The following is a 125,393-nucleotide window of genomic DNA, read 5'->3' as shown; positions in this document are numbered from 1 at the left end:
CGAGTGCGGTTCGGTTCCCCTAGTCGCCGCCCGAGTGCGGTTCGGTTCCCCAAGTCGCCGCCCGAGTGCGGTTCGGTTCCCCAAGTCGCCGCCCGAGTGCGGTTCTGTCCCCCAAGTCGCCGCCCGAGTACGGTTCGGTACCCCAAGTCGCCGCCCGAGTGCGGTTCTGTCTCCCAAGTCGCCGCCCGAGTGCGGTTCTGTCCCCCAAGTCGCCGCCCGAGTGCGGTACTGTCCCCCAAGTCGCCGCCCGAGTGCGGTTCGGTTCCCCAAGTCGCCGCCCGAGTGCGGTTCGGTTCCCCAAGTCGCCGCCCGAGTGCGGTTCAGTTCCCCAAGTCGCCGCCCGAGTGCGGTTCGGTTCCCGAAGTCGCCGCCCGAGTGCGGTTCGGTTCCCCTAGTCGCCGCCCGAGTGCGGTTCGGTTCCCCTAGTCGCCGCCCGAGTGCGGTTCGGTTCCCCAAGTCGCCGCCCGAGTGCGCTTCGGTTCCCCTAGTCGCCGCCCGAGTGCGGTTCGGTTCCCCTAGTCTCCGTCCGAGTGCGGTTCGGTTCCCCAAGTCGCCGCCCGAGTGCGGTTCGGTTCCCCAAGTCGCCGCCCGAGTGCGGTTCTCTCCCCCAAGTCGCCGCCCGAGTGCGGTTCTCTCCCCCAAGTCGCCGCCCGAGTGCGGTTCGGTTCCCCAAGTCGCAGCCCGAGTGCGGTTCGGTTCCCCAAGTCGCCGCCCGAGTGCGGTTCGGTTCCCCAAGTTGCCGCCCGAGTGCGGTTCTGTCCCCCAAGTCGCCGCCCGAGTGCGGTTCGGTTCCCCTAGTCGCCGCCCGAGTGCGGTTCGGTTCCCCTAGTCGCCGCCCGAGTGCGGTTCGGTTCCCCAAGTCACCGCCCGAGTGCGGTTCGGTTCCCCTAGTTTTTTTTTTTTTGGACGTCAGGAGCCGTCCCTTGTGGGGGGGGTTCTGTCACGTCTCGTCCCCAACTGCTCCACTATGTGTCTGTTGTCTTGGTTTCTGTCTGTGTGCTCGCCCCTCCTCTCCTGTGTGCGCATGATCAGTGTGATTATTCCCACTTGCCTCTCGTTACCTGTCATGTATATAAGTCCTGTCTGCCCCTCACTCCCTGTCGGATCATTGTTATGTGTCAACGTCATGATGTCTTTTTGGTTCCAGTTGCTGTCATTGGTAATGTCACCCTGTCATTTTTTTCACGTCTTTTTCGGTCAGTCTTGTTGTTAGGTTTTTTTAATGAGTCATGTCAGTTGCCGAGTCTGTTAGTTTGCCTTTTTTGAGTTCACCAATAAACCCTGGTCCAAGCTGCACTTGGTCGTCCTGCTCCATGCTCCACCCGACCGTGACAACCAATAGGGTTTGATTAAATAAAACATACCGGTAAAAGTCACTGAGACGCGGCGGTAACACAGCAGCAACACAGCAGCACAGCACTAATAGGGCTGGTTAAAGTAAAAGTAAAAAAAAGAGCTTCATCGTCTTCATCTTCCTCCTGTGCACTGAAACCGTCGAAGTCTTCCTCCTCAATTTCCGATTGGAATAGCGTTAGATATCATTCGCCACACACTTTCTCAGTATCTCTTTCATCGTCGTTCTTATCCATTTCTTCTAGCATTTTCCATGATGAGGGTCTGTTCATGCTAATCTTATTCATGCACGAAGCGCTAAATTACATTAAACTAGCGAGCGACACGAGTAGACGGGACCACGAAATAAAGAAAATAGTGCCACAACACAATGTCATCAACATCGACTGCCTTTAGCTTAAAAGCGGCGTCATATGCATTTCTTTTGTCCCCCATAATGACGGTTTGTGTATAAAAGCTTCCTTTCATTAAAGTCCGTCTTGATCGCGTTCTGCGTGATGCGCAAAATGTTGTAAACACAAACTAGCATGTCTTATTCGGCGCATTGTCTCTTCTTCCCCTGTCTCGCTCTTGCTTCCTGCTAGAGCGCCCCCTGGAGGCTGGAGGCCGTAAAAATCCATAAGTACGCCGTGCCGCCATTTAAGCCTCAGGGTTCAAAGTAACCCTCTGAATAAAATGCATTAAACGTTCACATTCATTACAACTTGTTTTTGGTGAGCAAAATGTCAGAAGAATTGAATTTAAATGCTGATTGATTGGGTTTTAATACAATGCAGATGGTCCAAACAGCGCCACTGCTTTGTGTAATCTCTGAGTCACATGGCAGAGTAAGAGAAAGGGTTTAGAGCACAGGTGTCAAACTCAAGGCCCGGGGGCCCGATACCGCCCGCCACATCATTCTATGTGGCCCATGAAGGCAAATTGTGCATCAAATTTGTGTGTCATTACTAGAATTGCAAATTGTCTTCACTTTTGATAATATCTTTTTTAAAAAATATTTGACCAGTTTTTACTCGTCTGATTTGAAAACGAGTTATTTGTCAGTTTGTTTTGTGGCTTTTACTGTATATAATAGTGTTAAGAGTAAAAGTGATCAAGTCACAAAAATCACGAAAAAAAATCTTATATAAGCCGCACCTGACTATAAGCCGCAGGGTTCAAAATTTTGGAAAAAAATCGCGGCTTATACACCGGAAATTACGGTAGTTTCGCTAAAGGGTACCTGATTTGAGACTGGGTGAATACCAGGTTTCGCACTTTTGTTGAAATTTTGCCATGCTCTTCAAAAGGATATACATGCAGTGTAGTTTCCATGGTGTAGCGGTTATCACGTTCGCATCACACGCTGAAAGTCCCTGGTTTGAAACTGGTTGGAGACAAGTCTGATGATCCTTTTGATTTGCTCTTCAAAACTGTGCAACAAAAGAAATTTTCAAACACAAAGAAATAGACTCCGCGTCAGGGAATAGAAGCTCAGTTTGCCAAGCCGAGGCTGTGAATATCATAGCTAAAACGGCCTGTTGCGTTTTGTTTAAGATGTCCATCGTTAAGCAAGGAAAACAAAAATGTGGAGTAACATTTTTTGTAACAGATATTAGGTTGTTTAATGGCGGTCAGTGCACAAGGCACTTCAGCAGAAGAAACAACAAGGTCGAACTCCAGATCAGAAGGCTTTATACTGACCAAAAGCAGGAACAAAGAAGGGAATGGGAGGGAAGGATAAGGTGTGTTCTGTCACTGAACAGAACTTGAAGGCCCTGCAGCGCATAGTGAATACGGCTGGTAAGATCAGTTAGGACCTCTCTTGGTCCGCCAACACCGCGTCACTGGCGAAGAAAGCTCAGCGCCGCCTGTACTTCCTGCGGAAACTCAGGCGAGCAAGTGCTCCTCCGGCCATCATGACTACATTCTACCGTGGCAACATTGAGAGTGTCTTCTCCAGTTGTACCGCTGTCTGGGCTGGTAGCTGCACTGCATACAACATGAAGGCCCTGCAGCGCATAGTGAACACGGCTGGTAAGATTATTGGTGCTTCGCTCCCCTCCCTGAAGGACATTTACACTTCCCATCTCGCCCGCAAGGCAACCTCGATTGCGAGAGATGTGAGTCACCCGGCTCACTCTTTGTTTGACCTTCTGCCCTCTGGGAAGAGGTGGAGGAGCCTCCGCTCCTGCACCACCAGCCTCGCCAACAGCTTCTTTCTCCAGGCTGTTAGGATCCTGAACTCGCTACCCCCTTCTGCGTAGCGTGCGGCACTGTTGAGCTATTTTCTGGAATGTCTGCTGTACGCGCACTTGCTCCTTTTTTGCTCCTCTTATTTATTTATTTATTTATTTATTCATTTATTGTGTTATTTATTCATTATTTATTCAGCACGCTGTTGTTATACTTGTTTACTTGTTTCACTGTTGTGGGCCATGTCTTGTCACCGTGGGATAGGGGGGAACGAAATTTCGGTTTCTTTGTGGGTCTTTGGCATGTGGAGAAATTGACAATAAAGCTGACTTTGACTTTGACTTATCACCTGAATGTCCTGTTGTTTACTGAATGTTTTGTTTTGTGTCATGGAACTTAACTGAGCTCTGTGCACCGTGCCTGTGCTCACTGCCTATGTGTAAGTGAAAGTCACAAAGCTCTGTGTGCTGTGTCTTTGCTCTGATTGAGCAACTATGTTTGGGTAAATTATTTACACATTGATTGATATGATGAAGTATATATGTTTGTATAAACCAGTCCTTTTCAATTATTTTCTGTGATGCCCCCCCTAGGAAGAAGAAATTTCATGCCCCCCCATGTTATTAACATTAAAGAAAACAAAACAAATAAATAAAAAAGAAAGATCGACTTACAATAAAGAATAACTTTATAAATAACATTGTTTTTTTTTAATCTGTCATAAAACAGATTCGAATTTTAGCACTTTTTGTTAAAATAAAAAATAAACTCTAATTCTTCAAACTATAAACATTCTTGACCAACTGCCATTTTATGCTGAAAAAATGCAATAAAAATAATAATAAACATACATAATATTAAATTAAATAACAGCAATAAATGATATTCAATTCAAAGTAATCAGCAACATTAACTCAGGAGCACAATATATAAAACATTTTAACCTACAAAACAAAAATAAATCAAACAATTTGTGCTCAAAATGAGGCAGCATGACGGAGACCATATCCACGGCTGCAGGTATTATCATCTCTTCTGCAATGGTGTTTTTTTTTTTTTTTTTTGCACAGCAATTTGTTACGCTGCTTTATATTATGCTTACAGTGTGTGGTGAATTTTCTTCGATGTTCTGCTGGTCTCCAAGATCAAACAGTGGATAGGTGGCTGGCTAAGGGAAAGAAAACTTCAGTGACATACGGCTGGTTGGGAAAAGATTTCATTCAACCGATGTCAGAATTGAAGTGTCTCTCTCTAGCCAAAAAAAATAAGCCCCCCTGTCTTCTCCCACCTTGGGTCTTATACCCGTGCCCCCCCTTACTCGGGCGCACGCACACGAGGGCTGCTGGATGTCCTCTGACCCCCCAGCCTGCCTTTTTGATTCAAACCAAATGGCTGATTGCTGTATCCTGGTGCCAGGAAGTCTGCCTTCCAGGCCCAGGCCCCATAAAATCCCATGCGTGCGTGACCTAGTCACCTCTAAGCTTAGAAATGAAATATACATTGCATGAGACCTAAATAAAAATACACTGCAGGTGCTAGCTGATTGACTGAAGTAGCATTCATAAAGTGGGATGACTGTTGGCAATATTCAGCCCGTTTTCGCTGAAAAACCTCAAGCATCTTATCAGCGTGATTGGGGTGATATGAGAGAATAATAGAATGCACCTCGCCTTGATGTCTATTCATATGTAAATGAGGTAGGGGTCATAAAATTTTATGACCTTTTTATGATTTGTTATGGTACCATAAATCACCCCCTTTTGGATTGGGGAGGGGTATACGCTCCAGTCTGGCGGGTTTCAAGATGGCGCCATTTTGGTTTGCTTGTGCCATTTTTGGATGTGGACATGTATGGGCATGTATTTTTGTGAATCAAACCAGATGCAGCACCAGTGCGTTTAGGGATGAAGGGGAGAGTTTTGTTGAGAGAAAGAAGGGGAGGGGTGTTTGTGTCAGCATGGGGGGCTGTTTTGTTGAGAAAAACGCATCTGAAAGAGAAAAAAATCAAGGTGTTGTCGCATGTAATTTGACAAACAATAGTAGAGTCAACGTTATTGGTGCCAAAGTTATCTGAAAGAGAAAAAATCAAGGTGTTTGACATACAATAGTTTAGGGGATCAAGGGGTGTGTTTTGTTGAGAAAAAGACATCTAAAGGAGAAAAAAATCAAGGTGTTGTCGCATGTAATTTGACAAACAATAGTAGAGTCAACGTTATTGGTGCCAAAGTTATCTGAAAGACAACAAAATAAAGGTGTTTGACATACAATAGTTTAGGGGATGAAGGGGTGTGTTTTGTTGAGAAAAAGACATCTAAAGGAGAAAAAAATCAAGGTGTTGTCGCATGTAATTTGACAAACAATAGTAGAGACAACGTTATTGGTGCCAAAGTTATCTGAAAGAGAAAAAATCAAGGTGTTTGACATACAATAGTTTAGAGGATCAAGGGGAGTTTTGTTGAGAAAATCAATGAAGTGTCGTCAGCATGGTGCCAAAGTTATCTGATGAGGTAGAGCCTTTGAAGCGTCATCAGTATGCGACCAAAGTTATTGTTGGGTTCACAAAATTTTTCTGAAATCAATCTCAGAGGCGGTAGGTCTTTTTGGCTTAGCCTTTTCTTCTGCGCAGAAGGACGCACCCCAGACACACAGCAAGTGTGGCTGAGATCCGCGCTCTTCTCGAGTTTAGCCGTGCCTTTTATTGAGAAAGAAACAATTGGGCAAGTGTATATGAACGGGTAGTTTCCCAGACAGGAAGGACACTACATAGTTACATCTCATGACCACAGAACAAGGGGGATATTCTCTTATGGACGGGGCAGTATGGACGTCTCATGACCATTAACTTAACAAAGACGTAGTCTTAGTGCCCCTGGGAATACATCGCTGTGCCGTACTCATGACTTCAACTTAAATAAGACCTTTGTCTGCTTCAGCCATCCCATGACAATCTCATGATCTGTACACGTCTAGCTAACTATGGGGCTTATTGTATAGCGCGGCTCATGACTCCAGTCATATGGTTCCTTAGCCCCCAGACTGTCACATACAGCGGAGAATCTTGCACACATAAGTAGATACATAGATTCCAATGATAAAAAGTATATTATTCCCAACAGTTATCTGATTTCTCGCGACACGTGATCCCATAGGCGTGGTCTTATCCCCGCCGAATTTGAAGTTGGTTTAGTGTGAATGACCAACGCTCATTTTGAGAAGACAAGCCATCGCTCTGAGCAACGGAGTCGAAGCGCGTCAAAAGCTGTTTCGAGATGGTTAAAGATAAGTCATGTTACTACTTTGTCGCCGTAATAATAATGATAATAATAATAATAATAAATAATAAATAATAATAATAATACACTGCGGTTATTTATAAAACAAGATGTAATTTTTATGTAATGTTTGTAGACATCATCGTTCATGCCGATGTCCACGCATCTTTTGACGACGACTTTAGCGACGTTTACCTAACACAATCAGACTACGGTGAGTCAATCGTTCATCTAAGGTAGTTCATTTAAATGCTATTAGTTGGTGATTTTATTTTATGTATGTAACAGATCTCGTGGCCGGGGCTACTAGGAAAAACAATCAGCCGACACAAGCTGCCTTCGAACGCCATTTTGAAGCAGAGGAAGCGGCAGAGCCAGCGAGACCAAGCGCATCAGAGTCACGTGCTACCGTTGGAACCAATCCAATTGCATCCCACACCGACCGACAGGAAACATCGACGGACATAGAGTTAGCTGAAGCGCTATCTACATACGAGGGCTTGAACCATCATCAAGAGTCGACAAACAAAGTTGGAGGTATTCCCTCTATTTTTCTCTCTTTGTATGCTATCATCTAACATACTATTTTTTGCTATTTCTGATATTATAACGGATTAACTTTTTATATCTACTTCCAGGTGAGCGTCGTGACACGGAAGTACAGAGAGCAACAACACGCGCCACTCAGCCAGCAGGGGGCCTGTAAAGTGCCGTGGTAATTGTATCTACAAAAGATGGTTACAAGAATATTTTAAGATAATAGGTATTCTGACAGATTTGGCCGAATCAAAATAGGTCTGTGTTGGTTCTTGTTAGAGATTTGCTCACTCCAACTTATTTCGCAAGAACCACACGAGAGACAAGCAAGTTCTTTTAGACACCTGCAGGTGGAGAGCTCACACGTTGACGGAGTGAACTCTGAAGCTCTTACAACTGCAAGGACATATTTATTAAGAGAAAGAGTGGGGGCAAGAGTAGACTGAATAGGAAGCCCTTGTGCTCTAGTCAAAACATATCAGGGGGTGTTTTACGACCTTGTATAGAATGGGATTCATTACCGGTTGCATTCCAACATAATCATACGATAAGGATACTCTGTAAAACCCTAACATTTCCCTCCTGTTTTATCATATGATTATGCCACCCCAAACAACAAAGACAAGTAAAAAAAACATATATATATGTATATAATAAAGAAAGAAGAATAGTAAAAAAAATATATAAAACACCAAACAATGATAGCAACACTTTCCAACAGATGAGGCATTACCTTAATACCCCAGATCAAACTTATTGTGTAAGCGAAAAACCTGCCGGCCAGATGTTATTAGCAGGAAAATTCTTACACGGCCCCGTTGCCACAGGCGACCAGAATGTTAATAATAACAACAACAAAAAAAGAAAAAAGAAAAAGAAAAACACAGAAACAGTACATCATTGTATCCATCACTTGCGAAGCATTTTCGATGGTCAAATCATCAAGTTTCTGTAAAACATGCTCAACAGAACAGCATCTACGCAATCCATGTTCCATTATCATCATCACATCCGTCATCTCTAAGAAGTTGTATAATGACCTGGGCTACAGTAGAAGACACAAACCTCGTCACAGCAGACTTCAAACATGGGATAACGCAGGTTGTAAACAAGCACAACACCACCAGCACAACAAGCACAGGAGACAGCAATTTCAAAAGCAGTTGCCACCAGCTGCCAGAGAACAGCCACGAAAAGAAATCAAACTGATGTGGGACCTTGTCATTAGACATGGCCTGCTGTAAGTTCTTCAGTGAATTCATGGCGTCGTTGATGTGGGTGTCATTTTCTCCTGGTATGTATGTGCAACAGGAAGTCCCAATGATGTGGCACACACCACCTTGTGCTGCCGTCAACAAGTCCAGAACCATCCTGTTTTGCAAGACCATCAGTCTAATAGCCTGAATCTCTCTATTTTGTCCATCATTGAGTTGCAGTGAGAGATTCACAAAGGATTGAAAACGATAGTTCAGTGTCTCGATGAAGAGCGATAGTTTCCCAACCCCAATCTGAGGAAAGAGCGCAGGGACAACTTTGTCTCCGACGGACCATACTTTATGGTCGTCTGGAACGTTTGCACCCCAGACAGGGTCATGAGGTTCAAAGGTTGCAACTGCCCTGCGTCGACGTCCAGAAGAGTTGTGTGCTTCTGTCAGCTGGTGATGTCGTATCCTGTAGGTGTGGTCCGTCACCCACACTGGTGCACACACTCCTGTCCAGTTGGCGGGCAGCATCGGATAAACCTTGTGACCACAAAGCCACCAGCCATTCTGTATGAAGTATGTTCCGTTCGATGGTGTAGCCATGTTGGTTGGAGAGCCCTCACCACCTGAAATGGCTCTCTTATCTTGACACTCATCGGTGATGTCCAAAGCTCCCATCCAGTCTCCTCCTGGAGAGCAGTCATCGTTAACGCAGACGTGGGTCACGTTACCTTGGATGTAACATGTGTAATTCACTCCAGCTGGTCTCTCTGTGTAGACCACTTGCGGTATTGTTCGTCCTTTAACAGTCACATTGAGATTTGCCCAGAATAGCTGATCACAGGCACCGTCCGCAAGTCCAGGGCGGTAAGGGTCGGCATCCTTGACTGTGACAGCACGGTGTTGATATCCAACTCCTGGATGCCGTGTCCCTGTAAAACAATGCTCTAGACTTTCTTGCTACGTTTCACACAATAATAATGATGAGTAAGTCATCAGATACCTCTCGTGCTTACACTCCAACAAACGTTAAGTAGATGTGAGATAACTTGCATGAAGTCTACTTAACCAAACATTGAGTAAATATGGGATAACTTAAAAACTGTCCCGGTCAACAACAATTCATAAATAGAAACTACAAGGTATAATAAAGAACTTCTCTTTAGCTAAACAAGGAACAAAGGTGTCCTGTTCATAACTAGTGAGGGCCTCTCACAGATAAGACAAGGAAGGGAGTATAAGAACTCCCTAAAACCTGGCAGATGTGTTGGCCTTGAGTGAAGGTATGAGACCTCCGGGTGAGGCCGGCCAGCGCTTCTACAAAACTAATTATCCTGACATTTCCCCACTGTTTATCACATATTTGCTCAAAGTCACACATCACCGTAAACCACCCCTTTTCTCGACTCTCAGTCGTCGGATCACATTCATGAGGACAAATATGTTTACACCAAAGGATAAACGTTGCAATGTCATCATTCAGAATCCCACGGATCTGGGAAAAGTCTGGTAACACAGGAATTTTGCCATCAACATCATCATGTTGCCGCTCAGACATTAGGTATGTCTGAGCAATCTCGTCCTCCATGGGCGATATTACTGTAGTGACGAGACGATTAAACAGAGCACGAAGACATGGCATGCAACATCCATACAAGGTGAGCATAGCAGCAAACACTGCAACTGATGGTAAAATTGAGGACACAATGGCGTTATACTTCCCAAAAGCAGTCATCCACTTGTCCACTTCATCCTCGTTTTGAGGGATCGCAGGCCTGCAATCCGTCAGGCTCCCATCAGGGGCGGTGTTGTTGGGGATGAAGGTGCAGCATTGTTCTCCAAACATTGCGCAGACGCCTCCTTTCTCAGACAACAACATATCATGAGCATTGTGGTTCTGGATCGACATTAGGGAAGGCGTGGCTAGCTGTTCATGCACTGCCTCGAGCCCCGCTTGTGTCTGTTTGCCCAATTTCTGCATGTTGTAATGGATGTAATTTATCCTGTCTACGTTCTTGTTTATCGTTCACCAGCAGCAAATGGAGGACTCCCATCCCGCTGCAATTTGGTCATTTAATTCTTATTAATCAGGAACTCCTCTAGGGACTCCAATTTCATCAATTTCGGTCAGATCATCGTCGCCTCTCAAATTTAAAGATATTTTGGTTTTTACCAGCTTTTTTCCCAGATCTTGGCATGTTGATGTATATACATTTTCGTTTGACTACATTCTCTGAAAGCAATGGCTTCTTTTTTTTCTTTTTTCTCTCAATGGATATTATATAGACTGCTCTGTCACACATTTCACAATCCAGTAGACGCGACAGATTTCACACAATCTTTGGTCAATGGCAACAGTACAACATAAATAATCGGTCGCAAATCCATACATATGACATATTCTATTTCTTTTTTTTTTTCTGTCTTTGCAGCTTGTTTTGCCATAAGCAATCAATTGTTTCCTTTTTCAGTTACTCTTATAGTTCGTTACCTGAAACAAATGATCCACATTCATTCTAGATATTCATCCCATTCTTTAACATCTACAGCGGTTGTTGACAAAGTACACATATAAACATCATACTTTCATGGCAGTCCAGATCCGACACAGCAGATCATCCTGCAAAGGTCAAATTGATCTTTTAAATTGAAGGCATTCAGTGTTTTTGTTTTTGTTGAAACAAGCTCTACCAAAAAAAAAAAAAAAGTTTTGTTTTGAAAATGTTTTGAATATGAATCAAATCCATATGTTGTATAAAGCTGACTGATCTGCCCCACTATCCCTCCTCTTGAGCCATGTGACACGCACCATGGCTCAATATTGCTGCCCATTTGCATAGGTTCTTTGGTAGGGTAGGTCATTTATAGATGCCATTCTCTAACCCTGCCCCTTTTTTCGTCCATAATTGAATGTCACTCTATGGACTTTGTCGCTGCACATCTTTAAAAATGTTTCAGTGATTTAATCTGCTTCTTGTGTGTATAAAATTTGAAGTGTCTTTTGCGCTGCAGCTTTGTGGTTCTGTTTGCAAGCTTGTTACCTCTTGACACCTTATCAGTCTCGTGTGTGTGTGTGTACTGCACACGTGCACATAGCTACTTTTTGTGGCAATTGGACTGTTTTCACAACTAGCTTAGCAAGTAAATGGATGGCCTCCCCGAATGGGGAGCGACTCAGCTAGCAAATGACAAGACATTTTCACTTTCTTGTAGTTTCTTTAGTTACTTTTCAATCGTTTTCTCATTGTTTATCACAAGAATCTTAGAAATTTGAATACGAATCAAAATGTATGTTTTATTTTACTCAATTGTATGATTTAGAGAATCCATATGTAGTAAAGTGTTGTATTACTACATATGATTTCATCATCATTTAATTTGACTTTCTTTCCAAAACGCTTCTTAATTTCCCAGTTCACACATCTTCTACATGTGTTACTCGTTCTCCATTTTTTTTCTCTAGTTAATTATCAATCCAAAAGCTACGTTGTCTTTTTAGCATTCAACCTGCTCAAAATCACTCTTTCATCAAAGTCGCTCTACTAATTTTCTATAGTAGTCGCCAACGACTTCAACCATTCAACCTTTCATTCAGGCAATCATTCATCAATGCTCATCATATGCATCTCACACAGTCTCCAAAAAGGAGTCTTCCTATCACATTGGTCCCAATTCATCCAAGCTCACCACACAACATTCATCTATCATTTTCAACTCAGGTTTCCTGGTAGAACAATCCACCAATTCAAAAAAAAAAAAAAAAACTTAACTAAAACAAACAATTGGCAAATTAATCCGAATTTTTTCTTTGTTTTTAAATTTGAAGAAATCAATCTCTCAGATTTAGCTTGCATTTAGAATTTTGTATAATCTTATAACACAACCAATCAATTATTCCTATTAAATGTAGCATTGCAAAATCTTAAATTCACAATTTAGCTTCTTCCAATTCCTGAAAGCATGTTCTGTCGTTTTTTGTTTCTTCGAATTTCTCATGTGGGCTCGACACTTAACATGCACTAGTGTGGATTAGTTTCTGCTTGCAAACAGACTTCTCTCTTTTCCTCTCATTTTTTTTTTCTGTCAAATTGTTTCTGTTCTGCGGTGTAAATTGAATAGACAACAGTCTTGCAAATTTCTTTATACTAAAAGTTTAGCCAATGTTCATCAATTTGGGACTTTAACTTTAAAACATACGCACACACATGCACAGCTCTCGTGTGCGGAAGGTAGGTCCCAGCACCAATGATTCGTCACAGGCTGGCCATTTCCTGTGGTCGATCATGAGCTGGTCCCTCCCATGCACACGAGGACAGCACATTCTAATTTTATTTATTTATCTTCTAGAAGCAAGTTGCATTTCTTTACCACTTGATTTGCATATTTCAACTTTAGTGTAACACAAATTGATCTCTAGTCATTTGTAATTTGCCACCTTATTATTATTATTAATATTATTATTAAACTCCTCTTGCCCCTCGCTTGAGCCGCGGCTTGAGCTGCGGCCTTGCACCCGCTCACAGGGGCCTTATTGTATCCTGGTCTGACAAACACTTATGACCTCATCAGTTTTCATCTTTCTAGCTTTTGTCTCTTGAATTCGTTCTCATCTCTTTGTGAAGATTTCAACCACACTCTAGCACTTCTACCACTTCTTCCACATTTCAAATTTCCTTGTATTCCATACATATTATTTCACTTCAGCATGTATTGCATACAATTAAGAAATCTACTTGCCATGAACTTCTCATCTCCGTCAAGAGGTAGAGATTTACCGTTTTTATTTCCCATCTTAATTCTAGTAGTTTTAGGTTATATAATTTCTTTTTCTCAAAAATATTATTATTATTATTACTTATTTATTTCTTTTATGTCTTTGAGGATCCTCAATGCAGGTTTAAATTGACCTTTCAACAAATTACTAGCCTGTATTATTGCCGTGGATCAATGCTAAACAGGCGATAGCCTACTGCGAAAATGATGTTGACTTGTTAATGCAGGGGTGTGAGAAATTCAGGAGCGAGTTTTTTGAGGCCACAGGAATAGACCCGTTCAACGCTGTCACAATAGCCTCTGCGTGCAGGAACGTTTTTCGCACAAATTTCTAACCCCTCAAACACTAGCCACACCTTCAGACAACTATATGCGTCAGCACAAAGCTTTTTCGCATGACTCTATTCAGTACGTGCAATGGATCATGCACAGTCAAAATATCCAAATTAAACATGCATTGAACGGGGATGAAGTTAGCATAGATAACTACACGGTAGACAGCTATTCTGAAATTGGGGGCGTAAAATAGTGTTTGAGTATTTTGGTTGTTATCACCACGGCTGCGCAGAATGCTACGACCTCTCTAAAATATGCCCAACAACAAAACGCCCTTTTCAGGAGAGGTTTGATAACACCCAAAAGAAAATTCAGGACCTACAGCTTAAACATAATGTGCACCTTGTAATTATGTGGGAGCATGAATGGTTGCAAATGAAAAAGTTGAAAATAGAGATGAAGGCGTTCCTGAGAAAAAACAAATTCCCTACACCGCTCAAACCGAGGCAGGCTCTTTTTGGGGGCAGAACAAACGCATTCGTTTTAAGCTACACGGCAGAGCCTAACGAGCGTGTGTTGTATGTTGATGTGACGACATTATACCCTTTCATCAACTGTACAGGGACCTACCCTATCGGTCATCCAACAATTATCCATGGTGATTTTAAAGACCCCAGGTCGTATTTCGGTTTCATCAGCGCCACAGTCAACCCACCCCGTGGTTTGTATTTTCCTGTTTTACCCTTCAAAACAGCTAAAGGTAAACTCGTCTTCACACTGTGTCGTACATGCGCCGAGTGTAACAACCAGCAGACGGCGTGTACACATAATGATGAGCAAAGATCGTTAACAGGTGTTTGGACAACCCCTGAATTTGTTAAGGCACTTGATCTCGGCTACACGGTTGCAGATATTACCGAAGTATGGCATTACACAAGAACGAGCAACACAATTTTCCGTGATTACATGCGAACATTTCTAAAAGGTAAACAGGAATCTTCAGGTTATCCGGCTCACGTGGTAGACCAGGCTGATAGAGAAAGATACATAGAAGGGTACGTCATTCATCAGGGTATCCAACTAGACCCTTCCAAAATTGCTGTAAACCCGGGCAAAAGGCAAGTGTCAAAACTCTGTCATAACAATCTATGGGGAAAACTCGCCCAGCGTGAGAACATGACAAACACAAAAATTGTGACAAAATCTGAGGATTTTTTTGAACTTCTCTTTTCAGGTCTGTACGATGTGAAATTCTTCCATTTTATTAGTGAAAAGCTTTCGATTGTGCAGTATTGTTTCAACATAAACAATGAGATACCCGCCTCAAAAACATAAAACGTGGCTGCAGCATGTTTCACAACAGCCTATGCACGCCTAAAAATGTACAGCTATTTAGAAATTTTACAGAGGCATGTCCTTTACACCGATACAGACAGCCTCATGTACACGGTGAAACCGGGTGAAAGTGGGATTATCTGGGTGATTTGACAGATGAGCTTTCGAATGACAGCATTTTAGAATTTGTCTCAGCTGGGCCGAAAACATACGCTTACAAAACACGAGGATCATCTCAGACGGTCATGAAAGTGAAGGGGATCACACAGACTCAGGAAAGCGGTCAGAGCATCAATCTCGATAGCATGCTCAATTTGGTTCAAGGGTACACCGACACAACAGGTGCAACCTCAGATGTGCTATACACTCCTCAACATAAATAATACACGCAGTGTTGACCGCAGGTGTCTGTCAGATCGTGTTGCAGCCGGCCGTTTTGGTATTCTACCCGTTTAGAATGCTTCTTCAAAAGTCTGTATATACTTGACGGGTAATATGGACTGTCCGGTGGCAGACCAAAAGGGTCAAAGAATGTGGCTGAACCGTCCAATTCTAAAGTCAAAGCGAGCCAATGCTCCCCGGGGAGATGTCTCGGATGCGTGTTTACGATGAAATATTTTGGGGGCGTGTCTCCGACGTCAGCTAACTCGTCCGATGCGAAAACGCCTCCAAATAACGCTCTCTGCATTTAAGTCATAATCAAGTCCAATTCACGACCGTTCATGGCGTTAATAATAGTCCACCAACACTTTCCTCTTGGCGTTAATCTCAATAAGGGAATCGTATGCCGCGTATACAATAAGAGTTGCTGTGTCTTGTAGCGGCGTACGGAAACGCAAATCTAGTCTTAAAACGCCGTTATTCACGGGTGACAAAGCCCCAGAGTCATCGGCCTGACTTAAATTGAAAACAAAAAGTGAGTAGCCTTGACTAAAATCCAAAGAGGTACATCTTTTAAAAAACACCCTGTTGCTGTGTATAAATTATGAAATTCACGTGTACATATCCCAGCTTTGAAATTGGGCTGAAAAGCTTTGGCAGGTATTTGTCGACCTTCGTGGCTAAGAGCCAAGTACTCTGTTATAATGCAAAAAAATAAACGGGTTTAAATCTCTCCGTCCCATGAGACTGTTGTGATTTACTAGGGCTATTACAATTTGTTTAGGGATATGTCAGAGGAAGAGGTTATCCTGATGGCAGATTCTTGAGTTTTCAGGAATGGAGAAAGTCTTCATATTGATTCTGGTTAATGGATACAACGCGTTACCTTTCTGTAAAGCTGCGGCATGGCCTATTGCTACGGCCGGTGAGACTGTTACTTTTTTCAAAAACAGGGATGCTCCCAGTATTTTGAGACACGAGTCGTTGTCTGGAGCGCTCATGAGACAGAAATCATCAGAAGCTCTAGTTAACTTCAGGCGTAGATCCACATTATTCAATGGATGACGTTCAGAAAAGAAAATATCTCCATGAAGCGGTCCCGTTAGGTGAAATTCACGTGAACCTGCAATCTGCTGCGCGCGACGTACAAAACCGGCGTTAGACACGCCCTCTTCGAAAGCGATGGAGTCCATGCGCCCCCTAGTGTCTTTTGCGAACATTCCTGCTGTGAATTGCGACTCCAAAGAATCGTTTGAAAAGTTTAACAACAACTCCATAATGGACCGATAGGCGTGTGTGGCGCTAGATTGTGAGATTAGCCGCCCGCCCAGCGAAACATATAATTGACTAAAAATTGTGTTTATAGGGAAATTCACGATGCCAACTTGTTCTTGCAGCGGAATATTTGTCCCATCCCTACGCGTCACCTTTAAACGAAGATGTAGTAAAGTGTCGGATGAATCTAAATATTTTGAGCCGTCCCCGGGTATAAAAAAATTCTATGGGGCCCTGGTCCACAATTGCGGACAAAGGTAGAAATTCAAAATAAGAACTATCTTCTATGGAGAGTTGCGTCAGGGGTGCCGTAAAGATGTCCAAACTTGATAACGTTGCCTCGAGTGATTTAAAATGTAGAAGGGCCATTTTTTGAGAGAAAATATCTGTCTTGCGTCTCCTCCACCTTTTCTTGACAACTGGTCTGAGATCGGTCGAGCGCCTTTTCCTTTTAACGCTCCTTTTTCTCCGCCCACCAGGATGGAGTCCCGCACGTGACAATACCGCTAGCCCGGAACCTTGTTGATCGGTGTCTTGTTTCCGGTGGATCCTCTCTATGACGCGCCCTGCTACATCCGTTGCTATGTTTTTAGCAGCGGCTTGAAGGTGTGGCTTCGCCAAGTTAAACCCGTTTTTGAACATCGGCACTACGAAGCGGAATAGTTTTGCAAAAATAGACCCCAGACCTCGCCCATATTGAACCCCATTGGAACCCCTGAAATGAACCCCCTACTTGTATTTCATAATAATCGACAAAACGATACAGGTCGGGATGCGTTGTTGACGTCATCATTATTTTTTATTATTTCGATGTAAAATGCAGAATGAGAATGACTTTGCCGTATTCAAAATCTATCGGATTGTTCAGGTCTGTTCGCAGGTAAACCGAAATGGTTTCAATATGGCTTCTGCACACATCTAAATAGTAAATAGGATTAAAAGTTTTGTTTATAACGTCGCCGTAATTACCCTCAATAGGAAGAGTCCTGTTTTTTCATTATTTGTAATGAGAGAACATGATTCGGAATTTGAACGATTCACTTCTCGAACAGCCTTCTGAAACGGATTGTGCTCGAAAACCAAGGCTCCACTGTATCTGTAATCTGGTTTGTATTTGACTCAATAAAGTAATATTTATACTCTTTGGCGGCTCGGTGGTGAACTGGCCAGCATGTCCGCTTCACAGTTTAGAAAGTGCGGGTTCGATTCCACCAACGGCTGTTGCGTGTTGATGATGTCCGTTGTTGGGTCAGGAAAACTAAGATGTGGGGTAACGGTTGGTTCTTTATTGGCAAAATCTTGGGTTGTTTAATGGCGGTCAGTACACATGGATCTTCAGCAGATGTAACAACACCGCCATCTCCAGGTCAGAAGGTTTTATACTGTCCGTAAAAGGCGGGAAAGCGTCACCTGATCATTTGGTATCGATGTCTATTGGAGAGTCACTGCTGTGTGTGTGTGTGTGTATTTGTGTATTTGTGTGTGTGCATGCGTGTGTGTGCGTGTTTGTGTGTGTGTGTGTGCGTGTGCGTGTGTTTGTTGTTGTAAGGCGGACGTAGTTGAGAGCGGCATGAGAACGTTAAAGGGGCAAGTGTGGGCGTGGATTGTATATATAAAACACGGGCCCTATGATGCGGTGCGCCCTATGTGTGTTAAACACAGTCATGGCACACATAACTGAGACTGCGCCATTTATTACGGTGCACGTTTTAATCGTGAAAATGTGATAACTCGTCAGCGTTGGTGTTAGAGATTTGTTCACTCAAACAATATCTTGCAAGAACCACACGGGAGACAAGTAAGTCCTTTTTGACACCTGCAGGTGGAGAGTTCACTCACTCCAGAATGAAGTCTGAACCCTTGTTCCTGCGAGGGGATATTTATTAAGAGAAACAGAGTGGGGGTTGAGAGTGGGGGTCAGAGTAGACAAATGGCCGAAGCCCCTGGCTGATCAAAGCACAGCAGGGGGTCCTTCACGATGTTGTGTGAACAAAACAACTTTGATTGCTTCCTCTGCAGCTAGTCAATCAGTTCAAAAGATCTTAGCACTTTGTTCTACTACTTTTGTTAAGACAGGACAAGCGAGTTTAATTATTACAGGTTACATTCCAACATAATCATAGGATCAAACTAACCTGAAAACCCCAACAGTTGGTTTACTGCAATTTGACGACAAACCGCAAAACTATTGGGCATGGAAAGTATCATTTATTGGCGCGACTAAAGACTTAAATTTATCAGAAACAGATGAGTTCGACCTACTCACAAGGTGGCTAGGTCCAAGATCTGCAGAACAGGTGAAAAGGGTTTATGCAGTACCCGCTGGAGGCGTAAAGATGATTTGGGAACGGGTTGAAGAGTGTCACCGTTCCTCAGAAGCAATTGAGGACACACTGCTAAACAAGATAGAGTTTCCAAGGCTAACAAACAAAGATACGAGCCAGCTGAGAGACCCGGGAGACATCTTGTAGGAGCATTGTGGGAGCTAAGTCAGATGATTGATTGATTGATTGAGTGATTGAGTGATTGACTAACTGATTGATCGATTGATTGATTGATTGATTGATTCATTCATTCATTCATTCATTCATTGATTGATTGAAACTTTATAATTCCCGGGGGTGGGGAAATTCAGGCCCCAGCAATATTCATACCACAGAGCAGGTATATAAAAGACACAAAGATGACATGAGCACAACTCAATAGGGTCACGACTCGTCCCTGGTTGTTTCATATGTAGGTTGTCATGGTTTCTGTCCGCGTCCGTGTACTCGCCCCTCCCATCCTGTGTTACCTCACAATCATTGTAATCTCAGTCACCTGCCTCTTGTTACCCGTCTTGTATTTAAGTCCTGTCTGTGTGTCACTCCCTGTCGGATCATTGTTAATGTCACGATGTCTTTTTGGTTCCCATTGCTGTCATTGGTAATGCCACCCTGTCATTTTGTTTCTCGTCTTTTTCGGTCAGTCTTGTTGTTAGGTTTTGTTGTTAAGTCATGTCAGTTGCCGAGTCTGTTAGTTTGCGTTCTTCAATAAACCCTGGTCCAAGCTGCACTTGGACGCCCTGCTCCATTTCCCATCCGATCCGTAACAGAATGATCCGACCACTACAACGACCAGCGCTTGGACCCCCCTCCTCCATCAAATCCTGCTGCGATGCCCAATCCACGACCGCCAATCCATGCATGTTCCAGCGCCATGGGCTTCGCGGCAGTGATCAGACTCTGCTGCCGCAACGCCGGACCCGTGGCCACCATCGGACTTTGTTCCGGCGACGCCGGACCCGCGGCCGCCATCGGAGTGCTTCTGGCGCCAGCGGCTTTGCGGCCACGATCGGACTCTGCTGCCGTGATGCCGGACCCGCGGCCGCCATCGGCGTGTCTCCCGGCATCATAAGACTCACGGCCGCCATCGGGCTCCACCCCGGCTTCGCAGGACCCGCGGACGTCAGCAGACATCAAGCCAGCCGCCGATCGCAGTACAGACTTCCAGAGTTGCCGCCGATTGCGATACAGACTTCCAGGGTTGCCGCCGATTGCGGTACAGACTTCCAGAGTTGCCGCCGATTGCAGTACGGACTTCCAGAGTCGCCGCCCGAGTGCGGTTCGGTTCCCCAAGTTGCTGCCCGAGTGCGGTTCGGTTCCCCAAGTCGCCGCCCGAGTGCGATTCGGTTCCCCAAGTCGCCGCCCGAGTGCGGTTCGGTTCCCCCAGTTGCCGCCCGAGTGCGGTTCGGTTCCCCAAGTCGCCGCCCAAGTGCGGTTCGGTTCCCCAAGTCACCGCCCGAGTGCGGTTCGGTTCCCCAATTCGCCGCCCGAGTGCGGTTCGGTTCCCCAAGTTGCCGCCCGAGTGCGGTTCAGTTCCCCAAGTCACCGCCCGAGTGCGGTTCGGTCCCCAGTGTGTGCCGCTCGAGTGCGGTTTAGGTCCCCAGTGTGTGCCGCCCGATTGCGGTTTAGGTCCCCAGTGTGTGCCGCCGAGTGCGGTTTAGGTCCCCAGTGTGTGCCGCCGAGTGCGGTTTAGGTCCCCAATGTGTGCCGCCGAGTGCAGTTTTGTCCCCGAAGTTGCTGCCGATTGCGGTTCAGGTCCCCTGTGTGTGCTGCGATTGTGGTCCTGGGCCCCTGAATGCTGACGATTGTAGTTCATGTCCCCAAGTGGCCGCCGAGCGCGGTTCAAACCTTCTCACAGACCAGTGGGGTCGCCTGGACTGGTGCGCTTCCCCCCCCCCCCGTTTTGGGGACGTCGGGAGCCGTCCCTTGTGGGGGGGTTTCTGTCACGACTCGTCCCTGGTTGTTTCATATGTAGGTTGTCATGGTTTCTGTCCGCGTCTATGTACTCGCCCCTCCCATCCTGTGTTACCTCAGTCACCTGCCTCTTGTTACCCGTTTGTATTTAAGTCCTGTCTGTGTGTCACTCCCTGTCGGATCATTGTTAATGTCACGATGTCCTTTTGGTTCCCGTTGCTGTCATTGGTAATGCCAACCTGTCATTTTGTTTCTCGTCTTTTTCGGTCAGTCTTGTTGTTAAGTCATGTCAGTTGCCGAGTCTGTTAGTTTGCGTTCTTCAATAAACCCTGGTCCAAGCTGCTCTTGGTCGCCCTGCTCCAGCTCCCATCCGATCCGTGACACAATAGGCTCCTATAAGGCTGCCACACATCGGCGCCACAAAGAAAGCCAGTAAGTGCGAAAGTTAAAAGCCATCAAAGCAAAGCAACAAGACAAAGGAAAAAAGTAACAGCGGCCAACCAGCCCCCTTCAATTCCAAAGAACACCCCAAAACACGCAAAATAGCCTCCACGGGGTCCATAAACAGGTGTAAGGGCAGTCAAGTTCAACGGCGCCCAAAGGACCATGGTTGTAAATCGGTAAAACATCACTAAACAGGCAAACGTGTGAGCAGTGTCCTGGGCACCCAGTCGGGGCACGTGCACTGGTACAGCGAAGGTCATTGGTTTCAACGAGCACAAGGGAGCGGACCTCCCACACGGGTTGCGGCTGCGAGGCCAAGGCGAGGGATCCGGTCAGCACCGGCCGGATGAGCAGGATGGCCGTCATAGAGTCACGCCGGTCCCGACCAATGTGTGCAGCCATCCCAGCTTCCAGGGAAAAAAAATATCCGATCCGAAACAATCTGCACACGCCGAGGTGCGATAGAAGGCACCAGCATTGCCGAATGGACAAATAGAAAGAAAGAAAAAGGAGAAAAGAAGGAAATAAAGTGGAAAAGAGAGAACACTGCTGGGAGGCTGCCACTCACAGTGGCACCAAACCAAAAAAAAAAAAGGCCTTGCATATTAGGTAACCGCTCGTGGTGTCCGACAAATAGTGAATTTTGAAGCTTCTCTTCAGAGAGAATCTTTGGCCACAAAGTGAGTAGGAGACAGATTTTTCACCTGTGTGTTTTTGCATGTGATTTTAAGTTTACTTTCTTAGAAAATATTTGGCTACAAACTAAACAGGAAAAAGGGTTCTCACCTGTGTGTGTTCTTGTATGTGTTTTGAACTGTCCCTTCTCTGAGAATCTTTGACCACAAACTGAGCAGGCAAAAGGTTTTTCTCACCAGTGTGGGTTCTTGTGTGTCTTTTAAAGTTTCCCTTCTCTGAGAATCTTTGGCCACAAACTGAGCAGGAAAAAGGGTTCTCACCAGTGTGGGTTCTTGTGTGTCTTTTCAAGCTTCCTTTCTCTGAGAATCTTTGGCCACAAGCTGAGCAGGAAAAATGTTTTTCACATGTGTGTTCTTCCATGTGTTTTTTAGTGTCCCGTCTGAGAGAATCCTTTGCCACAAACTGAGCAGGAAAAAGGTTTCTTATGGGTGGGGGTATTTGTGTGTGTTTTTAAGTCACCCTTCTGAGAGAATATTTGGCCAGGAACTGGGCAGGAAAAAGGTTTCTCAACTGTGTGTGTTCTTGTGATTATTTTTAGGTGACTGTTCTGAGAGAATCTCTGGCCACAAACAGAGCAGGAAAAATATTTTTCACCTGAGTGTGTTCTTGCATGTATTTTTAAGTTTACCTCCTGAGACAGTCTTTGGCCGCAAAGTGATCTGGAAAAAGATATCTCACTGGTGTGGGTTCTTGTGTGTCTTTGCAAGTCACCCTTCTGAAAGAATTTTTGGCCACAAACTGAGCAGGAAAAACATTTCTCCCCAGTGTGGGTTCTCATGTGACTTGTTAAGTGCCTCTTCTGAGAGAATCTTTGGGAAAATGTTTCCATCCTGTGTGTATTCTTAGGTGTAGTTTCAAACTCCTCTTATGGGCAAACATTTTCCAACACTGAGAACATATTCAGTGTTTGGTATAAAATATCAACTTCTGACCCATCATCTGCAGCGTCAGAAGCATGTGACAACATGTCGTCACAATCTGACGTTGGAGCTAAGAGGTTGTCTGCTTGCGATCTTCTGTTGTCATGTGTTGACGAGAGCTGCTTCTTGCAGGCTCCGCCCCTTTGCTCACCTCACGTTGACCCTCATCTATACTTTTCAATGAGAGAAAAGTTGAGGGCATACTGTAGATATCCTCTTCTTCCTTCTCTTTCCCCTCCTCTTTTATCAAAGTTGCTCTGGCTCTGCCTCCTCTTTTTTGATGAAAGGACACACCTTGTGCTGTTTCTCATTAATCATGGCTGTTCCTGGCTTTTGTCACATTCAAACTTGTGCATTGTCAAACGCGCACTTTTTATCAAAGTGGCACCGGCTTCCCGGTAACGGGTTTGTCTTAGCAGGGATTAGGGGGTTCGTCCGTAATCTAACCACCCGAGTTAAATTGACTCTACCAGAATCAATCTAATTTCTTCACGACGCCAATCCCTCTCAAGTCACCCGAAGCTCGAGCCGAGTAACTCAATTCGAGGCAAGACTTCGAAGTGACCGCATCGTATTGATGGCTCCCCTTGTTTCTGTTTGAAGCTGTTATGTTACGGATATTTTTAGATGTCTTTGTTAAGACCTCAAGGATTCGTTAATTTACTAGAGCGCCCTCGCCCTAGCTGAGCTCAAGATAACTACTTCGAACCAGATATGACAATTCCTGATGTTAAGGATTAAAGCTGTCTTCACTTTAAAAAGAATTGAACGGCTTTAAAGAATGACTACGATAGGGGAATAAAAACATTTTAAAGTTGTAATTACTGCATATAAAACCATGCTCAACATAGTTACTATGAAATAATCGATAACCAAATTAAGGCTCAAGAAGAGATTCAATGAAAAAGCAAGCAAAAGAATTACAAGTCGAAAAAACAAAGAAATCAAGACTCACCCACTCAAAACAGAAGAGGAGACTAAAGGTCTAAAAACCTATTTGGTTGAACAAGTCGAGTGATCAGCTCTCCTTTGTTCCAAAATCCAAATTATGTTTAAAAAATAGGAAAGGTTCCCGGTGTGAGGAGCGTAGCCTAAAAAGTAAAATTGGCGACTTCCCCTTTCTGCCCGGAGCGGCTGTCTCCTCTGCCTTTCCTCGAAGCTTAAAATTTGACCAAGTCCAATTTGAAGACTCTGGAAATTCATCTTAGTATATTTTAGTTAAAAAAGAATAAAAAATCCATCTTCGTTCTTTTACTCCGGGCAGCGTCACGGCTAACGCCCTGACGAGGAAGATGCGCCCGCTCTGCATTCGGGCGTCATATTTATAGGCTTCTGGTATTACCTCATTGGAATATGTAGATGAAAAGTCAGAATCCCTGCACCTCTGGTTGTCTTGGCAACCCTGCTTCAAGCAGCAACCACTGCGCCCGACAGCCACCGGATGCAGGTGTTTCCTGTTTTGCTCGTTCTTTCCCTACTAGCCCTTAATGTCTCCTCTCAACTTAATATATTCAGGTATGGATGGAACACCAATGTTAAATACAGGTTGGACAAAACATCGCAACATTAATCACATATATCTTGTCTAATAAAGATCAATCTCAACCCATAATAGTACTTAACATAATAATGGGTTCCTCCAACTTAAACAGAAATATTGATATTGCTCAAGCTGTTACATATTAAAATGATGGCATAGAAAACTCATATTCCAAAATTGTGCGTTGCCACGTGTTTGAACAGGTCGTGTCCTCCCAATTGCTAACAATTTAATTTATTAGATTTGTTAATTTCCATCAGGTCACCCCATGTCAAGCTTTAACACCGTCTCCTGGTGAAATTTTGGAACTACTACATGTTTTGGGATAACCAATGTGCCTGGGCAGAATTCAATACCTAATTTTACACCATCTTGTACCACCATGCCACTTGACAACATAAAGACCAGCGCTTCAACCACCAGCTTCAACCACCAGTTCAACGAGAGGTTGGCCAAGTTATCTCGCCTTGCTTGCTCGCAGAATAGTAGCATGGGAGGTAAACGTGGTGACATCCTGATTTCCACTTTGCAATATAATATTGCAGTTGAATAGTTTATAGTTTATTATTAGCCGTAATAGAACAGGCCTTGTAGCTCAGGGGTTAGAGCACTGGTCTTGTAAACCGGGGCTTTCACTGAGGCCCGATTATATACTAAGCACTTGCTGCGCAAGCTGGATTTATAAGAGTTGAGGGTGTAATTCCACATATCTTGTCCATGGTACGAGTGACAAGCAGTTGTGTGATGAGTTGTTATTGTCTTTGAGGATCTTAAGGGAAATTTTATAATTTTTCACGGCACACAAATGTGTCCACACTGGATGAGAAAGAGTCCTGTTTAGAATACATTTTCAAGCGTTTCTTTTGGTCAATCTTCTAAAAGGTTGACACAGTTTTGCCAAGCGAGGCCGCGTAACTCAGTATTAAGAGCACTAGATTTGTAACTCAGAGGATGTGAGTTCAATTCCCACTAGGGTCTGACAGACAGCTACATACATCTGCTAACCCTGCTTGATAGATATTTTTTTATTAGCGGTAGATGCTAAAGCCACATTGCTAGCAAGAGAACTGGTCTTGCAAAAAAGGACTCACTCGCTGTGTCCAAATTCGCAGGCTGCATCCTCAGAAAGTCTTTTTTTTTTTTTGCCAATTATTGGGCTGCATGCCGTGACTTCCGTTGCGACGCGAACGCACGTCACGTGACATGAATTCAGCCTTGAAACTGGCATTCGTTAAATGGCGACGGATGCTGAGCGGAGACTACATATATTTTGAAGTCATTTCCCATATTACTCTTTCAAATATCTATTCAGAAACTCTGAACATATAAGGACATATTTATTGAGAGAAAACGGGGGGGGGGGGGCTGAGAGTGGACCGGTTTGGTGAACCCCCGACATCTGTTCAAATCAGAGCAGGGGGTGTTTTGTGATGTTGGGGGAAACAGGGGGAAACTTGATTGCTTCCTCGGCAGCTGGTCAACCAGTGCAAAGGTCTTAGCACTTTGTTTACGATGTTGTGAGAACAAACAGAAGAAGTTTGTTTCCCTCAGCAACTGGTCAATCAATATAGTCTACATTCCAACATAATCATACGATCAAGAACAGTGAAGCCTCGGTTTTTGACTACAATCCGTTCCAGAAGGCTGTTCGAGAAGTGAATCGTTCGAATTCTGAATCATGTTTTCCCTTTACAAATAATGGGGAAAAATGTAATCCATTCCAAGCAAAAAAAAAAAAAAGCCTTTTTTAAACATTTTTTTTCATTTGTGCATTTTTCTCCGATCGCGCAACTGCAGTGCAGCGCTGAACACGCAACCGTAGCGCGTCGCCCACCGCGCAACTGCACCGCGCTGGTCGCATTATTGTGACAGAGCCTTCGCTGAAATTTAGAAAATATTTATAAAGTCCTGATGTATTTAAGTGGACCTCAGTGCGCAGGGAGCTTAATTTTGTCCGATCGCGCAACTGCAGCGCACCGCCAAACGCGCAACCGTAGCGCGCCGCCGACCGCGCAACTGCACCGCGCTGGTCGCATTATTGTGACAGAGCGGTCGCTAACATTTAGAAAATATTTTTAAAGTCCTAATGGACTTTTCAAAATTTAAGTGGACCTCAGTGCGCAGGGAGCTTAATTTGGTCCGATCGCGCAACCGCAGCGCGCCGGGCGCTCACTGTCGCATTGTTTTAGGAGCGTCTTTGTGTTTTAGGATGACTTTACTGCTCCCACTTGCTTCCTTTGGAGGCATGATTAGAGATGATGCAATCCTCAGAGTAACGAGAATGTAATGACGAACGGAGTCAGTTGGCATGTGGGTCCTCCCGGCTCATCTTGCGAGGTTCGACAACCGAATTTCGTCCGACATCCGAAGCAAAAAAATCTCGAATTTTTTGTACCAATTTGTTCGAGAACCAGGACGTTCGAAAACCAGGGTTCCACTTGTCAGGATTGAGTTGAGCCAGGGCGACCAAATTCAGCTTGAACCAGGATTTATTGAAGGGAAGGGGGAAGGTGAACAAAGAACCGGCGGAAGGAGGCTCACGGGCAGCGAGCGGGAAACGGGATTCCCCACGTACCAAGCGCAGGTCAGGAAGAGGTTCTGACCGTGACCCTACACAAAAAAAAACGGCGAAGACACAACAGGCGCTGACACAAACGGGAAGGAACAGGTACATGAGGGAGCATGTGACAGTTATTGCGGTAATGAAGGGGTGTGCTGAGGGAAGTTGCCGGCTGAGCGTCCTCTGACACGGGCGTGACACCACTGTAATTTGTCAACCCTAACAATCTTGGGCCAGGAACTGAGAAGGAAAAGGTTTTCTCACCTGTATGTGTTCTTGTGTTTATTTTTAAGTAACTGTTCTTATTGTAGCTTTCTGCTCTGATGAACTATTGTAGTGTTGTCACTTGTAGTGGGTTGCTCATTGATTGCTCAAACAATAACACACGGAGGCAAAGATGCAGTACGAGCCGATCTTTACTGGGTGCTCCGTCACAACCCCACAAAGACCTAACCACACGATCACTGAACCTCCAGTACTGACAGTACCTCTGCTACAAACAGAGTCGAGCATTGAGTGCTTGATCCAATCAACTGTTGGATTTTGTCCACAATTTAGGGAGCGCGTTATCTGCGCCTCACGGCAAAAGCCATTGCCAATCACTTGTTATCCAATTTACTCACTGCGTGTTCGTTTGATTTCTTCAGATTTAAGATACTGAAGCACAAATTAGACTTACACAGGTTGGTTGAGTTCAATCACAATTCTTGTTCAGACAGCTCTGTTTTCAGGAAAGTACAATACAGCGCTGGGCCCTTCAAGAGCGGAAAGTCTCCATTCAGAAAAGGCAACGTTCAAGGTTCTTTGGTTAGCTTATATCAGCTGCACATGCCAGTGTGGGCCGAGTTTGATGGGTGATGAGTCTTTGGGGTGGGGCAGGTTCGCCATGGGAGTGGGTGCTGGTTATTGGCGATTCAGTTTGTGTGGGGGCTGTTGTCTCCCATCCCGTCTTTCGGCCTTGGCGATCATCTTTGGCCGAGTCCTTGGCTAGCTCCGTCTGGCACCTGCTGGTTTTATCTCCATGTGACCTTCCTGTGAACATTCTTCCCCAATCTTGGACATACACTGTCGTACCTCATTCTTTCAATTTTGTCATTTTGTACGAAATTATGTTAGCTTTTGGCTGTGATATCATTAATCTATTGCTGACATGATACTTCATGTCTTTGCTTATTCTTAGTTTAATCATGCTTCCAACCGTATCTTTTCTTTGTTAGGCAAAATATTTCCCTCTGTGCAGAGCGTTCAGTAGTAATCAAAAACTGGCGTCTAGCATTAGTCAAAACATAAGATAGAATCAAGTACTGAACGGTCAAGACGACTCTGGCCGTGTCCACGATTAAGAGAAAAAACATCAGGCATGCATTACACAGTTCCTTAAGGGTCATTAAGCTATTTAGGCAATATATCAAAAGTCATTTGTTATTTCAAAGTGCTCAGAAATATATATCAGATCATAAAGTTATAAAAACCTTTCTCATTACCATTTATCAAAAATGTCTAGTTATGTCTTCTTTATTGATTTGGTGTGTAGGTATAATTTTAAGCTTAAAGTGTTTCTTTTATTGATTTAATATGTGAATATACTTTTCTGCTTATGTACTTTGAGGTTTGAGCATGTTTTTGTAGCTAGGTAGGACTTTTTGTATTTCGACCCCATTCCTTCACTACCACATCCCTCTTTTCCAACTGAGAAGTAGTTTATCCATCAGTTACCTTAACTCTTTAGTATCAACACTGATCAAAATTGCAACATGCATATTTCAATTATAAACAAAGCATGTTTCGATAAACCAAATGGCTTTCAACAATCTATTCTGTTAAGCTTATCGTTTGGCGAATCATGTTGACCTTTCTTTTTTTACTTTATCTTCGAACTTATAACATTTTATAACATTTCAAGATAAGCACAAATCATCCACCCCTTATTTTCTCCATCCTCTTTTTTTTTTTTAACACTAAGTGAGTAACAACATCACTTCAAGTCAATTGGTGTACCTGGCAGGGCGCCGGACTGCTCTGCCACTCCTGGTATAGCATGTGGGTGTGCTGTTCACAGACACAGGATAAGGGGCGTGTGGTATCGGGTCCAGTGGTGGTGAGTCCACTGTTGCAGTAGTCTGAGAATGTTGTAACTCAGAGTCCAAATGTTCATCAGGATGAGAGTCTCTGAACAGGCTTGGGTGTACCTTTCTCAGATGTCGCCTGTTCCTCCTTTGTGTCCTCCCTGCCGGTGTCTGTACAGTGTAGGAGCGTGGTTCATCTTGCTGCCTGATGACAACCGCAGGCTCCCAGCCACGTTGTGTCTGCATGTGTACCGTGTCTCTGGGGTCAACACTGGCAGTAGCTTTGCACGGCGGTCATAGTGTTGGTTTTGTCGAGACTGCAAGTCCTGCAACTTTTTGAGAACATGCTGTGGGGCTGACTGTTTCAGCACAGCACTGGAACATGGAAGTGTGCTGCGCAGGACTCTACCCATCAACATTTGTGCAGCTGTCAGGTTTAGTCCGGTCACCGGTGTGTTTCTCAGCGACAGCATCACTAGATGTGGGTCAGTGCCGGTCTGCACTGCTTTCTTCAGTGCATGTTTTACTTCTTCATGGCCCACTCTGCCATTCCATTTGAAGAGGGAAAACCTGGGCTGGAGTGTGTGAGCTTGAACTCCCATGAAGCTGCAAATGACTGCATCTCATAGCTGGCGAATGGGACATGATCACTCACTACCTCCTTAGGAATCCCATGTCTGGCAAAGACAGACTTCATCTTCTAAATCACTGTGCGAGCTGTTTTATCAGTCAGGTTGAGCACTTCTGGATATTTTGTCAGGTAATCTACCAACAACAGGTACGACTGACCATGCAGCTCGAAGATGTGAGCTCCAACTTTCATCCATGGTAGTTCAGGAACCTGGTGTGGGGTGAGTGGCTCAGCCTGATGCTTGGGCTGTAGCTGCTGGCACTGCACACATTTTTCCACCATTGTCTATGTCTTGTACCATGCCAGGCCAGTAAAGGACATTTCTTGCTTTAGCTTTAGTACGCTGCACGCCTTGGTGTGCAAGGTGCAGCTTCTCCAAAATTACTCTCCTGAAGCTCTCGGGTATTATGATTTTGTCACTATGCTGATAGTGTCCCTCATTGGCCAGTAACTGTGTAGTTTACCGTCCAGACTTTTCTTTTTCATGGGCCAGCCTTTCAAGTGTTTCTCACATACAGCTTGTAACACGCCATCTGCTGCCGTTGCTGTTTTCAGTTGGCTAAGTGTTTCCTCACTCAGTGCATCTGTGGCTTCCAAGGTGTACACAACTCTCTCGTCACAAGGGTTCTCATTGAGATTGTCACTGTTATTGCTCGCAGTGGCGTGTGAGAGCATGTCCGCGATGTACATGTGTTTGCCTGGTGTATATGTCACATTTAAATCATACCTCTGCAGTTGTAGAAGCATTCCTTGCAGTCGAGCTGGCGCTTTGCTCAGTGGTTTGCGCATGATGACCTCCAAAGGTTTGTGATCAGACTGTATTGTTACTGTTCTGCCGTAGACATACTGGTGAAATCTTTTAGCAGCAAACACTATGGCAAGTGTCACGGATCGGATGGAACATGGAGCAGGACGACCAAGTGCAGCTTGGACCAGGGTTTATTGAGGGAAAAGGGAAGTGGAACAAGGCATCGAGGGAAACAGACGAGAACTGGCAAACTAACAACATGACAGACTGACAGGGATGGCAAACAGAAACAGACTCTAAACAGACAGGAATTACAAGGACAGCAAACGTGACGACATTTCTGGCTACTTTTCTCAGAGCCTCCCCTACACACCTTTGAAAAGTGGTTATTTTTTCCACATTTATGACACACACATTGACGAGGCTCATGCTTGTTTCCCCATTTACAGCACACAGGTATTACCTGCTTCTTGTAGCTTGGTTTGTTCTTGTCCCAGCTGCGTGTTTGCCCTCCTGCTCTATATAACGCATCCACTGAGGCATCATGGACAACAGGTGATGCTTGCATCGCTTGTATTTGTGACTTGGCGAGTTCTACTGATCTACATGTTTCCATTGCTCTGCGTAAAGTAAGTGCATTATCACGTAACAGTCTCTCTTTCAGATGTGTATCACTTATGCTGAACACCAATTTATCCCTTATCATGTCATCTTAATGTCTTCCAAACTCACAGTTTTTGCTCTTTTGACGTAGTTCTGTGATGAATCTGTCCACCGATATTCCTGATGACATTGTGTGCGACCAGAACTGATGGCGTTCAAAAACAACATTCTTTTGTGGACTGCAGTAGTCTCTGAATGCCTTCGGAACTTCCTCCATCGTTGCTTCCTCTCCTTCTGGGGTAATTGTAAGTGTATTTTACACTTCCAGCGCTTCCTCGCCGACAGTGTGAAGCAGGATGGCAATTTTAACCTCCTCATTTTTATCCGCTGCACCAGAAGCAACCATATAGAGCTGAAAACGCTGCTCCCACCTGCACCAGTTTTCAGCGAGGTTCCCCGTGAGTACCAGCGGAGACGGTGGCTTGAACTGCTCCATGTCGGCTGTGTTAGCTCCCGTTAGCTTGCCGCTAATCTTCGGTTAACACGTGTTGAATACAGTCCTTGACTTACTCCGTAACTCCGTCTTCTGACACCATGTTGTAGCTTTATGCTCTGATGAACTGTTGTAGTGTTGTCACTTATAGTGGGTTGCTTATTGATTGCTCAAACAATAACACACGGAGGCAAGGATGCAGTAAGAGCCGATCTTTACTGGGTGCTCCGTCACGACCCCACACAGACCTGACCACACGATCACTGAACCGCCAGTACTGACAGACAAACACAGTCGAGCACTGAGTGCTCGATCCAATCTACCACAGTTCTGAGAGAATCTATGGCCACAAACTGAGCAGGAAAAAGGTTTCTCACCTGTGTGTGTTCTTACCTGTGTTTTTAAATGTCCCTTCTGAGAGAATCTTTGGCCACATCTTTTTTGATGAAAGGACACACCTTGTCCTTTTGCTCATTAGGCATGGCTATTGTCACATTCAAACTTGTCCATATAGAAGAATCAAAATCAGGACTCGATCCTGCTTACCAAGACCAGCGCTTCAACCAGCTATAAGGTTCGAGCACACTAAATGGTTCTCAAACTTGGCCCAGCTATCTAGCTATGCTTGCTCGCAGAATAGTAGCATGGGAGTTAAACGTGCCTTTTGATTTGTGACACATCCTGATTAAATTTCGCAATATTGTACATGAATAGTTTATAGTTTATTAGTAACAGCCATAGAACAGGCCTTGTAGCTCAGTAGTTAGGGTACTGGTCTACTAAACAAGGGGTTCTGACTTCAATCCTCACTGAACCCTGATAATGTACTTAACATTTGCTGTGCAAGCTGAATTTATAATAGTTGAGGGTGAAATTCCACGTATCTTGTCCATGGTACTGTAAACTTGGTATTTATGTTAGTTATTTGGTATATAGTAGTTTATTGATTGATTGAAACCTTATTGATCCAGAGGGTGGGGAAATTCAGGCCCCAGCAGTATTCAAACCATATAAAAGATATGCTCGCTTCGACGCTCAGACGCTTGCCTGCTGAAGACCACTCCCCCTCCACACGAGCAGCCCCTGTGCCTCTCTGCTGACAGCGTGAGTCGGGCACTTGCCACTATCAACACCCGTAAGGCGGCGGGCCCTGACAACATATCAGGTCGAGCGCTGAAGGACTGCGCTGGGGAGCTGACGGGTGTCTTCACGGACATCTTTAATATTTCCTTGCAGCAGGCCATCGTCCCTTCGTGTTTCAAGGCTGCCACCATCTTACCTGTGCCGACGAAACCTGCTCCGTCCTGCTTCAATGACTACCGCCCCATGGCACTGACGCCCATCATCATGAAGTGCTTTGAGTGGCTTGTCATGGAGCACATCAGATCCATTCTCCCCCTCACCATAGACCCCTTCCAGTTTGCGTACCGAGCCGAACTGTCCTCTGAGGATGCCATCTGCTCTGCCCTCTCCCACCTGGAGAGAAGGGACTCGTATGTGAGATTGCTGTTTGTGGACTTCAGGTCTGCCTTCAACACCATTGTGCCACAACGACTCATCTGCAAACTCGACAAGCTGGGCCTCAGTACCTACCTCTGCAACTGGCTACTGGACTTCCTCTGTCAGAGGCCTCAGGTGATACGTGTTGGCGACAAAATCTCCGCCAGCATCACGCTGAAAACGGGGGCCCCCCAAGGCTGTGTGCTCAGTCTGCTGCTCTTCACCCTGCTGACGCATGACTGCACTGCGTCCTACAGCGACAAAAGCATAGTGAAGTTTGCTGACGACACGACTCTGGTGGGTCTCATCACCAAGGGCGACGAGACTCAGGACTGGAGGTTGGAGGTTGACCTTCTGACCGCGTGGTGCAGGGACAACAACCTCCTGCTGAACATCAACAAGACCAAGGAAATTGTTGTTGACGGAAGGGTCACACCCAACACCTGCCGCTGACCATCGACGGTGCTGTGGTGGAGAGGGTGAGCAGCACCAGATTCCTGGGGGTGCACATCAGTTAGGACCTCTCTTGGTCCGCCAACACCGCGTCACTGGCGAAGAAAGCTCAGCGCCGCCTGTACTTCCTGCGGAAACTCAGGCGAGCAAGTGCTCCTCCGGCCATCATGACTACATTCTACCGTGGCAACATTGAGAGTGTCTTCTCCAGTTGTACCGCTGTCCGGGCTGGTAGCTGCACTGCATACAACATGAAGGCCCTGCAGCGCATAGTGAACACGGCTGGTAAGATTATTGGTGCTTCACTCCCCTCCCTGAAGGGCATTTACACTTCCCATCTCGCCCGCAAGGCGACCACGATTGTGAGTGATGTGAGTCACCCCGCTCACGCTTTGTTTGATCTTCTGCCCTCTGGGAAGCGGTACAGGAGTCTGCGTTCCAGCACCGCCAGACTCACCAACAGCTTCATTCTCCAGGCTGTTAGGATCCTGAACTCTCTTCCCCCTTCTGCGTAGCGTCCTGTACTTATTTATTGTGTTATTTGTTTATTTATTATTTATTCATCACTCGTATTTATTCATTGTTTGTGCCTTCTTGTTTTATTTTCGTGTGTTGTTTACTTGTATGTACATTGTGAACTATGTCTTGTCACCGTGGGATAGTGGGAACGTAATTTTGATCTCTATGTGTGTCTTGGCATGTGAAGAAATTGACAATAAAGCAGACTTTGACTTTAACTTTGACTTTGACTCCAGCTGCGTTGCTGTCCCATCTGACAGTCAAGCCTGCTTTCCATGCAATGTCAACATAAGCACACTTCAACAATTATGTAGCGACCTGGTTAACCCAGTTACCCTTCGCCCTAGACAACAATATAAGTCTCTAAGGTCCCACGATTGAGGTCGCCAGGCATCCGTCCTGCTATATCAGTGATGCCTTCACCTTTTTTTTTTTTTTCTTTCACGAGTCCCTGACTCGTATGGTTGGCCTGGCCGATCTAATCGACCCTGACCTTAGGCAACAGTACAAAGTCCCTAAGCGTCTACTATTGAAGCCACTCCGGTGCCCATGTGCTAGCCATTGGCATCCCACAAGTTCCAGCGGTGTGAGCACTCTTCACTGATCAGACAAAGTCCTCACCACCTTTCTCTTTTCAAAAAGAAATCATCCATATAATCATAAATATATAGAGCTAAAATGATTCATTTTTAATTTTGCTCTGCTTTCACTTCACAATATTGCTGAACTGGGAGGTTTTATTGAAAAAAAAAATTTGTTGAGCAAGAGCGGAGAAGGAAGAATTCTTCCTGGAGCATGCACTTTCCCTTCTGAAGAAATCATGTCAGATGGTCACCATTTGTTGGATTTTGGTCCACAATTTGGGTAGCGCGCTATCCGCGCCTCACGGCAAAAGCCATAGCCAATCACCTGTTATTCAATTTACTCACCGTGTGCTCGTTTTATTTTTTCAGTTTTAGGAAAAGGCTAAGACACCGAAACGGAATTTAGACTTACACAGGTTGGTTGAGTTCAATCACAATTCTTGTTAAGAAAGCTCTGTTTTCAGGAAAGTACAATACAGCACTGGGCCTTTCGTGCGACCATGCTCAAGAGCAGAAAGTCTCCATTCAGAAAAGGCAACGTTCAAGGTTCTTTGGTCAGCTTATATTCAGTTGCACATGCTAGTGTGGGCCGAGTTTGATGGGGGATGAATCAGGGGGTGTGGCAAGTTCGCAGGAGAGTTTGATTCCATGGGAGTGGGTGCTGGTTCGGTGAGAGCTGGTTCCGTGGGGTTGGGTGCTGATTAGGGGCGATTCGGTGTGTGTGGCGGCTGTTGTCTTCCATCCCGTCTTTCGGCCTTGGCGATCACCTTTGGCGGGGTTCTTGGTTGTTTTCCTTCTGCCGCTCTTCCTCTGGCACCTTTACCGGTTTTATCTCCAAGGGTCCTTCCTGTAAACCATTCTTGCACATACATCCACTTTGCCCACTGTCGCACACCGCCCATTCATCATTCTTTCATTTTTGTTATTTTGTACGTAATTATGTGAGCTTTTAGCTGTGACATCATCAATTTATTAATGTTCCCTGACTATGCAAAGTTTGTACCCACCATGTTTTTGTTAGTTTGTTCTTTTGATACTCCATGTACTTGCTTACGTCATCATATTCTTAGTTTAATCATGCTTCCAACCATATCTTTTCTTTGTTAGGCAAAATATTTCCCTCTGTCCAGAACGTTCAGTATTAATCGAAAACTGGCATCTAGCATTAGTCAAAACATAAGATATAATCAAATACTGTACATTTTTAGACGACTTTGGCAGTGTCTGTGATTTAGAAAATCATCAGCCATGCATTGAACAGTTCCTTAAGGGTCATTAAGCTATTCAGGCAATATATCAAAAAACATTTGTTTTTTCAAATTGCTCAGAAATACATATCACATCATAAAGTTATAAGAACCTTTGTCATTACCACCTATCAAAAATGTCTAGTTATGTCTTCTTTACTGATTTGGTGTGTAGGCATAATTATATGCTTAAAATGTTTCTTTTTTTATTTAATATGTGAATATACTTGTCTGCTTATGTACTTTATTCAATGACGTTTGAGCATATCTGTTTTTGTAGGTAGGCAGGACTTTTTGTATTTCGACCCCATTCCTTCACTATCATTGTTCCAAGAATTTTCATTACAATTGTTATTCAGTTTTTTAAGAAAATATTATTTTCAAAACTTGTTCAGAAAAAAAATAATTATTCAGTGGTAATGTTGGAGGTTTTCAATAAATACAAATTCATACAGTTTTAGGGTTCTCAGGTTAAAAGAGGTGATGCATGATAGGCATGTTTTTGCAGATACTTTATTTTTTATGGTTTGTAAAGGTTGCTGCCATCACCACTAGTTGGCTACTAAGAAAAAGGAGGTGAGCAAAGGCGTGGGGGTAGGGGCAATGAATGGTAGAAAAAGACGCAAAGCATGATAGTAGTGTTTCTTAATCTATTTTTTACTTAATTTATAATGCTTTGGTTTGGTAATGACCAAAGGTACTATTTAAACAGTTCTACGAATCCTGTTTCATCCACTGAGTGTGTATGTGTGCCACACGGTTTTAGCAATTAAGCCCGTGACTGAGGATGGCGCGTGCGGTAAAGACGTTGGCTCAGCAACTTGTTCAGTTCATACTTACCTGGCAGGGGAGACGCCATGATCAAGAAGGTGGTTCACCCAGGGTGAGGCTCAGCCGTTGTTCGTGCTGACCTCTGCGAATTCCCCAAATGTGGGAATCTCGACTGCATTATTTCTGGTAGTGGGGGACTGCGTTCGCACTCTCCACTGGTCTTTCCGATTAAAAAAAAATTACGCGCAGTAGCACGCACATGGAGTTTAGGTCTGCGATGCCGTGACACACTGAACACTTTTGAGCATGTTATTAACTGTACTCTGGAACTGTGCATTTGCTTGCTAAAGTGTATTAACCAAATTAGTAAATGCTAAATAATATTTAATTACCACGTTCCCGACTCGCTATATGATATGAACGTATTCTAACCTTTTTTTCGGCTGGAGGTCTGTCTTTTTAAGAATGCGCCCGATTGTTGTTCCTCATACATCACAAGTATGGATTTCAAGAAAACAACTTTCTAAAGTAAAATGACAGATTTATATTCAAATGTCAAATATCCAACGCCACCATCGCAGTGGAGGTGAATTACACTCCAAACCATGCCACCAACGTCAAAAGCCTCAATTATTTGCGGTACAAGAGAGATATAGAGCATTTCTGAGAAATCATTTGAGAAATTACGATCGTATTTTGTTTTCTGATTTGTGTTGAATAAAGTTATGAAATTACAAATTTTCAAATAAAACACAGAGATGGGATCATTTCCCGTTCTCTCATACCAAAAGTACACGTACCAAGACATACAACTGCTTTTACCTTCAATACTCAAAATAGACCCTCAATCGATAGGTGACGCTGTTTGAAAGAACGAGCGCCGTCAGTGTTCGATCAGGTACCTACAATCCTGTGCGCCAACAATGTGTGAAGTAAAAAAGACATTAATGAACACAAAATACTTGTTTAAACCTTCTATTTAGGTTGAGTCCTTGTAAGTATAGTAAATCTATCAACGTCTATTGTTTGTATTAGAAGGAATGGTTGCTGCAATTTGAGCGTGAGACCGCCTGTGAATTTGGTGGGACCAGCAGTGGGGTGGCCCATTTTGACCCAGATTATCAGATCACTCGTTTCTCTTCAGATCGAATGAAACTTTCGCCTTTTACAAAAGATTTCCGTGGAGAGGAACAATAAGAGTACGTCTCAATTTGTTGATGCTCTGCGAAAGCGGAGCGTTCTTTCTCTGTTAAAATCTCGCAACGGATAGCTGCCTATATCATACTCTGTGCAACAGTCATACGGTCACATAATTCATACCGACACATATGTGAACATGTTCACATAAACAGAAAAATTATGCCAAGTGCGGACAATCCCGTTTAAACCCTCGTTCATCATCCATCCATTTATCCATCCTATTCCGCTTATCCGGGTCGGGTCGCGGGGGCAGCAGCTTTAGGAGGGACTCCCAGACTTCCCTCTCCCCAGCCACTTCATCCAGCTCATCCCGGGGGATCCCAAGGCGTTCCTAGGCCAACCGAGAGACATAGTCTCTCCAGCACGTCCTGGTTCAGCCGCGAAGTCTCCTACCGGTGGGACATGCGCGGAACACTTCCACAGGGAAGCGTCCTGGAGGCATCCTGATGAGATGCCCGAGCCACCTCATCTGGTCTCCTCTCAACGTGGAGAAGCAGCGGCTCTACTCCGAGTCCCTCCCGGATGACCGAGCTTCTCACCTTATCTCTAAGGGAGAGCCCAGACACCCTGCGGAGGAAACTCATTTCTGCCGCTTGTATCCGGGATCTCGTTCTATCGGTCACGACCCAAAGCTCGTGCCCATAGGTGAGGGTAGGAGCGTAGATCGACCGGTAAAATGAGAGCTTTGCCTTTTGGCTCAGCTCTCTCTTCACCACGACGGACCGGTCTGCATTACTCCCGACGCTGCACTGATCCGCCTGTCGATCTCACATTCTATCCTGCCCTCACTTGTGAACAAGTCCACAAGATACTTGAACTCCTCCACTTGGGGCAGGATCTCATCCCCGATCCAGAGAGGGCATCCCACCTTTTTCCGACCGAGGACCAAGGCCTTGGATTTAGAGGTGCTGACCCTCATCCCGACCACTTCACACTCGGCTGCGAACCGCCCCAGTGTGAGCTGGAGATCACGGCTTGAAGAAGCCAACAGCACCACGTCGTCTGCAAAAAGCAGAGACGCAATGGTGAGGTCCCCAAACCGGACGCCCTCAACGCCTCCGCTGCACCTAGAAATTCTGTCCATAAAAGTTATGAACAGAATCAGTGACAAAGGGCAGCCTTGGCGGAGTCCAACCCTCACTGGGAACGAATCCGACTTACTGCCTGAAATGCGGACCAAACTCTGGCATCGGTGATACAGGGACCAAACTACCCTTATCAGTTGGCTCAGCACCCCGTACTCCCAAAGCACCCTCCACAGAACTTCCCGAGGGACACGGTCAAACACCTTCTCCAAGTCCACAAAACACATGTGGACTGGTTGGGCAACTCCCATGCCCCCTCGAGGATCCTGCCAAGGGTGTAGAGCTGGTCCACTGTTCCACGGCCATTATAGACATAAACAACAGTCAGGACCCATCCCCCACCCGAAGGCGGAGGGTTAGGGTTAGGGTTGTCACTCGTTCACCGGGGTGAACTCCAATGCCGCCCAGCCGGAGTGCAATAAGTATACCCACACCTGCTTGACCCCTCTCACCGTGGGCAACTCCAGAGTGGAAGACAGTCCAGCCCCTCTCGAGAGGCCTTGTACTGGAACCCAAACTGTGTGTGGAGGCAAGTCAGACTATGTCTAGTCGGAACTTTTCTGCCTCACACACTAGCTCGGGTTCCTTTTCAGCCAGAGAGGTGACCTACCATGTCGCAAGACCCAGCTTCTTCAGCCAGGGATCGGTCCGCCAAGGTTCCTGCCTTTGGCCGCCGCCCAGCTTACACTGCACCTGACCCCTTTGGCCCCTCCCACAGGTGGTGAGCCCATTGGAAGGGGGACCCATGTTTCCTTTTCGGGCTGTGTTTGGCCGGGCCCCATGGGCGAAGGTCCGGCCACCAGACGCTCGCCTTCGAGCCCCACCTCCAGGCCTGGCTCCAGAGGGGGGCCTTGGTGACCCGCTTCCGGGCAAGGGAAAACGGAATCCATTTATGTTTTTCTTCATAAGGGGCTTGTGAGAGCCGTGCTTTGTCTAGGATCACCTAGGATCCGTTTGTGTCACGTCTCGTCCCCAACTGCTCCACTATGTGTCTGTTGTCTTGGTTTCGGATCATTGGTTGTGGTTGTTCGGTGTTGGATTTATGTTGTGTGTTCCTGTCACGAGGTCTTTTTTGCTTCCTGTTGTCGTCCGGTCTTGCTGTTGTCATGTCCTGATGTTGTCTGGTTTCACGTCAGTCATTCATGTTGTTGTGGTTACGTCGTGTAAGTTTGCCTTTTTTGAGTTCACCAATAAACCCTGGTCCAAGCTGCACTTCGTCGTCCTTCTCCATGCTCCACCCGACCGTGACAGTTTGCCATGGATGACCCTACCAGGGGCATGAAGCCCCAGACAACATGGCTCCAAGAATCATTGGGGCGCGCAAACCCCTCCACCACGGTAAGGTGACGACTAACGAAGGGGCCTCATTTATCAATGCAGTTTAATTTCTGGTCGTACCCATTTGAATGGGGACATGTCAGCCTATTGTAATTTGGCAAAGAATATTGTTTTTGAATAAAAATCAATAACCAACCCTCTCAATTGCACAAGCACTCCTCTTTACTGTTTACAAGCACAATCACATGTACAAGTCATCTTCATCCATAAGCACATCAGTCTTTCCTTGTTAAAACACAGCAGCCCTACAAAAAAATGTGTTCCATCAACTTTTAGCTTCTTAATCGACAACGATGGTATTTATTTACATATTGAAACACACGTCCACCTCCTTCAGTGTTACACGTGGATGCCCATACAGAGAGAAGTTATATTCATTTTGATCAAGCTACATGAAGCAAAATATAAAGGTAAATGTAATTTTGACCAGCAGGGGGGTTTGTGTGCACATCAAGCCTCGAGAAATGAACCTATTTGCAAACCGATTGGTGGGAAAGCCTCAAATCCCAACATCTTACATTTAGATCAGACCCCATCAAGTCAAAATTGACTGCTTAACCCTGTAAGAATGCAGCGAACGGATTGAAATGGTTTTCTAACATATGAACTATTGATTTGGCCCGTAGAGGGGGTGCACCGTTCCTGGAGGTACTGCGATACCAGGTCGATGCATGGAGTGGACGGGGCAAGTCCCTATTCCATCACCCAATTCCAAAAATTATTTTAATATGTGATCCCCGGATAGGGGACATATCAGATATTAAACTGATAAGAACAAGAACGGGGGGGGGGGGTCTGTCTGTGCCTCCTTACCAGCAAGTTTCTGGAAGGCCACATGGCGTCTTTGATGGCGGCAAAGGTGAGCCACTGCTTTGTAAAGTCTTCTTGCTTGCGTTTCAACGAGCTCACTCCATAGAGTACAAGGTCTGCATACAGCGCTTCCCTTGCCGGGAATTGCAGGTCGCCTACAAGTCTACAGCAGCCCTGCACTACCAGAGCAGTTGCCACACCGACTCCTGGGCGCCACAGCCAGGTTGGGGGCACGTTGAGAGCGCTGACATGGCCCGGGAGTGAATAACAGACCTGACTTAGAGGACATCATGGGCCACCACCCATAACAGGTCCCGAAGTTTGTTTCGAGAGGGCAGGGTGGTTGACGTTGTGCCAAACTGTTGTGGGCTCGCTGAATGCAAGGCCGCGCACTGGACACACCACTTCCCGCTCCTGTACGACAGAGATCATAGACCTGTGATTTGTTAAAATGTCTCAATTTTCTTGCTCTAATTTAAAGTTCTTCAAAAACTTCTTGACTAAGGAATAAGAAGGTGACACGTTAAAAGACACAGGAATTCTTTGGTCGGTGGGTATTAGCTTTAGTTTCCGAAGGTATGAGCCCATCCGGAATCGTGTCATTGCTTGGCTTTTCGGTGCATTTGGTGTAACAAGCGCACTTTGCAGGTGCTGCTTCCGAGGAAGAGGTTTAAGTCCGGCACTCCTTCTCCTCCGTTTTTTTTTCCTTTTCTTCCTGGTGTCCCTCTTCCGTCCCTCCGACTTGGATTTCCAGATGAAGTAAAAAATGGCTCGGTCCAACTCTTAAAGCACCTTCCTTGTTGGGATGAAAACAGAACTGATTCGTAAAAGCAAGGGTAAAATCACCACTTTTATGGTTAAAATTCTCTCTTCTATGGTCAGCTCTCTTAATCCCCCAAACCCAAGAACTGATACTACACTTGATCTTAGCCAAAAGGCCAAGAAGCGATGGAGTATACGAGTGACGGACTCGCTTACAGGCTTCCCCGTCTACCCATTCTCACCAACGGTTTGTTAGAATAGGCGTCTTTGGCACATGTGATTAGCTAGGTAGCTTGAGCTATGCCATTATATTGCTGTAACCCTTCTCTTGCTTTATTAGCTTACTCTACTCTATGACACCCTTTGCACATATGTAGAAGTCGCTCTCGGTTAAGACGACAAGGTCACACATTATCACACAGGCTAGGCAGAGTCGCCTCCTTGCAGGAATGCGGCCAGAGTACTATAAGAGCAGGAACCTTGGCGCTGGGAGAGGGACCTTCTTCTGCATCTCGCAGAAAGGGCTCCACAGCTGTGCATCGATCATTTTGGCATACATTAAATAGTTAAACTGTGAAGGCTGCCTCTTGGTAATTACTGTTAGCATATCGAGCATTAAGGCTAAAGAACTGGGAACAAACCTAACAGGTTACAGTACGGAGTGCTGCTCTTCTGGGCACTAATAAATCGGCAAACTTGTCTGCCGACTTATTTGTTCACTCTTCTTCACTCGCAGGAATGCATGAAGTTCAGGAGGCATATATGTGTCCCCTTTCAGCAGTCTCTATCCAACTACACGTGTAGGTACCTATTAAAAGGGTAGTCCCGATGAACATGAAAGGCAAAGATTGATAATTCGCCAAGAACTTTCCAGGGTCATCATATGTACAACGGCTGCACCGAAAAGAGTTGGGCCAGAAGAATAATACGGAACTGACACAGGATTTGAATCCACGCCTTAGGAGAGACTGGAGCCTAAATCCAGCACCTTAGACCGCTCAGCCACACTACCTACCAGCTGCAGTTCCAACATTGAATTTTGTTGACAAGTCTATTAAAACATGAACATGGATAAAAAGTTGGTTTCTCCACCAGCATCCAGGTTAGTGCTGCCTGTTAGAGATTTGCTCACTCAAACAATATTTTGCATGAACCACACGGGAGACAAGCAAGTTCTTTTAGACACCTGCAGGTGGAGAGTTCACTCACTCCAGAATGAAGTCTGAACCCTCGTTCCTGCGATGGGATATTTATTAAGAGAAACAGAGTGGGGGTTTGGGTACACTGGCTAAAGCCCTTGTCCTCTAGTCTAAACATGTCAGGGGATGTTTTACGACCTTGTGATAAGGAGGACAAGGTAAGGTATTTATTACCTGTTGCATTCCAACATAATCCTATGATAAAGATAACCTGGAAAACCCTAACATCTCCCTCCTGATTTATCATATGAGTATGTTACCCCAAACAACAAAGACAAGTAAAAAAACATATATACGTATAATGAAGAAAGTAGAATGGTAAAAATAAAAACAACAAACAATGATAGCAACACTTTCTAGTGAAGATGAGGCATTACCTCAATACCCCAAATCAAACTTATTGTGTAAGCGAAAAACCTGCTGGCCAGATGTTATTAGCAGGAAAATTCTTACACGGCCCCGTTGCCACAGGCGACCAGAATGCTATCAATAATAAAAAAAATAAAAAGAAAAACACAGAAACAGTACATCATTGTATCCATCACTTGCGAAGCATTTTCGATGGTCAAATCATCAAGTTTCTGTAAAACATGCTCAACAGAACAGCATCTACGCAATCCACGTTTCATTATCGTCATCACATCCGTTATCTCTAAGAAGTTGTATATGAACCTGGGCTACAGTAGAGGACACAAACTTCGACACAGCAGACTTCAAACATGGGATAACGCAGGTCGTAAACAAGCACAACACCACCAGCACAACAAGTACAGGAGACAGCAATTTCAACAGCAGTTGCCACCAGTTGCCAGAGAATAGCCATGAAAAGAAATCAAACTGATGTGGGACCTTGTCCTTAGACATGGCCTGCTGTAAGTTCTTCAGCGAATTCATGGCGTCGTTTATGTGGGTGTCATTTTCTCCTGGTATGTATGTGCAACAGGAAGTCCCAATGATGTGGCACACACCACCTTGTGCTGCCGTCAACAAGTCCAGAACCATCCTGTTTTGCAAGACCATCAGTCTAATAGCCTGAATCTCTCTATTTTGTCCATCGTTGACTTGCAGTGAGAGATTCACAAAGGATTGAAAACGATAGTTCAGTGTCTCGATGAAGAGTGATAGTTTCCCAACCCCAATCTGAGGAAAGACCGCAAGGACAACTTTGTCTCCGACGGACCATACTTTATGGTCATCTGGAACGTTCGCACCCCAGACAGGGTCATGAGGGTCAAAGGTTGCAACTGCCCTGCGTCGACGTCCAGTAGAGTTATGTGCTCCTGTCAACAAATGGTGTCGTATCCTGTAGGTGTGGTCTGTCACCCACACTGGTGCACACACTCCTGTCCAGTTGGCAGGCAGCATCGGATAAACCTTGTGACCACAAAGCCACCACCCATTCTGTATGAAGTATGTTCCATTCGATGGTGTAGCCATGTTGGTGGGAGAGCCCTCACCACCTGAAATGGCTCTCTTATCTTGACACTCATCGATGATGTCCAGAGCTCCCATCCAGTTTCCTCCTGGAGAGCAGTCGTCGCTAATGCAGACGTGGGTCTTGTTACCTTGGATGTAACATGTGTAATTCACTCCAGCTGGTCTCTCTGTGTAGGCCACTTGTGGTATTGTTCGTCCTTTAACAGTCACATTGAGATTTGTCCAGAATAGCTGATCACAGGCACCGTCAGCAAGCCCAGGGCGGTAAGGGTCGGCATCCTTGACTGCGACGGCACGGTGCTGATATCCAACTCCTCCCATGGATGCCATACATTTTGCTTCAGTGACATTCATTGCTCTGGCCTCCAAGCGAACTTGCGTGGAGGAAGGGGGGAGTTTCGAACACACATAGCATCCCTCCTGTGTGTGAGCTCTCACAGTCAACCTGACATACCGGGACCAAGTGTTGGTTTCGTATGGGTTTCTGGGGTCCCATGACCAGTCCTCAAAGTTCTCATCATGTGACCATCGTTTACCACGGGCAACATTGTCATTTGGTCTGTTCAGATGAGTCAATAGACCATAGCACGCTCCAACCACAACGCAGCAGAGGATCCATCTGGCATATGGAGCCCCGTTGCTACTAGGATGGCAGAGACACTGGGACATCCCCTCGCCTAGCGGAGTGGGGATCGATGGATTCTTCACCAACATTGAGACGCCTCACCCTAAACGATGAAACTCCTTTGTAGTTAGCCTTCCCCACCACTCCGAATTAGGGGTCCAGCACTCTCTGCAACTTGCAGTGGCTGAGGTGAATCCAACTGGGCCGTTGAGAAATTTTAATCGCCGTGGGAGTAGCAAGCAAAACTTGAAACGGTCCCTCCCACCGTGGGCTGGCCCAGTTCTTTCTTTTGATGACCTTGATGTAGACCCAGTCTCCTGGATTGATGGGCTTGTCCACCTGTGAGGGAGAGAGATCAGGCGGCAGTAAATTTGCATTTGACACATCTTTCAGTTTGAGCGTCCTGATAAGATAATCTGCCAAGGTCTGTTCTTCATCTGCTTTTTGCAAATCTGCAGGGAACACTGGTAGTCTATATGGTCTCCCATGTATGATTTCAAAAGGTGTTAGTCCTTCTGAAGTGGGAGTAATTCTCATATAGAGCTTCACTAAGTCGAGGCACTCTGGCCAAGGTCTGCCTGTTGTTTCCATGCATTTTTTCAACCTGCTTTTGATGGTAAAATTTGCCCGTTCAACCAGGCCTGCGCTCGAAGGATGCCAAGCACAGTGGTTTTTTAACGTTATTCCAAGGTGTACAGCCATGTTCTGCACAACTTGGTTCACAAAGTGTGGACCATTGTCACTGTAAATGGTCTGGGGGATGCCATGAGTTGGTATGATGGTTTTGCAGATGGCTTTTGCCACTGTTAAGGCATCTGCGCGTTTAGATGGAACTATTTCCACCCATTTGGAAAATGCATCAATCATCACTAGGCAGTATTTGTGAGGTCCACTTTGTGTGAGTTCAATAAAATCCATATGCATGATTTGAAATGGATAAGAGGGTTTTGGAAATGAGCCTCTCTTAGGTCTCATGTTTCCTTGTGGATTATGTTTCACACAAACAGGACATGCTTTACAAAAATTTTTTAAGTAAGCATCTAAACCAAAGGTAGTGAATTGTTGATCTATGATGGTCTTCATCCCTCCTGTCGACACATGGCAAAGCCCATGTGTCGCAAGCGCTGCTGCCTTAAAAAGTGATTTTGGTAAAACAGGTTTGTCATTGATGCGGTGGATATTATCTGTATCCGCTATTGCACCTTTTGTCGTCCACATTCGTTTCTCCACCATTGGAGCATTGCCCTGCATATCTGCCAGTATAGTCTTATCTATGAGTTGTGTGTCCTCTGAACCCATTAAAAAAAATTCATGGCCATGTCTCCCTGCAGCTGCTTCTTTTGCAATTTTGTCTGCTAATCTGTTTCCATTTGAGACTTCATCTCTGCCTGTGGTGTGAGCAGCACATTTACACACAGCTAGTTTAGCAGGTAAAAGAATGGCCTGCAACAAGTCTTTTAACAAGGAGGCATGGGTAACCGGCTTACCGGTTGATGTTGTCATCCCTCTGCGCTCCCATTGTTTCGCAAAATAGAACAGAGTAGAAAACGCATACTGACTGTCTGTGTATACAGTGACTTCCTTATCTTCCGCTAATTGACAAGCTCTTGTTAGAGCAATCAGCTCAGCAGCCTGTGCTGACCTGGTGTATGGAAGCTTCTCTGCTTCAACAATCTGGTTTGGCAATTTCACAATTGCATAACCACTTTGATTGTTTCCTTTAGGATCCTTTGAACATGATCCATCCACAAACCACTTTTCCCCTTTATCAAGCGGCGTGTCACTTAAATCTTCTCTGGGCAGCTGTAGATGTTCTGTAGCATCCAAACAGTTATGTGGTGTCCCATCCCCTGGCAACGGAATCAACGTTGCTGGGTTTAGGACTGTGCACCTCTTTATCACGATGTGTGGTTGTGACAGAAGTACAGCAGTGTAGGACAGATGTCTGGCTGGTGACAAAAAGTTCATTTTGCTTTGCAGCAGCAACACATCTACAGCATGTGGAACTAGCAGCTCCATTTTGTGAAAGAGCACCACATCTGCAGATTGTCTCACTGCAAGCGCTGCCGCGCATACTGCTTGAACACAGTCTGGCAGAGACAGAGCCACTGGATCCAGTTTTTTTGAATAGAATGCAATCGGTCTTAGTTTGTTGCCATGACCCTGCAGCAACACTGAGGTCATAAAACCATTCCTGCAGTCTGCTGTTTGCACAAAGGTTTTATTGTAGTCTGGCAAGATAAGAGTTGTGGTTTCTACCAGAGCCTGTTTCAGCACTACAAAAGCATCATCCGCTGCTGGTGTCCACATGATTTTTTCTGTCATTGTCATGGGAACTCCATGCACATTATCCAGCAATGGTTGTGTTTTCTCCGCATAATGTGGGATCCATGCTCTGCAGTAATTGCAGAGCCCCAAAAATGACATCATTTGTTTTTTTGTTTCAGGTTTCGGTGCATCTGAAATAATCTGCTTTCTGGTACTTTGTATCTGTCTTCCAGAAGCCGACAAAGTGTGACCTAAATAGTTCACTTCCTGTCGGACCCATTGTAACTTATTTTTGTTCACTTTATTCCCTGTTTTGCAGAGATAGTGTAACAATGCTAAGGAGTCTGCCTTGCAAGCAGCTTCAGTTTCAGAGGCTACCAGGAGATCATCTACATAAACTAGAAGTTGGCTTTTGTTTGACATCTGAAAATCAGCCAAACAGGCCATGATAGCTTGAGTGAAAATAGTTGGACTATCAGCAAATCCTTGTGGCAATCTGGTGTATGTATAGCTTTGTCCTTTAAAGGTAAAAGCGAACCAAAACTGTGAGTCTGGGTGAATTGGCACTGAGAAAAATGCATTGCTGAGATCAATTACTGTGAAAAACTTCTGATTAGGTTTCAAAGTGTTCAGAAGTGTGTGTGGGTCAGGCACATTGGGTGCTCTTGTTTGCACTGCATCATTCACTGCTCGTAGATCTTGTATCATTCGCCAATTAATTTTGTCGGCCTTTTGGACTGGAAAAATGGGAGTGTTGCAAGGAGAATCCGAGCATTCCCTAATGATTCCTCCTGCCAAAAGATCATTTATAACAGGGGCAATCCCATTTATTGCCTCCTGTTTTAAAGGATATTGCTTAACTCTCGGACGCCACTCTGATCTTGGTTTGATCTGTACTGGGGAAATGGATTTTAAAAGTCCTACATCAGATGGGCCCTTGGTCCACAGTTTTTCAGGAAGCCCAGCCAATTCCCCCTCCTCCTTTTCATTCAAACAAATGTCAACTAGTCAGGGAAGCGCACAAGCGCCTGCTCTGCCCACAGCCACTTCACACACTGTTTGCTTCCACACGTCACAACTGGTACTGTAGCTCCACCCATCACCTTTGTCCTCATAATCAGTCACAGATCCAGCAAGTTTAATTCGGGAACCCACATCTGCCCACGTTATACTGTGAGGTTTAAACAATGAGATGTGGGGTACAGCTGACAATTTGTATCTGTCTTTCTGAGGAGCGGGCAAGAGCACAGCAGCAGCCGCAAATGACCTGCGATCAGTGTACAGAGCAGTGATTGTTAAAGTTACTTCTGTGTCACTGAGAAAACTTCCAATATAGTCATCTTGTGGATCAGTGAGAATATTCATGGTGACATGTAATTCAGTACAAGTCATTTCTGATTCAGGTTGGGACAATTGTTTTCGAGCTTCACTCAGCAATCTGCTTGGGAGTTTAGGATTTCGTTCAGGAGGGATGGCATAGGAGCAGCAAATCTGTTCACCTGCTTGTGCAGCATATGAGTCCACATCTCTCACTCTACATGCTCGCATGCCATCCTTTACTGGGATTATTGCAATTCCCAACCGAGTCATCAGATCTCGTCCCAGCAGATTTATGGGACATTTTGGAGATAGGACAATCGAAACTGAAACCATGCTTCCAGTTTCCTTATCTCTCACTTCAACTGGATTAGAGATACTCTCCTTGTGTACCTGCCCATCAGCAGATTTCACCCAAATAGTATTTTGGGAGGCCTTTAGATTTGGGACTTTAGTTTTTATCACGGTTTTACAAGCCCCGGTATCACACAAAAACTCGACATCACTGCCTCCAATGTTTAGAGTAACATATGGTTTTTCTTTTAATGCACTCAGAATGTCCCATGCTGTATGGACATCTATTATTTCTTCCTCTATAGGAGCACCAGAGGTCAAAGGGGGGGGGTCTAGTCATGCTGAGAATTTGGCCTTTCCTCTGCCCCTCCCTGCACCCTTTGATTGATATTGCTTTGCAGAACGACACACTCTTGCAAAGTGTCCTCGTTTCCCACAGTTCCAACAGTTGTCAGTATCTCGTGGGGGTTTTGAATTATATGGCGGCCTGTGACCTTGTTGGCCTCTACCTCTTCCTCTGCCTTGCTGGGACCCTTGGAAGAAGACTGTTGTATCTTCATCTAGTTCATCATCATCATTATCTAGATGAAATACATCAGAACTTTTGCCTTTTTTGATCACTTTTTCAGCATGTCTGGCCCATTGCATAGTTGTTGTCACACTTGCAACGTCCACTTCCACCAAATGTTTCCTCACCCAGTTGCCTATTTCAGGGCGGAAATTAGTGAGGAGCGCATTTTTAAGCTGTTGTTGATAAGCACTCTCAGCTGCATCATTAAATGGGATGCCACTATGCACCCTGAATTCTTTTTCAAATCTCAAACGAAAATCATCAGTATCTTCGCCAGGCTTCTGTTTTATTCCTGCCAAATGACCATAATTCGCTCGTCTTTGAAATATAGTTCGCACTCTTTGCACAAGACCATTCCATTGTGCTGCATACTCCCCTCCCAATTGATTTTCCTCAATGGGATAGGGAAAAGGCCCTTGAATATTTCTACCTGTATAATTTCCTCTAACCTTCGCCCAGTCTTTTCCCAAGGAGGACATTGCAGCTTCTCCTGCCTCATGTCCATTCAGTCTATAGGAATGTATAATTCCAGCCATGTCCTCTGCCCATTTATCTGGGTCTTCAGCAACAGGGGTAACCCCTTCAACTGCTTTTCTTGCCTCTTCCAAAGTCCATGGCCGGAAAACATATGTATGTGGGAGTTGGCCTTCCCCTACATTAGGGTTTGGCACCTGTATCATTGGGCATACATCAACCTTGTCTAAATTTTGAGAAAATCTAGCAGCAGTGGTCAAACTTCTTGTTTGTACAGGACTCCTACTAATGTGACCCTGACTTCTTTTGCTGTTATATGGGGGGGGCTGCAGGTTTGTTAAGCTTGGATACAAGTTTTGTGTACGAGCGGAAGGCCCCTCTTGCTCCTCTGCTTGAGCTTCGGCTGGAGCCGTGGCCGCGGCAGTGCGCCTGCGCACTGTGGCCTCATTGTCTTCCGGCCTGACAAACATAGTCTCAGCCTCATCACCTTTCATCTTTCTATCTTTTGTCTTTTGGATTTGTTCTTTTCTCTCTTGTGAAGCTTTTAACCACATTTTAGCACAATCCAATTCTCTCTCTTTTCTTTTCTTTTTCAGTCCATTTTTCTTTTTATCCACACTCTCTTCCAAAACATCAACTACTATCTTCCACACTTCAACTCTCAACTTCCCTTCTACTCCATACTTTTTCTTCCACTTTGGCATATATTGCATACAATTAAGAAATCTACTCGCCATGTACTTCTCATCTCCGTCAAGAGGTAGAGATTTACCGTTTTTATTTCCCATATTAATTCTAGTAGTTTTAGGTTATACAATTTAATTTTTTTTTCAAAAATATTATTATTATTATTATTTATTTATTTATTTGAGGATCCTCAATGCAGGTTTAAATTGACCTTTCAACAAATTACTAGCCTGTATTATTGCTGTGGATCAATGCTAGAACTGCTATTTAGTCAATTTATCCTACCAGTCACACACTCAATCACACAAGTTCCAGCGCTTTTTTTAGGCCTCATAGCTCGGACAAACCAAAGCCGTATCTCATAGCTCGGACAAACCAAAGCCGTATCTCATAGCTCGGATAAACCAAAGCCGTATCTCTTGTGCACCTCTACGTGTTACGCGTTTAACAACACAACACAACTTCAGGCTTTTAACTTACTTGTCTCCTGGTTCGTTGCACTGCCGGGTCCCGTCAATCCACCTCTGTCAGACGAAGGCAGACCTAAGATGCTGGCCCAGCGAAGAATTTCCTTCCCAGGTCTTTCTTTACCAGGTCCGGCTAGTGGACGCTGGCCCGTCGACGGTGTGCAGCGCGTCGTCCTCCGTCAGCCAGATGATGGGTATGAGAGATCCCGGGTTTCGGCACCAAAATGTTAGAGATTTGCTCACTCAAACAATATTTTGCATGAACCACACGGGAGACAAGCAAGTTCTTTTAGACACCTGCAGGTGGAGAGTTCACTCACTCCAGAATGAAGTCTGAACCTTCGTTCCTGCGATGGGATATTTATTAAGAGAAACAGAGTGGGGGTTTGGGTACACTGGCTAAAGCCCTTGTCCTCTAGTCTAAACATGTCAGGGGATGTTTTACGACCTTGTGATAAGGAGGACAAGGTAAGGTATTTATTACCTGTTGCATTCCAACATAATCCTATGATAAAGATAACCTGGAAAACCCTAACACTGCCCGACTGAGCTTTGTTCATGATGTAATGAACAATATGAGTGACAATCAGAATCCAGTTGCGAGTTGGAACCGAATGCTTGTTTGGCGATTAGAGGACTTGAAGAACTTCTAGCGCTGAGCAGCAGAGTGGTACAGCGGGAGCGGGCTCGGCCCATAACCTAGTGGTCGATGGATCGAAACCATCCTCTGCTGTTTGGAGTTTGTCTGCTTTGGACCTTCTTTCAAGTCAAGCTTTTGAGAAGAAATGTCGTGCGCATAATATTTTCTACACGTTGGTTGTGCTGCATGGAAGTCGACCCATCCTCAATGCATACAGTTTATGAGGCATATGTGTATGTATTTTTTTTTTCACGAACGAGGGGTTGCGCATATGAAACTGGTGGGATTTGGTACCTCCAACAAGGTTAGGAACCACTGCTTCAAACACTCCCTATAGCTTCCAATGAGAGTGTGGATTCTGGTTGAAGGTATATTGGACCATTCTTCTTGACAAATCTGTAACTCCTATGAACTTCATTTCACTTCTCACATATCACTGTGTCTGTCTGCTATATGATATATTTAACTTAAATTGCTGATCCGAACAGCCAAGGATTTATGAAGAAAATCTTGAAATTGATTAGGGGTGCCCAAACCTTTGCATATGACTGTATATGACCAAAGACTTGAGGTCCAACCGAGACTAGAACTGAGATCACTGGATTCAGACTCGAGAGCGCTCATGGAACCCTCAGGTGTACACCATAGAACTCTAGCAGTGACAGAAGGAGGAGCATAATTTTTCTGAGCAAAATGCACTAACTAAGGCGCTCATTTTATGAAACTGACAAAAGTAGTGGAGGGAGGGCTTACACACTCATAGGGCTGTACACAAAGTACTGAATTGGAATTTTCACATTTTTGTTCCATGTATGTAAATGACTACAAATTGGAAGTTCCACCAAGACTTGAACTTGTATTGCTAGATTCAGAGTGCTCACAATCACAGCATGCAAACATTGATTGATTGAACATTTATTTATTGATCCGGGGGTGGGGAAATTCAGGCCCCAGCAGAGCTCATACCACAGAGCGGGTACACAAAAGACACACAGATGGCATGAGCGCAACTCAATAGGCTCTCATAAGGCACCGCACAACGGCGCCACAAAGACATCAAAGCAAACCAAAGCAAAAAGACAAAGGAAAAAATGTAACAGTTGCCAACCACCACCCCTCAATATCAGAGAACATCCCAAAACACACAAAAAAACCTCCACGGGGTCCATAAACAGGTGTAAGGGCAGTCCAGTTCAACGGCGCCCAAAGGACAGTGGTCGTGAATTGGTGAAAACATCACAAAACAGGCAAACGTGTGAGCAGCTCCCTGGGCACCCAGTCGGGGCACGTGCAGCTGGTCACCACGGGGCTAGCACGGCGAAGGTCGTTGGTTCCGACGAGCACAAGGCTGCGAGGCCAAGGCGAGGGACCCATCAGCACCAGCCGGATAAGCAGGAAGCTGTCGTAGAGTTACGTCGGTCTCAACCGATTATGCCGTAATCCAGAAGAGCATTAGCTTTAAAACCATCCAATATCTAAAGTAAGTTCCACCAGTTGACATTGTAACTCGGAGAACATGTAATTACTTTATCAAATACTATATGACCAAATATTTGAGGTCCCACTGAAACTTAAAACTCGGATCACTGGATTCAGAGTCCAGAGTGCTAACCATTACACCATGGAAAAGACACACACGCACGCGCACACACGCGCGCACGCGCACACGCACGCGCACGCGCACACGCACGCACACGCGCGCACACGCGCACACACAATACCCAATGCAGCTGTATAATGGGGACACTATTTGCCAAATCTAAATTGAAATTATAATGAAGACATAAAAAATGAACCAACTATGGGGAAAGGATAGCCAAGAATGTGTCAGGCAGGGAACAAGGCGGAGGACTCGGATGCAGAGTCTTTCTTTTCTCTGATTTATTCCAACACACGATGATCAAAAAATACAACTCAAGGCGCCTCTTGCGAGGGAAACACTCGGCAAAAAGTCCAAACAAAAAGCGTCGCACTCAGGCGAGACAAAAAGGGCTATGGGGAACAAGGTACTAACAAAAGGCGTCGCTCTGTGGCGAGACAAAAAGGAGGAATCTTACTGGGAGTTCGGACGTCAAGGAATCGCTGGTGGTCGGGACGAGGCAAGACACACTGGCACAAGACAAGGGGAAGACACGGACTAAATACACACAAAAGGGCTGGGACGCAGGTGCTGACAATTAGCGCCAACCACGCAGGTGCACACAATCGGGATCAGGGAATACAAGACAACCGAAAACAGAGGAAGGAACCACGAACTGAAACGGAAAGGATGACAAAATAAAACAGGAAGTGAAGTTACGACACAGACAAGACAGAAATCCGGAAAAATAAACGTGACCGCATGACAGAATGAGAATATCATCGAATGACAAGATGAACAATAAAAGCAACTCGAAATAAGCGATATGGGCATGAAAAGGTTTTAACCTTCATAAGGGGTGACCATGAAACAACAGATTAGGCTCCAGTAGGTTGTACCCTGATAAGTTTCACTCACTGAATGTCTTCTTGGATGGATAAACCGGAGGCAGTTCTGGAGTGGGTCTTCAGTCAGCTGGCCAAGCCAAGAAAGAAAGAGATAGCTTGACAGTTGAAGGTAAAAAAAAAATGGAAACACAGATTAGAGGCTGGTTTCGCCCTACACGTGGTCAGGGGAGCATTTTAGCGGAGTGTTGCACACCTGGCTGTTGCTGACTCAGAGAGCTTCTGGCTCACATTTGCAGAGGTGTCCCTGGCACACTTTGCAAAGCAGACAACACTGACAAATACATTTAGAAAGTGTTGTTTACACCCAGTCTCAAACAGGGGTTGTTTCACATCTTAGAAGAACATGATGACCACTACGCAATGGAAATTGCTGTGACGTCCAATGCATTTTGAGAAGCCCGGCAAAAGTTCAACAAAAGTGAGTGAGGAAGAAAGCAGGCACTTATGAACTTTTTCATTTGCTTTTCAAAACGGTGCCACCAAAAGCATTTTTTTCTTACAAAGAAATAAACTACGCGCCGGGGAATTGAAGCCCGATTTGCCGAGCCCAGGCTAAGTTGTTTCGCTAAAGGGTACCTGATTTGAGACTGGGTGAAAACCAGGTTTCGCACTTTTGTCTAACTTTTGCCAGGCTCTTCAAAAGGCTATGTGTATCAGCGCAGTTTCCATGGTGAAGTGGTTATCACATTCACCTCACATGCTGAAGGTACCTGGTTGGAAACAAGTCTTATGATCCTTTTGATTTTAAACTTCGTGTCGGGGAATTGAAGCTCACTTTGCCAAGCCGAGGCTGTGAATATCATAGCTAAAACGGCCTGTTGCATTTTGTTCAAGATGTCCATCGTTAAGCAAGGAAAACAAAACTGTGGAGTAACAGTTTTTGTAACAGATATTAGGTTGTTTAATGGCGGTCAGTGCACAAGGCACTTCAGCAGAAGAAAAAACAAGGTCACACTCCAGATCAGAAGGCTTTATACCAGGGGTGGGCTATTAATTTTTACAAGGGGCCACATGAAAAACCTGAGTTATGTCAGAGGGCCACACCAACGATAATTTAAACCTGCTCAACTTTATTCCATTGTAATATGCACTAAATTATTTATTTTAAATAGCTGGTACTGGTAATTAGAAGACTACAATTATTCTGTTTATATTTATATTAGGCTATGTGAAATTGTGGTGTATAGGTCATATAAAAAAATCATTAATCGGTACAATTTATTCTTAACTTCTTTAACTTTTCCTCAAACTGTGAATTACAACACATTTATAGAAACATATCAATGCGCTCTTTTTGTCCGGGCATATCAGTGCAACAGAGTCCAATAAGCACTCCTTAATAAACTCTCCGTCAGTAAACGGCTTACTTTTTCTGGCAATTTTGCGGGAAATGACAAAACTTCTCCTGACCGCTGCATCTCTGTGGGTGTGAAGTTTGATAAAAAGTCCTTGTTGGGCTTGCAGTTTTGCTAGCAATGCATCAGCCTCTGTTGCGTGCTCTTTATTACAGATTTCTGTATTTTTCCTCATGCTTGGTCGTGTAGTGGCGACTCAAATTATATTCTTTAAACACAGCGACCTGTGTGCCACAAACCAGGCACACGACTTTACATTTCAGTTCTGTAAAGAAATACTTGGCAGTCCATGTCTTGTTAAAAACACGGCACTCGTCAACTTTTCTTTTCTTCACGTCAGCACACATTTTGAGGGCAGCATTACTTCGCGCTGTTCACCTACGCACAGCTCACACGCCACACGGAAGTGCGACGCCTTTCAAAATAAAAGCAACACAGTTGTATTGCATGCACGACACTGTTCTTTTTTTTATTAAGTTGTAATCAAATGTAACTTACGATTGCGGGCCGGACAGAGACGCACAAAGGGCCGGATATGGCCCGCGGGCCGTATTTTGCCCGGGTTTGATCTAGATGAAATACATCAGAACTTTCACCTTTTTTTTATCACTTTGTCAGTGTCTCTGGCCCACTGCATGGTCGTTGTAACACGAGCAGTGTCCGCTTCCACCAAGTGTTTCCTCACCCAGTTGCCTAATTCAGGGGGGACACCAGTGAGGTGCACATTTTTAAGATGTTGCTGATAGTCACTCTCAGCTGCATCATTGAATGGAATGCCACTGTGCAACCTGAATTCTTTTTCAAATCTTAATTGAATGGCGGCCTCATCACTTTTTATCTTTCTATTTTTTGTCTTTTAAATTTGTTCTCTTCTCTCTTGTGAAGCTTTCAACCACACTCTAGCACAATGCACTTCTCTATCTTTTCTTTCCTTTCTCAATCCCTTTGGGTTCCTAGCCACACTCTCCTCCAAAAATTCTACCACAACGTTCCACAGTTGAACTTTCCTTGTACTCCATACTTTTTTCTTCCACTTCGGCATGTATTGCTTACAATTAAGAAATCTACTCGCCATCTCCTTCAAGAGCTAGAGATTTACCGCTCTTATTTCCCATCTTAATTTTAGTAGTTTTAGGTTTTCCAATTTTTTTCAAAATTTTTTTTCTTTGAGGATCCTCAATGCAGGTTTGACCATTCAACAAATTTCCAACCTATGTTATTACCGTGGGTTAATGCTAGAACTGTTTTTAGTCAATTTATGTTTTTTATCCCTGCCTACGCGAAGTCCTCTTTAAAAAAAAGAGCTGCTCTACAACACTCCCTCCTTCCCTGGGAACTAAAGACAACAGTCCTGTTACCCAGCCCTGCGAACGCGAAGTAGTACTCTTTAGAACAGTGGTTGTCAAATGAGGGTACACGGAGGTACTCTAGGGGGTACGTGAGATTTTACAAAAATATGTAAAACAGTTTGAGAACCACTGCTCCATAAAAGCCACTTCATCCGGAGGGGGACTCTACGACACTCCCTCCTTCCACAAAACTTAAGATCTTCTGTCCTGCCTATTTACTTGTACTATTACCTGTGCACTTTTAATTGTACGCGTTTCACAACAGTACAATCACACTACTTTAGGGCTTTAACTTACTTGTCCCCTGGTTCGTTGCACTGCCGGACCCCGTCAATCCATCTCTGTCAGATGAATGCAGACCTAAGATGCTGGCCCAGCGAAGAATTTTCTTCCGAGGTCTTTCTTTTCCAGGTCCTCCTAATGGACGCTGGCTTGTCGACAATGCAGCACGTCGTCCTCCGTCGGCCAGATGACAGGTATGAGAGCATCCGGGTCACGGCACCAAAATGTTAGAGTGGTGCTCACTCTAACTTATTTTTGCAAGAACCACACGGGAGACAGCATGCCCTTTTTAAGCACTTGCCAGTGGAGAGTCATTCGTTGCTGTGCGTACAGCGATGATCGAATGAGGTCTGACTTTGGATTCTCGCAAAAGAGTATTTATTGAGAGAAAGCAGGGTGGGGGTGACATTGGACATGTTTGGTGGTCACCTCAGCAACTGGTTAATCAGTGCGGAGGGTCCCAGCTCATTGTTTTACAAGGTCGTGGAAACAGAAACTGGTGGAGCATTTTAGATGACTAACTAAGCAAGAATGTTTCCACACCATTTGGAAAGTTTCAAACACTCAATGGTTAAACTTTTCAAGGAAAGGTAGAAGGTTTAAACAAAGTTAATAATTCTAGTCTACATTCCAACATAATCATACGATCAAAATAATCTGTAAACCCTAAAAAGGCTTTCCCACCAAACGGTTTGCAAATAGGTTCATTTCTCAAGGCTTCATGTACACACAAACCCCCCTGCTGGTCAAAAGGAGTCATTTATTCCATTAATGATAATTACATTCACCTTTATATGTTGCTTCATGTAGCCTGATCAAAATGAATAAAACTTATCTCTGTATGTGCATTCACATATAAAATTGAAGGATGTGGACGTGTGCTTCAATCTGTAAATAAATACCATCATTGTCTCTTAAGAAACTAAAAGTTGATGGAACACATTTAGTTTTAGTTGTGAACAGTAAAGATTCAAGAATTTTTATTCGCCATGTTTGAGCGTGCCAAACAAAGAATTTGACTTCGGTACATCACAACCTCTGTTCAACATTTAGGTGACTAACAACACTCAGGACGTGTGAAAAATGACAAATATTCTCCCAGGAGGGCAAGGAAAAACTCAAAACTCCAACTAGGGGAAATGAGAAACCTTGAGAAGAGACCACAGATGGGAGGGTCCCTCTTCCAGGATGACCAGGCTGCAATGGATGCAGGAAGGACATATAGTACAAATAGTGTAGACCGTTCAAAAAAAGGTGTAGAGAGCAGGATGTTCTTGCACAGCAATGACTCTGAGACTCTAAGAGTGGTGTGATTTCATCAGAGCAACAGCCTTGGGGAAGAAGCTGTCTCTGTGTCTGCTGGTTTGGGCGTACAGAGGGGAGTAGTTCTTACAGACTGCAACCTGGGTGAGAAGGGTCTGTAGAGATGTTACTTGCACGTTTCCTTGTCCTGTACAGGTACAAGTCTTGGATAGATAGGAGGTTGATTCCAATTATCTTTTCCGCAGTCCTGATTGTCCGTTGCAGTCTGTGCTTGTCTTGTTTGGAAGCGGATCCAAACCAGACAGTGATGGAGGTGCAGAGGACAGACTGGATGATGGCAGTGTAGAAGGTCTTCAGCAGCTCCCGCAGCAGGTTGAACTTCTTGAGCTGTCTCAGGAAGTACAGCCGCTGCTGGGCCTTCTTTAGGACAGAGTCTATGTGGCCGGTCCGGGAATCTAATACAAAAGGTGTCATTGGTGTCAGGATTCGAACCCGCAAGGGGGAATTCACCATGGATTTCTCGTCCATCACCTTAGCCACTCGGCCACAACGTCATACACACTGTTCAAATGCATGTGGTGAGTATCTCCTAATACACCACGAAATTCTAATTAAAAGGTTGGATTGCTGTCTGCAGGCCCCAACGGATTTCAACTCCATCGCCTTAACCACTTGGCCACAACAACACACATTGTCGAGGTCCTCACATTGTCAAAATGCATATTGCAAGGATCTAGTAAGATTCTATTTCAAAATCTGAATTGTCGTCAGCAGGATTCGAAACTTTGAATCATCGTCAGCAGGACCCGAACTTGCGAGGGGAGGCCCCAATGGATTTCAAGTCCATCGCCTTAATCACTCGGCCACAACAACACACACTGGGGTGGGCCTCACATTGTCAAAATGTGTATTGCGAGGATCTAGCAAGATTCTAATTCAAGATTAATCGTTGTCAGCAGGATTCGAACGTGCGAGGGGAGACCCCAATGGATTTCTAGTCCATTGCCTTAACCACTCGGCCACAACAACACACTGTGTAATGCACACCGTACAAATGTGGTGAGTATCTCATATTACACCACGAGATGAATAAATTTGGATCGTCGGCAGGACCCGGACCTGCGAGGTGAGACCCCAATGGATTTCTAGTCCATCTCCTTAACCACTCGGCCACGAGCACACTGTGTAATACACACCGTCCAAATACATGGTGGATAAGGCGATGGACTTGAGATCCATCGGAACTTCTAATACTATCTTCACCGCTGATTGTACTTCAGTAAATTTCTGGTAAGGTCCACCATCAAATCGCATTCACATTCAATTAATCCAATGATCTGTTCCCATTCAAAGAAACAGAGTTAACACGATACCAATTCCAGTGGCGGTCTGAACCTGGTATTTGTCCATAGCTATATGAAGGGTGGTGTTGAAGAAGTCCAGCTTGGCAATGAGTCTCTGGTGCATGGACACCATCTCGTTCTTCTACTTGGACAGGGCAAAATTTTGTCTCAGCAAGCTCATGCTGGGAGGAAAATATTGTCATTTTTGGATACAGTTCACACATTCATGTGTGTGCGTGCGTGTGTGCGTTTCCTACTTGGCTGATTTATGTCCCTGCTGCAGTCTCTGCCATTCCTCCTTCAGGGAATGGATGGCGTGCCACACCTGGCCACAAGTCGTCCTCAGAGGGCTGTAAGGCAAAGCGCGTTTTGGATCCTTTTCTGGTAAAGAATAAGACTACAATAATTTTACCATTAATAACTATCATAAAATCTAGCTTTATACCTGATAGGTTCTACACAAAAAATAATATGATAATCAGGGGGTTAAAATAAATCAAAGTGTGGGAAAAAAGAGTAATTGTATAAATTTAATTTAAAGTTGATTGTTAAATGGTGACAAATTCAATATTTGTGTTTCGTACACAGTAATTTTAAAATATAATTGATATGAATGTTTTTTATTTTCTCATTAGCCCTTTTTTAATGTTCAAACTGAATAATGTTACATTGGCTCACGCGATGAAGCATACTTTTCAGTAATACAATTTCTGACTTATTTTTTATGTTAGTAATTCTAAAGCTAAGAATGTTTAAAGAGTTCCACTATTCTATGGCACACACTAAGAATAAAATACATTTTAACAAAAGGAGGAGGAAGACTCATGGATAAAACTGATTTTTTTAGGGAGGACGCGACGAGTCAACGGTGGTTCGTAACTACAAGCTGAGCGATCAAACAGGAAAACGAGAGGGAAGTCTGTACGCCGCCCATCTATTTCCTGCACATAGTATGAGATTTGAGACATGGTGTGCCATTGACATTTTTTTTCATGCGAGAAGTTCTATCAATCAATCAGTCACTATGCCAGTGCCTCTTGAATTTCTTACAAGTCACGAAACATTCAGTATTATTCTAAGCCACATTGAACTTTGACACTAGGATGATAATGACAACTGAGAAAAATGTCTTGAAAATGAACTGTTGAACCAATATGAGGCACATTCAAATTAAGCATATGTATCAGCATACAGTTACTTTCACTAGTTATTTATATCAAGCACATTCAATTGATTACTTAATATTAACAAAACAAATCTCATATATTTAACAAATCACCAGCAATATATTTTGATAACATTCCTATCACTAACATGTGTTCTACACGATTCCTTGGCATTACGATTGATAGATCATTGTCCTGGAAATCTCATATCATGACTATTTCCACAAAAATGGCCAAGAGCATTAGAATTGTACGTAAAACCCGTCATCTAATCAGCCCCGAGGTAGCCACTATGCTATACTATTCAATGATCTATCCGTATATTTACTGTTGTAATATCGCTTGGGCTAGTACTCACCAGACCAAACTTGAGCCTATATATCGTCTGCAGAAACGAGCTCTAAGACTAATATGTTGTGTACATCCGAAAAATTCATCTCAGGCTCTTTTTACTCGGTTAGGTATCCTCACTGTTTTTCAAGTCAATAATCTTCAAATTGGTCTCTTTGTTCATGGCTCATTGGGGAGAACCCTTCCCCTATTTTTTCGAGAGTGGTTGGACTCTCTTCCACTCTAGAGTTGCCCACGGTGAGAGGCGTCGAGCAGGTGTGCGCATACTTATTGCCCCCCGGCTGGGCGCCTGCACATTGGGGTTCACCCCGGTGAACGAGAGGGTAGCCTCCCTCCGCCTTCCTGACTGTTGTTTGTGTCTATGCACCAAACGGCAGCTCAGAGTACCCACCCTTCTTGGGGTCCCTGGAGGAAGTGCTGGAGAGCGCTCCTTCCGGGGGCTCCATCGTTCTACTGGGTGACTTCAATGCTCACGTGGGCAATGACAGTGAGACCTGGAAGGGAGTGAGTGGCTGGAACGGCCCCCCGGATCTGAACCCGAGCGGTGTTCTATTGTTGGACTTCTGTGCTCGACACGGATTTTCTATAAGGAACACCATGTTCAAACATAAGGGTGTCCATGTGTGGACTTGGTCCAGGACACCCTAAGCCGCAGTTCGATGATCGACTTTGTAGTCGTGTCATCGGATTTGCGGCCGCATGTTTTGGATACTCGTGTGAAGAGAGGGGCGGAGCTGTCAACTGATCACTACCTGGTGGTGGGTTGGCTCCAATGGTGGGGGAAGATGTCTTTTTGAGCATTTTGGGTTAGCCCACCCCTGGCTTAACACGCGAAAGGTCCCCAGTTCAAGACACAGCTTCTTCTACTATTTCTTGTCATTGTTGGTTCCTTTGCAAAGTCCATGACACATTTAAATGATTTTGCGCTGCAATTATGTTGTGGTACCTGATTTGAGACTGGGTGAAAACTGGCAAGATCACTCATTTTAGATGGAACCATGCTGACTCTGTTAGATTCCATTTGGTAGTTCTTAGCTGTGTCTAAATTCGCATCACGTGTCACACAAATGCACCCTGTAAATGATGCGCATGTGACATTGGCCTGTCGAAAATGGCAGAGCACAGGAGACAGCTGCAGTAGGCCTCATTCAATAGTTGAAACCGAGACCTCTCGCGCTCTAAGCGAGAATTATGCCCCTCGACCAACGAGCCCCGTATCAAATTAGCTGACTCCGTTACATTCCGATTGGTAGCAAATATGACATGGACCTGAGCACTGCATTTCGGTGATTAATGAATTTTGTGCAAGTGTCACTTTTGTGGCTTACCTCTTCTTCATTTCACATCTAAAGTATCGTATCATGTTACCTTGCGGCTTATACCACACTACACACCATATCATGTTGCCCATACAACTCATGCATGAGATGCGGTGGCTGAGATATTCAGGCGATGAGTTGCTACCCCATTGTGCTCTCCACTCATCATTTCATATCACATCCTCGCCGGATTTTCATTATCTTCACATCCAAAGTATCTTGGCAAAACGTACATAATGTGATGTGTCAACACAAGTTGTCCAAGACGAGGCGGCCGAGAGTTTAAGGTGATGGATTGATAATTCGCTGTGCTCTGCACGCATGGATTCCCATCCTCGTCGAAGGGGAGTTTTAAATCTGGAATCTGGCTTGTATTTGACTCTACATAGTACTATTTACACTCTTTGGCGTCTCGGTGGTGCATTGGTAAGCACGTCCGCTTCACAGTTAGGAAAGTGTGGGTTCGATTCCACCAACAGCTGTTGGATGTTGTTGATGATGTCTGTTGTTGGGTCAGGAAAACTAAGATGTGGAGTAACGGTTTGTTCTTTATTGGCAAGATCTTGGAATTGTTTAATGGCGGTCAATGCACACGGCACTTCAGCAGATGTAACAACACCCCCCATCTCCAGGTCAGAAGGTTTTATACTGTCCGGAAAAGGCGGGAAAGCGTCACCTGACTATTTGGTATCTATGTGTATTGGAGAGTCACTGCCCTGTGTGTGTGTGTGTGTGTGTGTGTGTGTGTGTGTGTGTGTGTGTGTGTGTGTGTGTGTGTGTGTGTGTGTGTGTGTGTGTGTGCATATGTGCGTGTGTGCGTGTGTGCGCGTGTGCGCGGGCGTGCGTGTGTGTGCGTGCGTGTGCACGTGTGCGTGCGTGCGTGTGTGTAAGTGCGAGTACGTGTGTGTGTGTGTGTGTCTATTCCATGGTGTAATGGTTTGCACTCTGGACTCTGAATCCAGTGATCCGAGTTTTAAGTTTCAGTGGGACCTCAAATATTTTGTCAAATCGTATTTGATAAAGTAATCACATGTTCTCCGAGTTACAATGTCAACTGGTGGAACTTAGTTTAGATATTGGATGGTTCAAAAGCAAATGCTCTTCCAGATTACCGTGTAATGTTGGCATGGTGTGATTGTGAGCACTCTGAATCTAGCAATACAAGCTCCGGTCTTGGTGGAACTTAAAATTTGTAGTCATTTATCTGGAACAAAAATCTGGAAATTCCAATCCAGTATATTTTGTACAGCACTATGAGTGTGTAATCACTGCTTCCACTAATTTTGTCAATTTAGTAAAATGAGCGCCTTAGATAGTGCATTGTGCCCAGAAAAATTATGCCCCTCCTTCTGTCACTGCCAGGGTTCCATGATGTAATGGTGAGTACTCTGGACACTGAATGCAGCAATCTGAGTTCAAGTCTTGGTGGTACCTCAAATATATTGTCATATAGCTGGGTAGAAATCGTGAAATGGTTGTTTGTGTGCTGCCCCATGAAAGCCTATGCTTCTATACACCTGAGGGTTCCTTGAACACTCTGGACTCTGAAACCAGTGATCCCAGCTCAAGTCTCGGTTGGACCTCAAACCTTTGGTCATATACAGTCATAAGCAAAAGTTTAATTTGTATGCAAAATCAATTTCAAGATTTTCCTTTAGAAATCATTGGCTGTTCAGATCAGCAATATCAGTTAAATATATCATATAGCGGACAGAGACAATGACATCAGGAACTGCTTCAGATGGGCATGGCTCGAGAGCAGCGTCATTTTAAAACTCGGAACACAAAGACGCTCTTAAAGCAATGCGACAGTGAGCGCCCGGCGCGCTGCGGTTGGCGATCGGACTATATTAGGCTCCCTGCGCATTTAGGTCCACTTGAATATTGGAAAGTACATCAGGAGTTTAAAAATATTTTCTAAATTTCAGTGACGGCTCTGTCACAATAATGCAACCAGCGCGGTGCAGTTGCGCAGTCAGCGACGCGCTACGGTTGCGCGTTCGGTGGTGCGCTGCAGTTGCGCGATCGGACAAAAATGCGCAAATGAAAAAATGCTTTAAAAAAGTCTCGGAACCGATTAAAAATGTTCCATTATTTGTAATGGGAAAATTTGATTCAGAATTCGACCGATTTGCTTCACGAACCGCCTTATGTAACAGATTGTGGTCGAAAACCGAGGCTTGACTGTATTATATTCACCTTGGTAGCTCACCAAGCAGGAATATTTTTTTAACATAAGTGTTGAAATCGAGTGATGAAATTAATGGTTTCGGGGTTGCTATACTGCCAAAATGCAGGAGTTTCCAGGGAGCATTTCTCCCTGAGCCCCCTCTGGGGCGTTGCCCCTGCCCCCCTGCGGCCCCCAATGGGGGCCTGTGGGCCCTGTGGTCCCCAATAGGGGCCTGTGGCCCCTGCAGCCCCCAATTGGGGCAAGTTGCCCCCGGCCTGCGGCCCTGGCCCCCAGCAGCAAGTGGGGCATGCGGCCCATATACCCCGGCTACTTTTCAGTGTTTTTTTTCATTTGCCGTTCTCATCCCTCATGTTTAGCTCTGCTTCAAAATGAGGCTTGTCATCTTTCTGTGGTAACTGTGATTTCTTCTGTGGCTCATCACCTGACACCTACCCACAGTTTGCGGTGTATTTGTCTCCCTAGACTCAATATATATATTTGTGTGTGTATATATAAACAGTGATCTCCAAGAACCACCATCATGTTTTTTTTTTTTTTTTTAACGATTACTTCTAGAACATTCCTTGAAAATAATATGTCCTCATCAGTGAGTTGTTTTAGAACAGGCCTGTCAGCTACTCATGTGGTAGTTGGGGGCTGCCTTTTGCCGATGGGCACAACTGTAGTGTCCCTGCGAATGCAAACTTCCTGTGCTGCAGAGAAGAACCAGCGGACACACATAGTCATTGCTTTTCTTTTCGTACCTTTAATCAGGAATCTGCTATTGGCTGTAATGAAGATTTGGCACACAAAACGTACCTATATTCCTGAATTGTTAAAGCAGTGCTTTCAGGATCCTCAGTTTAACATTGTTTTAGTGATCAACACACCAAAACATCTGCAACAGAGAAAACTTGGCATTTTTTCTTTTGGTTTTTGTTGAACTGTAAACTGACATTGGAGAAGTCTGCAGTAAATCTCAGGCCATGGTAAAGGGGCTAATCGGAAACCAGTTTATGGGGACAAGGACCGGGTGCATGAACTCAATCTGTTCTTCAACAGATTTGATTCCGCCTCCCCCCCACCCCTTCACCTCGCTCCGCATCTCATTCTGCCACCTTCGACACTCCAGCCCCCCCGCCAGCTCACCAACCCCCTCCCCTGGAGTCACTCTTCTGTCTCCTGTCTCCACTCCATCACCCCGGTCTTCCGACATCCCCATCTCCTTTACAGATCTTCAGGTAAGGAGTCACCTCAGAAAGATCAAATCAGGGAAGACCCCAGGCCCAGACGGCATCTGGCCGAGACTGCTCAGGGATAGTGCGGACCAGCTGAGTGGTGTGGTCAGGTACCTGTTCAACCTGAGCCTGAACAAGGTCTCAGTACTGTGGAAGACCTCCTGCGTGGTCCCTGTACCAAAGGTGCCGTGCCCCAAGGAGCCTAACCACTTCAGGCCTATTGCCTTGCTTTCCCGCCTGATGAAGACTATGAAGAGGATCAGCCTGGGTCACCTGCGTTCACTAGTGGGAGCGCAGCTGGACCCCCTGCAGTTTGCTTACTGGCCTGGTGTTGGAGTGGACAATGCAGTGATTTATTTACTGCACAGAACACTGCTTCACCTGGAGGACAACAGGAGCACTGGGAAGATCATGTTCTTCGATTTCTCCAGCGCTTTTAACAACATCCAGCCGTCAAAGCTTAGGGTGAAGATGGAGAAGGCGGGTGTGGACCAGCGCCTGACTGCATGGACAACGGACTTCCTCACCGACCGGCCGCAGTTTGTGAGGTTACATCGCTGTGAGTCCGACATGGTGCGCTGCAGCACTGGTGTCCCCCAGGGTACGGTGCTCTCTCCTTTCCTTTTCACCCTGTTCACTTCAGACTTTACCCACGACACCGCTCACAGCCACATCCAGAAGTTCTCTGACGACATGGCCATTGTTTGAAATGCCGTGGAGGGGAACGTTCTGGAGTATAGGTGTGTCATCAAGGACTTTGTCAGCTGGTGTGAGCTCAACCAGGTTCAGCTGAACACCAGCAAGACGAAGGAGTTGATTGTGAGCTTCGGGAGGACAGCACCCATCTTCATTCCAATGAACATCCAGGGATCGGCCATTGAGCTAGTGGAGAACCTTCTATGACTCTGTGGTGGGCTCGGCCATCATCTACGCTATGGTTTGCTGGGGTGGGGGCAGTACTGACCGGGACAGGGGGAGACTGAATAAGATGGTCAGAAGAGCGAGCTCTGTTCTGGGCTGTCCCCTGGACTCCATTGAGGTTGTGGGTGAGAGGAAGACGTTGATTAATCTTAAATCCATCATGGACAACACCTCACACCCCCTCCATGAGATTGTGCGGTTCCTGAGCAGTTCCTTTAGCGGCAGACTTTTGCACTCTCGGTGTAGGAAGGAACGGTTCCGCAGGTCCTTCATTCCCTCTGCTGTCAGACTTTACAACATGCATGCCACCTGATAAAATGAATGTGTTTCGTCTCTACTAGCAGCAGTTGTGTTAATCCTTGTCTGTTATTTACCCTTTTTTGTAATTCTGGCACTTGTTTTATTCTTTCACTCGTATTATTATTGCACTCATATGCGCTGCTGTGACAAGTGAATTTCCCTGCTGTGGGATGAATAAAGTTCAATCAATCAAGAGTTGGTTCAGACTGAAGTAAAGTTTTTGATTTCAAAGCATGACACATTAAATTGACTACAAAAGGACTCCAACGCTCAATCATCTGATCCGAAGTTAGACGCCTTATCAATTGGGCCACATCGCCATGTGAAAGACTCCATGTTTTAAGTGTGGCCTTGATAAGAGTGTTCAATAGTTCCCAACAAGCAAGAACGCCCAATGTGGGAATTGAACCCACGACCCTGAGATTAAGAGTCTCAGGCTCTACCCACTGAGCTAACCAGGCTTTTCGACTTTGGAATTGTTTCATTTTTTCAGTTTTTTTTTTAATGGGTTAGGGCAAATAGAGCAATGTTTTAAGTGTGGCCTCTGAAACACATCTATTGATAAGACTAAAGAATCAAAGGTTCCCGACAAGTGTGGGCTGCCCAATATGGGGATCGAACCCATGACCCTGAGATTAAGACTCTCATGCTCTACCACCTGAGCTGACCAAGCTTCTCCTATTGTTTCATTCTTTCCCTTTTTTTTAATGGGTTTGGTTCACGAAAACCAGAAGCCACGTTTTAAATCTGGCCTCTGAAACACATTCGTTGATAAGACTAAACATTTAAAGGTTCCCAACAAGTGGCAGGTGTCCAATGTTGTCTAGTTGGAAACACTGGCCCTAGTGTGCAATAAAGAGAGCATTTTTTCTTTTGGTTTTTGTCACTTTGTTGCACTGAAAACGGAGATTTTTGACAACAAAAAAAGAAATCAGAAACCAAAACCTTTCTGACAGTATAGAAGAGAATAATAAATAATAAATAGAATAAGGTTTTCTGTCTGTGAAGTTGCGTTTAATTGAAATGGCCGGTGGTTGAATCAATTTTACAGTAAAATAGCTTTGTAAAACGAACTATTCATGGCCTCGTTAGCGCAGGCGGTAGCGCGTCAGGCTAGTAAATTGAAAGTCGTGAGTTCAACCCTCACACGGGGCTCTGTTTTATTTAGTCCTAACCCTAACTCGAGCCCTTGTTGGAAACCCTAGCCCCAGTTGGAAACCTTAGTTGGAAACCCAATTTTGAGAATGCTCAGACAAAAGTAACTTTTTCTTTTGATGAAGTTCAGTTTGATGGAAATGGCCGGTGGTTGAATCAATTTTACTGTAAAATAGAATTTTAAGACAGGTGCCACAAAGTCTCGTTGGCGCAGGCGGTAGCCCGTCAGTGTCGTAATCTGAAGGTCGAGAGTTTGATACTCACACGGCGCATGATTTATATATAGTCCAACCCTAACTCTAGCCCTACCTGGAAACCCTAGTCCTAGTTGGAAATCCTAGCCCTAGCCTAGTTAAGTTTGATCAAAATGGGCGGTGGTTGAATCATTTTTACAGTAAAAAACAATTGCACAAATTGCAAATGCATAGCCTCGTTGGCGTGTCAGTCTCATAATCTGAAGGTGGTGAGTTCGACCCTCACACGGGGCACACTTTTATATAGTTCTAACTCTAGCCCTAGTTGGAAACCCTCATACTCGTTGGAAACCCCAGTTGGAAACCCTGGCCACAGTTTGAAACCTTAGTTGGACCCGAGTTGGAAACCCTAGTTTCAGAATGCTCAGACTAAAAGTCACTTTTTCTTTCTGTGAAGTTCAGTTTGATTGAAATGGCTGGTGGTTGGATCAATTTTACAGTAAAAAAGAATTGTAAAAGCGCAAATGCACAGCCTCATTAGTGCAGGTGCTAGCATGTCAGTCTCACAATCTGAAGGTCAAGATTTCGGTCCTCAGGTGGGGCAGACTTTTTATATACCTAGTCCAAACTAGCGCTAACCCTAACTCTAGCCCTAGTTGGAAACCCTCGTCCTAGTTGGAAACCTTAGTTGGAAACCCTATTTTCAGTAGGGAGCAGGTTGCTCAAACTAAAATAACTTTTTCTTCTTTTAAGGGGTAGGGCAGCAAAGTAAGCAGGGATTGTGAATATCAGCAAGCACAGGTTGCTCGACTGGAGTCAAGAGAAACAAATTAAAAATTGTACATCAGATGAAAAATTTGCCTCTTTCTTTTGGCTTTTGTCACTGACATTTGGGGTCACCACAACAAAGATCAAAACAGCACACAAACAGTTTACCTATATTTTCCTCTTTCAATTTGATGATACATTAGACATGAAGACCTGTTTAGATTTGAAATCTTATCCATTAGGCCAGATAGCCATACAGAAAATTCTGACAAGTGATAGCAGTGCAATGATTTTTGAGCATATACAGTAAATCTACAGCCTCGATTCAAGTGAAGTTAACTGACTTTGGATCAGAAGATTAAGGGGTTCAAGTCCCTTCGTTGTCAATTTAATGAATGTCAAGAGGAAAGTAGCCTAGTGGATAATGTGTCTAACATTAAATAATAGTTTTTGTTTTGTTTCTGCATGACCCAATACATCTCCTTCACATTGTGACACATTCTCCCATTATCTTTCTGTGTTAGGTAGAGACATTTTTTTTAAAGGAAAGGTCCGTATTGTTGTGTTGTGTTGTATTGTGTGTTGTCATTACCATATTTTTCGGACTAAAAGTTGCGTTTTTTTTCATAGTTTGGGTGGGGGGGGGGGGGGCGACTTATACCGAGGAGCGACTTGTATGTGATTTTTTGTCACAAATTTTCAAAATTTAAAAAAAAAAACGAAAAACGGATAAACGAACTGTGATGTAGGTGTTACTGTAGTTTGAACTGCAAGTGACGTCAGCGGCGCGGCGGTTGTTTACTTAAAGGACAAAGGATTTGATCACGGGATGATGAAGATGACGAAAGGCCCCATGTACTACCGGCATCTTTAGTGGCTTTGCTTGTAAGTGACACGGAGGACGAAGAGTTTTTTTTTTTTTCCCAATGATCATCACACACACATCTGGGTGTGGTGAAATTTGTCCTCTGCATTCAACCCATCCCCGTGTGATTTTGATCCATCTCCTGGGGGAGAGGGGAGCAGTGAGCAGCAGCGGTGCCGCGCTCGGGAATCATTTGGTGATCTAACCCCCAATTCCACCCCTTAATGCTGAGTGCCAAGCAGGGAGGCAATGGGTCCCATTTTTATAGTCTTTGGCATGACACGGCCGGTTTGAACCCACAATCTTCCAGTCTCAGGGCGGACACTCTACCACTAGTTTGAAGGATTTAATGATTTGGAGTGACACAGAAGGTTTGAAAAACTATTATGGGTTTTACGCACACCCGGTCCTATTCTATAGAGCTCTCTTCCACTTCCGTGGCTGGAAGTACCACCTCCGGGGATGGAAGTCCACGCCGCCACACGCCTGGAAGTCGATGCCGGTGCTTGGGGCCGTGTGGCTGTGAACTATTTATGTTATAGTTATTTGATATATTTGTCATTTTCAAAACTTGTTCAGAAAAAAAAAATTCAATGGTAATGTTGGACGTTTCAATAAATACAAATTGATACAGTTTTAGGGTTCTCAGGTTAAAAGAGTCAATGCATGATAGGCATGTTTTTGCTGATATTTTTACTTTATTTTTTATGGTTTGTTATGGTTGCTGCCATCACCACTAGATGGCGAGTAAGACAAAGGAGGTGAACAAAGGCGTGGGGGTAGGGGCAATGAAGGGTAGAAAAAGAAGCAAAGCATGATGATAGTGTTTCTTAATCTATTTTTCACTTAATTTATAATGCTTTAGTTTTGTAATGACCAAAGGTACTATTTAAAAAGTTCTACGAATCCTGTTTCATCCACTGAGTGTGTATGTGTGCCACACGTTTTTAGCAATTAAGCCCGTGACTGAAGATGGCGTGTGCGGTAAAGACGTCGGCCCAGCAACTTGTACAGTTCATACCTACCTAGAAGGGGAGACACCGTGATCAAGAAGGTGGTTTACCCAAAGTGAGGCTCAGCCATTGCACTCCGATTGTGCTGCCTTCTGCAAATTCCCCTACTGTGGGAATCTCGACTGCATTATTTCTGGTAGCGGGGGACTGTGTTCGCGCTCTCCTCTGGTCTTTCTGATTAAAACAAAAATCAAGTGCAGTAGTACGCACATGGAGTTTAGGTCTGCGATGCTGTGACACACTGAACGGTTTTGAGCATGTTATTAACTGTACTCTGGAACTGTGCATTTGCTCGCTAAACTGTATTCACCAAATTAGTAAATGCAAAATAATATGTAATTACCAGGTTCCTGACTCATCATATGATATGAACGTATCAAAACCTTTTTGTCGGCTGTAGGTCTGTCTTTTTAAGAATGCGCACGATTGTTGTTCCTCATACATCACAAGTATGGATTTCTAGAAAACAACTTTTACGTTCTAAAGTAAAATGACAGAAATATTTTCTAATGTCAAATATCAAACGCCACCAACGCAGCGGAGGTGAATTACACTCCAAACCATGCCAGCAACGTCAAAAGCCTCAATTATTTGCGACACAAGAGAGACATAGAGCATTTCTGAAGTTTGAGAAATCATTTGAGAAATTACGATCGTATTTTGTTTCCCGATTTGTGTTGAATAAAGTTATGAAATTACAAATTTTCAAATAAAACACAGGGATGGGATCATTTCCTGTTCTCTCAGACCAAAAGTACACGTACCAAGACATACAACTGTTTTTACCTTCAATACTCAAAATAGACGCCCAATATATAGGTGATGCTGTTTGAAAGAACGAGCGCCGTCAGTGTTCGATCAGATACCTACAATCCTGTGCGCCAACAATGTTTAAAATAAGTGAGACATTAATGAACAAAAAATACTCGTTTAAACCTTCTATTTTGGTTGAGTCCTTGTAAGTATAGTGAATCCATCAACTTCTATTGTTTGTATTAGAAGGAATGGTTGCTGCAATTTGGCCCGTTTTGACTCAGATTTTCAGATCACTCGTTTCTCTTCAGATCGAATAAATCTTTCGCCTTTTACTAAAGATTTCCGTGGAGAGGAACAATAAGAGTATATCTCAATTTGTTGATGCTCTGCGAAAGCAGAGCGTTCTTTCTCTGTTAAAATATCAATATTGCAACGGATAGCCGCCTCTATCATACTCCGTGCAACAATCATACGTTCATATAATTCATACCGGCACATATGTGAACATGTTCACATAAACAGAGAAATTATGCCGAGTGCAGACAGACAATCACGTTTAAAACCTCGTTTATCATCCATCCATTTATCCATCCTATTCCGCTTGTCCGGGGAATTCCAAGGCGTTCCCAGGCCAGCCGAGAGACATAGTCTCTCCAGCACGTCCTGGGTCGGCCGCGAGGTTTCCTACCAGTGGGACATGCACGGAACATTTCCCCAGGGAGGCGTCCAGGAGGCATCCTGAAGAGATGCCTGAGCCACCTCATCTGGCCCCTCTCACCGTAGAAGAGCAGCAGCTCTACTCCGAGTCCCTCCCGGATGACCAAGCTTCTCAAGGGAGAGCCTGGACACCCTGCGGAGGAAACTCATTCCGGCCGCTTGTATTCTGGATCTTGTTCTTTCGGTCACGACCCAAAGCTCGTGACCATAGTTGAGGGTAGGAGCGTAGATCGACCGGTAAATTGAGAGCTTTGCCTTTTGGCTCAGCTCTCTCTTCACCACGACGGACCGGTACAGAGTCCGCATTACTGCTGACGCTGCACCGAACCGCCTGTCGATCTCGCGCTCCATCCTGCTCTCATTCGTGAACAAGACCCCAAGATACTTGAACTCCTCCACTTGGGGCAGGATCTCATCTGGATTTCAGTGATTAATGAATTCTGATTAATATCATAGTCGGTTTGGGCGTGTCGTTTCAGGGTCATAATTGTGTGTCTACCGCTGCCTCGTGGCAGTCAGGCCTAAAAAAAAAGATGGGAACGCCTGAGGGAGTTTCGCCAAGATGAATTAGGAAGAACTTTATAAAATAAAGTTGATGTTAAAACGTAGGTGGACGTAATGTCTGGAAGCATGTGTTCAACAGAAGGCTGTTTGGCAACAGTGAACAACAGACAAGTTCAGCAAGGTAATCGAATTAGCCGTGACCCAGATTCGTTCCGGCGATGCTGCGGCCACAACGCTATATGATCATGCAATAGCATACAATGAGTTTAGGGTCTTTTATTTAGGATCTTCAGCCAGGACACCCAGGCAAACTATGAAAGAATGTTGATGTTAAAATGTTGGTGGAACTATCCAACTCTGCAGATCCGATGATCCCAAAGATTTGGGGTGAGACAACATTGAAAAAACGTTTTTCTTTGTTGACAGTGTCACTTCTTTTGTGGCTTAGCTATTCTTCGTTTCACATCTAAAGTATCGTATCATTTACCTTGCGGCTTATACTAAACCGTACATAACACATCATGTCGCCCATACAACTCATGCATGAGATGCGATGGCTGAGATATTTAGGCGATGGGTTGCTACTCCATTGTGCTCTCCACTCATCATTTCAAATCACATCCTAGTCGGACTTTCATTATCTTCATCCAAAGTGTCTTGGCACAACGTACGTAACGTGACTTGTCAACACAAGACGAACTAGACGAGGTGGCCAAGAGGTTATGGCGATGGAATGCTAATCCGTTGTGCTCTGCACACCTGGGTTCACATCCCATCCTCGTCAAAAGTTGGTTTTAAATTGTTGTACAGGGGATCCTTGGTTTTTGAGTGTCCCCGTTCTCAAACAAATCAGTATTTGAACAAAAAATTCGAGATTTTTTTGGATGTCGGACGAAATTCGGTTGTCGAACCTCGCGAGATGAGCCGAGAGGACCCAACTGACTCCGTTCATTATTACATTCTCGTTACTCTGAGTATTGCATCAACTCTAATCGTGCCTCCAAAGGAAGCAAGTGGGAGCAGTAAAGCCATCCTAAAACACAAAGACGCCCCTAAAGCAATGCGACAGTGAGCGCCCGGTGCGCTGCGGTTGCGCGATCGGACCAAATTAAGCTCCCTGCGCACTGAGGTCCACTTAAATTTTGGAAAGTACATCAGGACTTTAAATATATTTTGTAAATTTTAGCGACCGCTCTGTCACAATAATGTGACCAGCAGTTTTGCGGTCGGTGACGCGCTGCAGTTGCGCGATCGGACAAAAATGTGCAAATGAAAAAATGCTTAAAAAAGGCGGTTTTTATTTTGCTTGGAACGGATTTTTTTTTTCCATTATTTGTAATGGGAAAACATGATTCGGAATTCGAATGATTCACTTCTTGAACAGCCTTCTGGAACGGATAGTGGTCGAAAACTGAGGCGCCACTGTATCCGTAATCTGGTTTGTATTTGACTCAATATAGTAATATTTGTACTCTTTGGCAGCTCGGTGGGGAACTGGTTTGCATGTCCGCAAAAGGGAAACGTGCTTTCGGCAGTTTGCAAACATATTGTATTAAGGCTGCGTTACATCTATATACAATTACGACAATATAAACTCCAGTGGTGGCTGTGCTTGTAAAAAGAAATGTGCAGGCAACTTGCACGAAGTTATTTTCTTCTAAGTGTTGTGCAAAAAGGATATATCGGTAGGCGAGAGCGAGACAGACGTACAGCTGACAAGATCATCTCGAGATAGGTGAGGAAACGAAAACGACCCCCCTGACTTTGTGGCCGTGCTTCGCAAGAAGAACTCAACCACAAGAACAGCTGCACTCAGCAACAACATCCAGTGGGGAGGAGACGGCCATCGACCAATCATGTTGTTTTGCATGTTTGAATATTCATATAGTGTCTCTTTATAACTGGGCAACCCGGAAGAATGTGTGGTCTCTTGATGGTTACAAGAACACACGAGTTTCAGTGTGAGGGACCCAGGACCCAGGCGCCTGTATTAGCTTGCTTTGTCAGGAATAAACAATTGGTAAATTCGGTCTGATTGATCAATTGGTCTTCTCTTTGACAGAACGAACTCGCAAAATTGTTAGGTGCGCGAGTGTGTGGATTAGGACATAACGACTCGTGTTAAGTGTTGATCGCAATTTGGAGTCAGATCAATGACTAGAATCCGTATCCTAACAATTTCCTGGTGACCCCGACGTGATGTCAGAGAAGGGTAATTGACAACTCGTGGTCTGTATTCAGGACACCGGACAGTGTCAGGGAGACTGTCTCTCGGTCGGCGAACCGGTTGGAAAAAGCGCACAACGCTGAGCTGGTACGACGTCTCCTCAAGGTAAGCAGAATGCCTGTTACTATAAGTCGAAATTCTGCAAATTGAAAGAGGAAATTTAAGAGGAGACTGTTGTTCAGATCAAATAAGGTGTGCAAGAAGTTAAGATACACACGGTGATTAAGTTTGGAATTTACGTGTGTAAGGCGTACGGTAAAGTCAGGGACTTACGCGTACTAAGGATAGGTTAGGGACCTAGTGCTTCATCGTGGCGTACAAAAGTGCGGTGACGATCGTTCTTAGATAACTGGGGTGTTTTTAAGAGATCCCCGAGGGGAAGTAAGGCTTCCTCAAAAAATATCCGGTGGTAACAGTTCCTCCTGTGAGGGATCAGACCGATAAAATATCCAAAATGAACCAACTTGGGGGGAGTGTGTGTGATGAGACGAGTGTGTGCTGAGAGGAATGAATGGAGTGAGATTGAAGGAATGTATGCTGATGTAGAAGCGCAAATTGTGAGTGGTATTGACCGATAGAAAGTGGCAAAGAAGCTACATGAGAGATGGATTCGAACTATTTTGTCTGTGTGTTCAGTGTTCGTGCGTAATCTCTGTAAAATTTGTGTCAGTCTGTCGTCGTTCGTCTGAGCTCTGTGTGCGTGCTTTGTGTATTGGCGTGCGTGCGGATGTGTGTGTGTGTGTACGTGCGGTTGTGCGCGCTCTCGGTGTGTGTGCGTTTATGTGCACACCCTGTATGGGTGCGGGCGTGTGAGGAGGAAGACGGCATGGATCAGAGAATGTTCAAGAAAGGAGGGGGCCGGTGGGCTCCAAGGTGGATTAGGACATAGCAATTTATGTGTTAAGTGTTGATCGCAATTTGGAGTCAGATCAATAACTAAAATCCGTAACCTAACAATTTCTTGGTGACCGCGGACGTGATGTCAAGAGAAGGGTAATTGACAACTCGTGGTCTTTAGCCAAGACACCGGACAGTGTCAGGGACACTGTCTCCCGGTCGGCGAACCGTTTGGAATAAGCGCACAACGTTGAGCTGGTACGACGTCTCCTCAACCCTGAGCTCATCACCGATAAGGTAAGCAGAATACCTGTTACTATAAGTCGAAATGCTGCAAATTGAAAGAGGAAATTTAAGAGGAGACTGTCGTTCAGATCAAACAATGCATGAAGTTAAGATACATACGGTGAATAAGTTTGGAACTTACGTGTGTAACGTGTACGGTAAAGTCAGGGACTTACGCGTACTACGGATAGGTCAGGGACCTAGTGCTTTGTTGTGGCGGACAAGGGTGCGGTGATGATCGTATTCAAATAGCTGGGGTTTTTTAGAGATCCCCGAGGGGAAGTGAGGCCTCCTCAAAAAATATCCGGTGGTAACAGTTCCTCCTGTGAGAGATCAGACCGCTAAAATATCCAAAATGAACCAAATTGGGTGAAGCGTGTGTGTGTGCGCGCAGAGGATCCTCATGAGTGGGTGTGTATATCAGTGTGTGTGAGTGAGATGTGTGTTCTATGGAAGAAATCAGTAATGGAGAATGTTTAGGAGGCTTTTGAGCGATAATAGGGAAATTGAGAAGTGTACAAGAAAGGTTTATGTGTTTAAGTTGGTTAGAGAAACTAAGATGAGCAAGTTGTGGCAGTAGAGAAAATAAGGAGTGTGACAGAAAGTTACTATAGGATGAGAATAAGATACAACAAATGTTGTGTAGAAGACATTGAAAGATGTCGAATGTGAACATGATGAAGGGCGCAACAGCAAAGTTGGCCTGCCCTTTGAGAGGTTGAGACTGATGAGCGTGCCTGCACTCGCGCGTAGTCGCAGGTCTGGGCTGTGCGCGTGGGCCTGTGCTATGCTCGTGCGGGCGGTGGGCCGGTATCATGATTGTGGCAGGAAATGGCCAGCCTGTAACCGGTCAACATTGATGCCGCGCCCCCAACGCACGGGGGGTGCTATGGCTGCGGGCGGGGCAGGGACAGTGTGAGTTTCTCAGTGAATGTTTGAAACAGTGAGATTGAGCGGTTGTGTGCGCGCTCGGTGTGTGCGTTTATGTGCACACCCTGTGTGGGTGCGGGCGTGTGAGGAAGAAGACGGCATGGATCAGAGAATGTTCAAGAAAGGGGGGCTCACTCGTAAATAATGATAAAGATAGGTTAGCAACACGAGCGATTTAGAGGTTCAAAAGAAAGACAATTAAAAGAAAATAACATTTTTGATTTGGACAATTGCAGGCTAACAGGAGCATGAGAAAGAAGAGCTGAGAAGCGGGATCCAATTAGATCGGGGAGATTGGAAATTCACAGCACCATATTCTGAGGCACATTTTTGAGCAAGCATGACACAGGTAATAACGTTTGAGAGGTCAAGACGTAGATCAGGGGTAGATGTAGAACGCAGACCTTGATAAGTTAATTTTGAATAATGATACTGAAGACACAATGTACTGTCGCATTAAATTGGAACTATAGACTAAAAAGTCGGAAATAGGATGAGTTGCAGGACTTACAATATAAAGACGAGATCGCTGATACTAGGAGAATTTGACATTTGGTAAACAAACGTTACTAGTGAATTGATGGCAGCAGCTACATTTGGAAATAGTCTTACAAGTTTGATGTCCCAGTCTGTCACTCTCAGTGCCAGGATCCCTGAAACTCGATCCCGAGACTCCGCCTGCAGCTGTGGACGACTACAAAACGGTGCCTGGCTTTGAGGCACCTTTGACCTTTGGCAAGGACAAAGAAACACTGTTGTTGTGCTTGGAGGGGGCAAGTACACCCTGGAGGAAAGACAACATCCTCGGGGACGAGAAAAGACAGTGAGAAGCGGAGGAACTCACAAAGATGAAAATGGACTCATTTGAACAATGGACTCATTCGAGAGTGATGGATGGGTTGGCTCTGAAGCAACCACAAAAGAACACCAACTTGAGAGTGTGAGGTGCTGCAAAAGAAGTGTCCGACGGCCAAATCGGACTCCTTGCTGTGGCGTTACCAAACTGGGTGGAGCTTGGGTCAAGGTGGACAGGAGCTTCATTGTGCACTGAGTTTGACAGAACTGAGGAGATTTGATAAAAATTGAATAATGCGAAGAGCTACAGAGAAAAGCATCATAGTCAGAGATTGAACAGATTTGGATAAAACAAATAGGTTAAAACGATAAGAAACAAGAGCGAGATCTGATATTTTGGCTCGTCAGGCTTAAGAAGTAGAAGTCGAGTTAGATAGACTTTAGAATAAGACATTTGGACCAAAGTGGATTCAGTCAAGAGGAACGGGGGCATTTTGGCATTTTAACAGGGATTGACAGCAAGGGAGATTGAGGATAGAAGAGCTGGACAGAAATGACATAAATTACATTAAAAACTGCCCATTCGAGGGGGAGGGCTTGGCGCTCCCTGTGTGGAGCTGCAGCTTTGCAGAGGGGGGCAGACCGCGCGAGGGAGTGGATGAAAGGAGTGGAAATAGGTGACTACTTAAGGAAGCAGGGAGAGGTGCTGGATGGTGTGACAGGCAGGATTTTTAGGAAGAGAAAAAAAGGGGGGGTGAGACTCGCCAAGAGGGGCAATAAAGAAAAGCAGACTGAGAAACATATTTGAGCTAGAAAACAGGAAAAAGGGGGCGAGCCAAATGATGACGTAAAAGCCAGAGGGAATAGTCTGACCCATCTTTATTGAATTTAATTAGGATAAGTAATAGAGATCGAGTTTGTAGGAGCAATCTGAGGTTATGGAGGCTCCCCTGAAACGCGGGTCCCACAGTTGGCCCCCCAGATAGACATATATGACAATTTGCAATGAATCTGATGGGCGAGTTTATGGAAAATTGAATTGGAGATTTTACAAAAGGTCATTTTGACAAGTATGTCCAAATGTGAAGAGTTACTATTAGGAGTCAATGTTTGCCTGCACACTAACATACTAACTTTGCTTAGTGTGGGAGGAGAGCTGAGTGATAGAGACGGATGTGTGTGTCTGCGAGTGTGTGGATGGGTGCGTGCGCATGTGATCGTCTATGACTGCGTGTGCGCAGTATGATTGGCCAGAGAGGTCTGAAGTTGTGGTGATGTGTTTGCAATTGAGGATAAAATTCCTTTCACCTGAAGGGGTGGTACAGATTGGAAGGTCTGGAACTGGTAAGTGATGAGTTCTGACCGGAACCATGGCTCAATAATCAATTAGGGGCACCATCGACAACAAAACGGTGCGATGGAGAAGGCCCATTTCAGTGATATGGTCAGACAAGACAGAACTAGTATCGAACATCAAGACTTTGGACAATTTGACGTGTGACAACTTTGAGCTCACCCGACGGGGTGACGGACTAGGTGGACAGTGACCAATTCTTTGACGCTTGAGCGTGTTTTCGACAACAGCACACTCTGCTTTGTTTTTCTGTGTGACTGGATTTTTTTTGCAGCATCACCCACCAGCCAAGGAGCGGATTGCGCGTTGCTTGCATAACTTGTTTTCATTCTTGCAGGTTGTCGATTGCGTTCGTGGAAAGCTTGTGTTGGATTTACAAGAATATGTTAACCCTTGCCCTTTTAGTTTTTATGATGAACTTATTGATGACGTGGTTTTCAGGACATGATCCGCGGGCGCCAGGATTCATTTTATGACTGTTTTTAGTTTTATACTTGATGTTTTTTTTTGTGTGTACAAATGTCCGCTGTCAGCAGGGCTATACGCTCACTGACAGGAGTGCGATAATTTTTGTTTGTGTTGCCGAGTGTGTGGTGGACAGTCAAGTTTCAAGGACTTGGGGTGATGGTCCCGGGGCCCAGATGGTAGCTAGAGGTTCCACGGGCCTGGCTATAATGAGTGTGGTGATGAGGGGGGACGCTTTGCAGGTTCCTTTTGATACGTAATGACACATTGGGTGAATGTGTCAAAGGGGGGAGTGGTAAAATGGGTGAGTAGGTTTCAATTTGTAATTGTGATATACAAAGTTTTTTTTCCCAAATTCACTTGTTTTCAAGCTTTAACAGGACATGCCAGAATTCACCTAGCAGTGATGGAAGGAGCAGAGGAAGACCAGTGCCATCTGGTTATGGTGTGGTGATGACAAATTATATAATCGCTTGCCGAAGAATGCATCAGGTATCTGTGCCCTCGTGTCTTTGATAATGCCTGTGGTGGTTGTCCCCATTAAAATACAGAATCTCAATTGGAACCTGGAGTCCCCACTGGCGGGGCTCCTGAAGCGAGGCAAAAGAGACGTTTTGCCCCCATGGTTGAGCGACAATGATCCAACATATATTGAGGCTATAGGAGTGCCCCGGGGTGTGCCAGATGAGTATAAACTCGTTAATCAAGTAGCCTCTGGATTCAAAAGTATTTTCTTGTGGATCACTCCCAATAAAAATGTAGACCGTATTAATTACGTTTATTACAATGTCCAACGACTTATACAGCTGAATCATTTTCTGCAGTTCATGAACAATTGGCTGCAACGTCATTAATGACACTCCAAAATAGAATTGCGTTAGACATGTTATTGGCTGAGAAGCATGGTGTGTGTGGAATGTTTGGTAATGCATGTTATACTTTCATCCCAAACAACACGGCACCAGGGGGCCGACTGACCCAGCCGTTAGAAGGACTAAGGACACTGAACAAAAAGATGAAAGATCATTCAGGTATACACACCGATATTTGGTCTGATTGGATGAAGACGTTCGGAAACTGGAAAGGGCTCATCATGACTGTGCGTGTTGCTGTGGCTATTTTTACTACAATTATGGTGTTATGCGGTTGTTGTTGTATTCCATGTATTAGATCACTCACTGTCCGGTTGATCGAGAAAACCGTTGGCCCGTTGCCACCGATTGGCCAATATACCCTGGTTGCTCAACATGAGCCGCGGGAGGAAGAAAGGACCAACAGCGTGCTGGTAACTGCTTGCTAGAGTAACGGGTGATGACCTCATAAATGAGGTCATGAGAGGGATTAAAGGGAAATGTGCTTTTGGGAGTTTGCAAACATATTTCATTCAGGCTGCGTTACATATATATACAATTACGACAATATAAACTCCAGTAGTGGCTGTGCTTGTAAAAAGAAATGTGCAGGCAACTTGCACGAAGTTATTTTCTTCTAAGTGTTGTGCAAACAGGATATATTGGTCAGGCGAGAGCGAGAAAGACGTGCAGCTGACGAGATCATCTCGAGATAGGTGAAAAAATGAGAACGACCCCCCTGACTTTGTGGCCGCGCTTCGCAAGAAGAACTCAACCACAAGAACAGCTGCACTCAGCAACAACATCCAGTGGGGAGGAGACAGCCATCGACCAATCATCACACAATGTTTTGCGTGTTTGAATATTCATATTGTGTCTCTTTATAACTGGGCAACCCGGAAGAATGTGTGGTCTCTTGATGGTTACAAGAACACACGAGTTTCAGTGTGAGGGACCCGGGACCCAGGCGCCTGTATTAGCTTGCTTTGTCAGGAATAAACAATTGGTAAATTCGGTCTGACTGATCAATTGGTCTTCTCTTTGACAGAACGAACTCGCAAAATTGTTAGGTGCGCCAGTGTGTGGATTAGGACATAGCGACTCATGTGTTAAGTGTTGATCGCAATTTGGAGTCGGATCAATAACTAGACCCGTCACCTTATCGTGGTGGAGGGGTTTGCGTGCCCCTATGATCCTAGGAGCCATGTTGTCGGGGGCTTCATGCCCCTGGTAGGGTCACCCATGGCAAACGGGTCCTAGGTGAGGGGTCAGACAAAGCACGGCTCACCCAAGCCCCTTATGATGAACAACATAAATGGACTTTGTTTTCCCTTGCCCGGACGCGGGTCACCGGGGCCTCCCTCTGGAGCCAGGCCTGGAGGCGGGGCTCGAAGGCGAGGGTCTGGTGGCCGGGCCTTCGCCCATGGGGCCCGGCCGGGCATAGCCCGAAATGGAAACGTGGGTCCCCCTTCCCATGGGCTCACCACCTGTGGGAGGGGCCGAAGGGGTCGGGTGCAATGTGAGCTGGGCGGCAGCCAAAGGCAGGGACCTTGGCGGTCTGATCCCCGGCTGCAGAAGCTGGCTCTTGGGACATGGAATGTCACCTCTCTGGCTGGAAAGGAGCCCGAGCTGGTGTGCGAGGCAGAAAGATTCCGACTAGATATAGTCGGACTAGCCTCCACACACAGTTTGGGTTCCGGTACAAGCCCTCTCGAGAGGGGCTGGACTCTCTTCCACTCTGGAGTTGCCCACGGTGAGAGGCGTCGAGCAGGTGTGGGTATACTTATTGCCCCCCGGCTGGGCGCCTGCACATTGGGGTTCACCCCGGTGAACGAGAGGGTAGCCTCCCTCCGCCTTCGGGTGGGGGGACGGGTCCTGACTGTTGTTTGTGTCTATGCACCAAACAGCAGCTCAGAGTACCCACCCTTCTTGGGGTCCCTGGAGGAAGTGCTGGAGAGCGCTCCTTCTGGGGACTCTATCGTTCTACTGGGTGACTTCACTGCTCACGTGGGCAATGACAGTGAGACCTGGAAGGGCGTGATTGGGAGGAACGGCCCCCCTGATCTGAACCCGAGCGGTGTTCTATTGTTGGACTTCTGTGCTCGACACGGATTTTCAATAATGAACACCATGTTCAAACATAAGGGTGTCCATGTGTGCACTTGGCACCAGGACACCCTAGGCCGCAGTTCGATGATCGACTTTGTAGTCGTGTCATCGGATTTGCGGCCGCATGTTTTGGACACTCGGGTGAAGAGAGGGGCGGAGCTGTCAACTGATCACCACCTGGTGGTGGGTTGGCTCCGATGGTGGGGGAAGATGCCGGTCCGACCTGGCAGACCCAAACGCTCTGTGAGGGTCTGCTGGGAACGTCTGGCAGAATCTCCTGTCAGGAAGAGCTTCAACTCCCACCTCCGGCAGAGCTTTTCCCACGTCCCGGGGGAGGCGGGGGACATTGAGTCTGAGTGGACCATGTTCCGCGCCTCCGTTGTTGAGGCGGCCGACCGGAGCTGTGGCCGTAAGGTCGTTGGTGCCTGTCGTGGCGGCAATCCCCGAACCCGCTGGTGGACACCGGCGGTAAGGGATGCCGTCAAGCTGAAGAAGGAGTCCTATCGGGCCGTTTTGGCCTGCGGGACTCCGGAGGCAGCTGACAGGTACCGGATGGCCAAGCGGAACGCGGCTTCGGCGGTTGCTGAGGCAAAAACCCGGGCGTGGGAGGAGTTCGGTGAGGCCATGGAGAATGACTTTCGGACGGCTTCGAGGAAATTCTGGTCCACCATCCGGCGTCTCAGGAGGGGGAAGCAGTGCAACGTCAACACTGTTTACAGTGCGGATGGCGTGCTGCTGACCTCGACTCGGGACGTCGTGAGTCGGTGGGGAGAATACTTCGAAGACCTCCTCAATTCCACCTACACGCCTTCCATTGAGGAAGCAGGGCCTGGAGACTCTGAGGCGGATTCTCCAATCTCTGGGGTCGAAGTCACTGAGGTAGTCAAAAAACTCCTCGGTGGCAAGGCCCCGGGGGTGGATGAGATCCGCCCGGAGTTCTTAAAGGCTCTGGATGTTGTGGGGCTGTCATGGCTGACACGCCTCTACAACGTTGCGTGGACATCGGGGACAGTGCCTCTGGATTGGCAGACTGGGGTGGTGGTTCCCCTCTTTAAGAAGGGGGACCGGAGGGTGTGTTCCAATTACAGGGGAATCACACTCCTCAGCCTCCCTGGTAAGGTCTATTCAGGGGTGCTGGAGAGGAGGGTCCGTCGGGAGGTCGAACCTCGGATTCAGGAGGAGCAGTGTGGCTTTCGTCCTGGCCGTGGAACAGTGGACCAGCTCTACACCCTCGGCAGGATCCTCGAGGGTGCATGGGAGTTCGCCCAACCAGTCCACATGTGTTTTGTGTACTTGGAGAAGGCGTTCGACAGTGTCCCTCGGGAGGTTCTGTGGAGGGTGCTTCGGGAGTACGGGGTGCCGAGCCAACTGATAAGGGCGGTTCGGTCCCTGTATCACTGATGCCAGAGTCTGGTCCGCATTTCCGGCAGTAAGACGGATTCGTTCCCAGTGAGGGTTGGACTCCGCCAAGGCTGCCCTTTGTCACCGATTCTGTTCATAATTTTTATGGACAGAATTTCTAGGCGCAGCCGAGGCGTTGAGGGGGTCCGGTTTGGGGACCTCAGCATCGCGTCTCTGCTTTTTGCAGATGACGTGGTGCTGTTGGCTTCTTCAGGCCGTGATCTCCAGCTCTCGCTGGAACGATTCGCAGCCGAGTGTGAAGCGGTCGGGATGAGGGTCAGCACCTCCAAATCCGAGTCCATGGTCCTCGATCGGAAAAGAGTGGAATGCCCTCTCCGGATCGGGGATGAGATCCTGCCCCAAGTGGAGGAGTTCAAGTATCTCGGAGTCTTGTTCACGAGTGAGGGGAGGATGGAGCGTGAGATCGACAGGCGGATCGGTGCAGCGTCGGCAGTAATGCGGACCCTGTACCGGTCCGTTGTGGTGAAGAGAGAGCTGAGCCAAAAGGCAAAGCTCTCAATTTACCGGTCGATTTACGCTCCTACCCTCACCTATGGTCACGAGCTATGGGTCGTGACCGAAAGAACGAGATCTCGGATACAAGCGGCCGAAATGAGTTTTCTCCGCAGGATGTCCGGGCTCTCCCTTAGAGATAGGGTGAGAAGCTCGGTCATCCGGGAGAGACTCGGAGTAGAGTCGCTACTCCTCCACGTTGAGAGGAGCCAGATGAGGTGGCTCGGGCATCTTATCAGGATGCCTCCTGGACGCCTCCCTGGGGAGGTGTTCCGGGCATGTCCCACCGGTAGGAGACCCAGGACGCGCTGGAGAGACTATGTCTCTCAGCTAGCCTGGGAACGCCTTGGGATCCCCCGGGATGAGCTGGATGAAGTGGCTGGGGAGAGGGAAGTCTGGGAGTCCCTCCTAAAGCTGCTGCCCCCGCGACCCGACCCCGGATAAGCGGAAGAAGATGGATGGATGGATGGATCAATAACTAGAATCCGTATCCTAACACCGCTTCACAGTTAAGAAAGTGCGGGTTCGATTCCACCAACGGCTGTTGCGTGTTGTTGATGATGTCCGTTGTTGGGTCAGGAAAACTAAGATGTGGGGTAACGGTTGGTTCTTTATTACCGTATTTGCCGGTGTATTGGTCGACCTTTTTCGATCCAAAATCGACCGAAAAAAATCGACCTCGACTTATACACCGAGTCATAAAATTTAACTTCGTATTCATCGCTTCAAATGTGATGGTAACCAAGGCCGTTTCTCATGCATCTCATTGTGTGTTGCACTTAGAAAATTTGAACCGGGCGGCGTGCGCGAGTGCGCGGCCCGCTGGAAGTCGAATGAGGCTCCGCGATCTCCTCCGCGGTGCTTATAAACAGCCGATCCGCTCGGCGGGGGCTATTTTCGGCCACTTGGCGCGTGCGCACGCCCTCCCGGATGTGCCGGGTGGGTGCGCGAGCTCGCTGGCCGCTGGAAGTCGAATGAGGCTCCGCGATCTCCTCCGCGGTGCTTATAAAGTGCCGATCCGCTCGGCTTGGAGCTATTTCCGGCCTCCCGGTGGTGACGGGCGGCGTGCGCGAGCTCGCCGGCCGCTGGAAGTCGAATGAGGCTCCGCGATCTCCTCCGCGGTGCTTATAAACAGTCGATCCGCTCGGCTGGAGTTATTTCAGGCCACTGTGCATGCGCACGGCCTCCCGGAATTTGAACACATTTCGTCAATAAATTTCGCATATTTCTGATTGAATTTTGAAGTTTAATATAATGCAACAATTGAGCTCGACTTATTCAAAGGATATATCATAAAATCGTAAATTTCCGTCGAATTTTAGGGGGTCGACTTATACACCGAGTCGACCTATACACCGGCAAATACGGTAGCAAGATCTTGAGTTGTTTAATGACACATGGCACTTCAGCAGATCTAACAACACCCCCCCATCTCCAGGTCAAAAGGATTCATACTGTCCGGGAAAGGCGGGAAAGTGTCACCTGACCATTTGGTATCTATGTGTATTGCAGAGTCACTGCACTGTGTGTGTGTGTGTGTGTGTGTGTGTGTGTGTGTGTGTGTGTGTGTGTGTGTGTGTGTGTGTGTGTGTGTGTGTGCGTGTGTGCGTGTGCGTGTGCGTGTGCGCGTGCGTGCGTGCTTGCGTGTGTGTTGTTGTAAGTCGGACGTAGTTGAGAGCGCCATGAGAACGTTAAAGGGGCAAGTGTGGGCGTGTATTGTATGTATAAAACCCGTGCCCTATGATGCGGTGCGCCCTATATGTGTTGAACACAGTCATGGCACACATAACTGAGACTGCGCCTTTTATTACGGTGCACGTTTTCATCGTGAAAATACGGTAACTCTGGTTTACGGTAGCGCTGGTTTACTGCAATTTGATGACAAACCGCAAAACTATTGGGCATGGAAAGCATCATTTATTGGCGTGACTAAAGACTTAAATTTTTCAGAAAGAGAGGATTCACCTCTAACAAGGTGGCTTGGTCCAAGATCTGCAGAGCAGACAAAAAGGGTTCATGCACTACCCGCTGGAGGCGTAAAGATGATTTGGGAATAGTTTGAAGAGTGTCACTGTTCCTCGGAAGCAATTGAGGACACACTGCTAAACAAGACCAAGACTATAAAAATGGGACCCATTGCCTCCCTGCTTGGCACTCAGCATTAAGGGTTGGAATTGGGGGGTTAGCTCACCAAATGATTCCCGGGCGCGGCAACGCTGCTGCCCACTGCTCCCTTCGGGGATGGGTTAAATGCAGAGACAAATTTCACCGCACCCAGTTGTGTGTGTGACAATCATTTGGACTTTAACTTTAACTTAAGATAGAGTTTCCAAGGCTAACAAACAAAGATACGAGCATGCTAAGAGACCCGGGAGACATCTTGTAGGAGCTATTGTGGACCAAGTCCATTGATTGATTGATTGATTGATTGATCGATTGACACTTTATAGATCCCTGAGGGTGAGGAAATTCAGGCCCCAGCAGTATTCATACCACAGAGCGGGTATATAAAAGACTCAGATGACATGAGCGCAACTCAATAGGCTCATATAAGGCTGCCACACAACGGTGCGACAAAGAAAGCCAGTCAGCACGAAAGTTAAAAGCCATCAAAGCAAAGCAACAAGACAAAGGAGAAAAGTAACAGCGGCTAACCAGACCCCCTCAATTCCAAAGAACACCTCAAAACACACAAAATAGCCTAATAGGGTCCATAAACAGGTGTAAGGGCAGTCAAGTTCAACGTCGCCCAATGGACCGTGGTCGTAAATCCGTAAAACATCACAAAACAAGAAAACGTGTGAGCAGCGTCCTGGGCACGTGCAGATGGTCACCATTGGGCTGGTACGGCGAAGGTCGTTGGTTCCTACGAGCACGAGGGAGCGGACTTCCCACACGGGTCGCCGCTGCGAGGCCAAGGCTCGGATGATGAGCATGAGCCGGATGAGCAGGATGGCCATCGTAGAGTCACGCCGGTCCCGACCGATGTGCGCAGCCATCCCAGCTCCCAGGGAAAACACATATCCGAACAATCTGCACACGCCGAGGTGCAGTAGAAGGCACCAGCACTGCCGAATGGACAAATAGGAAGAAAGAAAAAGGAGATAAGAAGGAAATATTAGAAAAGAGAGAACACTGCTGGGAGGCTGCCACTCACAGTGGTGCCAAAAAAACAAAACAAAAAAAAAAGGCCTTGCATATAAGGTCACCGCTCGTGGGGTCCGACAAATAGTGGATTTTGAAGTTTCTCTTCAGAGAGAATCTTTGGCCACAAAATGAGTAGGAGACAGGTTTTTCACCTGTGTGTGTTCTTGCATTGAAGGAATGAGGTCGAAATACAAAAAGTCCTGCCTAGCTACAAAAACAGATATGCTCAAACCTCATTGAATAAAGTACATAAGCAGACAAGTATATTCACATATTAAATAAATAAAAGAAACATTTGAAGCATATAATTATACCTACACACCAAATCAATAAAGAAGACATAACTAGACATTTTTGTGGTGATGAGAAAGGTTTTTATAACTTTATGATCTGATATATATATTTCTGAGGACTTTGAAATAACAAATGACTTTTGATATATTGCCTAAATACCTTAATGACCCTTAAGGAACTGTGGAATGCATGCCTGATGTTTTTTCTCTGAATCATGGACACGGCCAGAGTCGTCTTGACCGAGTACTTGATTGTATCTTATGTTTTGACTAATGCTAGACGCCAGTTTTTGATTACTACTGAACGCTCTGCACAGAGGGAAATAGTTTGCCTAGCAAAGCAAAGATACGGTTGAATGCGGTACGACAGTGTATGTCCAAGATTGGAGAAGAATGTTCACAGGAAGGTCACGTGGAGATAAAACCAGTGGGTGCCAGAAGGAGCCACCCGAGAACTCGGCCAAAGATGATCGCCAAGGCCGAGAGACGGGATGGAAGACAACAGCCCCCTCCACACACACACACCAACAGCCCCCCACCAACACACCGAATCGCCCATAACCAGCACCACTCCCATGGAAGCAGACTCTCCTTCGAACTTGCCCCACCCCGAAGACTCATCGCCCATCAATCCCATCCCTCAATGTGCTACTGAATATAAAACTGATCTAACAACCTTGGACTTTGCCTTTTCTGAATGGAGACTTTCCGCTCTTGAAGGGCCCAGCGCTGTATTGCACTTTCCTGAAAACAGAGCTTTTTGAACAAGAATTGTGATTGAACTCAACCAATCTGCCTAAGTCTAATTTCTGCTTCAGTGTCTTTGCATTTTCCTAAATCTGAAGAAATCAAACAAGCACGCAGTGAGTAAATTGAATAACAGGTGATTGGCAAAGGCTTTTGCCGTGAGGCGCAGATAACGCGCTCCCTAAATTGTGGACAGAATCCAGCAGCATGTAATTTTAAGTTTACTTTCTGAGAGAATATTTGGCCACAAACTAAACAGGGAAAAGGTTTCTCACCTGTGTGTGTTCTTGTATGTGTTTTGAACTGTCCCTTCTCTGAGAATCTTTGACTACAAACTGAGCAGGAAAAAGGCTTTTCTCACCAGTGTGGGTTCTTGTGTGTCTTTTTAAGTTTCCCTTCTCTGAAAATCTTTGGCCACAAACTTAGTAAGAAAAAGGGTTTTCACCTGTGTGTGTTCTTGCATGTGTTTTTAAATTTACCTTCTGAGAGAATCTTTGGCCACAAACTGAGCAGGTCAAGTCAAGTCAAGTTTATTTGTATAGCCCTAAATCACAAGCAGTCTCAAAGGGCTTCACATAGACAAACAATTGACACTTATTCTCAAAGCATCCCCTGATCTTAAGCTCCCAAAAGGGCAAGGAGAACCTCAAAAAAACCCTACCAGGGGAAAAATGAGAAACCTTGAGAAGGGACCACCGATGGAAGGATCCACCTTTCAGGATCACCAGGCTGCAATGGATGCAGAGAGGGCACATAAAATACGTAATATGAAAATCAATGAAAAAGTGGATGTCCAAGTCAAAGCAAAGAGCTGCCAGAGGTGCCCTCGATTGTCCTGGCAGTGTGTTCGAGGAAGATAAGCTGCAGTTCCCTCATCCTGAATTGCTCCACGAGAATCCAGATAGCCGCTGTCAGCTTTGGTGCCACCTAACCACCTCCCAGCCGGGGAGGGGTGGGGGGACGGGGGATGGGGAGAGGGAGTGAAAACAAACTCCTGCCAAATGGGCCACTACAGGTTAATTAAAGGCCACATCATAGAAATGTGTCTTTAAACGTGTCTTAAATGTTTCTAGAGAGGTAGCAGTTCTAATATCCATTTGTAGGGCATTCCGAAGCTCTGGAGCTCGAATAGAAAATGCTCTAGACCCTACAGACATTTTCTTGGCCCTCTGTGTCACTAAACGATTAGCGTTTTGTGAACGAAGGTTACGAGACAGAACATAAGGAACAACTAGGTTGACGGAGATATGAAGGCGCTAAGCCATGCAATGATTTATAGGTCAATAGGAGAACCTTGAAGTCACATCTTAAATGGACCGGAAGCCAATGTAAGTTGGCTAATATTGGGGTAATGTGATGAAATTTTCTTGTCCATGAGAGCAGCCTTGCAACAGCATTTTGTACTCTGTAGACTTTTGATGCTGGAATTAGGAAGACCAGAGAATAATGCATTACAGTAGTCCAGGCGCGACGTGATGAACCCATGTATAATAGTTTCCGCATCACTGGTCGAGAGGATCGGACAAATCTTAGCAATATTACGAAGGTGAAAAAACGCAATTCTAGTTATATTCTTAATGTGCGTTTGAAAGGAGAGCGTTTGGTCAAATATTACCCCGAGATTAGTTACAGTATCACTCTGAGTGATAGTACGGTTATCTATAGTTATAGTGGTTTCCTTAAATAAGTGTTGATAATGAGTTGGACCAATTATCAACATCTCAGTTTTATCTGGGTTAAGACGAAGGAAGTTGAGAGACATCCATTGCTTGATCTCCGCAAGGCACGCCTCAAGATTACAACAGTCCCGCGGATCTGTCATCGATAACGGCATATATAATTGGGTGTCATCCGCGTAACATTGAAAACTAATATTATATTTACGTATTATGTCCCCAAGCGGAATCATATTGTACTGATCTCCCTGTGAGTTATGTACTTCATGTACATTATCACAGTTCATCAGCCAGCCAAACTCATGTATAGAACACTTGAGCCAGGATTCAGAGCGTCTTGCTCCCTTTATTTCGATTCAGTGTTAAACACGAGTGAAACTGCAAGTGAAACAACAAACACACTTAGTTTCTTCTATAAATTTTCTTCTTATCTTATAAACAATAAAGTTATCCAATAAAACAATGATAACTCACAGCCGTTGATTCCGTGAGCATAAGGAGAGGAGAAAGTTTCGCTTAGATGACGCGAGTAACGCCAACGTCTCTCAACTCATCAGTTGTCAAGTCACTTCAACAAAAACATGCGCAGCTTCCGGTGCGTTTCAAAATACATTTCCGGTTTGTTTCCGAACGACAAATAACCATTGTGTATGCTTCTTTACATAGAAAACATTTCTTACATCATGAAAACAATTCTGAGGGCAGAACACTAATGCCACTAACTTTTGAAACTACTTTCCTTTTTCTCAGTCCACTTTTAATCTGCCTTTTCCATGAGAAGGACCACTTCAGAAATGGGCCGCAGGTAAGTTTTCGAGATGCCTTGGGATGATGTCTTCACCTCAACCTTCCGGACCTTTCCATCGCTGCTCTCGGGGGTGGATATGACTACAGCCATCGGCCACTCATTCCTTGGCACTTGAGTTTGCTTTAGCAGCACAATGTCCCCAGGTTGAAGGTCGCGGTGTGTCCTGTGCCACTTACATCTTGGATGAAGAGTGCTCAGGTACTCATTTCTCCAACGGTTCCAGAATTCGTTCGCCAGCGCCTGCACTTGCCTCCACTGGGCTCTCAGGTCTTTTCCCGTAAACTCGCCCGGAGGTGCAAGCAGGCCCTGGCTTCTGTGTCAGTAGCATGGAAGGAGACAGCAAGACTGAAGCAGAGGGGTCCGATGAAATAGGGACCAACGGCCTGGCGTTGATTATTGCCGACACTTCCGCCATCAGCGTGCACAGGACCTCATGTGTCAGGCGAGCATGTTTGTTTTGCAAAAGCATGGAATCTAATATTCTTCGTGCCACCCCAATCATGCGTTCCCACACACCTCCCATGTGGGAAGCGTGTGGTGGGTTGAACTCCCATGTGCAGTCTTTGCTGTGGAGATAATTCAAGATCTTGTTCTGCTTTTCATGTGAGGGCCTCATCCCTAGTTCTGCACTAGCAGCCACAAAATGTGTCCCTCTGTCTGACCTGAGCTGCTTTGCTGGGCCCCTGTCGGCAAAGAATCTCCGTAGCGCATTTATGCAACTGGCAGTATCCATCGATTCAATAATTTCAATGTGTACTCCTCTGGTGCACATGCATGTGAACAGAATGGCCCATCTTTTGCTTTCTGCCGCACCTCCACGAGTGCGTCGGGTCACCACTGTCCACGGTCCAAATACATCCAGCCCCACATCGCTGAAGGGTGGAGAGGTGTCGAGTCGCTCCGGAGGGAGGTCAGCCATTTTTTGCACTTCCACCTTCCCTCTCATCTCACGGCATGTCACACAGTGATAGAAGATAGAGCTGACCAGCCTTTTGCCAGCGACAATCCATAGTCCAGCTGCCCTGATGCCAGAGGCCAGTTTTTCAGGTTCAAAAGCTTTCATCACAGTGACACTGTTTGATGCAATTTTGTGCAGCTTCAAATTAGACACGGCGAGTGAGGCACAGGTACGTTCTAGCAGCTCTATGGCAGCAGACTCGGTGGGCAGTGACACGAGTCCATCATCAACGTAGAAATGTCTATGAACAAACTGTGTTGTGTCAGTGCCATACCTTGCTTCACCTTTCTTGGCAGCACGCCGTAGTCCATACATGGCTACTGCAGGCGATGAGCTGTTGCCAAAGACGTGTACCCGCATGCGGTACTCTTGAACCTCTTTAGACAGGTCATTGTCTTTGTGCCACAGAAATCTGAGGTAATCTCTGTGCTCATGCCTCACCAGGAATCCATAAAACATCTGCTGGATGTCCGCAGTGACAGCAATGAGATCTTTCCTGAAACGCAGCAGCATGCCAAGCAGAGTGTTATTCAGATCGGGCCCTGTGAGAAGCACTGAGTTGAGGGAGAGGCCGTTCAGTTGGGCGCTTGAGTCAAACACGACCCGTATTTGCCCAGGCTTCTGGGGGTGGTACACACCAAAAAAGGGCAGGTACCAGCATTATTTTGTGTCGTCAATGGATGAGGCAATCTCTGCATGGTTGTTTTCAAAAAGCTTTTCCATGAAGGAGGAAAACTGCTCTTTCATCTCAGCGTTTTTTCTCAAAGTGCGCCGTAGAGAGCTGAGACGAGACAGGGCTTGCGCTCTATTATTTGGGAGCCGAGGTCGAGGTGACTTAAATGGTAGGGGAGCTACCCAGTTATTCCTTTCATCCTGGGCGACTTATTTTTCCATAATTTTCAAGAAGAATCCGTCCTCAAAGGACATGGCACACTTGTTGTCACTGTCTGTTCATTGGAAAACAGTCTGCCCGAGCTGATCCTCGACTGGCAATGCTTTCAACGTATGTGTAGTGTGGCTATGCTTGTCCTCCCCGCCGTAGCATGGTTTCTCTTTCACAGTGATGCTGTTTTGGCAAGGAATGAGAAGTGACGGACGTCCATTTTGAAGCACATTTTGAAGACGCTCAGGGTTGGCTTGTGGGCGTTGTCCAGGCAAACTTCGCCTATAATGACCCAGCCTAAGTCCAGGCGCTGGGCAAAAGGTGCATTATGAGGACCGTTGACTTGATCTCTCACTTTGTGTGCACGTATCATATCTCTCCCCAACAGGATCATCATCTCTGCATCAGGATCCAGCTTGGGAATGAGAGGAGCGAGATGTTTCAGGTGTGCATGTGTGAGGGTTACCTCTGGAGTTGGAATCTCAGATTTGTTATTCATTATTTCATTGCACTCAATGAGAGGTGGAAGGTCTAGGCACACGCCTCCGTTCACTGCTTCGATCTGTAAGCCCGCCGCCTTTCTGCCGATCATCTCTGTGGTGCGGGCGCAGGTCTTCATCAGGTAAGGGGAGAGGCTGCTCTTGACTTTGAAAAGGTGGAAAAATTTAGAGCGGGCCAGTGAGCGGTTGCTCTGATCGTCAAGTATGACATACATCTTGACAGAGCGATCCGGCTGTCCCCGAGGGAAGACGTACACCAGGCACACCTTTGAGCATGAACGTGGGAGGTTGCCCTTGCCACAAACTTTAGTGCATCGTGATGTCACTTCGATTGGGGAATTGCCTTGTGCCACTGTGTCTATTTATGGAAGGGCCGATTGATCGGGAGGCAGAGAGGTGTCTGGGTGCATCGCAGAGCTGTGTCTTTGGCTGTCAAACTCACCACATTTCAATGACGCCTGACAATACTTAGCAAGGTGGTTTGGGGCGCAGCATTTAAAACAGCGTTTATGTTCTTTAAGAATGTCTTTTCTTTCCTGTAATGTTTTTGCTCTAAATGATCTGCATTTTTCCAATGGGTGTGTTTTCTTGTGCACAGGGCAATAACGAGCCGGATCATTGTTTTCCTTTCCATCGTCCGTAGAGATTAAGGTGTTTGCATCAGTGGTACCAGACACGTCTGTTTTGCGCACAGATACAGCAGTCTTAAATTCACTTGGCTTGAATGGAGCTTTCTCACCTTTGCCGTACGGCTGGCTACTGATGGACAGGCTGAAGTTTGGGTCGTTTCGAGCCTTGGCTTGGCCATACACAAAGTCCACCAAAAACGAAAAGGGAGGGAAAGATGTCCTGTAGCGCTCCTTGTACTTTGAGCCTACACCAAGCCATTTCTCCTGCAGGCCTGAAGGTAACTTCTCCACGATACGCTTTATCCCACTAGGCGTGTCGAGGTATGCAAGGCCAGGAAGATATCCATCGTTTTTGGCTGCTAATAGCTCCATGAGGAGATCACTGAGCAATCTTAGCTTCGCGTTGTCTCTAGCAGACAGACGGGGAAAATCGTCCACTCTTTTGAACAGGGCATTTTCAATTATTTCTGGTGCGCCATAGCATTCATGCAGTCTATCCCAGGACAGTTGTAGAGCAGCTTTGGGCTTGGTGACATAAACAGCACGGATCCTCTTTACATGTTCAGACGAGTCTTTACCGAGCCATTTCACCAAGAGGTCCAGCTCCTCACTATATGATAAACCTAAGCCTTGTGTTGCATTTAGGAATGAGGACTGCCATGCCCTAAAATTCTCTGGCATATCATCAAATTTTGTGAGGCCAGTAGTCACAAATTCTCTGCGAGCAAGAAACTTGGCAAAGTCTATCATGCGTGGAGGGCTAGCATGAGGAGGAGAATACCGACCTTGTTGCATATGTGGACTGTCAGGTGGCTTTGGGGCAGATGTGTGCCTTGCTCCATGTAAAGACTGAGTCTTCCGATGGGGTTCCGATGTCACTCTGAAGAAGCCTGAGGTTAACACGCAAACGCCTGAAGTCATCCATGCGTGGTGGTGTCGTAGGTGTGGGTGATGACTGTCGTAGGAGGCTGTACTCACAAGGTCTGACTGGACCATGAAATGGGGGGCCGTAATACGGAGTGTTGATTGCCTCTTGGAACTGCTCCTTTACCTCACGTTCCTCATTCACTGATGGTCTGCAGACGTTGTGTGAGGACCTGTCCTCAGCTGCCGCAGGTGGTGGACTATGCGTGGGTTCGCGGCGCCAGACTCCACTGTAGGCTACAAGGGACTGTGCATTGAGCTGTGTTTGGCTTTGCACATAATCTTCAGAGCGTTTTTGAGCCACATGTGCTGGCAAATGACTTTTTATGCTTAGCACATCTTCATTTTCTATAGCTGCAGCTGCTTCCAATACTTCTGCTCTCACCCGTGCCACTTCTGCTTCCTTTTCAATTTCTAATTCTTCTAAATCTATGTCTAGCCTAGCTCGTTGCCTTTTAATTTCCAATTGCTTCCTTGAATAGGCTACCTTGGTTGCCGCTGCTTCAGCCGAAGCTCTGGCTCTGGCAGCTGCCTCCAGAACGGAATTGTAGGATGACGAGTGCTTGGAGTTAGCACTAGCTCTCGATCGACTGTGGACTGATGACTTGGAAGATGAAGGTCGACGTGAATTCTCTTCAAAGTCCACCGTCTCCATGTCGATAAAACTGGATACATCTTCGGCGGCCATGTTTGAATCTTTCGTTGTTTCCTCAACTCACTGTGGTACGGCTTTTCACTGTACTTATCTCCCTGTGCGTTATGTACTTCATGTACGTTGTCACAGTTCATCAGCCAGCCAAACTCATGTATAGAACACTTGAGCAAGGATTCAGAGCGTCTTGCTCCCTTTATTTCGATTCAGTGTTAAACACAACGAGTGAAACTGCGAGTGAAACAACAAACACACTTAGTTTCTTCTACAAGTTTTCTTCTTATCTTATAAACAATAATAAAGTTATCCAATAAAACAATGATAACTTACAGCCGTTGATTCCGTGAGCATAAGGAGAGGAGAAAGTTTCGCTTAGATGACGCGAGTAACGCCAACGTCTCTCAACTCATCAGTTGTCAAATCGCTTCAAGAAAAATATGCGCAGCTTCCGGTGCGTTTCAAAATACATTTCCGGTTTGCTTCCGAACGACAAATAACCATTGTGTATGCTTCTTTACATAGAAAACATTTCTTACATCATGAAAACAATTCTGAGGGCAGAACAAGGAGCATGCTGTCAACTGCTCGTCGCCTGAGTGTCCTACCTGTTGTGATCACCTCCACGGTTGTGCCTCTGGCTCCTCGATACCCTCTTGCTCATCGACGCCACGTTCTCCTGATCCTCAGGTCTGCAGTAAGATCTCCGCCACAGCCACGTCGTATCCTCTGACCAAGCCTTGTGTATTTTGTTCGCAGATTCCCTCCATGGCTCACCGCCAAGATCCACCCCGTCTGGCTGAACTCCACACGCTCCGCCGTTGCTGCTCCCGCTACTTGCTCCTAGCGCAGATCCTCCCACTCTGCCTCCACCGCATCTCCTCCAATAAACACTCATCACTCATTCTGAACTTCTGAGTTGGTTTCCTGCATGTGGGTCAAATAATTTGCCAAAACGATGACAACCGTCTTCCTCAGATAGTAATCTAACATAAACGTTAGTCAAACAACCCTAACCCAATGCTAATAATAGTTGTTTCTCATTCTTGTTTGGTGTTTCACTAGCATGTTGTGGGTAATGGAATACCATTAAACAAGACTAAAGAGAGGATCATAGTGGTAGAAAACATTTATATTTGAAACACAATATCAACATTACCATTTATTATGAACAGTGTTCAGACAGTCCAAACACACACACACGTCTGTACAAGGTAGGTGTTTCACAGAAGTGCTTGTATCCTCTTTGATACTGTATGTTCCCCGTGCTTTTGTCTTTACCATTTTTCTCAGTTACGTGTGCCTCTGCGTCTTATACATTTGAAAGGGAAACAAAGTGGGATGGGGGGGTTAGATAGAGAGATAATGTGATGACTAACTATGTATTGTAGTAGCAATGCTCCAAAATGTATTGGTTGTTTTCCTGTTTCCCCAGATGCTCAACCTTGGACGACACTACAGATATCTTCCAGGCCTAATTGTCACGTCTCGTCCCCAGCCGTGTTACTATGTGTCTCTGTCTTGGTTTATGTCTGTGTGCTCGCCCCTCCCCTCCTGTGTGACCATGATTAGTTTGATTATTCTCACCTGCCTCTTGTTACCTGTCGTGTATATAAGTCCTGTCTGCCCCTCACGCCCTGTCGGATCATTGTGCATGTGTGTGTTGTCTTGATGTCTTTTGATTCTTGTTGTCGTTTAATGTCTTCGCGTCCTTTGTTTCACGTCCCTGTCAGTTAGTCCTGTAGTGATTTTGTTAAGTCATGTCAGTTTGCCGAGTCTGTTTTTGTTTTCTCCAATAAACCCTGGTCCAAGCTGCATTTGGTCGCCCTGCTCCATCCGATCCATGACACTAATCTAATCCAACCTAGACTGAGGGGTCTATCATAATCTTGCAAGATCAAAGATTGAGCTGGACACTCCTGCACTGTAGTTACACATCACAAAATCAACATTCTGTTGATTCCTGTCTATTTCAGACTAGATCTGACCTTGACTCATACATGCTGTGCCCAAATTACAGGATTAAGATGCTGTGTCCATGTTACAGGATTAATACACATCTCTCACACCCATATTCATACCTTTCTCCTTAAGAGGAAAAACCAGAGCAAATTTCACGGCCAGTCCAGTAAAATAAAATACAGTAATTGTGTGCCATATGTTTAAAGTAAAGTGCATCATCAAATACTCCTATCATCCCAACCACAGACTGTTTAATCTTTTTCCTTCTGGGCAGCGATACTGGACTCTTCGGGGCAAGACGAGTAGACTGAGGAAAAGCTTTTTCCCCTCTGCCGTCATCGCCCTGAACTCCGCAGCACAACACCCCTGTCATCCCCCTGAACTCTTATCATTTTGAACCCTGCAGCACAACAACCCCACCACAACAACACCTGTATTACCTGCATATACTGTCCATATCTGCATATAATTGCTGCATTCCTATCCTATACATTTATTCATCACTCTTACTCCGCTTGTACATATCTGTTCATATCTGGTTATACTGACACTATGTTGCATATTTATAACCCAATATTTATAATTAGCATTCTAGTACCGCCTGCAAATATTTGTTCTACTGCACCTTATTGTAAATACTTAGCTAGTCATATATGTCCCGACTCGTCCCTCATGTATATTATCTCGCATAGTATAACTCACCTCATATTTACCTGATTGTACTGTACCTACTGCTCAGTATTACTTTTTACTCTGCACTTTACTGCTTTTTGCACTTCTGGTTGGATGTCAGTTATTTTCGCTGTACTGTACTTGTGCTGTATATTGACAATAAATTTGAATCTAATCTAATCTAATTTGGAACGATCCTTTTGCGGTCTTTGACGTTTTTTCCTTCCTCTTGCCGGCAGCCTCTATGTTCCGTGTGTTTGCAAATTGCACGTAACATTCTCTGTGGTAACCTGCATTAGCTAGCACATCTAGAATCAGGCTGTTAACTATTAAGTTGAATGTTTTAACAGCAAATAGTGCTATTGCACTCTCTGGGACATTTAAATTAGCCCACTGCAATGTACAATTGATAAATTTGACCCAACTTGTCTCTGAAAATGGAATTATTTTAGTGGACTCTTTACATGAATGGCACACATGCATGCAGCACCCCATCTTCAATCTGTCCCACTGTAAATACATAAATAAATAAATAAATAAATAAATAAATAAATAAATAAGCCACCTGGTAACGTTCAAGAACTAACGTTAATATCACGTTAAAGTTAGCCATCTAGTTTAATTGCAAGTAAGCTCGGTAATGTCAGTATGGCTCAGTACAGTTTGCGAAATACAAGAGAAAATTTGCCAGGGTTCAACTATGTCAGTAAAAGTTAATGAAAACACTACACAAGTTGGATCAGAGTCTTGAAAGTTGTATTAGAATTGTATTTACTGTCTTGCGATGCAATGCAGAAAGCATGCAGTTTCATCTTGTTTACATTTATTCCTCGTATGTGAATTGTCATTGGTTCATCAGCTAGAGGTGTCCAACGATATGCATGAGAAAAAAATTCATTAAAATGTAAGATTTTGAAAAAGTATGACCAAAAATTAGATCCCAACAAATTGTCCCCTTATGAAGAAAACCATAAATGGACTTTGTTTTCCCTCGCCCGGACGCGGGTCACCGGGGCCCCCCTCTGGAGCCAGGCCTGGAGGCGGGGCTCGAAGGCGAGCGTCTGGTGGCCGGGTCTTCGCCCATGGGGCCCGGCCGGGCATAGCCCGAAATGGAAACGTGGGTCCCCCTTCCCATGGGCTCACCACCTGTGGGAGGGGCCGAAGGGGTCGGGTGCAATGTGAGCTGGGCGGCAGCCAAAGGCAGGGACCTTGGCGGTCTGATCCCCGGCTGCAGAAGCTGGCTCTTGGGACATGGAATGTCACCTCTCTGGCTGGAAAGGAGCCCGAGCTGGTGTGCGAGGCAGAAAGATTCCGACTAGATATAGTCGGACTAGCCTCCACACACAGTTTGGGTTCCGGTACAAGCCCTCTCGAGAGGGGCTGGACTCTCTTCCACTCTGGAGTTGCCCACGGTGAGAGGCGTCGAGCAGGTGTGGGTATACTTATTGCCCCCCGGCTGGGCGCCTGCACATTGGGGTTCACCCCGGTGAACGAGAGGGTAGCCTCCCTCCGCCTTCGGGTGGGGGGACGGGTCCTGACTGTTGTTTGTGTCTATGCACCAAACAGCAGCTCAGAGTACCCACCCTTCTTGGGGTCCCTGGAAGAAGTGCTGGAGAGCGCTCCTTCTGGGGACTCCATCGTTCTACTGGGTGACTTCAATGCTCACGTGGGCAATGACAGTGAGACCTGGAAGGGCGTGATTGGGAGGAACGGCCCCCCTGATCTGAACCCGAGCGGTGTTCTATTGTTGGACTTCTGTGCTCGACACGGATTTTCAATAATGAACACCATGTTCAAACATAAGGGTGTCCATGTGTGCACTTGGCACCAGGACACCCTAGGCCGCAGTTCGATGATCGACTTTGTAGTCGTGTCATCGGATTTGCGGCCGCATGTTTTGGACACTCGGGTGAAGAGAGGGGCGGAGCTGTCAACTGATCACCACCTGGTGGTGGGTTGGCTCCGATGGTGGGGGAAGATGCCGGTCCGACCTGGCAGACCCAAACGCTCTGTGAGGGTCTGCTGGGAACGTCTGGCAGAATCTCCTGTCAGGAAGAGCTTCAACTCCCACCTCCGGCAGAGCTTTTCCCACGTCCCGGGGGAGGCGGGGGACATTGAGTCTGAGTGGACCATGTTCCGCGCCTCCATTGTTGAGGCGGCCGACCGGAGCTGTGGCCGTAAGGTCGTTGGTGCCTGTCGTGGCGGCAATCCCCGAACCCGCTGGTGGACACCGGCGGTAAGGGATGCCGTCAAGCTGAAGAAGGAGTCCTATCGGGCCGTTTTGGCCTGCAGGACTCCGGAGGCAGCTGACAGGTACCGGATGGCCAAGCGGAACGCGGCTTCGGCGGTTGCTGAGGCAAAAACCCGGGCGTGGGAGGAGTTCGGTGAGGCCATGGAGAATGACTTTCGGACGGCTTCGAGGAAATTCTGGTCCACCATCCGGCGTCTCAGGAGGGGGAAGCAGTGCAACGTCAACACTGTTTACAGTGGGGATGGCGTGCTGCTGACCTCGACTCGGGACGTCGTGAGTCGGTGGGGAGAATACTTCGAAGACCTCCTCAATTCCACCTTCACGCCTTCCATTGAGGAAGCAGGGCCTGGAGACTCTGAGGCGGATTCTCCAATCTCTGGGGCCGAAGTCACTGAGGTAGTCAAAAAACTCCTCGGTGGCAAGGCCCCGGGGGTGGATGAGATCCGCCCGGAGTTCTTAAAGGCTCTGGATGTTGTGGGGCTGTCATGGCTGACACGCCTCTACAACGTTGCGTGGACATCGGGGACAGTGCCTCTGGATTGGCAGACTGGGGTGGTGGTTCCCCTCTTTAAGAAGGGGGACCGGAGGGTGTGTTCCAATTACAGGGGAATCACACTCCTCAGCCTCCCTGGTAAGGTCTATTCAGGGGTGCTGGAGAGGAGGGTCCGTCGGGAGGTCGAACCTCGGATTCAGGAGGAGCAGTGTGGCTTTCGTCCTGGCCGTGGAACAGTGGACCAGCTCTACACCCTCGGCAGGATCCTTGAGGGTGCATGGGAGTTCGCCCAACCAGTCCACATGTGTTTTGTGGACTTGGAGAAGGCGTTCGACCGTGTCCCTCGGGAGGTTCTGTGGAGGGTGCTTCGGGAGTACGGGGTGCCGAGCCAACTGATAAGGGCGGTTCGGTCCCTGTATCACCGATGCCAGAGTCTGGTCCGCATTTCCGGCAGTAAGACGGATTCGTTCCCAGTGAGGGTTGGACTCCGCCAAGGCTGCCCTTTGTCACCGATTCTGTTCATAATTTTTATGGACAGAATTTCTAGGCGCAGCCGAGGCGTTGAGGGGGTCCGGTTTGGGGACCTCAGCATCGCGTCTCTGCTTTTTGCAGATGACGTGGTGCTGTTGGCTTCTTCAGGCCGTGATCTCCAGCTCTCGCTGGAACGATTCGCAGCCGAGTGTGAAGCGGTCGGGATGAGGGTCAGCACCTCCAAATCCGAGTCCATGGTCCTCGATCGGAAAAGGGTGGAATGCCCTCTCCGGATCGGGGATGAGATCCTGCCCCAAGTGGAGGAGTTCAAGTATCTTGGAGTCTTGTTCACGAGTGAGGGGAGGATGGAGCGTGAGATCGACAGGCGGATCGGTGCAGCGTCGGCAGTAATGCGGACCCTGTACCGGTCCGTTGTGGTGAAGAGAGAGCTGAGCCAAAAGGCAAAGCTCTCAATTTACCGGTCGATTTACGCTCCTACCCTCACCTATGGTCACGAGCTATGGGTCGTGACCGAAAGAACGAGATCTCGGATACAAGCGGCCGAAATGAGTTTTCTCCGCAGGATGTCCGGGCTCTCCCTTAGAGATAGGGTGAGAAGCTCGGTCATCCGGGAGAGACTCGGAGTAGAGTCGCTACTCCTCCACGTTGAGAGGAGCCAGATGAGGTGGCTCGGGCATCTTATCAGGATGCCTCCTGGACGCCTCCCTGGGGAGGTGTTCCGGGCATGTCCCACCGGTAGGAGACCCCGGGGACGACCCAGGACGCGCTGGAGAGACTATGTCTCTCAGCTGGCCTGGGAACGCCTTGGGATCCCCCGGGATGAGCTGGATGAAGTGGCTGGGGAGAGGGAAGTCTGGGAGTCCCTCCTAAAGCTGCTGCCCCCGCGACCCGACCCCGGATAAGCGGAAGAAGATGGATGGATGGATGGATGGATGGATATCACACACAAAGAATCGTGTACCGTAATTACCGGACTATAAGTCGCGTTTTTTTTCATAGTTTGGGTGGGGGGCGACTTATACTCAGGAGCGACTTAATATATGTTTTTTTTCACAAATTTTTACTTGAACATTAAGACACCACTTACTTACAAGTATAGTTGACCACTTCCTATGTTATTTTTAGTATAATTGATCACTTCACAAGCTTTTATATCTTTATCTTGAACATATTCAAAACATAAATAGAGAAAACATAAAATAAAGAAATTAACACTTTAAAGCACCATATCCAAGTCCACTGTCTGCTGTATATACACTTGCTCCATTTTTGCTCCTCTTATATTTATTATTATTATTATTAGTTTATTTATCATTTATTCAACACTCTTATTTATTCATTGTTTGTGCCTTCTTGTTTTTTTTGTGTTGCTTGTATGCATATGTGTACTATCTCACCGAGGGATAGTGGGAACGTAATTTCAATCTCTTTGTGTGTCTTGGTATATGAAAAAAAAATGACAATAAAGCAGACTTTGACTTTGATAAAACAACCAAATAAACAAAACAAAAAACTACATCTGAAAAAAAAAATATTTTCAGACGAAATTGAGGGCGCTCTAAATTTCACCGTTGGACGTGACTCATCAACTGGGTGGGCTTAAGAAAAATGGCACCAAAAAGAAACTCATATTTTGCAAGTTACAAACTTCAAGTTGTAAAATACGTAGCTGAAAACAGTAATCGAGCAGCAGAAAGAAAGTTTGGAGAACCGTGATGTACCAATGGATTACTATTTCAAGTGACGTCAGTGGAACGGCGTGGCGGCTGTTTACATAAAGGACAAACGTACCCACATAAGGACTACCGGCATCATTAGCGATGATCATTTCTAAGTGACACGGAGGACAAAGAGTTTGAAGGAATTAAGGATTTGGAGTGACATAGAAGGTTTGAAAAACTATCATGGCTTTTACGCACGCCCGGTCCTACTCTACTGAGTCGGGGGCCGGCGCTCGGCCGAGTGGCTGTCTGCGAAAGGTGCATGGGGCTCGGACATGGCCATTACGCACGCCCGGTCCTCTGCCATGGAGCTATCGTCTCTGGAAGTCCACGCCGCCACACGCTTGGAAGTTTGTTTTGTTTAATAAAGTGCCGTTTACCAAACCCACATCTTTCCTTGTAGTTTGTTAACGCTACAATATAGTTATATACTAGATCTGTGGAATAAAGACGATGCTGACGTCAGGGCGCACGCGCGGCGATGTTGACAAAGGACGAGGAATTTGATCGATGGATTTAATGGATTTAGAGTGCACGAATGGTTTGCTAATATTATTGCTTATATTATCATTATTTGAAATATAGTTCATCTATCGTTATATGAGCCTGTGGAGTATTTTGAAGTGCAAGCGCCCTCAGCCGTGCGCACCCATTGTTGACAAAGAACGATCGATGGATTTAATGAATTGGAGTGACACCGATGGTTTTATAAACATGTTATTTATGTAATAGTTGTCCTAAATCACTCTGTAGGTTACGTCAGGCCCGTTCTCATTTCCTGATTTGTGTTTGTCACGTTAGCATACCTATCGTTTAGCCTGTTGTTGCTATCGTTTAGCCTGTTGTTGCTCGTTCATGACTGTTTTTGGTGTGGGATTTTGTCGAATAAATTGCCCCCCAAATGCGACTTATACTCCGGAGCGACTTATATATGTTTTTTTTTCACTTTTTGGGGCATTTTATGGCTGATGCGACTTATACTCCGGAGCGACTCATAGTCCGGAAAATACGGTACTCCCTCGATGCAGATAAATCAAGTTCACTTTAATCGCCTTCGGCCCGCCACCTATAAGGATAACTGATTATTTCTCCTTGTCATGTCTCTCATGTTGTTACGGTTGATAGATTAGTTTGATCCTATGCTTATGTTGGAATGTAACCTGTAATAATTAACCTAGCTTGTCCTGTCTTAACAAAAGTAGTAGAACAAAGTGCTAAGATCTTTTGAACTGATTGACCAGCTGCAGAGGAAGCAATCAAAGTTGTTTTGTTTACACAACATTGTAAAAGAACCCTTGCTATGCTTTGACCAGCAGGCCAGGGGCTTCAACCCCATCCTGTCCACTCTCACCCCCACGCTGTTTCTCTCAATAAAAATCCTCTTGCAAGAGGCCTGAGTCAGACCTCATTCGATTATCGCTGTACGCACAGCGACGAATGACTCCATTTGCAAATGCTTAAAAAAGGCATACTGTCTCCTGTGTGGTTCTTGCAAAAATAAGTTAGAGTGAGCATCACTCTAACATTTTGGTGCCGTGACCCGGATCCTCTCATAGCCGTCATCTGGCTGACGGAGGACAGAGGACGGCACGCTCTACACCGTCGACGAGCCAGCGTCCAATTAGCCTGAAGTCTAAATCTTACAAATCATGTTCTACAAACACGTCCTCTGGCAATGCTGTTGCCATTGCCCGCGCCGAAGCCGAGGCAGCGAAAGTACTCCTTTCCTTCACAGATAAAGAAAATGGATAAGGCACAATTAGAGCAGAGATGGGACCAAGTCACACATGTGTAAGTCTCAAGTAAGTCTCAAGTCTTAACTTTCAAGTCTCAAGTAAGTCCCAAGTCATTTTTTTTCTTAGGCAAGTCAAGTCAAGTCAAGTCCTTAAATAGGTCAAGTCAAGTCCAAGTCAAGTCTTTAAATACGTCAACTTGACTTGGACTTGACTTAACTGTCATTTTTATTTATTAACTTGCTCCATATTAAGTCATATTTACTTAATTCAGTTTCATCATCATATTCATTGCATGAAAGCTACATATACACACACCTATTTAGATAAATGAAAAGCACTTACTTGGCAGAATGGCTCTTCAGATGACAGACAAAGTTTGAAGTTGTTGTCTGGCTGTCCGAAATGTTTTTGTTGCATATCTCGCACTAACCAGCTATACACAGAGCCTCCAGCGCCGCCACATGTACTCTCCCAGGATTAGCCTGTTCAGCTACGTATAACACTTATAAGCTTGTGTGTAACACTTTTGCAAAAATGAAAAAAAAAAAAAAAAGGGTGACATTATTTGAATATGCCATGATGCTTTATCCATTGCGCCACTCGCCCTTACAAGTTAAGGCTATCGATCGCAAACGTGTGGAAAATTGTCATTGTCCAAAATATGGCTGTTCAGCAATAGTGAGCAAGGGACAAATTCCACACAGTAATATAAGTATGCCATGACCCAGATTCGAACCGGGGTTACTGCGGCCACAACGCAGAGTACTAACCACTATACGATCATGGCCAATATGTGCAACTTATTTATCGCTACTGCATACAGGCCATGATCGTGTAGTGGTTAATGGTTGTGTTCGATTCAAATCCAGGTTATGGTATAATCAAATTACCTTGATGAATTTGTCTGCTGGTCACTGTTGCTAAACAGCCTTCCTTTGGACAATGACAGTTTTGCACACAAGTTTACAGTCGATACAGTCTTGTAGGGTGAGTGGCGCAATGGATGACACATGACGGCAAGTGATGAGAATCAAAACAACAGATTTAAGGGACCCAAAGTCAAAGTCAAGTCAAAGTCAAAGTCAGCTTTATTGTCAATTTCTCCACATGCCAAAGACACACAAAGAAACCGAAATTTCGTTCCCCCCTATCCCACGGTGACAAGACATGGCTCACAACAGACAAACAAGTAAACAAGTATAACAAAAGCGTGCTGAATAAATAATGAATAAATAACACAACAAATAAACAAATAAATAAGAGGAGCAAAAAAAAAAGGAGCAAGTGCGCGTACAGGTAAATTAACTCACCTTTCGTTTCAATTGACAGCCCATGTGACACTCACCTCAGATCAAATGGGGCTAGTTGATCAACAGCAATGTTTTAACGAAGGGATCATCTGGGAGTTGAACCCCGGACCTCTCACACCCTAAGCAAGATTCATACCCCTAGACCACCGGTGTCAAACCCGAGGTCCAGGGGCCAGTTAGCTATATATACCGTATCATTTTCTATGGCCCGCAACGACAAATTGTGCATTAAATTTATGTCAGAATAACATTGCAAATTGTTGGAACTTTTAAGAATCTTCTTAAAATTATTTTTGAAATATTTTAAAAGTGTGTGGATGCGAATGGTTGTCTGTCTCTGTGTGCCCTGCGATTGGCTGGCAACCGGTTCAGGGTGTCCCCCGCTTACTGCCCCCCGATGACGGCTGGGATAGGCTCCAGTGCGCCCGCAACCCCGTGGGGACTAAGCGGTTCAGAAAATGGATGGATGGATATTTGAAAAGTTTCCACGAGTCTTATTTGACAAAACAATTATTTGTCAGTTTGTTTTGTCGCTTATAGTGTATATAATATGAGGCGTTTATTTATTTGGGTTAACAGTCATAATGGCCCGTCGAGGGAAACTTAGACTACAATGTGTCCCGCGACAAAAATGAGTTTGACACCCTTGCCCTAGACAAACGAGCCTCAAAGAAAGCTTGCAGACCATGTTACATTATGTGTAACATTGGCCTGTCAAACTCCACACACCAATAGACAACAGTGTTTCAAAGAAGAGATCGTCCGGGGGTTTAACCTTCCTAATGTGTTAGCTTTCTGCTGCCATCTGTGGTTTTAGCGGGTCATTTTGGACCCGTGTATTAAATCAACCATAAAATACCCTAAAAACAATCTTTTATCATCCAATGTTTTTCTTAACTCTTGTTTAGCTGGTTTGGCTCCCTTATCCATGAAAAGATTGGTTTTAATGTTTTTTGTGGCCTTTGTTTTTACAGCATACCCCTCATGTTCAATGTCTAAAAAGTGGTCAAATGAACCTTAAGAGAAGAAGGCAACAAAATAATCAGTTGTTCTGTTACCTGAGTGTAACTGAGAGATATGGCTGCGGATCAAGAGGTTTGTACGGCTTTGTGCACCAATTGCACCCTTTTCTTAGAGAGGTTGTCCCTGCTAGAGGGATGTGTCCGCCAGCTAGAGCAGAATAGTGCGATAACACTAGATGTGGGGGACACAGTCGCGCCTGGACGACTGTAACGCATTATCAAAGTCAAAGTCAGTTTTATTGTCAATTTCTTCACATGTCAACTCATACAAAGAGATCGAAATTGCGTTTCCTACTATCCCACGGTGGAGACAAGCCATATTACACCCAGTTGGCCCACAGACAAACAAAACATTCAAGTAAACAATACACAAAGTAAAAATAAGAAGGCACATACTGTAATTTTCGGACTAAAATTCGCTCCGGAATATACGTTGCATCAGACATAAAATGCACAATAAAGTGAAAAAAAAAAAAACATATATAGTAAGTCGCTTGGGAGTATTCGTCATATTTTGGGGAAATTTATTCGACAAAACCCAACACCAAGAACAGACATGAACGAGCAACAACAGGCTAAACAATACGGTATGCTAACGTGACATAAACACAAACGAGAAGCTGAGAACGGGCCTGATGTAACAATAACAGTTATTCAAATAACTATGACATAAATAACACGTTTATCAAACCATCTGTGTCAGTCCAAATCATTAAAACCATCTATCGAGTTGGTCCTTTATGTAAACAAGTCCGACGTCAGCGGCGCGTTACAGTTAATTTTTTTCTACAGGACCATATAACAATATATAAACTATGTATGAAATGACAATAATATAAACAACAATTTTACTGAACCATCCATGTCACTCCAAATCCATAAATCCATCAGAATATTCGTCTTCCGTGTCACTTGAGAAAAAAAATAAATAAATAAAAAATTGACGCCGGAAAGAATACGTGTGCCAAGCACGTCAGACTAGATATATCAAATAAATGTAATATAAACATCAATTTTAACAAACCATCCGTGTCACTCCAAATCAAAAAATCCACCGGAATATTCATCCTCTGTGTCAAAAAAAAACCCAAAATAAACAGCTGTCGATTCCGGACCTACGTGCGGCACTGATGTCAGCCTCATTGTCAGTTGGCGCCTCCAATTATTCCACAGATCAACGTATATAACTATATTGTAGCGTTACCGAAGTATCAGGGAAGACGTGGGTATGGTAACAGGCCGGCTCTTTATTTCACAAATCAAGGGCTCAACATGTGCGCCAACACACGCAAGCGCCCAGGATCGCTCTTTCCGCCCCCCCACGCCCTGCTGCCATCACGGCCTCCCCACAAAATTGGAAACTACGGAAGTCTAACAACATACACGTTGATACTCTAAATAAACTACATATCAAATAACTAGAACATAAATAACAAGTTTATCGAATAATCTGTGTCACTCCAAATCACTAAATATCCCGACTTCGGAAGTCAGTGAATGGAACTCATTGTCAGTGAGGCTCCAATTATTCCACAGCCATAGTGCGCCCTCATGTGGTTTAAAGTGAAAATAACATGTGACGTGATCAACTATACTAGTAAATAAGTAAAGTGTTAATGATCAAGTAAAAATTTGTGAAAAAAATCACAAGTCGCTCCTGAGTATAGGTCGCCCCCCCACCCAAAGTATGAAAAAAACCGCGACTTATAGTCCGAAAAATACGGTATATAAATGTGTCATTTATTTATATAAAGGCCGGTCCATGAAAATATTTCTGACACGTAAGCGGTCGGTGGCACAAAAAAGGTTGGGGACCACTGATTTAGTAGAAGGTGGCTACAGATGAAAGTTTGAGTTCAATTTGAAAAACTTACAGGTCACTCACTTAAGTTCAGACGCACGCACAACCAATGCAGCTATATAATAACTCTGCTGCAAACATAGGTTAACGCACTTGGGTTGAAAACCGAACCCTGGTCTTTAACGCGACAAGCAGAGATACTATCCAAGATACTAACGAGGAACATGCCCTGTGTGCAAGATGCACTGCTTGGCGGGAGAAAGGAAAGGGAGGGGGCAGAAAGGGGAACGCTCACGGAACACATGCGTGTATAACTACCGTATTTGCCGGTGTATAAGTCGACTCGGTGTATAAGTCGACCCCCTAAAATTCGACGGAAATTTACGATTTTATGATATATCCTTTGTATAAGTCGAGCTCAATTGTTGCATTATATTAAACTTCAAAATTCAATCAGAAATATGCGAAATTTATTGACGAAATGTGTTCAAATTCCGGGAGGCCGTGCGCATGCGCAGTGGCCGGAAATAGCTCCAGCCGAGCGGATCGGCTCTTTATAAGCACCGCGGAGGAGATCGCGGAGCCTCATTCGACTTCCAGCGGCCGGCGAGCTCGCGCACGCCGCCCGGCACATCCGGGAGGCCGTGCGCACGCGCCAAGTGGCCGAAAATAGCTCCAGCCGAGCGGATCGGCACTTTATAAGCACCGCGGATGAAATCGCGGAGCCTCATTTGACTTCCAGCGGGCCGCACACTCGCGCACGCCGCCCGGTTCAAATTTTCTAAGTGCCAACGCACAATGTGATGCATGAGAAACAGCCTTGGTTACCATCACATTTGAAGCGATGAATACGAAGTTACATTTTATGACTCGGTGTATAAGTCGAGGTCGATTTTTTTCGGTCGATTTTGGATCGAAAAAGGTCGACCAATACACCGGCAAATACGCTATTATGTGGATTTTAACCATCTGTAAAGGTTTCTAAAACAGTACTGAAATGGGGCAATCTGCTGGTCTGGTTCATATATGCCTGCCTTCAAGTTTAGAGGGCACTACCTTTAGGGGGAGCATTAAAGGTTAGGGTTAAATGTGAGGGAGTTACCGTTAGCGAGTTAGCAGGTTAGGGGTTAATTAATAAGGTTTGGTTATTGTTAGGGTTTTAGAGTCAGCGTTAGGGCTTGAAGTTAGGGAATTAGGAGCATTAGGCCAACCAGATTCCATTTATTCCATTAATCACTGACATTCAGTCTTCAGGTCCATGTCACATGGGCTACCAATCGGAATGTAACGGGGTCAGCTGGTCGACTATGGGGCTCATTGGTACAGGGGAATGACTCTTGCATGATTCTTGCTTACGGTGCATGGTTGCCCGGGTTTAGCTCCCCGACAAGCTCTTCTTGCAAACACTGTTGTCTATCAGTGTGGAGCGTTTGACAGGCCAACGTTAAAAGGAATGTAACATGGTCTGCAAGCTCTCTTTGTGGCTCGTTGGTCTAGGGGTATGATTCTCACTTTGGGTGTGGGAGGTACTGGGTTCAACTCCCAGACAAACCCTTCTTTAAAACATTGCTGTTGATCAACTAGCTCAATTTATTCTTGGGCGCTAGCCCGAATCCATACACGGTGGATGGCAACAGTGATATTTGAGAAGTGAAAAGAAGTTTATTGGATTTGCAGGGTTAGGGTTAGGTGCAATCATTGCTTCAACAAAAGGAGACAGGTAAATAAATTTCGTAGGTCGGCGAGTCGGTTTCAGGGGTTCGGCAGAGCCTCCACTGCAGAAGTCTGAACACACCTGATTTAGATATCAACGTATCTGAACTGGTCTCGCAAAAGCAGAAGTCACACTGATTTGCTGGTATGTCATTTGTTGTGAATTCATGCATTGTGTTGGTTTTATTCTTTGAACAAGGTGATGTTGATCCACGGCTCATTTTGTGCACCAGTAAAAACATCTCTGTCTTGGAAAAAAAAAAAAAAAAAAAAAAAAAAAAAAAAAAAAATCACTAAAGAGGGGTTCAGTGAATGCGCATATGAAACTGGTGGGTTAAGAACCACTGCTCTAGATACTTCCTATAGCTTCCAATGAGTGTGGATTCTGATTGAAGGTATATTTCATCATTCTTCTTGACAAATCTGAAAATCCCATGAACTTCATTTCACTTTTCAAATGTCATTGTCTCTGTCCGCTATATGATATATTTAACTGATATTGCTGATCTGAACAGCCAATGATTTATAAAGAAAAATCTTGAAATTGATTTTGCATACAAATGAAACTTTTGCATATGACCAAAGGGTTGAGGTCCAACCAAAACTTGAGCTGGGATCACTGGTTTCAGAGTCCAGAATGTTCAAGGAACCCTCAGGTGTATAGAAGGATAGGCTTTCATGGGGCAGCACACAAGCAACCATTTCACAATTTCTACCCAGCTATATGACAATATATTTGATGTCCCACCAAGACTTGAACTCAGATTGCTGGATTCAGTCTCCAGAGTACTCACCATTACACCATGGAACCCTGGGAGGGGCATAATTTTTCTGAGCACAATGCACTATCGAAGGCGCTCATTTTACTAAATTGACAAAATTAGTGGAAGCAGTGATTACACACTCATAGTGCTCTACACAGTGTACTGGATTGGAATTTTCAAATTTTTGTTCCAGATAAATGACTACAAATTGCAAGTTCCACCAAGACCTGAGCTTGTATTGCTAGATTCAGAGTGCTCACAAACACACCATGCCAACATTACACGGTTTTCTAGCAGAGCATTTGCTTTCGAACCATCCAAGATCTAAACTAAGTTCCACCAGTTGACATTGTAACTCGGAGAACATGTGCTTACTTCATCAAATACTATTTGACTAAATATTTGAGGTCCCACTGAAACTTAAAACTCGGATCACTGGATTCAGAGTCCAGAGTGCTAACCATTACACCATGGAAGAGACTTACACACGTACTCGCAGTTACACACACACACACACACACACACACACACACACACACACACACACACACACACACACACACACACACACACACACACACACACACACACACACACACACACACACACACACACACACACACACACACACACACACACACACACACACACACGTACTCGCAGTTACGCACGCACGCACACACACACACGTACTCGCAGCTACGCACGCGCGCACACGCACACACACGTACTCGCAGTTACGCACGCGCGCACACGCACACACGCACGCGCACGCGCACGCACACACCAAATAGTCAGGTGATGCTTTCCCGCCTTTTCCAGACAGTATAAAACCTTCTGACCTGGACATGGGGGGGTGTTGTTACATCTGCTGAAGTGCCGTGTACATTGACCACCATTAAACAATTACAAGATCTTGCCAATAAAGAACAAACCGTTACTCCACATCTGTCAGGCTGGGAACAAGGCGGAGGACTCGGATGCAGAGTCGTTTCTTTCTCTGATTTATTCCAGCACACACACTGATCAAAAGTACAACTCAAAACGCCTCTTGCGAGGGAAAACACGTGGCAAAAAGTTCAAACAAAAGCGTCGCACTGGGGCGAGACAAAAAGGCTATGGGCATCAAGGCACTAACAAAAAGCGTCGCTCTGTGGCGAGACAAAAAGGCTATGGGGATCAAGGCACTAACAAAAAGCGTCGCTCTGTGGCGAGACAAAAAGGAGGAATCTTACTGAGAGCTCGGACGTCAAAGAATCGCTGGTGGTCGGGACGAGGCAAGACACACTGGCACAAGACAAGGGAAAGACGCGGACTAAATACACACAAAAGGGCTGGGACGCAGGTGCTGACAATTAGCGCCGATCACGCAGGTGCCACAATCGGGATCGGAGAAGACAAGACAACCAAACACAGAGGAAGGAAACTCGAACTGAAACGGAAAGGATGACAAAATAAAACAGGAAGTAAAGTTACTACACCGACGAGACAGAAAACCGGAAAAATAAACGTGACCGCATGACACTACTTATCTAGACACTGTCATCACATACGAAATAATGGCCTGCAAATTAAATATAATGTTGTTGCTGTGGTCCCTCAAAACATGTGACTAGGATTTGGACAATTAATAACCCCCATCAATTGATCAATTATCTCCTCACTAAATTCCTAGCCTGTTAACCTATCTGCATAAAAAAGACATTTACAATGTAGGGGATAAGAGAATAACAAGGAACACCTTAACAATAAACAAAAAAAACCCAACCCCTGAAGTGCGGAGAGCTTCGCCACCACCACGTCGCACAATGCAACCCCCCACCTCTGTCCAAAATATGAATTTGTGCCCACCTGACCGTTTTACCCAAACTTTAGAGGTGCACCCTTTTGAAAACAAAAATGGTTACAGTTTAACCCCACCACACAATGGGATATAACCTTCATGCTAATTAAATATACATTCTTTATCAAATTCTTGTTAAGCCATTTTTCTGACTCCAACTCTCATGCAAAATCAAAATAAGATCAACAATTTTATACAAATCAACTTATTGTTCTTCATGAACCACAAATCATCACTTCCATCCCATGAACAGCACCAAAACTAATCACTCACTTCTTCAGCTGTGTCGCTGTCCCATCTGAAAGCCAAGCCTTTCCACACAATATCATCACTTCAACAATTATGTAGCGACCTGGTTAACCCAATTACCCTTCGCCCTAGACAACAATATAAGTCTCTAAGGTCGCACTATTGAGGTCGCCAGGCATCTGTCCTGCTATATCAGCGATGCCTTCACCCTTTTTTTTTTTTTTTTTTTTTTTCACGAGTTTCACGAGTTCCGACTCGTATTGGTGGCCTGGCCGATCCAATCGACCCCGACCTTAGGCAACAGTATAAGTTCCTAAGTGTCTACTATTGAGGCCACTCGGGTGCCCATATGCTAGTCACTGGCATCCCACAAGTTCCAGCGGTGTGAGCGCCCTTTGCTGATCAGACAAAGTCCTCACCACCTTTCTCTTAATTCACCACGACTCGGACATCCCAGATGTCCCTCACCTTAGACAGCCCTATAATGTTCTAAGGTCACACTAGTGGAGTCGCTCGGCATCCGTCCTGCTATATCAGCGACGCCTTCACCTGTTTTTGTATTTTTAATTTTTTCCACAAATCAATTTTACCAAGTTCCGCACAAACCCACACTTCTATACAACCACCATTCCTGAACACAGAGCTGAAAATATTAATTTTTGTATTCCGCTTTCACTCCACAATATTGCTGCACTGGGAGAGAGAAAAAAAAGGTTCCCCCTTTTGTGCCGATCGGACTGTAATATTGTTGAGCAAGAGCGGAGAAGGAAGAATCCTTTGTGGAGCATGCACTTTCCCTTCTGAAGAAATCACGTCGGATGTCACCATTTGTTGGATTTTGTCCACAATTTAGGGAGCGCGTTATCTGCGCCTCACGGCAAAAGCCATTGCCAATCACCTGTTATCCAATTTACTCACTGCATGCTTGTTTGATTTCTTCAGATTTAGGAAAATGCTAAGACACTGAAGCACAAATTAGACTTACACAGGTTGGTTGAGTTCAATCACAATTCTTGTTCAGACAGCTCTGTTTTTAGGAAAGTACAATACAGCGCTGGGCCCTTCAAGAGCGGAAAGTCTCCATTCAGAAAAGGCAACGTTCAAGGTTCTTTGGTTAGCTTATATCAGCTGCACATGCCAGTGTGGGCCGAGTTTGATGGGTGATGAGTCTTTGGGGTGGGGCAAGTTCGCGATGGGAGTGGGTGCTGGTTATGGGGGATTCGGTGTGTGTGGGGGCTGTTCTCTTCCATCCCGTCTTTCGGCCTTGGCGATCATCTTTGGCCAAGTCCTTGGCTGGCTCCCTCTGGCACCTGCTGGTTTTATCTCCACGTGACCTTCCTGTGAACATTCTTCCCCAATCTTGGACATACACTGTCGTACCTCATTCTTTCAATTTTGTCATTTTGTACAAAATTATGTTAGCTTTTGGCTGTGACATCATTAATCTATTGCTGTTCTTTTGATACTTCATGTCTTTGCTTATTCTTAGTTTAATCATGCGTCCAACCGTATCTTTTCTTTGTTAGGCAAAATATTTCCCTATGTGCAGAGCGTTCAGTAGTAATCAAAAACTGGCGTCTAGCATTAGTCAAAACATAAGATACAATCAAGTACTGAACGGTCAAGACGACTCTGACCGTGTCCATGATTTAGAGAAAAAACATCAGGCATGCATTACACAGTTCCTTAAGGGTCATTATGTCACGCCCGTGCCACAGCGCGCTCGGCCTGCACTTCACTCGGCCACACCCCTTTCGTTATCGTAATGTCTGTCACCTGCTTCCTCTTGTTACCCTGTGTATTTAAGCCCTGCCCGTGTGTTTCTCCCGGTCGGTGTCTACTGTTGAGTCCATTCCTGTTCGTGCCCAGTGTTCCTGTTCGTGTCATCTGGTTTTCCCTCGGTCTGTCTGAAGGCTCACGGTCAGAATTTTAACCTTGTCCAAGGGGACTTCATGTCGGTCAGTCTGTCTGTTTTGCTGGCCGTGAGTCTTCCTCCCGTCTGTGTCGTCGGTTCCCCACCTGCCTCCCTTCCAACTCCTTTTCCCTGCAATAAATCCTGGTTCAAGCTGCATTTGGTCGCCCTGGCTCAACTCCTTCCTGACAGAAGACACCGACCATCACAGCGACCAGCGCTTGGACCAACCGTTGCCGGCTCCCGCAACTGCTGCATGGTCGCCAAGGAGATGAGTTCAAGCGATGCAAGATGTACGGTTGCCCCCCCCCCAAAACAGATCCGACGGCGCGGATGTTGCGGCCGCCACTTGTTCCGGCGGCGCGGATCCAGCGGCTGTCACCCAGTCGGCTTCAACGGCGCATGACGCACGGCCGCCCCCCGATCCAGTCCCGACGGCGCGGATGCTGCGGCCGCCACCAGTTCCGGCGGCGTGGATCCAGCGGCTGTCACCCAGTCGGCCTTCGGCGGTGTGTGACGTGCGGCCACCTCCCCATTTCCTCCCGGCCCATGTTGGACAGTCTTGGATTTTTTCTTTTTTGGGACGTCGGGAGCCGTCCCTTGTGGGGGGGGTACTGTCACGCCCGTGCCACAGCGCGCTCGGCCTGCACTTCACTCGGCCACACCCCTTTCGTTATCGTAATGTCTGTCACCTGCTTCCTCTTGTTACCCTGTGTATTTAAGCCCTGCCCGTGTGTTTCTCCCTGTCGGTGTCTACTGTTGTGTCCATTCCTGTTCGTGCCCAGTGTTCCTGTTCGTGTCATCTGGTTTTCCCTCGGTCTGTCTGAAGGCTCACGGTCAGAATTTTAACCTTGTCCAAGGGGTCTTCATGTCGGTCAGTCTGTCTGTTTTGCTGGCCGTGAGTCTTCCTCCCGTCTGTGTCGTCGGTTCCCCACCTGCCTCCCTTCCAACTCCTTTTCCCTGCAATAAATCCTGGTTCAAGCCGCATTTGGTCGCCCTGGCTCAACTCCTTCCTGACACATTAAGCTATTTAGGCAATATCTCAAAAGTCGTTTGTTATTTCAAAGTGCTCAGAAATATATATCAGATCATAAAGTTATAAAAACCTTTCTCATTACCATTTATCAAAAATGTCTAGTTATGTCTTCTTTATTGATTTGGTGTGTAGGTATAATTATAAGCTTAAAGTGTTTCTTTTATTGATTTAATATGTGAATATACTTTTCTGCTTATGTACTTTGAGGTTTGAGCATGTTTTTGTAGCTAGGTAGGACTTTTTGTATTTCGACCCCATTCCTTCACTACCACATCCCTCTTTTCCAACTGAGAAGTAGTTTATCCATCAGTTACCTTAACTCTTTAGTATCAACACTGATCAAAATTGCAACATGCATATTTCAATTATAAACAAAGCATGTTTCAATAAACCAAATGGCTTTCAACAATCTATTCTGTTAAGCTTATCATTTGGCGAATCATGTTGACCTTTCTTTTTTTTTACTTTATCTTCGAACTTATAACATTTTATAACATTTCAAGATAAGCACAAATCATCCACCCCTTATTTTCTCCATCCTTTTTTTTGTAACACTAAGTGAGTAACAACATCACTTCAAGTCAATCGGTGTACCTGGCAGGGGGCCGAACTGCTCTGCCACTCCTGGTATAGCATGTGGGTGTGCTGTTCACAGACACAGGATAAGGGGTGTGTGGTACCGGGTCCAGTGGTGGTGAGTCCACTGTCGCAGTAGTCTGAGAATGTTGTAACTCAGAGTCCAAATGTTCATCAGGATGAGAGTCTCTGAACAGGGTTGGGTGTACCTTTCTCAGATGTCGCCTGTTCCTCCTTTGTGTCCTCCCTGCCGGTGTCTGTACAGTGTAGGAGCGTGGTTCATCTTGCTGCCTAATGACAACCGCAGGCTCCCAGCCGCGTTGTGTCTGCATGTGTACCGTGTCTCTGGGGTCAACACTGGCAGTAGCTTTGCACGCCGGTCATAGTGTTGCTTTTGTTGGGACTGCAAGTTCTGCAACTTTTTGAGAACATGCTGTGGGCCTGACTGTTTCATCACAGCAGTGGAACATGGAAGTGTGCTGCGCAGGACTCTACCCATCAACTTTTGTGCAGCTGTCAGGTTTAGTCCGGTCACCGGTGTGTTTCTCAGCGACAGCATCACTAGATGTCGGTCAGTGCCGGTCTGCACTGCTTTCTTCAGTGCATGTTTTACTTCTTTATGGCCCGCTCTGCCATTCCATTTGAAGAGGGAAAACCTGGGCTGGAGTGTGTGAGCTTGAACTTCCATGAAGCTGCAAATGACTGCATCTCATAGCTGGCGAATGGGACATGATCACTCACTACCTCCTTAGGAATCCCATGTCTGGCAAAGACAGACTTCATCTTCTGAATCACTGTGCGAACTGTTTTATCAGTCAGGTTGAGCACTTCTGGATATTTTGTCAGGTAATCTACCAACAACTACTGACCAGCTCAGTGGCCTAGTAGTAGAGTGTCCGCCCTGAGACTGGAAGGTTGTGGGTTCAAACCCTGGCCGGGTCATACCAAAGACTATAAAAAATGGGACCCATTGCCTCCCTGCTTGGCACTCAGCATTAAGGGTTGGAATTGGGGGGTTAGATCACCAAACGATTCCCGACCGCGGCACCGCTGCTGCTCACTGCTCCCCTCTCCCCCAGGCGATGGATTAAAATCACATGGGGATGGGTTAAATGCAGAGGACAAATTTCACCACACCCAGATGTGTGTGTGACGATGATCATTGGGACTTTAACAACAGGTACAACTGACCATGCAGCTCGAAGATGTCAGCTCCAACTTTCATCCATGGTAGTTCAGGGACCTGGTGTGGGGTGAGTGGCTCAGCCTGATTCTTGGGCTGTAGCTGCTGGCACTGCACACATTTTTCCATCATTGTCGCTATGTCTTGTACCATGCCAGGCCAGTAAAGGACATTTCTTGCTTTAGCTTTAGTACGCTGCACGCCTTGATGTGCAAGGTGCAGCTTCTCCAAAATGACTCTCCTGAAGCTCTCGGGTATTATGATTTTGTCTCCGACCATTACAATGTCATTCACTATGCTGATAGTGTCCCTCATTGGCCAGTAACTGTGTAGTTTACCGTCCAGACTTTTCTTTTTCATGGGCCAGCCTTTCAAGTGTTTCTCACATACAGCTTGTAGCACGCCATCTGCTGCTGTTGCTGTTTTCAGTTGGGTAAGTGTTTCCTCACTCAGTGCATCTGTGGCTTCCAAGGTGTACACAACTCTCTCATCACAAGGGTTCTCATTGAGATTGTCACTGTTATTGCTCGCAGTGGCGTGTGAGAGCATGTCCGCGATGTACATGTGTTCGCCTGGTGTATATGTCACATTTAAATCATACCTCTGCAGTTGTAGAAGCATTCCTTGCAGTCGAGCTGGCGCTTTGCTCAGTGGTTTGCGCATGATGACCTCCAAAGGTTTGTGATCAGACTGTACTGTTACTGTTCTGCCGTAGACATACTGATGAAATCTTTTAGCAGCAAACACTATGGCAAGTAACTCTTTTTCGATTTGTGCATATCTTTTTTCGGTGTCAGTGAGCGCTCTCGATGCATAGCACACCGGGTGGCCATCCTGTTGCAGACAGGCTCCCAGTCCATCCTTTGAGGAATCTGCTTGCAGAGTCAGCGGCTTCATGTGATCGTAGTACTTCAGAACAGGCGCTTGTGTGGGGGTAGATTTCAGCGTCTGTAGTGATGCGTTGTGGTGTGGGCACCACTGCTATGCTACATCCTTCTTTAGCAGCTGTCTGAGGGGTGCCGTGAGTGAGGCTTCATTTGGTATGTACTGCGCCAGGAATTTCGTCATTCCCGGCAGGCGTTGCAGACTTTGTTTGTCGTCCGGGGTCGGCATGTCGACAATCGCTTTGATCTTGGCGTCATCAGCTCTCTGTCCTGCTGCCGTGATGATGTGTCCCATATTTTACTGTGTTCACTTTGAACTGGATTTTGTCTTTGTTAAATTTCACATTGGCAGACTTTACTCTCTCCATTACTTTCTGCAGGATTTCATCATGTTCCTTCTCTGATGATGCTGCTATAATCATGTTGTCCGCTATGACATACACACCTGGAATGTCGCCAAAGGTCTCACAGTTCTTCTGTTGAAAGACTTCACTGGCCAACTTAATCCCAAATGGTAGCCTGAGGAAGCGGAAGCGTCCCCACGGCGTGTTGAAGGTGCATAGCTTAGATGATGGCTCATCTCGCTTGATCTACCAGTATCCATCCTTCTCATCCAAGATGGAGAAGAGGGATTTTCCAGCCAGTCTGCTGCGCACATCTTCAGGAGTAGGAATGGAGTAATGCTGGTGCTTGACTGCCTCATTCAGGTTGCAAGGTTCCAAACACACCCTCAGCAACCCGTTCTTTTTCTGTGTGGAAACAAGACTGTTCACCCATTCTGTTGGTTCATTTACTGATGTTATCAATTTTCTGTGTTGTAAGTCTTTGATTGTCACCTTCAGCGCATCAATGATGGAGAGGGGTACATTTCAGCATGCGTGAATCACAGGAGTGACGCTGGGGTCGACGTGTATGTGAAGAACTCCAGGAAATTTCCCCAATCCTGTGAATACATCAGCATATCTTTGTAGTAACTCCTCTTTGGTGGCTGGAGGTTGTCGTTGTTGTGGAGCCGTTGCTGTGAGTGACTCCATTCTTTTCACCAGTTGCAGCTTCTCACAAGCCTCCCCTCCTAGATTTGGCTTGTCTGTTTGGCTACTCACGTGGAAGTCCAGTACAGCTTTGCGTTTAGACGTTCTGCATTCCAAAGATGCAACAACATCTGCTGGAAGGCGTGCCCCTCCAAAAGCTATTAACACAGTCTCTGTCGGACGCAGCTGAATGGGACCTGGTAGCTGCTGGTATCACTGCCTGGGCAGCACATTAGCATCAGCACCAGTGTCCAGCTTGAAGTTAATTGCAACACCTCTGATTGTGGCTGTTTCATGCCATACAGTGTCTTTTGTTTGGTGTGCTGATTTCTTGTTTTCATTCCCAATCATGCCTATGTATAAACAGTCCATTTCTTTTTCTATATTGTTTACAGTCTTCGTTTTACAATGGCTACTTTTCTCAGAGCCTCCCCTACACACCTTTGAAAAGTGGTTATTTTTTCCACATTTATGACACATACATTGACGAGGCTCATGCTTGGTTCCCCATTTACAGCACACAGCTATTACCTGCTTCTTGTAGCTTGGTTTGTTCTTGTCCCAGCTGCGTGTTTGCCCTCCTGCTCTATATAACGCATCCACTGAGGCATCATGGACAACAGGTGATGCTTGCATCGCTTGTATTTGTGACTTGGCGAGTTCTACTGATCTACATGTTTCCATTGCTCTGCGTAAAGTAAGTGCATCATCACGTAACAGTCTCTCTTTCAGATGTGTATCACTTATGCTGAACACCAATTTATCCCTTATCATGTCATCTTAATGTCTTCCAAACTCACAGTTTTTGCTCTTTTGACGTAGTTCTGTGATGAATCTGTCCACCGATATTCCTGATGACATTGTGTGCGACCAAAACTGATGGCGTTCAAAAACAACATTATTTTGTGGACTGCAGTAGTCTCTGAATGCCTCCGTTGCTTCCTCTCCTTCTGGGGTAATTATAAGTGTATTATACACTTCCAGCGCCTCCTCGCCGACAGTGTGAAGCAGAATGGCAATTTTAACCTCCTCCTTTTTATCCACTGCACCAGAAGCAACCATATAGCGCTGAAAACGCTGCTCCCACCTGCACCAGTTTTCAGCGAGGTTCCCCGTGAGTATCAGCGGAGACGGTGGCTTGAACTGCTCCATGTTGGCTGTGTTAGCTCCCGTTAGCTTGCCGCTAATCTTCGGTTAACACGTGTTGAATACAGTCCTTGACTTACTCCGTAACTCCGTCTTCTGACACCATGTTGTAGCTTTATGCTCTGATGAACTGTTGTAGTGTTGTCACTTATAGTGGGTTGCTTATTGATTGCTCAAACAATAACACATGGAGGCAAGGATGCAGTACGAGCCGATCTTTACTGGGTGCTCCGTCACGACCCCACACAGACCTGACCACACGATCACTGAACCTCCAGTACTGACAGACAAACACAGTCGAGCACTGAGTGCTCGATCCAATCTACCAAAGTTCTGAGAGAATCTATGGCCACAAACTGAGCAGGAAAAAGGTTTCTCACCTGTGTGTGTTCTTACATGTGTTTTTAAATGTCCCTTCTGAGAGAATCTTTGGCCACATCTTTTTTGATGAAAGGACACACCTTGTCCTTTTGCTCATTAGGCATGGCTATTGTCACATTCAAACTTGTCCATATAGAAGTATCAAAATCAGGACTTGATCCTGCTTATCAAGACCAGCGCTTCAACCAGCTATAAGGTTCGGGCACACTAAATGGTTCTCAAACTTGGCCCAGCTATCTAGCTATGCTTGCTCGCAGAATAGTAGCATGGGAGTTAAACGCGCCTTTTGATTTGTGACACATCCTGATTAAATTTCACAATATTGTACATGAATAGTTTATAGTTTATTAGTAACAGCCATAGAACAGGCCTTGTAGCTCAGTAGTTAGGGTACTGGTCTACTAAACAAGGGGTTCTGACTTCAATCCTCACTGAACCCTGATAATGTACTTAACATTTGCTGTGCAAGCTGAATTTATAATAGTTGAGGGTGAAATTCCACGTATCTTGTCCATGGTACTGTAAACTTGGTATTTATGTTAGTTATTTGGTATATAGTAGTTTATTGATTGATTGAAACCTTATTGATCCAGAGGGTGGGGATATTCAGGCCCCAGCAGTATTCAAACCATATAAAAGATATGCTCGCTTCGACGCTCGGACGCTTGCCTGCTGAAGACCACTCCCCCTCCACACGAGCAGCCCCTGTGCCTCTCTGCTGACAGCGTGAGTCGGGCGCTTGCCACTATCAACACCCGTAAGGCGGCGGGCCCTGACAACATATCAGGTCGAGCGCTGAAGGACTGCGCTGGGGTCTTCACGGACATCTTTAATATTTCCTTGCAGCAGGCCATCGTCCCTTCGTGTTTCAAGGCTGCCACTATCTTACCTGTGCCGAAGAAGCCTGCTCCGTCCTGCTTCAATGACTACCGCCCTGTGGCACTGACGCCCATCATCATGAAGTGCTTTGAGCGGCTTGTCATGGAGCACATCAGATCCATTCTCCCCCCCACCATAGACCCCTTCCAGTTTGCGTATCGAGCCGAACTGTCCTCTGAGGATGCCATCTGCTCTGCCCTCTCCCACCTGGAGAGAAGATGGGAGAGGTATGTGATATTGCTGTTTGTGGACTTCAGTTCTGCCTTCAACACCATTGTGCCACAACGACTCATCTGCAAACTCGACAAGCTGGGCCTCAGTACCTACCTCTGCAACTGCCTACTGGACTTCCTCTGTCAGAGGCCTCAGGTGGTACGTGGTGGCGACAAAATCTCCGCCAGCATCACGCTGAACACGGGGGCCCCCCAAGGCTGTGTGCTCAGTCTGCTGTTCTTCACCCTGCTGACGCATGACTGCACTGCGTCCTACAGCGACAACCGCATAGTGAAGTTTGCTGACGACACGACTCTGGTGGGTCTCATCACCAAGGGCGACGAGACTCAGGACAGGTTGGAGGTTGACCTTCTGACCGCGTGGTGCAGGGACAACAACCTCCTGCTGAACATCAACAAGACCAAGGAAATTGTTGTTGACTTCCGGAAGGGTCACACCCAACACCTGCCGCTGACCATCGACAGTGCTGTGGTGGAGAGGGTGAGCAGCACCAGATTCCTGGGGGTGCACATCAGTGAGGACCTCTCTTGGTCCGCCAACACCGCGTCACCGGCGAAGAAAGCTAAGCGCCGCCTGTACTTCCTGCGGAAACTCAGGCGAGCAACTGCTCCTCCGTCCGTCATGACTACATTCTACCGTGGCACCATTGAGAGTGTCCTCTCCAGTTGTACCGCTGTCTGGGGTGGTAGCTGCACTGCATACAATATGAAGGCCCTGCAGCGCATAGTGAACACAGCTGGTAAGATTATTGGTGCTTCACTCCCCTCCCTGAAGGGCATTCACACCTCCCATCTCGCCCACAAGGCGACCACGATTGTGAGTGATGTGAGTCACCCCGCTCACGCTTTGTTTGATCTTCTGCCCTCTGGGAAGCGATACAGGAGTCTGCGCTTCAGCACCGCCAGACTCACCAACAGCTTCATTCTCCAGGCTGTTAGGATCCTGTACTCTCTCCCCCCTTCTGCGTAGCATCCTGTACTTATTTATTGTGTTATTTGTTCATTTATTATTTATTCATCACTCATATTTATTCATTGTTTGTGCTTTCTTGTTTTATTTTCTTGTGTTGTTTACTTGTATGTGAACATTGTGAACTATGTCTTGTCACCGTGGGATAGTGGGAACGTAATTTGGATCTCTTTGTGTGTCTTGGCATGTGAAGAAATTGACAATAAAGCAGACTTTGACTCTAACTTTGACTTTGACTCCAGCTGCGTTGCTGTCCCATCTGACAGCCAAGCCTGCTTTCCATGCAATGTCAACATAAGCACACTTCAACAATTATGTAGCGACCTGTTTAACCCAGTTACCCTTCGCCCTAGGCAACAATATAAGTCTCTAAGGTCCCACGATTGAGGTCGCCAGGCATCCGTCCTGCTATATCAGTGATGCCTTCACCTTTTTTTTTTTTTTCTTTCATGAGTCCCTGACTCGTATTGTTGGCCTGGCCGATTTAATCGACCCTGACCTTAGGCAACAGTAAAAAGTCCCTAAGCGTCTACTATTGAAGCCACTCCGGTGCCCATGTGCTAGGCATTGGCATCCCACAAGTTCCAGCGGTGTGAGCACCCTTCACTGATCAGACAAAGTCCTCACCACCTTTCTCTTTTCAAAAAGAAATCATCCATACAATCATAAATATATAGAGCTAAAATTATTCATTTTTAATTTTACTCTGCTTTCACTTCACAATATTGCTGAACTGGGAGGTTTTATTGAAAAAAAAAATTGTTGAGCAAGAGCGGAGAAGGAAGAATTTTTCCTGGAGCATGCACTTTCCCTTCTGAAGAAATCACGTCGGATGGTCACCATTTGTTGGATTTTGGTCCACAATCCGCG

The 125,393-nt window shown here is 45.6% G+C and overlaps 4 long non-coding RNA genes, 6 other non-coding genes and 3 pseudogenes across 19 annotated transcripts; 8 read left to right on the top strand and 5 right to left on the bottom strand.

Moving 5' to 3' along the window:
* Window positions 1–36,653: 36,653 nt before the first annotated feature.
* LOC148386899 (U1 spliceosomal RNA) lies at window positions 36,654–36,808 on the top strand (annotated as a pseudogene).
* Window positions 36,809–37,718: 910 nt separating this feature from the next.
* On the top strand, window positions 37,719–37,830 carry LOC148386898 (U5 spliceosomal RNA). The gene has a single exon (XR_015862877.1). It is a non-coding gene; the product is annotated as a U5 spliceosomal RNA (small nuclear RNA).
* A 3,011-nt stretch (window positions 37,831–40,841) lies between these two features.
* On the bottom strand, window positions 40,842–41,010 carry LOC148386897 (U2 spliceosomal RNA; annotated as a pseudogene).
* Window positions 41,011–41,799: 789 nt separating this feature from the next.
* LOC148386895 (uncharacterized) lies at window positions 41,800–43,232 on the top strand. Its single transcript, XR_015862681.1, has 3 exons — window positions 41,800–41,861; window positions 42,524–42,587; window positions 42,662–43,232. It is a non-coding gene; the product is annotated as an uncharacterized LOC148386895 (long non-coding RNA).
* On the bottom strand, window positions 41,804–41,975 carry LOC148386896 (U2 spliceosomal RNA; annotated as a pseudogene).
* Window positions 43,233–58,202: 14,970 nt separating the features above from the next.
* LOC148386888 (uncharacterized) lies at window positions 58,203–97,452 on the bottom strand. Of its 9 annotated transcripts, XR_015862484.1 has the most exons (5): window positions 96,597–96,834; window positions 92,953–96,497; window positions 87,884–88,117; window positions 60,103–60,195; window positions 58,203–60,027 (listed from the first exon to the last, which is right to left on the bottom strand). It is a non-coding gene; the product is annotated as an uncharacterized LOC148386888 (long non-coding RNA). The 9 variants fall into 9 exon arrangements; XR_015862485.1 differs by lacking the exon at window positions 87,884–88,117; XR_015862487.1 differs by lacking the exon at window positions 87,884–88,117 and having other exon boundaries at window positions 60,103–60,242; window positions 92,953–93,174; window positions 96,597–96,829.
* trnas-aga (transfer RNA serine (anticodon AGA)) lies at window positions 59,450–59,531 on the bottom strand. The gene has a single exon. It is a non-coding gene; the product is annotated as a tRNA-Ser (tRNA).
* trnak-cuu (transfer RNA lysine (anticodon CUU)) lies at window positions 67,699–67,771 on the bottom strand. Its single transcript has one exon. It is a non-coding gene; the product is annotated as a tRNA-Lys (tRNA).
* Window positions 68,393–68,465, top strand: trnat-agu (transfer RNA threonine (anticodon AGU)). The gene has a single exon. It is a non-coding gene; the product is annotated as a tRNA-Thr (tRNA).
* On the top strand, window positions 71,310–71,473 carry LOC148386891 (U1 spliceosomal RNA). Its single transcript, XR_015862884.1, has one exon. It is a non-coding gene; the product is annotated as a U1 spliceosomal RNA (small nuclear RNA).
* Window positions 72,352–72,463, top strand: LOC148386890 (U5 spliceosomal RNA). The gene has a single exon (XR_015862885.1). It is a non-coding gene; the product is annotated as a U5 spliceosomal RNA (small nuclear RNA).
* LOC148386889 (uncharacterized) lies at window positions 75,127–82,040 on the top strand. The gene is made up of 2 exons (XR_015862482.1): window positions 75,127–75,302; window positions 75,524–82,040. It is a non-coding gene; the product is annotated as an uncharacterized LOC148386889 (long non-coding RNA).
* Window positions 96,696–99,077, top strand: LOC148386887 (uncharacterized). 2 transcript variants are annotated; one of them, XR_015862493.1, is made up of 3 exons: window positions 96,696–96,953; window positions 97,023–97,196; window positions 97,699–99,077. It is a non-coding gene; the product is annotated as an uncharacterized LOC148386887 (long non-coding RNA). The 2 variants fall into 2 exon arrangements; XR_015862492.1 differs by having other exon boundaries at window positions 97,023–99,077.
* The last annotated feature ends 26,316 nt before the right edge of the window (window positions 99,078–125,393 follow it).

The sequence above is a fragment of the Syngnathus floridae genome, chromosome 14, assembly GCF_059516105.1.
Source record: "Syngnathus floridae isolate MCC-2025c chromosome 14, RoL_Sflo_1.0, whole genome shotgun sequence".
Classification (NCBI taxonomy): Eukaryota; Metazoa; Chordata; class Actinopteri; order Syngnathiformes; family Syngnathidae; genus Syngnathus; species Syngnathus floridae.
This window is presented reverse-complemented; position numbering and strand designations above follow the sequence as displayed.